The 132,235-nt window shown below is 38.4% G+C and overlaps 1 protein-coding gene across 1 annotated transcript; it reads left to right on the forward strand.

Moving 5' to 3' along the window:
• The first annotated feature begins 18,244 nt into the window (after nucleotides 1–18,244).
• WDR44 (WD repeat domain 44) lies at nucleotides 18,245–108,896 on the forward strand. Its single transcript, XM_037050184.1, has 20 exons — nucleotides 18,245–18,738; nucleotides 47,597–47,630; nucleotides 54,081–54,155; nucleotides 59,902–60,538; nucleotides 61,312–61,439; nucleotides 62,557–62,652; nucleotides 64,143–64,279; nucleotides 65,316–65,399; nucleotides 70,150–70,256; nucleotides 71,003–71,154; nucleotides 77,017–77,155; nucleotides 79,209–79,273; nucleotides 90,576–90,689; nucleotides 96,427–96,549; nucleotides 99,376–99,567; nucleotides 99,772–99,873; nucleotides 100,319–100,434; nucleotides 103,386–103,513; nucleotides 104,151–104,273; nucleotides 106,758–108,896. The coding sequence occupies exons 1-20, from the start codon at nucleotides 18,662–18,664 to the stop codon at nucleotides 106,850–106,852; spliced, it is 2,724 nt and encodes a 907-aa protein (XP_036906079.1). The 5' UTR covers nucleotides 18,245–18,661; the 3' UTR covers nucleotides 106,853–108,896.
• The last annotated feature ends 23,339 nt before the right edge of the window (nucleotides 108,897–132,235 follow it).

Below are 132,235 nucleotides of genomic sequence, written 5' to 3' on the forward strand. Positions count from 1 at the left end.
GACTACCTACTGTACTTGTTAAGTGAAATTGGCAATATTGTCAGTAAACATCTAATCTGATGCTTCTAAAAGGGCAAATGAGGAGGAAAGTCCAGAGTTTTTTCAAGTAATATGTGCCCAGGATACCTGAGATTTTAGCAAGACCCAAGTTTGTGGATGGAGTGAGGAATTCAGGATGAGAATTACTGGTCTAACCAGCATTCTGCTTCTGTGTTCTCTGGAACAGTTGGATTCTCTTATTTTTTCTTAATCTATTCTTCAAGATAAGACAATGGGGGTGCATTTCAAATATACTTTGTGGTGAAAAGACACTCGTGGTTTTGAGTCTAAAAGTAAGTTCTCTTACTTCTCTCACTACACAGGTCCATAACACAACTCTTCCTCTCTAACTTCATAAATATCCTCCACTACCATCGCAATCCTTACTACAAGGCAAGCATCAACTCAGAGTATTACTAGTTAGCCACTTCTTGCCTTCTAACCTTTGATCTACAGAATGACTTTTGGATATACAATAGGCACCCTCAGAGATTGACAGTGTCCAGAGTCTTTCCTAGGGCTAGAATGAAATATGGCTTGACAAGCAAAATATAACCAAAGACACTGAAATTGAGAACAGGCTGACAGTGACCATAGGGGAGAGGGGAGGGGATAATGGGGTGAAGGGTTTGCAGGAACAAGTATAAAGGACACATGGACAATAACAAGGGAGGTGGAAACAGGGGAAGGAAGTGGGGTGGGCTGGGGTGGTGAAGAGGGGTGACGGGAAAAGGCAGAAAACTGTACTTGAACAACAATAATTTTTAAAAAAGAAATATGGCTTGAATTTCAAGTTTCCTACATATGGTATATGACCAGGGGAAATGGGTTTCTGTTACTAGCCTCATTGACTTTCATTCCTCAACCAAAATGATGAATATTGAATAGCTGTCCACCAACCAATATATACCCAAAGGAGGAAGACTCAGGTCTCGATCAAAGAAATCAATGACTCCTTAGACAAAGGTTATAGCTCCTTAGTAATAAAGTAGTTCAGTTTCAAACAGACTGAATCTCCATACTTCCTAGGTAGACTAGGTATCCTTGTACACTTCTGGAAAGAGGAGCTTCTCACCTGCCTTGCAAACAGTGCTTGATCCACTTTCTGCAAGTTTCTGGACCAGAGACTATCCTTTTCAGGAGCTGCTTCTGGTAGACAGTATAAATCTGGCAACAACATATACACTGCTACAACTGTGTAATGGCTTAATCAATATAAACCCAAAAGCAGAGCTTCTGTACAGTTAGTTCTACTTTTTGCCTGAAAGACTGCTTCTATGACAATTCCACCATAACTTAATCCACCTATCCAAATTCCTATCTTTCTTTAGAATAGAATTGAATTGAGGTAATATGTCTGGAGAAATGGCTGAAGAGCCTTCAGTATAGCACATATCAAAATGATAGACAAGATAGATAGAATATATCCTTTTAAACGCAAGGCTGATGGTTGAGATGATTGCCAAATGTCAGCACTAAACCACAAAAAAAGGAAGCTATAAAACTGGTATTTACCTTGGGATAGCTGCTGGTTCATAGTAACCCTAGAAAGTAGTTTTAATGGGCCAAATACAAAGGACAAAAGAGACAAATCCTGGGGCCTAGGCAAGGTTAGAAGTTTGATCAGGTGCACATCATCCCCCTCCTTCTCCGCTGAAAGTCAGCCCCCAAAGGATGTTAACAGATAAATGGGGCCAGAGAACCACCACCCAAAGGCAGATGGTAGGGACATGGGTTTGTTGAGTTTGGCTCTCGGTGTAAAATAGAAAAAAAAAGAGAAAAACAAATCCCTTTTAGACATTATAACTTTAAATCTGTAGTCAGGCAGATCTGGGGCCAGAATTCTTACCTGTATAACCAAATGCATCAAACCAGAAATTTAGCTTAAAGTAGTTCTGGATTAGCAATATTCCCAGGTGACTGGCAGGAGTAACTGCAACTCTCCTTTGGAAGAATTCACTTCAAATCCAGGTCTCAAAGAATCTGCAAAGAGAAAGTTCCTAAGAATGTATGCTCACAAATACACCTCATAACACATACCAGGGAAAACATGAAAGACAGGCTAGGATAGATGGAGGATACAATGAGAAAGACCAATGCACATCTAATAGGAATTTTAAGAGGAACTATTTAAGACAATAAGAGAGAGATTATTTAATAGGTAATGATGGAGAATTTTCCAAAATTAGTGAAATACACAAATCATCAGATTCAGGCCACATATAATTAGCATCCTAACTCTGTCTACTAAATTTAGTAGGCTAATGCTAACCCTTCATATCTCCACATCAGAATCCTGGATTGACCACACTCAGGGTACCCAGTCATGTAATTCTCAAGAGGAGCAAAAAATAATTAGAGGAGCTGCTAGAATATGCCTCAGGGTTTCTTTTCAGAATACCAGAACTTAAATTATATGTTGTCAAATTAGACCCTTTCTTCAGTCTGAAGTTGTATCTGGTAGATGAGCTCTGTTAATTCTAACTCCTCGCTTAGACATTCTGTAGCCTCCAAAAGCAAAAACAGAGATAAAAGTATGCATTTTGGGGCAGTATACTGATAAAAGCATGCATTTAAGTTTTAGGTTCACCTAAATCCCAATTCTGACCCTGTTACTGTGCTTCAGCAGCTACTTATAAAACGGTGGGGGAAGGTTTGAGAATCAAATAACTGAGATAACATATGAAATGCCAGTCAGATCATCATATAGAATAAATATTTATTCCCAAGGAACAGGTATAAAGGACCCATGGACAAAGACAATTGGGGGAGGATTGACTATAGGAGGCGGGGTGGGTAGGGGAGAGTAGTGGGGGGAAATGGGGACAACTGTAATTAAACAACAATTTTTATAAAAGAAGTGAAAAAAATTATTCCCTTTTCATCTCCCATCCCTCTTCTTAGGTCATAACTTTCAGACTTTTCCCCAAGACTGAGGTCAGATTCCTGATTAGTTTTTAAACAAGTTATCTACTCTTGACAAAATAGAAAATTTGGCCCTGGCTGGTGTGGCTCAGTGGATTGAGTGCCACTTGCAAACCAAAGGGTGCCAGTTTGATTCCTGGTTGGGGCATATGCCTGGGTTGTGGGCCAGGTTCCCAGTTAGGGGTGTGTAAGAGGCAACCACACATTGATGTTTCTTTCCCCTTCTTTCTTCCTCCCATCCTCTCTCTCTAAAAATAAATAAATAAAGTCTTTTTAAAAAATAGAAAATTTGTTAGAAAATTAAAAAACTAAAATTATGTCTACTATTTCTCAACTTCAAGATGCATATGGGAAGCCAGCTTTAAGAATCGTGTCATGGCCAACCACAACAGCCAGGCAGTGTGACTCAGGTGGACACAGTGGCTAAAGTAGGTAAAAAGATCTGGCATGGAAAGCAAGATTTCAAGTCCACAACTTAGCATGAGCAAGGAATAGAGAAAAACTGTGGTCAAGATAGGCTGGAGAAAGCTGACTTTCAGAAGTTTAAGCTTCAAAGATGAGAAATATAGGCAAAAGTCATACATGAAAAGCTAGGAATTTAGTTATTCAGGGGCTGGGCAATGACTGCTGGGAGTCCCATCCCCACACAATCTGGTCATATGCGTCAGATTCCAGGCATACAAGTCTTACAAGCCAGAGCTCAGATCAAGTGTTCAGATGACAGGGATGAAAAGCCCAACTCAGAGGGACTAGGCCATATCACTGTTAACCTACTACATAGCACAATGCCTGGGACATCCTTAATAAAAAAGGGAGGGAGTGAGAGAGGGATGGTGATCACAGTGAAGCCAGATAACAATACTGAAAGGTCAGTAGTGAGATTAACATTGAAACAGGCCAAATTCTAAAGGCAGGCAGATTCATTCAATGGCAACAGCCCACAAAAGCAGAGGAACAGACCATCTCTAATACCACATAGATAGTAGCAGGACTGAGGAAACTCTGGAGAATATTTTACAAATAGAATTGAATTTTGACTGCAGTGTAAATACATGAGTGTATGTGAAGCAAGATACTTCTTTCATATTAAATGTATGCTATTTTTTCTGAACTCACTGCCTTTCTTTTCTGTTGCATTACACTTGAATGTTCACTCTAGTATTACATTTATTCCCAAATGTATTCCAGGACTCCAGAAAGCAAGTAGCATCTGCTCATGAATATAAACTTGTTAGACCATGGCCTACCTAGATCCATGGTTCTTAAGTGGCAGAGGAAATATAGCAATATTTTTAATGCTTCATAACAAATTAGTGACTTTTAAAAAATACTGATTTCTTAGCTCACAGTTCTGTACATCAGAAGTCTGAATACAGTATAGCTGAGCTCTGCTAAAGATCTCACAAGGCTGAAATAAAGGTGCTGGTGCTCTGACTGGTGTGGCTCAGTGGACTGAGCACCAGCCTGTGAACCAAAGGGTCACCAGTTCAATTCCCAGTCAGGGAACATGACTGGGTTGTGGGCCAGGTCCCCAACATGCGGTGTGCGAGAGGAAGCCACACGTTGATGTTTCTCTCCCTCTTTCTCTTTCTCTTTCTCTTTCCCTTCCCCTCTCTCTAACAAATAAATAAATAAAATCTTTTTTTTTTAAAGTTGCTGGTCAGGCTGCATTCTCATATGAAGCTAAGGGTCCTTTTCCTAGTCCATTCAGGTTGTTGAGAGAATTCAGTTGCCTACAGCCATAGGACTAAGGTATCTATTTCCCTACTATCAACAGGGGGCCACTCTCAGTTCTGAGAGGCTACATTCCACACTTCACAGTAGAAGTCAGCTTGCTTTCAGGCAAGCCAGAATGCATTTCTCTGACTTCCTCTTCCCCACCAGCCAGAGAAAACTGCTATTAAAGGGCCCATGTGACTAGGTCAGATCTTCCAGATAATCTCCCTATCTTAAAAGTCAACTGAGTTGGGACTTTAATTACAACTGCAAAATCTCTTCACAGCAGCACCAAGATTCATGGTTGAACTGAGTAACTAGAAGAAAGTGAGTACACTAGGGGCTAGAAAATCTTGGGGTCTATCTGGAAATCCTGCCTCCAATAACCCCCAATGTTGAGATGTACCCACTTAAAGAATACCATACAAAATGGCCCTGGCCAGGTGGCCCAGTTGGTTGGAGCGTCATCCTGTTTACCAAAAGGCTGTGGGTTCCATTTCCTGTCAGGGCACATAGGTTGTGTGCTCAATCCTAGGTCAGGGCAAGTACAAGGAGGCAACCAATCAATGTTTCTCTCTCACATTAATGTTTCACTCTCTCCCTTCCTCTCTTTCTAAAATAAACAAACAGATCCTTGGATGAAATTTTTTTTAAATTAAAGAATAACATAAAAAATTAAAAAATAATGAATTGCTTTAGTTTTGTTGTTGTTGTTGTAATATTTAGACACTTCACTCATTAACACAGTCTAATTGGACAAGCTACTAAAACTGTAGTTTTCTCTAGGGAGATAACAAAAAAATGAAATAAAATTGCCCTGGCTGGTGTGGCTCAGTGGCTTGAGTGCCGGCCTGAGAACCATAGGGTCATCGGTTCAATTCCCGGTTAGGGCACAGGCCTGGGTTGCAGGCCAGGTCCCCTGTAGGAGGCATATAAAAGGCAACCAAACATTGATGTTTCCCTCTCTCTCTCCCTCTTTTCCCCTATCTCTAAAAATAAATAAAAAATATTTAAAAAAAAATAAAATAGGAGGGCGGGCAGGGTTGGGAATATAAAACAGAAGCTGTACTTGAACAAGAATTAAAGAAAAAAAAAGAAAAAATAATAAAATAAAAGTGTGACCTTGGGCTTGAAGGTAACCAAAGTTTTACCACCTTGAAGCTGCCTTTTGGAATACTGATTTTAAGCCTGTTACTGAGAAACAAAAGACTCAGAAAGAACTTTGCCTCCACCCCACCCCATTCCTGCCCAAGAGGTTGAGAGAGAAAATTCTGCTTCAGGAAGGAGACCCTAGGATAATGTCTTTGCCTCATTTGAATTAATTATGTTATACAGGAAGGCTTCAGGCAGAGGCCTGTTACCCACTATGTCCCCTTGTTTCTGAGTTGCCAAGCAAAAATTTGCCTGTCGTGTTTGTTCAGTTCTTCCTCAACTACCTGTCCAACCTCACTTTTGAAATCTAAGACCCTATTATCCCTCCTTTTCTTCTTTGTCCAAAATGTCATATACCTAATGTTGCTTTCACTGCCTTTGGAATTTTCATGCATATGTGAATTCCTCATGTGCATGTATTATAAAATTTTATTTTCTTCGGTTAATCTGTCTCTGTTAGTTTTTTTAAGTATATTTTATTGATTATACCATTACAGTTGTTCTATTCCCCCCTTCATTCCCCTCCCCCCACACACTCCCTCCCCCACCATTATCCCCCCTTAGTTTATAACCACGTGTCTCAAGTTCTTTAGATTCTATATTTCCCCCACTATTCTTGCCCTCCCCCTATCTATTTTCTACCTACTGTCTATGCTATTTTCTGTGCCTTCTCCCCCCTTCTCCTCCTCCCACTCCCCTGTTGCTAACCCTCCATGTGTTCTTCATTTCTACGGTTCCACTTCTGATCTAGCTGTCTTCTTGGTTTGCTTTTGTTTTAGGTGTGGTTAATAACTGTGAGATTGCTGTCCTTTCACTGTTCATATTTTTCATCTTCTTTTTCTTAGATAAGTCCCTTTAGCATTTCATAGAATAAGGGCTTGGTGATGATGAACTCCTTGAACTTGACCTTATCTGAGAAGCACTTTACCTGGCCTTCCATTCTAAATGAAAGCTTTGCTGGATAAAGCAATCTTGGCTGTAGGTCTTTGGATTTCATGACTTGGAATACTTCTTTCCAGCCCCTTCTTGCCTGGAAGGTCTCTTTTGAGAAATCCGCTGACAGTCTGATGGGTACTCCTTTGTAGGTGACTGTCCCCTTATCCCTTGATGCTTCTAGCATTCTCTCCTTCATTTTAGTCTTGGCTAATGTAATGATGATGTGCCTTGGTGTGTTCCTTCTTGGGTCCAACTTCTTTGGGACTCTCTGAGCTTCCTGGATTTCCTGGAAGTCTATGTCCTTTGCCAGACTGGGGAAGTTCTCCTTTATTATTTGTTCAAATAAGTTTTCCACTCGTGGCTGTTTCTTTCCCCCTTCTGGTACCCCTATAATCCGGATGTTGGATTGTTTAAAGATGTCCTGGAGGTTCCTAAGCCTCTCCTCATTTTTTTGAATTCTCATTTCTTCATTCCTTTCTGGTTGGATGTTTTGTTCTTCCTTCTGGTCCATTCCATTGATTTGAGTCCCAGTTTCCTTTCCATCGCTATTGAATTCCTGGACATCTCCCTTCATTTCAATTACTTTAGCCTTCATATGTTCCTCTGATTTGTGACTATAATCAACCAGTTCTGTGAGCATCCTGATAAATAGTGTCTTGAACTGTGCTTCTGAGAGGCTGGCAATTTCTCGGTCGCTGAGAGGTATTGGCTCTGGGACTTTGCGTTCTTCTTGCGCCATCTTTTGGGCTGTTCGTGCCTGTTATGTAGCAGAATCGGAGCCCTAGGTGTTCCCTAGAGCAAGGCAACTAAGTTGCTGGGTTGTGACGCTGTATGTGGGGGCGGGGTCAAAGAGGAACAATGGCGTCCCATTTGCTGCCTGCTGCCACGGTCCCCACTGGTGCTGCAGCTGCCACCGTCACCGTGCCCACGCGTTTCATCCCACTGCACGCGAGTGTGCCACCACCGTCAGCCCTCGCCCCCTGGGGCCTGCGTGGTCCATCTCACTGTGTGCGAATGTGTGATTGTGGTCAGTCTGCCCCACACCCCAACTGGTTCCAGGCTGCCTGCATGCCTAGGTCGGGGGATCTGTCCTGCCCGACCCTGCTCGCTGCTGGCTCCGCCTCTCTTACCGTCCCCGTTGAAAGGTTAGATGTAGTCGGACTTCTGTATAATTCAATTTTCTGTCCTTTGGTTGTGTCTTTGTTTCTCCAAACCTTTGTTGTATTCAAACTTGGTTGTGGGAGAAGGCACAGTGTTTCCACCTATGCCTCCATCTTGGCGGAAGTCTGATAACATTTTTAGAGTTATTAAAGTTGTCTATTTAAATGTTTAATCAGTGGTACAAGAAAGCAAATTTTTCTGGGAACATTAAAACACATATGTACCACTTAACAACTGTCTATTTAAATGTTTGATCAGTGGTACAAGAAAGCAAACTTTTCTGGGAACATTAAAACACATATGTACCACTTAACAACTTTTTTAAAAAATTAATTTATTGGGGTAACATTGGTTAATAACATTACATAACTATCATCCTTTTTAAAAATATTTTATTTATTTATCTTTAGAGGGGAAGGGAAGGAGAGGGAGAGAAATATCAATGTATGGTTGCCTCTTGTGTGTCTCCTGCTGGGAATTGGTCTGCAACCCAGGCATGTGCCCCGACTGGGAATCGAACCGTGATACTCTGGTTTGCAGGCCCGCGCTCAATCCACTGAGCTACACCAGCCAGGTATCATCCTTTTTAAAGATGTGAAAAGATATGAAAAGATGTGTTTGTTTTGCCTGAAACATCTGTGCTTGAGTTTTAAAGCAGCAGGTTTTAGGTTTAGTCCAAGGCAGTGGTTTTAAAGCTTTTCTCCTTATTAGGAATGGAACCCTTTAATCAAACCTATTTCATGCACAGTCCATACATCATAAAAATAAAAACTTCTCTAGTTGAAGCAAGGATAGTTCAGTTCCCTGCCTGCTTGGCCATCTACGCCTCCAGAGACTGTTCCCACGGTTTTATGAAAAAAATAGAAAATGATTCCATATCTCTGGTTCTATTTCACATGTTTATTTTTTTTAAAGATTTTATTTATTTATTTATTTATTTATTTAAAAGATTTTATTTATTTATTTTTAGAGAGAGGGGAAGGGAAGTAGAAAGAGTGGGAGAGAAACATCAATGTGTGGTTGCCGCTCACGTGTGCCCTACTGGGGACCTGGCCTGCAACCCAGGCATGTGCCCTGACTGGGAATCGAACCAGTGATGCTTTGGTTCACAGGCCTTTAATCCACTAATCCACTTGATCCACTGAGCCAGACCAGCTGGGGCCACAATTGTCTTTTTTTTAATTTATTTCGTTTGTAGGCTGGTGCTCAATCCACTGAGCCACACCAGCCAGGGCTGGGGTTTTTTTTTTTTAAGATTTTATTTACTTATTTTTAGAGGGTAAAGGAGGGAGAGAGAGAGGGAGAAAAATGTTGATCACTTGCCTCCTGCAACCAGGGATGTGCCCTAACTGGGAATCGAACTGGTGACCTTTTGCTTTGTTGGGCTATGCCCAACCAATTGAGCCACATTGGTCAGGGCTTGTTCACAATGACTTTAAAAACTACACAGGTCTAAGACTGAGGTGGGTTTAAGGAAACTTGTTATACTTCCTTACCTGCACAGTATAAACTCTACTTAGGAGTTCCAAAATCTAGAGTATTGAACAACTTTATGGGGTACTTGCTTTCTCCTCTTGAGAAGAGTATAAACTGGCAGTATCCTTGGGGCCATTTTGCTCCAACCCAAGTGTAATCACCCAACATTAGTGACAACACTGTAATGCATGTAGGCTTTTTATGTATAGGGTTAGGTGATTTGAGATATAGTATTGACATGAAAAGATTTAATATTGAAATCTGTTAAGAGTTTTTATAGATTTTGAAGTACACAAGAAACATTTTGAAACTGGCCAAACTGTCAGGGCCAAGATAAAATTCTATAAAAAAATCATCAACCATCAATTATCTGAAAGGTCAGTTGTGTTACAGATAATAATAGCAAAAATAAAAATAAAAAAATCATTTCTATTTGGCTTTAGGATCTTTATATCTTTTTCAAATATACCTCACCTTGTTAATGAGGGTTTATGTTAATATTAAAATTAAATTTCAATCTGTGAGCACGCAAGAACTGATAGTTAAAGAATGATAGTTTACAAATGTATTAACAGGCACAGAAAAGCTACCCTGCAATTTTAAATGTTACTATTGTATGATGGAATATTAAATAACTATGCATTACTGTTCAGGACTCTGGAAGAAAGGTAACTAAAATTATCTTAAACAAGAAGAGAGAATTTATTCACTCACATAACCAAGTACGGACTGCTATAACTCTTGCCTATTCCTTTGTGATTACCATAGTATGTTAGAGAGCAGTATGAGTATAAGGTGAATTTTGCATTTGCTTAGGTGCAATTTTGTTAGCTAGAAACACTAGGTGAAAGTAGAAAACTATGTCCAGCTGAATTAAGTCATTTAGGAATACACAAAATATGCACACATACACACCGCAAACATCTCCTATCTACCTCTGTTCATTGGGTGTGTTTTGAGTCACACCCATCCACATCTAGTGTTACAATTTTCCTCCTGATTTCATATAACCTACCTTCTGTCACTTTGCAACAACTCGCAAGCAGCAATCCTTTTGACGCCTGTTTCCACAAGCAAATTTCAGGTCTTCTTGAAAATGAAGTGCTATATTTATTATAGTATTTATGTATTTCTTAACCATTTAACATGTGTAAAACTTTGCTAGCATTTTTATTAGATTTGTATGTTTTTGTGTATCTGTCACTTACAAAGTTTTAAAATGTTGTACTCTTATCCCCATTTTTCCCATAAACCCAGTGGGTTTTATTGAACAACTTTGCATAGTGTAGTGATTTTTTAGAAAGTGTATGTTGCCATATAGCAGCACTGACTACAGTCCAGTACTTAATCCAGGGTCCAAGATATGTTAATACTCTCAGTTCTTGTCCACCTCTCCTCTTTGCTTATCTGTTTCTTTTTTTACTTTGCCGCTTCCTTCTTGTACTCAGCAAAAGCTATAAGCAACTTTAGTTTATAATATCTTAATAAATCTCAGTCCAAAGGACATGAGACTTTCAGTGTTTATATATTGCATCTCAGGGATGATGTTAATTAGTCTTTGGAAATCCCTCCAGCTAAGAGCATAGAGAACTCTCATTTGTCAGGCCTAGGTCAGCTGATTTCCTGCCACTAACCATGTGGGGAGATACTACTGTAATTGTCTTCCTTACTAGAACCAAATGGAGTTATGTAATGGATGTTTTTAAAAGAAAGAGTTACTAGCAGGCAGGAATAATTTGCTAACCACAAGTTATTAAGAGTTCAGCTTCTGTATTCATTGACATGACAAGAGCTCATGACATGTCAAATTAAAACAGTTATAAAATACTGCATGTAGAATAATTTCACTTTATGTAAAATTATTTACTACATATCTATATGTGTATATAAGCATAGAAAATTCTGGTAGAATGTTTATAAATTATTGATGGTGATTGTCTTTGATTGCTGATTAAAATAATAGCAAGAGGCCCTGGCTGGTGTGGCTCAGTGGATTGGGCGGTGGCCTGTGAACCAAAAGGTCACCAGTTTGATTCCAGGCCAGGGCACATGTCTGGGTTGTAGGCCAGGTCCCAGTTGGGGGCATGCAATAGGCAACCAACTGATGTTTCTCTCCCTCTCTCTCTCCCTTCCTCCCCTTCTCTCTAAAAATAAATGAGTAAAATCTTAAAAAAATAATAGGAAGAGATTTGTGCCTTATTTGTACCTTTATATAATGATAGAATACAGTGAATATGTATTACTTTGTCAAGAAGGGGAAAATAGCCCTGGCTGGTGTAGCTCAGTGGATTGAGCATGGGCCTGTGAACCACATGATTGCAGTTCGATTCCCAGTCAGGGCACATGCCTGGGTTGCAGGCCAGGTCCCAGCAGGGGACACACGAGAGGCAACCATACATTGATGTTTCTCTCCCTCTCTCCTTCCCTTCCCTTCTAAACATAAATAAATAAAATCTTTTTTAAAAAAAGAAGGGGAAAATAGTAAAAGGAAATATATAACCAATCATATACAAGGTAGACTTATACGCATTTAAGATCTGAGATGGTTCCCAATATAATGTGTGACTATGAGTCCTGGGCTTATTGCTTAACTTCTGGGACTTAGCTTAGCTCCTTAGCTTCTGGAACACACTTTAGCTTCTGGAACAGTTTAATAAGTGCCACTAAGAAGTTGGACTTGGAAAATATACCCACAAAGTGAATCTTGCAGTGTTCATATTAGTCTACCAAATAAAAAGTCATTTTCTGTACTGTAGGCCTAACACAGAGAATGGTAATGATGTTTTCCAAAGCAACTGTGAAATGATGGACTAATGTGGAGTATCTAAAAACAAAGTATACTATTAGTGGTTTGCTTCTGTTTTAAAAAAAGTTATTGATGAGAGAGAAAGAGCGCAATTTGTTGTTCCATCTATCCATGCATTCACTAGTTGATTCTTGTATGTGCCCTGACCGGGTATTGAACCAACAACCTCACCATACTGAGACTATGCTCTAATCAACTGGGCTACCTGGCCAGGGCTGAAGTTAATTAATAATATGGACTAAGCATAATTTTGTTTTTGATTTCAAAACAATAACCAGTGTATATGGCCTGATCTAAAGAAAGAGAACCTAAGACATGCAAATTTATGCTTCACAAAATTATTCCAGATCTAAAGCTGGAGAAGAGATCTTTTATTTTTCTCTTATGGTGCATATATATATAGACAGTTACAACAGTTACCAACAAAGAACTTCCCATAAGACTGTCAGCTGATTTCTCCAAAGAAACCTTACAGGCAAGAAGGGGCTGGAAAGAAGTATTCCAATTCATGAAAGGCAAGGACCTACATCCAAGATTGCTCTATCCAGCAAAACTTTCATTTAGAAGGAAAGGGCAGATGAAGTGCTTTCCAGATGAGGTCAAGTTCATGGAGTTCATCATCACCAAGCCCTTATTATATGAAATGTTAAAGGAACTTATCTAAGAAATAGAAGAAGATCAAAAACCATGAACAGTAAAATGACCACAAACTCATAACTATCAACAACTGAACCTAAAAAACAAAAACAAAAACTAAGCAAACAAGCAGAACAGGAACAGAATCGGAGAAATGGATATCACATTGAGGGTTATCAGTGGGGAGGGGGAAGGGGGAGAATGGGGGAAAAGATTCAGGGAATAAGAAGCATAATTGGTAAGCAGAAAATAGATGAGGGGGGGAGGTTAAGAATCGTATAGGAAATAGAGAAGCCAAAGAACTTATAGGTACGACCCATGGACATCAACTAAGGTGGGAAAAATACTGGAGGGTTGGGGGGTCCAGGGCAGAGGTGGGACAAAGGGGAGAAAAAAATTGGGACAACTGTAATAACATAAGCAATAAAATGTACTTAAAAATATATGCATAATACACAGAATGTGGAGCACATATGAATAAAAACAAATGTATACGTAATGGAATGGCTGCCTAGGGAAAGAGATGAGAGGATAAAAATAAATACAAAATTTTAAACATGAACAAGTATAAAAGACACATGGACAATAACTAAGGGTGGGGGGTGGAAAGGGGAGGGAGGCGGGGAGCATGGGGTGGGGGGCGGGCAGGGTTGGGATTATAAGACAGAAACCTGTACTTGAACAAGAATTAAATAAAAATTATATTTAAAAAAAAATTTTAAAAAGATGATTGACTTATTGAATAACTCACTATTAATCCCTTTAAATATTTGTATGTACTGTTTGAGGAAACTGTAAATTCTACTTAAGTGTAAAACAAGGCAAGCCTCATCAGCAACAAATTATTCAGTTTGAATAACATTATTTTGTTCTGTTAATCAAATTTGCCATACTCTGTATCTGCCCATTTGACAAGTTAAGTTAAAAATAAAAGATATTTTGTAGTCAAAAAAAGAAAAAACTTAGTAGTCCCAGCGTCATATCTGGGATGCATATCATATGCATGAATTTCTTTTACAAACTCCCTAAGTGGTCACTCAGATGTATGGAGCTTACTATTTACTCAGTCATTTTTTTCATAAATACGTACTAACAAAGTTCTTCATTGTATTTAGCCTAAATCTGCATTTCTGTAAGTTCTATCCACTAGTTATAATTCTGGCTACTAAGTCCATATAAAACCATTGATCTGTTTAAAGATGGTTATCAGTCCTCTTTTTTATTTTTATTTTGGAAACATGAACATATACTTACATGTTTATACTGAATGTGTTCAGAGAGAAAGATAAATGGGAATTTCAAGTGCACAATTAAGGTGGTACAATAAATATATATGTGATAAACATGTATACCCTAAACCTGTCACCTGTGCATAGGGTACCTGTCTAGTGATATGTTCTCTATGTGCTCCTGGTGACATGTTACATTAGAATAGCTCTTTATACTTTCTGAGATAGTTTTACATCTCTTATATCATCAAATGGTAATAAAATAATTGCTATCATTAAATCAGTGCTAGACATTGTATTAAGTACTTTGCATATATTATTTCACTTACTACTCATACTATATGAGGAAAATAATAGAATTATTCACCATTATAAGTAGGGGAACTGAGGTTTAGAAGAGTTCAGTTACTTGCCCAAAGTTTCACAGCTGGCATTTGGTGGTCAGTATTTGAGCCTGTGGGGGGCTAAAAAAAATGAATACTATTCCCTCCCACCTTCTAAGATCTAGTTGGGCTAGTAATGAAACTAACAGAGACACTTCCGCCAAGATGGAGGCATAGGTGGAAACACTGTGCCTTCTCCCACAACCAAGTTTGAATACAACAAAGGTTTGGAGAACAAAGACACACTCAAAGACCAGAAAACTGAATTATACGGAAGTCCCACAACGAACCTTTCATCCGGGAAGGTAAGAGGGGCGGAGCCAGCAGCGGAGCAGGGTCGGGCAGGACAGATCCCCCGACCTAGGCGCGCAGGTAGACCGGACCCAGTCAGGGTGTGGGGCAGACTGACTGTGGTCACACATTTGCGCACAGTGAGATGGACCACGCAGGCCCCAGAGGGCGAACCCAGTGGTGGAGGGCTGATGGCGGTGGCACACTCCCGTGCAGTGGGACGGAACGCAGGGGGCCCGGTGATGGTGGCAGTTGCTGCGGGAGGCGGCAGGCAACAGGCGGGAGGCGGGACGTCATTGCTCCTCTTTGACCCCGCCCCCACAAACAGCGTCACAACCCAGCGACTGAGTTGCCCTGCTCTGGTGAAAACCTAGGGCTCCGATCCTGCTACGTAACAGGCACGAACAGCCCAAAAGATGGCGCAAGAAGAACGCAAAGTCCCAGAGCCAATAACTCTCAGCGACCGAGAAATTGCCAGCCTCTCAGAAGCACAGTTCAAGACACTGTTTATCAGGATGCTCATAGAACTGGTTGATTATAGTCACAAATCAGAGGAACATATGAAGGCTAAAGTAATTGAAATGAAGGGAGATGTCCAGGAATTCAATAGCGATGGAAAGGAAACTGGGACTCAAATCAATGGAATGGATCAGAAGGAAGAATAAAACATCCAACCAGAAAAGAATGAAGAAATGAGAATTCAAAAAAATGAGGAGAGGCTTAGGAACCTCCAGGACATCTTTAAACATTCCAACATCCGGATTATAGGGGTACCAGAAGGGGGAAAGAAACAGCCACGAGTGGAAAACTTATTTGAACAAATAATAAAGGAGAACTTCCCCAGTCTGGCAAAGGACATAGACTTCCAGGAAATCCAGGAAGCTCAGAGAGTCCCAAAGAAGTTGGACCCAAGAAGGAACACACCAAGGCACATCATAATTACATTAGCCAAGACTAAAATGAAGGAGAGAATCCTAGAAGCAGCAAGAGATAAGGGGACAGTCACCTACAAAGGAGTACCCATCAGACTGTCAGCGGATTTCTCAAAAGAGACCTTACAGGCAAGAAGGGGCTGGAAAGAAGTATTCCAAGTCATGAAATCCAAAGACCTACAGCCAAGATTGCTTTATCCAGCAAAACTTTCATTTAGAATGGAAGGACAGATAAAGTGCTTCTCAGATAAGGTCAAGTTCAAGGAGTTCATCATCACCAAGCCCTTATTATATGAAATGCTAAAGGGACTTATATAAGAAAAAGAAGATGAAAAATATGAACAGTGAAAGGACAGCAAACTCACAGTTATTAACAACCACACCTAAAACAAAAGCAAACCAAGAGGACAGCTAGATCAGGAGTGGAACCGTAGAAATGAAGAACACATGGAGGGTTAGCAACAGGGGAGTGGGAGGAGGAGAAGGGGGGAGAAGGCACAGAAAATAGCATAGACAGTAGGTAGAAAATAGATAGGGGGGAGGGCAAGAATAGTGGGGGAAATATAGAATCTAAAGAACTTGAGACACGTGGTTATAAACTAAGGGGGGAGAATGGTGGGGGAGGGAGTGTGTGGGGGGAGGGGAATGAAGGGGGGAATAGAACAAGTGTAATGGGATAATCAATAAAATATATTTAAAGTAAAAAAAATAAAAAATAAAAATGTTATCAGTTTATCATTCGTATTCTGTTTTGACTTTTTCTAAGTATAATATTTAAGGTACCTTAAATGGTCCAAGAGAGGTGGTATGGTATAGTGAAAAAAGCACCAAATTAGGACTCTGTGTTTGTCTTCATTGCTAGATTGAGAGCTCCTAAAGATAGGAACTAAGTTTTCTTCTTCATGGTTGAATTGTCCTCAGCACCTAGAACAGTACATGATGACAAAGTTTAAATTTTAAGGCAAAGAAACTTACTATTAAATAACTAGCAACAAAATAAATTCAGGTAGTTTATTTACTCATATCTTTCCATAATTCTTAAGGAAAAGTAATCTTTCTTGGTGAGCAACAAAATAAAATGTCAATACTTTGAAATACATTTTTTGTCCCTAAGAAATTAACATATTTAAAACACATAAAACTAACAATTACTGGATCGTGACAGAAGTCATATACTAACAATGTGCTATAAATCCCATGCCAGCAATTCTGAAATCCAAAAAGCTCTGGAAACCAAAAATTTTTATTTTGTATTTTTAGTAACTTATTTGATAGTCAAATTGATCTAACCTAAATTTATTTGGCAGTAGTATCTGACCTAAATTGAATGAGGCTGTTTACTGGTATTTATTTACCCTGTATGAATAATGATATGGTTTGCTGCAAGAAATATTACCATATTTAAATATGCAGTGTTTTCCCTGAACTGGCTGGAGTGTTACACTGTATATACAGCACGTGGCATTTGGTTTCACACAAGTCTGCCAGACAACGCCAGGTATTTTCCTGCTTGCTTTACAAGGAAGAATCTAGAGTCCTATTTCAATCTTTCTGAGGCCATGCTCCTGGTCCCAATTCAATGTTTTCTGCTGCCATCTTGAGCAATACTTGAGGGTGTGCAAACAGCCCAAAGAGCCTTTCTGTCATGTCAATGGGAAAGATAAACATACTTCACAATGATATAGAAAGTTCATGCTATCCCTCTGTCAATGGTCCATTGTCTAAGAAGGAGCATCTTAGTCTTTTATTAAGTACCTGTTTTCATCACTGGACATTGGGTACCGAAGGACCATAATTTCGCTAATTGGTCTTAGCCTTGCAAGGGTATCTATCTGCTCAGCATATAGTATTTACCATTTGAGTGACGCACATCTTGGCCAGGATGTAAGAATTTCTCTTACATTAAGTGTGGGCAGCAACGGATATTTGTAGAGAAAAGAAAAAAAAAACCCGGAGGCCTTAATAGGCTCAGCTCCAGCAATAAATCCCTTATTACTCCACGGAACTGGCACACTCTCCACGCATCTTTCATGGACCCCACCCTGTGGCCTGCAGAACCATATCTAGGGATCTCAATTAAAGATCTTCTGGTAAATAGGGCGCGCTATTCCTGTAACACTAGAGGTAGTGGACCTGCCTGTGCCCTAGTGTGGGCTATTCCGGGCTTGGATAAATTAGGTAAGATGTGAATGCAAACCACAATGCCAACGTTTCCCGAGAGCATTTCTTAAAAAAAAAAAAAAAGCAGATTCGAAAATGCCTCTCAGGAACAGCAGAGGTAGTGGGTAAGACGCTCCACCGGACCCCCACCTAGTCCGGCACGAACCCCTGGGGGCAGGGTACCGAGCGGCTCCAGCGCAGGTTCTAAACTCCTCCCTTCTGGAGCTCATCCCGACCCTTACCGGCTACTTCCGGCCCTCGTGAACGCCCTCAACGCGCTTGCGTTGTTTTGATAGGCTTCTCCGGCCGATGAAATCCGAGCTCTGCCTCTCTGGGACCGCCCCTGCCTGCCCTTCGCCCCGCCCGCTCTTTAGCGGCCCCCGCCCGAAATCTCGCGAGGGTAAGTGCGCGTCAGTATTTTACGAGCAACTAGCTCTTGCAGCTGCTGTAATTGCTGCTGCGGGAGAAAGTGGACTGTCTCTAGTCCGGGAGCCCGCCCTCCCCCGTTGAAGAGAGCCACCGCCTCTTTTCTTGTCCTCCACTTACACCTATTGCCGGGAGCGGCGACAGCGACAGTCCCTGGGATCGGCGCCGTCTCATCTCAACAGACGGCCGCTTTGCCGGTCATTCCCGCAGCCGGGCAGCTGACGGCGCCCCCCGCTCCTAACCGGCTCCTCTCTCCAGAGCGTCCGTTCCCTCCTCATCCTCGCGCGGGACCCAACTCCCCACGGTCTCGCCAGGGTGGAGGACGACGAGCAGGAGACGAGAGTCACCCTCTCAAGCGACGTCGGCCCCCTCGCCCGCGGGTGTGTCCTATAAATGGCGTCGGAAAGCGACACGGAGGAATTCTTTGATGCCCCCGAAGATGTGCACCTAGGAGGCGGCTACCCTGCAGGGTAAGTAGCTATGGCCCAGAAGCCGGGCGCCCTGATTCCCCGGCTTCCCCCGTGCCTTCCCCTTCCACCCCTCGCAGGTCCCGCTGCGTCCGCCACCGCTGCTCCTCAGCTTCGGGCACTTCAGAGTGAGTCGGGGGATGGGGGATCGCCCACCTCGGGTAAACCTCTTCTTTCCCTGGCGAAAGGCCCCTGGGGCTCTCTCGGGGATCTCTCGGAACTCCTTTCTCATCTTGCCCAGCTTTCTGCAAGGTGGGACAGCTGACGTGCCTTCGAGTCGGCGGTTTGTTTGTGGGGTTCAGCGCTTACCTTTGAAACATCCGTTTTGGCCTTGGGGACCATAAATTAAAGGAGTAGTAACTGGAGAAATTGCATTTCCCATTTTTCTTTCTTTTGCCGCTTACTTACCTCTTCATTTTAGAGGTAGCTATAACTCTCCCGATTTTCCGTTCTGTTTTCCTTGCACAGAAATAAAAGGAGCCGCGGAAAGGGTCAGGTGTTTACTTAGGAAAGTCCTCTGTCTCATGTACTCTAGATCAACAGTGTTTCATTAAATTCCTTTGCCTCACGGTAAAGGAATAAATGGTAATTCCTTTACCGTGAGGCAAAGGAAATCGAAGGTCCTTTAGCAATAGGGAGAATGCCGTTTTCGAAGGTATCCGCACATAAATGTACACAACCGACTACAGAGATAGAAACAAGTGCTGAGTAATCTGGTGGTTGGAAGAAGAGCCGCAGCTTTGTGCTCTTTATCTAATTCTGCAAGATGTTTTAGTAGTGATTAATATGGGAGATTCTGAGTAGGAAGTACAGTAGTTGGACTGCTTCCCTTGCCTGAGACTTCTATTTACCCACTCCTCCACTATTCAAAGTTGGAGTAATGTTTATAGCGATTTTGCCGAACTCTTCTACGGACTTATGTGGGGCTAGAGGCAGTAAAGTGTATTTTTATGCTGTGAGAACTTGAGAATTGCTAAAATTTGTATGTTAATACAAGGCACTAATATGATTTCAGAAGCCAATTACCATTAATTTTCAAGCGTACCCCTTGGAAGAAAGACCTTGTTTGATGCAAATAAAGTTACCTGTACATTCTAGAAGTCGTTCTAAACCCTAATATATATTACCAAAAATTAACAGCAACAAAATCAAAGAAATTTATGTAGATAAATCGCTGATGTGTGTGTTTCCACCAACCTTAGGAGATTTTAGGGTGGCAGTGGCCAATCATGAGATTGCACCAAATCTCCTTTGAATTCAATACCTGAAACAAGTTCATAGCTAGGTGGTAGGGGATAGAAAATCCATTTGGATTTCCAAATACATTGAATCTCTTTGAACTTAAAATTTATTTTGGTTGTTTCCCCTCAAAGTAATGAACTGTCAGTTCAGCTTAAGTGAGAGACCTAATAAAGTAATAAAGGATTAGCAAAAGTAATCCTTTATTCCGTGTGTGTGTATGTGTGTGTGTGTGGAGGGGGTAGGGAAATCAAAATTGATGTATGGGATTGTAATCAATTTAGATCTATGTGTATAGCTTTCTTTTTAAAAGAGGTTTTATTTATTCATTTTTAGAGAGAGGGAAAGGGAGGGAGAAAGAGAGGAAGAGAAACAGCAATGTGTGATTGCCTCTCACTTGCCCCACCCTGGGGACCTGGCCCACAACCTAGGCATGTGCCCTGACTGGAAATCAAATCAGTGACCCTTTGCTTCCCAGTCCTATGCTCAATCCACTGAGCCACACCAGCCAGGGTGAATAGTGTTCTTTTTTAACGAATAAAACAAATTTAATTTTGAAGGACAGTCATATCAGGACCTGTGTAAACTGTCAAGCCCAGCACCAAGCATGGAGAAAGAACTCAAATATTCATTCCCTTCTCCTTCCTTTCTTGGAATTAGCAAAATTAACTTCATACAGTGCTTACTTTGGGAGAAAGTGTGCAGAACTCAAAGCTATTTAACTTATCTACACCAAATGAGTCATTTTGATAGAATTAATAGAGTCATTTCTTCCCTCATGGCACAATATAGTTTCCCAAGCTCTTTGATCCCTTGATGCTACTAGGGAAAAGTAAAAAAATAATTTTTCTTCAGACCTAGTATTCTCATTTTAACTCTAACCTACCCAAATGTTTAGCTTGTTTAGCCCTATGGATAAAACTACAGTGTCAGTCTAAATTGCAAGGCTTCATCCTGTAATAGTCAGGATTTGGAAGGGAATTAGCCTCACCTGGAGAACTGAATCTGAAAAGAACTAGTTGTACTGGGAAGACAGCAAAAGATTGGCATAATTAACATATCCTCTATCTTTTGTGACAAGTTTTGTCATTTGCGTAAGGTACTGTGAGGAGACTTGGCTGGGTAACTAACAACCTAGAAATGCAGTGAGAAGTCTTGATTTGTGGAAACAGATGGTGTCACTAGATATCTGGCCATCAGAAATATCTTCTGTCTTTTAATGAGAACTAGAGTAGCAAACCATTCAAACTCTAAGAGGTTATCAGACTGAGTTTGGGTACTTTAAAAAATGTATCTTGCTCTTGTATATTCTAGAATACACAGATCACTTCACCAAATTTGTAGTAAACTGAGTAGGCAGTTAAGAATTACCTCATTTTTGTTCATCAGCAGAATCCAAATGCACAATCCATTTCCTAATATTGATTTCTTCTATTTCCCCTCCAATGGTGTCTTCAGCTTTATTCTACTCTTTGAAAGCAAATTTAATAAGTTAAAATTCATCCCATTATTTTGTAGGAAGACTTTTGACTCCAATGCAGGCACTTTTCCACAGTGGCAGATCATGTCCACTTGACCAGCTTTGCAATCTGTACCACATTTATAATGCTTTATTTTGATAATATTTTATATCAGGTTTTCTTATTCTTATCTGTCTTTATGTATGAGGACCCTTAGGATCAAAGGGGTTAAGTGACAGCTGGGATTTCAAACCAATTCTTTAGACTCCTACGTTAAGAGTTTTTGCAATACATCATAGCAAACCTATACTCTGTGTGTAGAAGGTATCCTCTTCCAAGAGACCTGGAGTAAAATGCTTTAGGACCAACTTCCTGAATTGAACTGATGCATCTATTTAAAACTAGCAGCCCAAACTTTTCAGTTTTCTTGGCTAGAAGTTCTCACTTTCTCTTTCAGGAATGTGTGTTTTGTTTCAATCAGATAAAAATTTTATAAGATCATAGCATGCTACAGTTAGAAGGGACTTCTAGTAAACTTCACATAAAATGTGAAAACCGAAGCCTACAGAGGGGGAAAGTGACTTCTCCAAGGTACCACAGCAAATCAGTAGCAGAGTTAGGACTAGAATCCCAGATCAGTATCACAGTCTAGCATTTTTTTCTGCTACCATGCTGTCTTTTGATGAAGCAGGAAGGGGAGGAGGAAGTGTGCTATAGTAGAAAAAAGCCCTGGACTATATGAGTCATTTCATTTCCTCATCTTTAAATTGAGGAGATTCTGAGAACGCTTCCAACTCTAAAAGTCTCATTGTATGGAGGTTTAATAGTGTGCTTTTATTGATAAGCTTTTGTTCTTGGGAAATCTTTCCATGATTTTTTTTTTTAGCTTTTAGTTGAACAGACTTGATGGTATTGGTACATGATTCAAGACCCATAGATTTCAAATTAAACATTTACTGGGTAAATTATATATGAGATGAATGTTCCTGCTAGTTTGTGGATTATACATATGCATATTAAAGGCTGGCACTGAGAACATGTTACAAAATAAATGTGACATTTTTAGCATTCTTTATTTTAAAAAAAAGTTTCATGGCAACCAAAATATTGTTGAGGTGTTGGAAGGAAGAATAGAGTGCTAACATTTTTATAGTAGGAAGGAGCCAGAGATCATTTAGCTCACCCCTCCCATTTAACTGAAAGCAATCTAGGCTCAGAGAAGGGAAGTAACACATTGCTGATTAGTGGCAGACTGGGAACTAGAACCCCAGTCTCCTGATCGCTCATTTATTCCATGCAGCTTTGTCTGTGGAAGGAGGGAAAGTATTGCTGGGTATCCTGCCCTAGGTCTCTGGCACTTACCCCTTAGCAGGCCTCTTAAGGTGGTCTACTCTCATGGACAGTGATTATGTTTTTTCATGCCTTGCTGTCAGAGGACACTGACTGTTTAAAAGATTCTAGATTTTCTCCAGGTCAGGATGAGCAAAGATTGCAGAAGAGTTGATCTAAGAACAGTCGTGGTTACTTATTTTATTTTTAGCAGTGTAGTTAGTGTCGACTGCAGTCTATCTTTGTAGATTGGAATACTGGCAAAATCTTGATTTTTAAGCCATGAGTTCCGAAGTCAAACTGTCCTTAAGAATTCATCCTAGAAAAAGAAAAGCTGCCTTTGTTGAAAACTTAACTTTTCACTTAGGCATCAGAACCATTTCTCCCTGAATTGAAAATTGATGCAGGTTTCACTGAAAATATTTGTGTGATAAGGGTTATTTGTGGAAAGATTCCTTGAAAAATGGCTGTTCATGGCTTGGCATTTAATCATAAATTATATTTGATTTCTGTTGGCTTTGTGGGTTGATAGGAATGTATTTGTAAATGCTGTTTTATCACACCCATGTTACCATCATATTTATTGAAGTGGGGGGGAACTTACATATTAATTAGTAAATTTAAGTTATAAATTCAGTGGCCTCCAACTGTCAGTTGGTGACTTGCGGAGGTAGGACAGTGGCAGTAGTATGGCAGTTTAGGAGCTCACTTTGTATCTGGACAAAGTCCTGTAAACTGAAAAAATTATTCTATTCTTGTGATAACCTGTTGCATAAACTGGGGTAATAAATTTTGATTTAAACATTAAAAACCTAGATAGCTATAGGATGTTAACAGTTCAGTGGGGGTCCTGCAGAAGAAAAAATAATTTCCAGTTGTTGGTATTTGAGACTTAGTTTGTAAAGTGTACATTACACAGCAATTCAGGTGTTCTCGTCAACGCACTATTTAACTTTGACGAAGTCGGGTGGATTTGCCAAGGGAGCCCGTTGATGAGGCTGTTTGTTTCCTCATACTCTGCCTGCGATTCTAGTAATTACTTCCTGGGTGAGTATGGGTGAACGAAGGGGGTGATGATGAGGGTGGTAGTGATGGATGGAGGTGGAGTTGGTGAAGGTAGCTCTACAGACTGTATTGAGAGTGGGTTATAAGGCTGCTCCCTGGGACATGGATAACTGAGATAGAACAAATCGCACCACTTGGTATTATTTTAAATATGTACCTACATAAGTGTGAATTAAGTCTTTTAGTTTTACATTTTACTTTTATTCTTCAACATTGTGCTACAGAAAGTATTTTTAAAGTATTTTCTTTTGCTATGTGAAGAATTTCCTTCTTGTTTTCTAAACAATAAAGGCTGGTTTTTCAGAAATAAATAAATCAATAGCCCTTTCTGTAAAAGATTAATAATGGCCTGAAGAAAATTTAAAATAATAAAAAATTGTTGGTGCTTTATACTGTTCTTCTGATATTTAACTTGAATTGATAATTAACATTCCTGTTTTCTACTCAAAACTAAGCTATTTACTACCAACTTTCCTAAGGTCCAGTTCCTCTCTCTAACTGTTGGATGTTATTCTGCTGACCAGCTAAACCTTTAATTGGGTGCTTTCCTTACTTTTCAGAGCAGAGCCCTATTTATTCTCTTATTGCAGACTGAGCAGTCTTTGTGTTAGTTTGTCATCTCATGATTCAAAATTGAGGAGAAAGCACATAAGACATAATGTGGGTCTCAGGCTTGATGGCAACCCCAATGTTTTTCCCCAGTCAGTATACAAATTTATCTTGGTTACTATAGCAACCAGCCTATCAGTTATTCTTCTAGCTCTTTAGCCTTCTCTCAGATATTACGATTACCATATAATCAGGTTCTGCTAAAGCTCTTCAGGTTTTAGAACTTTATTACCAGCTGCAGCTGCTTGGCAGTTTACAGTTTGGCATTCCATGAGGGTCCATTCATTTCTGGTCCACGAAACCTTCCTGTCTCCAAGCATTTTAAAACATACAGAATTTAACAAGGACGCATTTAGGCAACACTTTTCTCATACTAATTTTCTCAGTTCCACTGTTACTCATTGTCTTGAAGATTGAATGCATTGCATCAGTGGCTTTCAATGTCTGTCCCTTTGTAATATCTAGAATAAATCTGAAGATCAAGAGTAACCATTTAAGAAATGTCTTTGCAGATGTGACTTAGATTCTGGATCATCACCTGACGTGACTTAAAAGCACCTTGATTCACCAGCAACCACCAAATAAATAATCGGGCTTCTAACAAAAATGATTTCTATAGGTTGTAGAAAGAGTGTTTGTCCTGATAGAATAATTCATTCTAATTTAGGAAAACTGTTTAGAAATTTAATAAGAAAGTTTTGCAGCCTTTGAATAAACAGGAAAAGAAAAATAAAGACTGGATAGTTATATGGATCTTTATTGTGTCTGTTTCCTTAACAAATACATCTTTTTATCTCTTAAAAACTTGAGAACTCATATAATTAAAATAGTTTTAAATTATAAATGTTTAGTTGTCTTGCTAAAAAAGGCTGAAGAAATAGAGTATATTAGTTTATATGTAAGTGTTTGTGTTAGTGTTTCTTTTAAGTGCCCATGCTTGTTGATTTTTCTGTGGTGTAGTAATATCTTGTAAATAGGCACATTTAATCTTTTCAGTTAACTAAATTGGAGGTGGTTAATCTGTTAGTGATTGAGCTGATATTGGCATCTATTTTTGTACATAACAATAAGTAATATATTTTTTAAAATCAGTACATTTTAGTCTTAAGACATCATATATGCTTTTTCAAAAATGTTCATCTTTCCAAATTAGAAAGATTATATAGTAAATTGTAACTTTGTAAAATGATTAAATTAAATCTTCCTGGCTTGAATTTGTATTGAAATTGTGATTTGATTGATTTCATTGTAACACTAGTATATCCTATTCATACTGTGGTTAAATTCCGATAATGCCCCAAGGAGAACTTTATTTTAGTTGCACAAATAGACGTATAAGCAGAAAAAGATTTACTTTTTTCACAGGGCCCTAATCCTTAAAATTTTACAAAGGAAGGGGGAGCGGAAGAAGGATAAAATGTTTTTAAAAAAGAAAAGAAAGGGCCCTGGCTGGTGTAGCTCAGTGGATTGAGCGTGGGCCTGCGACACACAATCGCTGTTCGATTCCCAGTCAGGGCACATGCCTGAGATGCAGGCCAGTTCCCCGCAGGGGACGCAGGAGAGGCAACCATACACTGATATTTCTCTCCCTCTCTCCTTCCCTTCCCCTCTAAAGATAAGTAAATCAAATATTTTTTTAAAAAAAGAAAAGAAAGGCCAAGGGTGAAGCATAAAAGTTGTGGAAATTTCTCACAGAAAACTTTAACAGTATTTCCAGTAGGCAGTTTGTAACAGAGCAAACCATATCTGTGTGATATCTACTTGATCACTAGTAATTGTGATAGACTATTCCAGTACCAACTCATTGAACCAGGGACATTCTTATGAACTACAGTTCAAGCTTTCTAGAGAACCAATAAATAGAATCTTGAGCTTTATTCAAACTCACTTACTCAGAAGCAGGCATCCTGGTTATTAAGTAGGCTAAAGAGATGTGGGAGTGTTCTTTCTGGCATTGCTCGTGAACTGGAAAGACTAGCCATGGATGACTTAATATCCATAGTCCTCTTTTAAATTTGTTCTTGAAAAATTTTATTTAAATTTGAAGACTGAGGGAATCATTTTTCTGATGATTAGCAGTAGTATTAACAATTTGTATGTTTTTTTAAAAGCTCTGTTTTAAAATACGCTTCTCTACTCCTATCAAATTGATAATAGCAGGTGGTTTGAACATTTTCCCCAGCCCCATTTCCACCCCATTCACCTGCAGCTTTCTCCGTCTTTGTTTATACAATATCATTAGTACAGAGATTTTTCCAGCATAACTTGTCCCTTACAACTGAGAAGGGCCATTGAAATATAATGGATGAAATAAAATGAGTGTGTCTTTGGGAAAGAGTAAGGGAAAGATCCATTAAATTGAACATGGGGGATGCGTTGGTCAGTGAGATTGGTTAGTGTCACAAGTGTCACAGGTGGCGGGTAGGTTATTGGGTTAGTGAAAGATAGGTGAGCAAAATGAATAAATAGCGTGATAAAACTGGTACCTTTGTTGAGTGAAGGTGTGTAGTTTTGTCAATATTTTGGAATTGTTATTTTATCTTTATTGGATTGACTTTAGAGATTAAGGCTAATGACTGAGATCAGCCCTTTTTTCCTTTAAGTGAAATTTACTATCCCTGTTTTGTCCCAGATCATAGCTCTTGCCTGGTGACTTTCTTTAACTTTTGCCTTATTTCCCAGCCTAAAGACGTATACAGTTCCTGTGTAACAGTGACGAAGAAGGTTTGAGTGGCAAGTAGGCAGGCACGCTAGTGTTCCCTACTCCTCCCACTTCCACTTTGAACTTCTGGTTCTTTCGTATCTCCACCCCACCCCCTTCATATAAGAGTGAAGAGGGAGGAAACGGGAAGGGGCTGAGGCAAGGACAGTGGTTTGGATTCATATTTATGGGACCTTTGTAACTTGGGAACATGCTGTACACAGTAAATATTAAATGTTAACAGTGAAGTCTTGGCAAGTGTTGCCAGTTATCCTGAAGTCATACCAGTTCCTTGTTACCAACATTTTTCCCAGGGACTAATCTGTTCACAGTAAGAAACTATTATAGTCTTACATGTTGTTACATGGTAAGGAATTGTAATGCCATACTGTCAACTAATGTTAGCCTTTAGATTTCTAAGAACTTTTATTCACATGACCTCTTCTGATTATTCTGTAGTTCTGTGAGATAGAAGGACAGTTTTTTTGTGAAATAGGTAGGACAACTATTATCCTAATTTTACAAATAAGACAAGTTAGGGTGGATAAGGGACGGGAGCGAAAGTGGAACTTCACTAATTTGTGGTGATTAGATCATGGTTTTGAACGGAGGAGATGTAAAATTTTAGGTTCTTCCCTACTTTCCTTTTGTAAACTATAAATATTTCTGATGCTACATCTTAAGTATGAATTATCAGAATGATAAGGCTAACTCTTCTGCCATTTAGAAGTGTATAATTTACTGTTGAAAATAATAAAAGTGATGTTTTTATGCTCTTTTTAAGCTTTGACGAAATTGATTATGTTATGGTAGTTAGGTCAGAAAATGACCTTGCGTCCTGGCTGGCGTAGCTCAGTGAATTGAGCACCGGCCTGCGAACCAGATGATCGCGGTTCGATTCCCAGTCAGGGCACATCCCTGGGTTGCAGGCCAGTTCCCGGCAGGGGCCAGTTCCCAGCAAGGGATGCAGGAGAAGCAACCATACATTGATGTTTCTCTTCCTCTCTCCTTCCCTTCCCCTCTAAAGATAAATAAATAAAATATTTTTAAAAAGAAAAAAAAAGAAAATGACCCTTGCTACTTAAAAGTGCTGGAATCCCAGACACTGCAGAGCATTTCAAAGATATGTTCTTTGTTCCTAAGGGGAAACCCCTCAAGATGTGAGCCACTGTCAATTTGGGCTTCTGTGCTTCATCAAAAAGGCTTGATCCCAGATTTTTGTTTTCTGTTACTATTTTGTAGATAGTTGTCACTTGTTTACGTAGGCCACAGTGTTTGGTTTTTCAATTTGGTGGGGGTTGGTATAACTCTGATTCATATTTTGGCTACAAGCCACTAATTGGAAACACAGTGTTTCTCCCCCCACCCAGAGGTGTCTCCTAGTAGTCATAATAAGTGCATGTAGTAGTTATTAATATTTTCCACCTAATCAATCCTCTGTAGACTGTCAAATAGGAAAAATGCAGTTCTACTAGCTAGGTAATTAGAAAAATTACATTATCAGTAATTACTATTCAAGACTTAAATAAGATTGAATAATCTTTTATTAAATATTTTTTTTATTTATTTATAGAAAAGGGAAGGGAGGGAGAAAGAGAAACATCAATATGTCGTTGCCTCTTGTGCACCTCCCACTGGGGACCTGGCCCCCAACCCAGGCATGTGCCTGAGGCTGGGAATTGAACCTGCGACCCTTTGGTTCACATGCTGGCACTCAATCCACTGAGCCACACCAGCCAGGACTGAATAATCTTTTTTATGATAAATAAAAAAATTTGTCCTACCAAATGTTTTATGTAGGTAAGCATTCTAGGTAATTTGAGATTTTTCTAAAATATTTATCAAATCTTTGATACTTTATTAAAGAATACAAAACTAGAAATTCAAATATGTACATAAAGCATATAGATAGAATTTATTTAAAAAGTGTTTAATATTAAATTTATCTAAAATAAGTTCAGTTTTCTATTATTGATAGAAAACATGATTAATTAAAAGCAACCAGCTATACCAAGACCTCAATTCAGTCATTAGTTCACAACTACCTTTCCCATCAAATCTTTTATCGGATAACAGAAAAATGTACAATTTAAATTAATAAATGGTTTGGTTTGATTTTTTTCTTTCTCTGCCCATTTTTTAGGCTGAGCAGTGAACAAACAAGGAGAAAATTAAAGAATCTCAAAATCTAAATAATCAATAGAATTGATTTATTCAAATGTTTTAAGAAGGCAGGTTTTGACAAGTTCTTTAGAGCTCTAATTTTTATATAAGGTGACCTACATAAAGTTATTGGCATTTACTTTTTAAAAAAGATTTTATTTATTCATTTTTAGAGAGAAAGGAATGGAGGGAGAGAGGCGGGGGGAGAAACTTCATGTGAGAGAGAGACATCTACTGATTGGCTGCATCTGGCCCACACCCCAACCAGAGACCAAACTCACAACCCAGGCATGTGCCCAGACCAGGGATCTACCTGCAACCTTTCACTTTGTGAAATGCTGCCCAGCCAACTGAGCCATACCACTCAGGGCTTGGCATTTACCTTTTAAGATTAGTACACCATTGGATGTTTTAGATAACTTAAAAAATCATATTAGCACATTAACATTTATAATACCAGCTTTAGTCTGACATCTTGTTTGTTTACTTTTCATAGAGTTACAAAATAATTTGGCGTGATAGCATTAGCATTGACTTCCAAAGACAGTCAGTCATAAATTTAATTATCTGTTGCCATTGTGATTCTATTATAAATCACTTTAAATCAGCCCTAACTGGTGTGGCTCTGTGGTTTGGGTGTCATCCCACAGACTGCAAGGTCAGGGTTCAATTCCCAGTCAAGGCACAAGCCTGGGTTGTGGGCCAGGTCCCTGGTTGGGGGAGTATGAGAGGCAACCAATTGATGTTTCTCTCTCACGCCGAAATTTCTCTCCCGGTCTCCCTCCCTTACCCTCTGTCTAAAAATAAATAAATGAAAGTTAAAAAAAGAAATTACTTTAAATCATTAATATATATGACTCTTCTCTACCCCATGTTGACAAATTGGAACATTGTGATACAGGCATCCTACCCTGGAGTTCCTATTTTAATGCAGGTATTTTTCTGATGGTCGTAGACGTAAAAGGTAGAATGTTTTTAGTTTAGAATTTTTGTAGGCCCAGGGACCTGATATATTTTGTTATTTTTATAATAAGTAGATTATCAAGCTGGGTTGTTCTTTTTTCTCCCAGGAATATGGCATAAAACTAGATGAATTATGTAAATCAGTTTTAAAAACTCAGGTTGTCATTTTAGACAAGATAGTTGTATAAAGGTCCACTTTGAGTTTGTAATTACTTTATATGAGGCTATATTTATATTTCATTATAAAATTTCCTTGGACTTCAATATAGATCATTTATTTTAAAATGTTTCCACAAAACCTACTTAAAAAAACAGCACCATTGTGCAAAATTTCTTCACTGTCTATTTCTATTAATATCATTTATAAAATAGTTATTAGGTATTTTAGGTATATTCTACTTCTTGGCTTCATAGCATTTAAAACTTAAAATCGTCTTCCAGCCCTGGCTCATGTGGCTCAGGAGATTGAGCACCAGTATATGCATTTCAGTTCCATCAGATATTATAAGATACCAAAATTGTAAGTCTATGCACTTAGAGCAAGATTTAAAAAATAAAACAGTATCTTGCTCTCCAAATTTGAACTTTTAAAAATTTTTGTTCTACCTTGGACTTGGTTTTGTTTTTGCTGTTTACCGTCCTGGCCTAAGTGGTGGGAAACATCCTCATAACAGTGTTTTTTGAGCACCAGAACCCTTCCAGTTGCTAATTTAGACTTAGCACTTTTAAATTGGTATTAGTTTGCCACCAGGTCTTCCGATTTCAGCTAGCCGGGCTTTAGAAAGCAAAACCCTTTAATTACCTGCTTACTTTAATGAATGGCCTTATCTGCTCATATCCTGTTTACCTCAAGGACCTTAGAATCACAGCACCTTCATTGTACAGGCACGGTGTTTTTTACTCTGCTTGATTCAGTTCCTTGAGGTGCTGCTTAAGCTCATGTTACTTTTATATTTTCCTGATGGTGAAGGCAAAAAGAAGAGGGGGTTAAAAACAAAATCAGGCCATAGGGTAATTCTCTGTTAAGCCCTTTTATAGTCACCTTCCTGTAAGAAAAAATGTTTCCCAAGCCACCAGATTTAGTCTAGCCGACTCATTCTGTATTCCCTCTTTCCATATTCCCTTATTTTTACCTCTTTTGGAGTCCATCAGCAATGTTGCAACCTGACAAGGAGCTACTTCAAAGCCAACCACCTTTTTCCCTCAGAGCCTTAAAAAAATGAGTCTTCTAACTAACAGAAAAAGAAAGAAGACCTTCTTAGTTCATTTTTCTGTGTGTCCATTTTGTTTTGGTATATTCTTTTCACCCTGTATAATGAGAGGTCTGAAGATGGGAATGTTGCGTGTGAGGTCACTCATGTTTTATTAGTGTATTTTAGGAGGTAGGACTTTGAGTTCTAGTTGTTTACTATGAAACAGGTGTTAAGTGTTAGGCTTAGTCTGTACACTCCTTCCTCCCTGTTCTCAGAAGGCTTACAGAGTTGGTTGGTTTGTATTTTAAATAACCCTCAGGTTAGAGGTAAAGAAACATCAAGCCCAAAGGACAGAGGATCTGGCTAATGCTAAAGGGTGAGAAACTAGACATAGGATCTGGCTCTTTGAAACCAGAAAAATTCAGTATTCTTTTTTAAAGATTATTTTTAGATTGAGGGGAAGGGAGGGAGAAAGAGAGGGAATGTGGTTGCCTCTCACATACCCCTGACTGGGGACATAGCCGGCAACCCAGGCATGTGTTCTGACTAGGAATCAACCTGTGACCTCGTGGTTCGCAGGCCAGTGCTCAATCCACTGAGCCACACCAGCCGGGGCTCAGTATTCTTTATGAAATTAGACTTAAGCACTTGTGCCATAATTTTAGGTCCTAATTACCCTCAAGGTATAGCACCTGAGTGATTAAGATTTGAGTTTAAAATTAAAACAGGTGATCTAATGATTGCCTGGAGAGAAACCACTCACTGGAGCTCTGAAAAAGCAAGTTAGACTCTTACTGCCATGTCAATGCCTGATTTTGAATCATTGGTTTTGCAGTAAGCGAGCCAGGCAATGCAATTAGCTTCTATTTGGGGAATCTAATCTATATGGGTTCTTAGTACACACTCATATTGATTGACATTCAAATCTAGGAGCTATTAGTGCTTCTGATTGTGGGAGGATGTTGAAATTATGTCTTGAAAGAATTGAGAAGTGAATTCTATTTCGTATTGCAGAAGGCTTATCAGTTTTTTGATTGATAAAGAAATGATATACCTGAAATGTTTCTAATATCCTTTTTATAAAGTGTCCTAAAATGACTTTGTATATATAGTAACTGAATCCCTTTTTACTGACAACATGATTTTTCTTAAAGATTTTATTTATTTATTTTTAGAGAGTAAGAGAGGGAGAGAAACATCAATGTGTGGTTGCCTCTCACGTGGCCTCCACTGGGGACCTGGCCGGCAACCCAGGCGTGTGCCCTGACTGGGAATCAAACTGGCTACCTTTTTGTTAGCAGCCCACACTCAACCCACTGAGCTACAGCAGCCAGGGCTGGTTTTTAAATTTTTTTCAGTTTATTGATGACAGAGAGAGAGTTTGGTTGTTCCACTTATGCATTCATTGGTTGATTCTTCTAAGTACCTTGACTGGGGTTTGAACCAGCAACCTTGGAGTATTGGGATGACACTTAAACCAACTGAGCTACTCAGCCAGGATGATGATAACATAATTTTAATTGATACTTATCTAGAAAGTTTGCTTTTGATGTTCATTTATCCTATATATAAGGTTAACGTCATTTTGAATATGTTAACTGAGGACAGGATTATAAGTCAGTTTGTGTACCTGGAAATTTTGTCAGTTTGTTACAGTAGCCATCTTACTGGGGCGGGGAGTTGGTGGAAGACAAGCTAAGCTAAAATAATGAAGCTGTTAGTACATCTTTCTACTCTTCACTGAGTGTTTTATATATAATAGCATACCTACAGTATTTGCATTCAGGCATATGCACTTAATGTACTGTCTGGAAAAGCTTTGACTAAATTCACACTTTTACAATTTTTTCCCAGTCAGTGAATGCTGTTGAATACTTAGATGAATATTTATACAATGATATTGGCCATGCAGTTCCTCCCACTTTATCCCTTTATCACACACTAACAAATCATAGGATGAATTGTCCACCTAGTTAACTTGGGGATAGGGTAGAGTTGCCAGATACAGGACTCCCAGTTCAATTCCAATGGCAGATAAACATACTGAAAATGTATTTGTTGTTTATCTGATACTGGAATTTAAGTGGGCAGCCTATATTTATAGTTCCTAGATCTGACAACACTAAGTTTGGGAGAAGCAGAAGACTAGTGGATATGGGTACAACCATGAGACTTCATACAACTAGAATGCAATGACAAGGGTAGCCTTTAACTAAGACAAAAATACAACCATGGGTACAACCATGAGACTTCATACAACTAGAATGCAATGACAAGGGTAGCCTTTAACTAAGACAAAAATACCAAAAGTGCAATGTTGATTTTAGAGTCCAACACCTTTTTCTTTGGAAGGACATTAGTGAAAACAAAGCTCACAAATAGCAAAACTTAACAATATATTATTTAGGGATATATTAACATTTTAAAAATGAAAAGGTAAGGGAACAATAAATTAAATCCGAGCCACTGATTCCTTCTAAAAGAAGAACCAGCAGATGGAATAAGAGCACACAGTAGCTGCACTACTCTTGATTCTGTTCTCATTCTCAGGTGACATGATGAGTCACAGTTAATTTTGTTTATGTTTTAGAATTACATTTGTACTCTTTTGTGCATATCATATATAGAATAACAGTTTAAAAGTTAGATTAAAACATAGGCTTTGCCCTGTCTGGTGTGACTCAGTGCTTTGAGTGCTGGCCTGTGAACCAAAGGGTCACCGGTTTGATTCCCAGTCAGGACACATGCCTGGGTTGCAGGTCAGGTCCATGGTTGGGGGTGTGTGAGAGGCAACCATTCGTTGTTTCTTTTCCTCTCTTTCTCCCTACCTTCTCCTCTCTAAAAATAAATAAATAAAATCTTTATAAGAAAACATAGGCTTCAATAAGAAACTTAGCCAGTAAGAATAGTTTCATGGCTGTACTTTCCAGAATAAACCCAGGTTTAAAAAGTTAGGGCATTTATTTCTTCCTTTTCTTCTCCAAGTCAGCTTCTTTAGTTCTTTATATTACCTTCTCTGTTTCTAGAACATTCACAAAATTGGTTTCTCTCTTTTGCATATGTTCTATTTTGTCAGTGTTTCTTTTTAAATGTGGTGTACCAATGGTACGCAGTATTCTTTTTTCTTTTTTGGTACACAGTATTCTTAAGTGTACCAAAGTGCTCTTGTCAGCAAGGAGTAGAATAGAATTTACCACTCCCCTTGCCCTGGACATAATAGTTCTATTAATTCAGTGTAAGATCACACTAGTCCTCTTGGCAGCCATTTCACAGGCTTTTACTCTGAGCAATCAACAAAGATACCTAAATGTTTTCACATGATTTGTTGCTAAGTCATTATCTCACCAATCATGCATTTTACACTTATCCTACTATATTTCATTCTGTTAAGATTTGGCCCATTTTTCTAACCTTATGAAATATTTTTGGATTCTGTCAGCCAGTATACTCCCTCTCCCTATCTCAACTTTTGTGTCATCTGCAAATTTGATGCTTATTCCATAGGTGTCCTCATCCAAGACATTAGTAAGAACATCAAGTAGGATAGAGCACAAGAGAAATTATTTGATGTTTCCTTATGTTATTCTCTTGAGCCATTTATCGGCACAACTTGGATAATGTTCTCACACCAGTTACAAACACACCTAAGTGTATTGTAGTCTGTGTCTCTTTGTTGTCTAGGAGGATATCATGAGAGAATTCTAAAATTGAGTACTTAAATTTAGATTTTTTTTGCATGTGTATAATCCAGGGCGGGGCAAAAATAGGTTTACAGTTCATATGGAAAAATACAGTAATTAAATATACTTTTGCCCCACCCTGTATATTCTAGGCCAGTAACCCTATCAAGAAAGGAGATTAGGTTAATCTTGCATGATTGGCATCCTATGCATGCTTACTGACTCTTAATGAGTATCTTCCTCCCAGGACTAGGGTCCTGAAACTATTTGAGTGTACTGAAGAATTTTGCTTGGGCTTGACATCAAGCGAATCTGTTTATAGTTTGTACCATCTGCCTGCTTTACAGCATTGATTTTTAGAGTGTCTACTTATCATCTTCTTCATCCTCCATGGTTCCTCAAAGGTGTTACATAGTGATTGAGCTCTGTAAATCCTTAGAGTATGCTGGGATATAATTTGCCTGGGACCAAAGAACTGAACTCACTTAGAAAGGTACTTTTATCTCCTTGAATGCTTTGGGATTCGGTTTTCTCATTCTTGTATTTTGTTTTTCCCTGCCTGGTTTGACTATCAGTAATTTTAATTGGAAAAGAAAGAATTTAAGCAGACTTTTAAATTATACTATCTATCCACATATAAGCAGTCCTACACTTTCTTTTTCTTGTTTTTGTTCTGTTTAGTTATAAATTAAAATAAAGAAAAGCTTTGTCTCTAGTAATTTTTTTTAAATCTTAGCACATTCTGAGAGCTGTTTTTCTGATTAGTGTTCTGATAGGTTTTTGCAGTTTTCTTTGGATATGTACACTTTCCATCTCTCTAATCCTTTCTGTGTGTTTTCATTTAATTTTTTTCTGCCCTGGATGATGTGGCTCAATGGATTGAGTGCTGGACTCTGAAGCAAAGGGTCACTCACTGGTTCAATTCCCTGTCAGGGCACATGCCTGGGTTGCAGACAGGTCCCCAGTGCAGGGTGTATGAGATGCGGCCAGGCATTGATATCTCTCTCCCTCCCTTTCTCTCTCCTTCCCCCTCTCTCTAAAAAGAAATAAAATCTTTTAAAATAATTTTTTTCTTACGGCATGTCACCATGGAGATGCAGTGAACAAAATTCAGACCATAAGAAATTCTACAGGATGAACAACTTTGTTTGTTTAAGACTACTTTTTGGCCCTGGCCAGTGTGGCTCAGTGGATTGAGCAGCAGTCTGCCAACTAAAGGGTCTCTGGTTCAATTCCCAGTCAGGGCACATGCCTGTGTTACAGGCCAGGTCCCCAATAGGGGGTGCTCAAGAGGCAATCATACATTGACGTTTCTCTCCCTCTCTTTCTGCCTCCCTTCCCCTCTCTCTAAAACTAGATGAAATCTTTTTTAAAATACTATTTTAGGAGAAGTTTTAGGTTCACAGCAAAACTGAAAGGAAGATACAAAAATTTCCCACATACCCTCTGCCCCCACACATTCACAGCCTCCCTACTTTTATCTCCTTGAATGCTTTGGGATTCGGTTTTCTCATTCTTATATTTTGTTTTTATGAACATCCCCCACCAGAGTGGTACACTTGTTACACTGGATGAACCTACACTGACCCATCAGAGTGGCCCAAAGCCCATAGTTTACCTTAGGGCTCACCCTCGGTATTTGTACATTTGATGGGTTTGAACAAATATATAACGACATGTATCCATCATTATAGTATCATATAGAATAGCTTCACTACCCTAAAAATCTTCTTCAGGATAAACAACCTTGTTTCTCAACACATGAGCTGCAAGAAATAAGAGATGAAGGGGAAACTACTGACTGAAGGAGGCATATTAATTGATATGGACCTAATTTGGATATTGATTGAAATGAACCAACTATAAAAAAAATTGAGATAATCCAGGAAATATTGACTGTATATAATAAGGAATTATTAAATTTGATAATAATACTGTGGTTATGTCTTAAAGAGAAATAATTTTTAGGTACTTAATCAAATGTTATGGGTAAAAATCAAATGATTCTGAGATTTGCTTCAAAATAATCTGGCGGGGGAGTTAAGGGAGGGATATTGATATTGGCCATTATTGAACATGATCAATATGTTGTACATGTGGGTTCATAATATTCTCCTCATTTTGTGTATGTTTGAAATAGCCAGAATTAAAAGTTGGGCCCAAGATATTTTTTATGGGCATATTCATTGTTATTGGCAGATTCAAGACTAAAACTCAAATCTCCTGAGTCCAGCTCATGTTCTTTTACTATGTAGCTAAATTTACAGACCTTCTACCTCCAGATGGATGTCAAGTTGCCCTTTCAGTCTCTGGGTTCCCCAGGCCTTCCCTGGGAAATTTGTGGTGGTACTTCTAGATAATGAAGGCTTTGGTAAATGGTCAGTTTCACTTGACTGGCTACCTACCCATGTGAAACCATGAGGGGGATAATAGAATTATTAGAGTAAATCGACAGGCTGTGTAGGTTGTTAGAATCAGCAGAGAGACGTGGGTCCTAGACCTAACTCGGCCTTTGATTTTAGCATAAGCTGTAGGAGGTCAGGGATCATGTTTGCTTGGTTCTCTGCCAGCCTGGCACTGTGCTGTTACATGGTAAGCACAGTAGGTAATGTTAAGTGAATGGGTTAATTTAACCTTTCTTGGCCTCATTTTCTTCTCATGTGAAATGAGATGGTTGATCTAAATGATATTCAGGTTTCCTTCAAACACTAAAAAAGTTATTCTTCCCTAATTTTTAGAAAACCCTTTAGGATTTTGAAAAGAATTACTGAATATCTTTAACATTGCGATAGGTAGTATGCTCATTTCTAACACCTGTGGCAGAAAAGCCACAGTTATGTAGCATCCAAATCTCTTAAAAATAGCCTACTAGTACGCATTTTCTGTTGAATTGATTTTGTTTCCATAAAGTAAATGAATACTTTTCACAACATTACTAAATTAGAGAGTCAGGTTTAAAAAGTTTCAAAGTCAAGCTCCATAAGAGGGTTAATAAAATGTTGGGTTGTTTGCATATTTGTACTTTTCACTAAAATGGTATTGATTGTAGTATTATCTTAGTTTATAAAGTTTTTGACATTTTCCCTCCTGCTGAAACTTGGTGGGCAACTTTTGGGTAAGTTGCAGTTATTGTTACCACATCCAAATATCCGTGACTAAGCACCTGCCTTTGGGACTAATGACCTTATCACTCTGATGAAATTTTGCCTCGGGTATCTGAAGGTCATCACTGGATCTGGTCAGAGTTTATACAAGAAAAATAATTCCTATACTGTCCTGTCAAATCATGAAAGCAGTGCTCTGAAGTAATGTAAAAAAATTTTGAATAATGAATATTGTGCAGATATGAGAATGCCTTGGTACTGAACACAAATACCCTAGCTGCAAAAGGAAAACTCCTATAATTTAAAATGCTAAATAGATAGGGACTAGAGAAAGCATCTGTCACACATTATTTTATATTCAAACATGAGCTTTGTTAGTATAAACTCAACACAGTGAGTATGTGAAAATAATTTCTATAGAAAAGAAGATATAGTGAACTAAAATATTCTGTGTATTACAAGTTGCTGAAGTACAAGTCTGAAAATTGCTTTTATATTTAAGACCTATGTGGAAGCCACACTAAACATAATTTTAGTATTTGATCTACACGCCATGTGAGTTTTTTAAAAAAAGCAATACTTGTTTAAAGCAGATTTTATTTTGAAGCTGTTTCGGTTATTGCTTGTTTTTATGGTTAAATTTAATAATACCATTGATAGACATGTCTTCAATTTCCAGTACTATGCTAGAAAATCAAATATTTACTCTGTTTTTAACAAGTATTAATATGTTGAAAAAGCTTTTATGCTATTAGGTGATCAAGGTAATATTAAACCTTGCAAGAAGTACATGTATTGTTTAAATGAAATGTTTTGGTTACCAGATATTTAAATGTGTCAAAAATATGTTTTTAAAATACTCTATGATAAAATCTTTTGAAATGGAAAATAAATTTTTGAAGTTCTCATTTGGGTTTGTTAGGTTTTATTTAAAGGAAGGAATACCACCAGTACTTAAAGATTTCTCACCTGTGTAGGGTGTACTAAAACTTATTGTAAGTAGACATTTAGACTTTTTCATGGAAAAATTACTCACCTTAACCTGTAAGAAGGAAGAAGCTAATTTGCTCAATTTCCTATAAACAGAAGATTCTGAAGGAATATTTTTCTAGTTAACTACAAGTATCAAAGCATTACTAGACATTTCTGAATATGTGTGTGTGTGTTGGATTATGCCCATATTTGGGGGGGGGATCGTAGGGTATAAAATTTAGATCATTAATCATGGTATAAATTACATCTTCACTCCCAAAGTAATAAAAGGTCTTAAATTTTCTAAAATTAAAGAACTCTACATATCTTAAAAGAACTTATTTATTTTTTAGAGAATGGGAAAGAGAGGGAGAGAAACAACCCAGGCAGTACCCTGGCTGGGAATCGAACTTGTGACCTTTTGGTTTGCAGGCTGGTGTGCTCAACCCACTGAGCCTTACCAGCCTGGGTTAAAATTACAGGAACTCTAAAAACCCTTGCTTATAGGTCTTGCAGCTACTTGGTTGGGAAAGCCAAGAGTAGAACTTAATTTTCTTCACTTCTGGTCTCCTATTTTTTTTCTGTTCCCAAACTTGAATATGAATATGGTCATGCACTACACCAAGAGGGGTATGTTTTGAGAAATGTATGGTCAAGTAATATCATCATTGTGGGAACATCATAGAGTGTACTTACACAAACCTAAATTGAATAGCCTACTACACACCTAGCCTATCTAGCCTATATGGTATAACCTGTTGCTGCTAGGCTAAAACCTATACAGCATGTTATTGTACAAATAACATGAGATTAAATCAAACATAACAGAAAATGATGCAATCAAGAGATGTGGTAAATACGACATGTAAGATGTTGATGCCAGCATAATAAGGCGTAAATGTTTTTTATAAATAGAAAGAATACACTCTAAAACAACATTAAAAAGTATAGTATACTAAATAACATAAGCCAGTAACGTAGTTGTTTATTATCATTATCAGGGATTATGTACTGTACGTAATTCTATGTGCTATACTTTATTTTTTAAATATTTATTTTTAGAGAAATGAGAAGGGACAGAGACAGAGGGAGAGAAACATCGACATGCAAGAGATACATCTGTTGGTCACCTCTTTCAGTGCCCCCTACTGGGGACCTGGTCCACAAGCCAGGCATTTTCCATGACTGGGAATTGAACTGGTGACCTTTTAGTTCCCAGCCTGGTGACCAGTCCACTGAGCCACACCAGGCAGGGTTGTGCTATAGTTTAAAGAACTAGCAGCACAGCAGGTTTGTCTACACCAGCATCACAAACATGTGAATAATGCACTGTGCTGGATAGGAAGTCACAATAGGAAATTTTCAGCTCCATTATAATTTTAAGAGACCACCATCCTATATTCAGGGCCTCATTAATGGGAATTCTGTTATACAATGCATGACTACAGTTGTTTTCTTTAGGAAGATAATCACTCTGAAATAATATATTGTTGTTATCTCTACTTTGAAGTTAGAGACTGAATTACAGAGAGAAGTTGAGTGCTTTTCTGGGGATACCAAAGATTAGTGATAGCTCACTTATTTGGCAGATACTTCTTTGATAATAATAATTCTCTCATATAACTGGAAATAAGAAATAATCACTTAAAATATCCTCTCAAAAATAAAAAAAAAGTCTCATAAATTCATGTACAAAATTTCTCATGGGAAAATCAGAATCTCTGGATTCTTTGACACACAACTCAATTTTTATTTATTTTTTGTTTTTGTTGGGTTTTTTAAGTATACTTTATTGATTATGCTATTACAGTTGTCCCATTCTTTTTTTCTTCCCTTTCTTCCCCTCCAGCCAGTACCCCCATTTCCACCAGCATTCCCCCTTTCACTTCATGTCCATGGATCACACATGTAAGTTCTTTGGCTTCTCCATTTCCTATACTGTTCTTAACCTCCCCCTGTCTATTTTGTACCTACCATTTATGCTTCTTATTCCTGTACCTTTTCCCATATTCTCTCCCCCCTCCCTCCCCACTGATAACCCTCCATGTGATCTCCATTTCTGTGATTCTGTTCCTTTTCTAGTTTCCTTAGTTTTTGGTTTTGGGTTTGGTTTTGATTTTTAGGTTCACTTGTTGATAGTTGTGAGTTTCTTCTTGTTTTTCTGTTCATATCTTTTTATCTTCTTTTTCTTAGATAAGTCCCTTTAACGTGTCATATAATAAGGGCTTAGTGATGATGAACTCCTTTAACTTGACCTTATCTGAGAAGTGCTTTTTATCAGCCCTTCCATTCTAAATGATAGCTTTGTTGAATAGAGTCATCTTGGATGGAGGTCCTTGCCTTTCATGACTGAATACTTCTTTCCAGTCCCTTGTTGCCTGCAAGGTTTCTTTTGAGAAATCAGCTGATAGTCTTACGGGAACTCCTTGTAGGTAACTGTCTCCTCTTGCTGCTTCTAGGATTCTCTCCTTATCTTTCATCTTGCATAATGTAATTATGTTGTGCCTTGGTGTATGTTTCCTTGGGTCCAACTTCTTTGGGACTCTCCAAGCTTCCTGGACTTTCTGGAACTCTATTTCCTTTGCCAAATTAGGGAAGTTCTGCTTCATTATGTTTTCAAATAAGTTTTCAATCTTTTGCTCTTTTTCTTCTCCTTCTGGCATCCCTATGATTCAGATGTTGGAATGTTTAAAGATGTCCTGGAGATTCATAAGCCTCTCCTCATTTTTTGAATTCTTGTTTCTTCATTCTGTTCAAGTTGAATGTTTCATTCTTCCTTCTGCTCCAAACTGCTGATTTGAGTCTTGGTTTCCTTTCCTTCATGCTTGGTTCCCTGTATATTTTCCTTCTTTTCACTCTGCATAGCCTTCACTTTTTCCTCTGTTTTGCTACCATACTCAACCATTTCTGTGAGCATCCTGATTACCAGTGTTTTGAACTCTGCATCTGATAGTTTGGCTATGTCTTCATCATTTAGTTGTTGTTTTTATTTTGACCTTTGATCTGTTCGTTCTTTTGGGCTGTATGTCTTTGTCTTTGACCTTTGATCTGTTCATTCTTTTGGGCTGTATGTCTTTGTCTCAGTGCACCTGTTACATTGTAAGTGGTGGAGCCTTAGGTATTTGCCAGGGCTTGGCAACAACCCACATTGCTATGTCGTGGTGCTATATGTAGGGGAGGGGTCAGAGAGGGAACAATGCTGCTTGGCCAGCTCTTGACAGGCTTTCAGTTGCTTCTCCTACTACCCACAAACAAGCAAATTAGGCCCTTCTGGTGTTGATTCTGTGTGGGTGGTTTTGTGTACATTCTAGGACCCTGTGGGTCTCCCCAACAAACTTTCCTGTGAGGTTGGGAGTTTTTCCTGCTGCCTCAACCCCCACAGATTTTTACAGATGGGTTTTGGAGCTTTATTTTCCTGCACTGGAACCTTGGGTTGCATGGTCTGTCTCGCTCCCCAGTTGTTCCTCTCAGATTATCAGAATGCAAATGTGGGGCAGCCAGCTCCACCAGTTGCCACCTTGCCTACCTAGGTCCCCAAGCCACCGCCTTGCCACATGTCGTCTATACCCCAGCTGCCCGTCTCCACCCCTCCTACTGGTCTGGATGAAAGTTTAACTCCTTGGTTGTCAGATGTTGATACAGTTTGATTTGTCTGGCAGTTCTGGTTTTTTGTGTTTAAATTTGTTGTCCTTTTGTGCAAGGAGGCAAAGTATTACTGAATCTATTGGATTATGTTGTTTAATTAAATGTTTCAAGTTTACAATTCTATAATACATCATCTGTATATTGTATTGTATGTTCACCACCCATAGTGTCGTCTCCTTTGCAACTCCTTTTATTTTAATTAAAGATTTTATTTATTCAATTTGAAAGAGAATAGAAGGGAAGGAGAAGGGGGGGAACATTGATGTGTGAGAGAAACATCAATCGATTGCCTCTAGCATGTCCCTGACCCAGGACCTGGCCCACACCCCAGGCATGAGCCCTGACTGGGAATTGAACCAGCAGCCTTTTACTTTGCGGGACAATGTCCATCCCACTGAGCCATGCTGATCAGAGCCTCAACTCTATTTTTAAAAGCCTGGTTTCCCAACTTAATACAGATCAAAAGCAATCATTAGACACAGGAGGGATGGGGGAGCAAAGCCGGTTTTAAGAAGGACCATAAATAGAGGAAGGAGGTGCAAAACTGCAAAACATAGACATTCCAACCATAGTAGTGTAGAGTCCTTTAGTGTGAAGGAAAATAAATTCCCTGTACTCTAGGGTCCCTGAAGGTCATTAAAGTATTAAAATACATTTAGTGCACTGGCTGGTGTGGCTCAGTGGATTGAGCAAGGGTCTGTGAACCAAAGGGTCACCAGTTCGATTCCCAGTCAGGGCACATGCCTGGGTTGTGGGCCAGGTCCCCAGTGGGGGCCACATGAGAGGCAACCACACATTGATGTTTCTCTGTCTTTCTCCTTTCCTTCCCCCCTCTCTAAAAACAAATAAATAAAATCTTTTAAAAATACTCTCAGAAGTTTGGCACTTAAAGAGAAGTTTCATCTCTGGAAATTTTATTTATGGGACATTTTATTATTCTATTTCCTGGTGATGCCAAATCAATTAGGCATAAATTGTAGTTGTTAAAGACAGATCAGGAGTCAGTGCCTTTGACTTTTAATCAGTTTAGTCCAACTCAAGGAGCAGCATTAATTGCCTTTAGTTTGGTGCTCGTTCATAGCAGCACTTACAATATTTTTATAACCATCATCTTTTTTTTAAAGATTTTATTTATCTTTAGAGAGGAAGAGGAGAGAAGGAGAGAATTATCAATATATGGTTCCCTCTCATGAGTCCCCTGCTGGGAACTGGCCTGCAACCCAGGCATGTGCCCTGACTGGGAATCGAACCGCGATCATGTGGTTCACAGGCCCGTGCTCAATCCACTGAGCTACACCAGCCAGGTATAACCATCATCTTTTAAGAGCTTACCCAGAAAGGAGGCAATATTACAAAGTACTTGAGAGAGAGAGCCCTGGAATCAGACTGCCTAAAGTCAAATTTTGGCCCTACTGTTTACTAGCAATACAATTTAAATTACCTAATCTGACCCATGCCTCAGTTTTTCATTTTGTAAAATAGGGAAGGTAATAAAACTATCTCATAGGAAAGTTTCAAGGACTAAAGCTCTAAAGCAAGTCAAGTTTTAACACAGTTTTTGAGCCTTGCTTAATAAATGATGGCCATTGCTTTATTACGAGACCCCTATTAGGAGTGCTTCCTCTGGAAATACTAAGTAACAATTTACTGTTTTTTCTATGAAATGAATTATTCTCTTCTCATATTTGCACATAATGCAGATCATTTTAGCCAACTTTGCCTAGTATAAACATGCTTTTATTTTTTACTAGATGCTGATGTTCTGTAAATTGATCAAAAATGTATCACAAAAGAATTCTGGTTTTACAGATTACCCTGTTAGAGACAATTTTAGGCTTATTTACACTGGAAGAAGCTATAGTAGTCTGAAATGTTTTACTACCTACCAAGTGCTTAAGAGTGTCTTATGTGTGTAACATTCAAAATGTGTTTCAACTGAGTGTCTTTTGTAATTAGTTTTTTGTTTAATGACATCATCAAATGCAAGCAGGAGCCCATGTTAACCACCAGCTCAATATAATCTGGCTTTTTTTTCATGTTCCCTGTTGTTAAGTAGGCTGGAGCTTGTCAGGCTTTAGTATCTAATTCCTGTTCCAGAAATTGATCTCACTCTTCCCACTCCTGACAGACTGCCAGAGTGCCTTGGACAAACTTAGTGGAGTTCATCATTTGAGTTTCAGTGGAGCAATTCAAAGCTGCTGAAGAAACTACCACCTATTATGTGTGCCTCATGTGCTCTCTCACTTAATCCTTGTTGTAGTCCTGTGAAGTAGGTGGTTTTACTCCCTTTTAAAAAGGAGGAGACTGAGGCCTGCAGAAGTTAATTTGGTCAAGATCACACGTAGGGGAAGTGGTGGAAACACTATTCAAGCAAAGTTCATGTGCTTGAAAATCCATGCTCTTTTCACTATGTCCCCTTGTCTCTCAGAAGGACATAATAAATTACTGTATGTAGTTTGTACACAGCTATATGTAAAGCCCCACCAGAACCAATCCAGAATATTTCTGTGTGTGTCAACAATTGGTCCATAACTTAGATCCTGTGAGTCAACAGCCAGAAGGGGCTCATTATGAAACCATACAAAAGATAAATGTGACTCCCTGTTCTGTTTTTTGTTTTGTCTTGTTTGTTTGGACAGACATCTAAAACCTGGTCAGATTTCTCAAAATGAGGGACGTGGGGAAGGCAGAATATTTTTTCTTCCCCTCTCTACTTCATACGGAGCTTAAGTTTTTTTGTTTTTTTGTTTCTAATCCTATTTTCTCTTACTGCTACATTTCTATGGCAGGTGATTTCCCCCCCCCCTTATTGGCACTTAGAGTATGTGCCCTGTGGAAATTTGATCTTCACGGTTTTTGTTTTTCTTGTTTTTGTTTTGTTTTCATTGCACTTGTATTGTTGCAGATACACTTTGTATCAATTTTTGTAAAAAACTTGAATACCCTTGGTTCTAATCATCTGGATAAACATGATTTTGTGACATAGCAGTATAGGTTTGCCAGAGAAACCAAATAATTGGGAGTATAAAAATTTTCATTTCTGGAAATTGCACTTTGTTAATATGAAAATGTATTGTTTAGGCATTGCAATTAAGTGAGCAGGCACCATTTTCTACAGCTACCTTTTTAAAACAATCCTTAAACCCCCCTGAATGAGAATTGTGTCTTATTCACCTTCCTATCTCTAGTCCCTGGTACATAGTAGGTATTCCATAAATGTTTTTGAATAAAGGGATTCATTTTCTGTTAAATGGCAAAAATGATTTTTATCACACTTATGTTTTAATTAAAGGTCAAGGATTCCTCTACTAAATATGGATTACTATTCACTAGGACTTGGTGCTTTTCTTGGTTCTGCTCCTAAATTTGTGACTTTGGGGAAAGTCGATTGACTTTCCTATCTCTCAGCACCTCAGTTTTTTTCTGTCAACAGAAGCTATGTGATTAGATTATCTTGAAGGTGCCTTTCAACACACAGTTGTATCATCTGTGATCATTGCATTTTACAAAACAAAATTAGGAATGGCATATTAATATTAATCATTTGAAAGTGGTTTGTACTACAGAACCGTAAAATACATTAAGCAGCTCTAAAGGTGTGTCTCTTCTTTATGCTTTGTAGTGGATATCAAACTGTTCCTACTTGAGGAAAAATGTGATGAGGCTGTGTGGTAGTAATTGGTGAAACATACTTTAAAAATAATTACATCGAAATAGTCTGTGTTTGGCCCTGGCTGGTGTAGCTCAGTGGATTGAGCGCGGGCCTGCGAACCAGACAATCGCGGTTCGAATCCCAGTCAGGGCACATGCCTGGGTTGCAAACCGGTTCCTTGCAGGCCAACTCCCAGCAGGGGATGCACAAAAGGCAACCATACATTGATGTTTCTCTCCCTCTCTCCTTCCCCTCTATAAATAAATAAATAAATAAATAAATAAATAAATAAATAAATCGAAATAGTCTGTGTTTAACAATAGAGTTTTGCTCCAGTAGAAAAATGAGCCACAAACAAAACTGGGTTACTGTCTTCAAAATTACTGAAAATGTCTAATGCATATAAAACTTTTAATACACTATGTCAAATTAAGAAAACAATGAGATATACTTCCTATCAAGATGTAAAATTATAAAAATAACACTCATTTTTGGCAGATAAATATGCCAGATATTTATTTGGCATGTTAATATGCACTCAGTTAAATAAATATGCCCTCAGAAGAGTAAGGATGAATTTGCACAAATGTTCTGGAGGGCAAGTTGAAAGTTTTTCAAAATGCTCAACTTTTGGACTGCAGTTCTACTTCCAGAGACATTTAAAGAAATTTATCATAGAAGAACACAAAATTTTCTTTAGGAATATGCTTATTATATTATGTCATATACAGGTAGGGATAAAGGTAGATTTATAGTTATAAGTTCATGAAACACAGTTTATTCTTATGTTTATTAATCATTATACTAGTTTCCCTGTGAACAACTGTAAACCTACTTTTGACCAACCCTGTATATATCTGGGAAGACAAAAAATATTCAAATTTCTACATGGTAAGATTATGGGTCACTTCGATTTTCTTCTCTACATTTTTTATGTTTTCTACATTTTCTATATGCACACAGACTTTTTAATCACAAAATTCATATGTTCTTTTTTTAATGTGAACTTGTCTTTAATAGGTATATAGAGGTATTTCCCTTCTCACCTGCACTATTCAACACCATCTTGCTTTTATTTCTAAACAGGTCTTCAGAAAAGGTTGGAATTTCAACATTAGAGGTAAGTTGTGCTTTTTGAAAATTATAGTTCTCCAAACTATACACTTTTCGTTCATTTTTCTCTTTTATGTAATTCTTCAGCTTTTGGATATGCTTTCCGTTCCTTGTTTTTTGCTAAAAAATATTGTCTTTGTATTTTACTAGGTGTGATTAAGTCCTCTTGAATTATCTAATCATATATCATACTGTAAGGAAGGAACTATAAGTATTTTTTAGATTTCACCTAATGTCTATTTGGATTATAATTTTTAGAATAGGAGGACACTGTAAAATACTTGTGTTTGTGTGTGTGTGTGTGTGTGTGTGTTAATTGAAAAAGTAATATTTACATGACAAAATGTGGAGTAACCAAAAACTTGTATACTTTTTAAAAATTTATTGAAGATTTTATTTCTTTTTGAGAGGAAGAGAAACATATAATGTGTGGTTGATTCTCACATGCCCCCTATTGGGAACCTGGCCTGCAACCCAGGCATGTGCTCTGACTGGGAATAGAACCTGTGTCTTTTTGGTTCACAGGCGGGTGTGCAATCCACAAAGCCGCACCAGCCAGGGCCACTTGTATACTTTTATGGGCACATGCATTGATATCATCACCACATATAAAAACCAATTCCAGCATTATATCTAAACAAAGGAATTTGGTATGAAGATACTATGTCACTGAGAGCCATTTTAAGTAGAGGAATATCACCAAATAGATATTCTTTGATGTTTGATATTTTATATCAAATAAGATATATACTACGTGTGTGTTTGTATGTGTGTCTTTGTGTTGTGCATGTCTCTACATATGTATCTATAATCTCAAACATGCTTTATTTTTTCCACTTCCAGTGTCCCTACTTTCTTATACGCATTGGATAGTGATCTGTTTTATAAATTGTGGTATATTTATATGGAATATTCTACAGTAGTGGATATGAATATGTTAACTATATACAATAACATGGATAGCACCATAATGTTTAATAGGGGAAAAATTCACAGAAAAATATATGCAATAATATTCATTTATATTCAGTTCAAAAGCATGCCGAATTAAAGAATATATTGTTTAGAGTTATAAGTATATTGAAACTAAAAAGAGTAGCGGAGGAATGATAAACACAAACTTTAGCATGTCAGTCATCTCTAAGAGGGAAAGAATGTAATGGACATGGACAAGGATATATAAGAGACTTGCAAGCCAGTGGTAACAATGCTCTTTTTCTTAAATTGAATGCTTAAGAAAGGTTATATCATAATTCTTTTTTATATTTTGTAAAAATCCTTTTATATTCTATTTAATAAAAACAGTTTTTAAAGTAAGATACAGATGTGGATCGAATTTGCTTAGTGCAAAGGTAGATGATTGAGTACGCGACTACCCTGCTGTCCTTCATCTTCCTGATCCCCATTTCCAAAGACTATTGCTATTTATTATGTTTATAGGTTTTAAAAGCCACTTAGCTCTAAGATATTTTTAGGTTGTAAAAATTGGTTTGGGGACTTCACTCTATGCTGGTAATTATAGATTGTCCTTAACTTCAATAAAATGAGATAAACAATGTACATATTTAGTAAATAAATATGAAGTTGAATATTGTTCTTTTTTTACTTTGAAATTATTATAGAGTCGGAGGGAGGTACTAAGACAGTACAGACAAATCCTGGTATCCTTCACCCACTTATTTCCCCAGGGGTTGTGTTTTATTTATAGTACAATATCAAAGCCATGAATTTGACATTGGTGCAGTGTGAATGTATAGTTCTGTGTCATCTTAGTACGTGTGTATATTTGTATAACCACCACCATACTTAAGGTGCAGATCTGTTTCATCACCGCAAAGATCTCCCTGGTGCTTGCTACCTGTTTATAAAGTCACACCTGCCACTTCCCCCATCATTCATTACCCTAAGGAGCCAATAATCTGTTTCCCGACACTGTAATTATGTCATTTGAGAATGTCCTATAAATGGAATCATATAGTGTGTGACCTTTTGAGATTAGCCGAAAGAAATGAGATCCATCCAAGATGTTGCATGTGTCAGTGGTTTGTTCCTTCTCACTCTAAAGTATATTCAATGTCATGGATTTACTAAGACTATTGAATACATACCGTGTATAACAGCATATTGATTGATATCTTAGGCAATCCAAAGAAAAATTTCATGTAGTCTCAATATTTGATGATTTTATAATCTCACAGAACAGACATGTATACAAAAGGATGAGGTACTGATGTTCAAAGGTAGAATAGACTTTAAGTGCTATCAGGAGTTTGGAGGAGGAAGGGAGAGACTAGGTGACCATGAGAGTGCCGTTACCTGGAATAGGAGAGAAAAGTTTCAGGGAGGAGGTAGAACTTGTGCTGGGCTTTGAAAACTTGGAGAGATTTGTGTAGGTAGATAGAGAAAAATTGGGAAAGCATTGCATACTAGGCAATAGTATGAACTAATTAATATGCAAAGACAGAATTTGCTGGGAGCATTGAAAGACGGCTGCGACCTCTGCAAACATTGCAGTTATAGAATGTGGGAAAAGTAAATTGGGGCCATACTTAATGAGCTTTGAATGTCAGGTTAAAAACTCTGGGCTTTAGCATTTTGAAGAAAGACATTTAAAATGTCAGTTTTTATATGTCTTACAGTTGTGTTCTCCAAGGTTTTTTTGCTGGGGAATTAACAAAAGATAAGTGGTAGAAGGGCGGAAGAATGTCTGGAAGAAAGAGACTAAGTGCAGAGAGAGAGAGTTGTTAGGAGGTGATTAGAGTGTCAAAACATATATAAGACTCTGACAAAAGGATAGTGTTGATAGAAATGGATGGATGAATATGTTAACTAATTGAGTTGTTTCTTGTTTTTTTTCTTCTTTGAGTGTAGATCATTTTTGTACAAATGATTTGTGAAACCGAGTTAGCCTTTTGTTATATGTGCTTGCTAAAAGTTAAAAGCTCAAATCTTATAACAATACTGTAAAGAAGGGTCCAAGCAGCTCTCTGAAATCCAACACAAATGGAGGTGGTATGAATTGCTAGCAATTGAATGATCTACCATACTTTTTTTTAAAAAGTGTGTTTCTGAGGCTGTGATTGATAGGAGTTAGAAAAATGGCCTGATGGTGGGAAGCTGGGATTTAGTAGGCACTGTGCTTTAGTAATGGGACATCCCAGATCCAGAAGGTGTAATAAATGGAGACTATCTCAAGTCTAGCTAAGTTGGAGTTAGTTTTCTGCAGGCACATGCTTGCCTTCCATTACTTTCTCCCCAAAGCCTAATTGAGGTGCTAAGGGAAGATCTGGACCTCAGACAGTACTGGGAGAGAATCATGTATGATGTACATATAGATACACATATATAGAGAGATAGATACAGATGTATGTCTCTATGCATATCTATATAGATATGTCTATACTAAATATAGATATATATACTAAATGTGATTTTACTATGAAATGTTTCAATTTAACTTCTCTAGAGATCAGATCCTCTGGTAGGTGCCGTATCACTCCTCTAAACTTATGACATAATGACAGTTTAATTTATAAGAGTTGATAGCTTTCAAAGGTTCAAAGTCCAAGACAGTTTTGTTAAAGCCAAATAAAATGGAAGTCTAATCACTGCTTGCAGTTTTGGTCAGTATAAGAATGTTCCTGGCTGGTGTAGCTCAGTGGATTGAGCATGGGGCTGCGAACCAAACAGCCGTGGTTTGATTCCCAGTCAGGGCACATGCCTGGGTTGCAGGCCAGTTCCCAGCAGGGAGATGCACGAGAGGCAACCATACATTGATATTTCTCTCTCTCCTTCCCTTCCCCTCTAAAGATAAATAAATAAAATCTTTAAAAAAAAAAAAAGAATGCTAAGTGAGCCCTGGCTGGTGTGGCTCAGTGGATTGAGTGCCAGCCTGCGAATCAAAGGGTTGCAGGCCAGGTCCCCAGTGGGGGGTGCGCAAGAGGCAACCACACATTGATGTTTTTCTACCTCTCTTTCTCCCTCCCTTCCTATCTAAAAATAAATACATAAAATCTTTTAAAAAAAGAAGAATGCTAAGTGAATAAGCCAGGTGGTGAAAGACAACACCATATGATCTCACCTGTAAGTGGAACCTAATCAATAAAACAAACAAATAAGCAAAACAGAATCGAGAGTTTGCAATAAAGAAGAAACTGACAGTGACCAGAGGGGGGGGGTGGAGGAGGATAATGGGGAAAGAAAAGGAAGGAGCTAGCAGAGGAACAGGAATAGAGGACTCATGGACATGGGCAATGGAGGGATATTGACTATGGTGGGAGTAGGGCACAGGGCAGGGGACTGGGGGGGGGTGAGAAAACTGTAACCAAACGACAATAAATTAAAGAAAAGAAAAAATGTAAATAAAAAGAATGTTCATCTGTGATCTTTGCAGTTAATTCAAACAAATTAAATTGAGGTACAGAAATTATCTGTGTGTAATTTTGCTTAGGTTAATTTAGGGAAAATATTCACAGAATTCATTTGTTCAGTGTTTCTGATTTTCCTACTAATGAACAGTTATTGAAGAATAATAAAATACTTATACTCAATTTGTAGGACAGTTGAAGGTATTTCTCTAATATGCATTAATTATTTTTCCCTTTTTTCACTTCTACTGAGATGTAATTGACATTGGCATACATCACTGTATAAGTTTAAGGCACATAGCATGATGGTTTGATTTATATATATTGTGAAATGACCACCGCATAGATTCCGCTAACATCTATCTTCTCATGTAGATACAATAAAAAGAAAATTAGGAAAAAAATTTCCTTGTGAAGAGAACTTTTTACTCTCTTAACAACTGTCCTATATGTCAAGTGACAGTGTTAGCTATAGTCATTGTGTTGTTTGTTACATCCCTAGTACCTATTTATCTTCTAAGTGGAAGTTTGTCCCCTTTGACCACCTTAAGATATGTGTACTAATTGAAGAAAAGTCAGAACATGCATTATTCAACATTCATTCAAGCAAATGATTGCTTTTGCCAGGCACAGTTTTAGGTACTGGGTAAGAAGTGGTAGATAGAACAGACAAGGTCCCCTGCTCTCATGGTGCTAACACTGTAGTGGGCTAGGGAGGAGACAAAAAATAAGTAAACGAGGTCATTTCAGATGGTGCTTAGTGCAAAGAAGAAAAAGAAAATCAGATAATGTGATAGAAATTTAAGGGGGTGAGGCTATTTTAGGGTGATCTGGGAACCTGTTCTGATATGATAACCCTTGGGCTATGACCCTAAGGCTGGTAAAGAACCATCCAGTTGGCTGAAGTGTAATGGTGGGGTTTTAGTGGGATAGGGAGGTGAGAACTGTAGGTGAGGTCAGAGATGTAGGCAGGCACAACATCATGGTAGGCCCTCATGAGCTAACGTGATAGAGTTTCAATTTTATCTCACATTAAAAATTCCATGAAACAGTTTTTTCTAGTACAAACTATATAAGGTTGGTAGTATTCCCCAAATGCAGGGAGGAATTCAGTGAAACAACTTGTCAGCCTGAAGATATTGGAAGTCCTACAGAAAATTCTCTAGCACATTGTATCTTCAGCATTATAATAATCTCTGGAGTAATTGTATCTTGATACTTGGTAGAAGTGCCACCTTAATACTTACATACATCCTTATGTGCCTTAGGTCACTTATCTGACAAAAAACTGGGTATACTAGCCTTCTTTAACAAGCTCTGTGGTGTGCTCCAAGAATTATGAGTAGTTTTTTTTTCTCAGTATCAGGAGTCATATTCAAACTGCTGCACTTCTATAAATGTAAAGACAACTTAAGGTAGAGAAGAAATGTGTTAAGTCTTGCAAATATATGATTACCTTATTTTACCCAAAATTTTTCCAGCAAAAATGCAGTATCCATTTCTACCTTCTCTAACCTCCCAAATATATATATATATGTACGTATGTGTATATGAATGTATACGTAGATATATATGTATTTTTGGTGGGTTTAATTTCACTCATCTGTTACTGTTTTGGGAACTTCATTCAATTTCTGGTTAAGTCTCTATTCCTTTTATCTAAAGCATATAAAGTTTTTAAGAAAACAAGTGTCTGAATGTGGTTTTCTGCGTTGTGTACTTTTGTATTTATGCATATTTATGGAGCAATAACAATTCTGTTACTGTCACTTAAATCCTTAATCCTTTTATGCTTCGGAAGTACTTAGTAGTTCTTACCTTCCTGTACAGTTTTTAAGATTAAAAAGTTGGGCACTTTTAAAGGGAAATATTCAGTTGCAGGGGAAAATTTAAAATTTGATAATTAATAACCTTATTGCCAGTCATATTGTCCCAATTGGCATAAAATCTCTGGGCATCTATCAGCATAAAAACATTTAAGCTCTTTATGGGCTTTTGATTTATCAATGCTACATTTTCTAATTTGTACTCATTTTAAACAGATTTAAAAAACATATCATTTGGTCTCTGTTTCTTTTGTTTTAAAATAGGAAACAGAGAACACTCCACACAAAGTTGGAAATGAGTCACCTGTACAAGAATTGAAACAAGATGTGTCTAAAAAGGTTGGTAAGGTAGAATGTTGATGTTAGTTTAGCAGCTGTTGTTTACATGGGATGTATTTTTTCATTTTATTTATTTTTACATGGCATATTTAAAGTGGGAAATTTCTATATTCTTTTAGTATGATGCTCTCCGTGTGCTGGATGTTTGGTATATGTCCTTGAATCTGTTGAATTTGTGATTGAAGGTGGCATCAGGCTTTTTAGAAGTTATTTAGTAATTGGTAGTTTATCCTTGAAACAGTATGTTTATTACATTTATTAGGGTAACACTGGTTAATAAGATTATAAGTTTCAAGTGTACAACTCTGTAATACTTCATCTGTAAATTGCATTGTGTGCTCCTCACACAAAGTTTAGTCTCCTTCTATCTCCATGTATTTGACTCCCTTTACCCTCTTCAACCTCCCAGCCCCTTTCCTTTCTGGTTTGACACACTACTTAGAAAAATATTTTGTAATGGGTGTTTATTTTTTATGCCTGCAGTTTTATTAAAATAAGTTGTAACTACCCAAGGTTACTATCAAAAGTTAAAAAGTTAATGGTATCAAAAAGCTCCATGCATCAAATTCTATAGATGTTGGACATTATAAGAATTCATTACTCTCATAGCACCTTTGATATCTTTTAAAGAATTGATGCTATGAAGCTTCAGAGTTTGGCTTACTAGAAGAGACTGAGCGCAAGATAAACATTTTAACAATAGGGTAGTTCATAGCTTCCGGGTAAAACCGGAACAGAAAGGATGGTGTGTTTTCATTCATTTATGTTGAGTGTTTTCTACGCCTCAGGCAGTGTTCTAGCTAGCAGGTTTCCAGAAACCAAAGAGATGATACATTTTCTACTCTGGAGTTTTTCAGCAGGGACACTGTTGACATTTGGGGCTGGCTAATTCTTTTCTTTTCTTTTCCTTTTTTTAAATCCTCACCTGAGAATATGTTTACTGATTTGAGAGAGAGGGGGAGAGAGAAACATCAGTGTGAAAGAGAAACATCAATCGGTGGCCTCCCGTACACACACTGACCGGGGATCAAACCAGAAACCTAGGTATGTGCCCTGACTGGGAATGGAACCCCCAGCCTTTCGGTGCATGGGACAATGCTCCAACCAACTGAGCCACCCGGCCAGGGCAAGGGCTGGCTTATTCTTTGTTGTAGAAGGAAGGGGAGACTCTTCTGTGCATTGTAGGATGTTTAACAGCATCCCTGACTTCTACCCACTGGATGCCAGTAGGTTCCCTCCACCCCATCATGACAACCAAAAATATCTCCATACATCACCAAGTGTCTAGGGAAGGGTCCCATGCAAAATCACCCCCAGTGCAGATCCTACTTTATGGAATTTAAAATTTTAATGGACTACATATTTTAATATTGATCATGTTTTTTTCTTTTGGGGAGAAATGGTGGCATTGTGTATTAGCATAAATAATACGAGGGGTACCTTTTTAAAAAATCATAAATTGCCTACAGTATACACTGCAACAAACAGCTATCTTGATTTTTCAGCATTCCTTTCTTCTTTTTCTCTAATAGCGTAAATAGGATTTTGTATTCTACCTTTTTCTCTTACCATTTTTAGATTTTCATCATATTTCTACATCATTTCAATACTCAGTGTTCATTTGACATATTATCAGATTCCATCAAGCATTATATTTGATATATCATACAGATTCCACATGTATTTCCACATGTGTCTAGCCATTTTTATTGGCAAAAACTTGAAATGTTTCTACTTTTTCCACTAGAACTTTTCTTTACCTTCTTAAGAATTTTTTCCTTAGGATAAATGGGTAACTATCTATAGTTAGTAGAAGAAAAACAGTTTTTAAGGGGAGTTTAGAAGCTGCAAAAATAGTGAGTAAACACCATGGGACTGAGAGTGTGGCTTAAGACTCCAGGTATCGCTTTTTAAGTGCTAGCCTTTTCAGTTGAATTAAGTATCATGTCAATGATAAAGGCTGCGGAGATGTACCCTGCACCAGGACAAATCCCTGCCCCGGTAGCTTACATTTTAATAGAGGAGGAAAACTGTTGCATTGGCCAAAAAGTTTGTTAGTTTTTTTTCCCATAAGATGGCTCTAGTAGCCACTTAGTTGTCTTTAACTTCATTTGAAATAGTTTTGTTAGATTGTATTGTGACAGCTGTCTCATCAAGGTGTATTTAAAACTTATCAAAATTGGTGAATTTTTGTTTAGCCATTTTAATATTGAAGACAGAACAAAATAACATTTTCAGCGTACTGTGCTTTATTATTTCAAGAAAGGTAAAAACACACCTAAAATGCAAAAAAAAAAAAAAAAAGATTTGTGTGGTATATGGAAAAGGAACCGTGACTGATCAAATGTGTCAAAAACGATTTACCAAGTTTTGGGCTAGAGATTTCTCGCTGGACGATGCTCCACGGTCAAGTAGACCAGTTGAAATTGACAGCGATCCAATCGAGACTTTAATTGAGAACAGTCAACGTTATACCAGGCAGGAGATAGCTGACATACTTAAAATATTGAAATCAGTCAAGTTATTGGTGAAAATGAAAAACATGTCTTCTATTTTATGGAAAAAACTAAATGGACTTTTTGGCCAATCCAGTAGATAGATACAAAGCGGAATGTAATGTAGAAAGCTTAGTGACTATTATAAGAACACAAAAGGAGACTCTGTGTTCTTTTGGGGGTTAGGAATAAGGAAGACTTCATGGAGAAGATAGCATCTGAGCTGGTTTTGGTGAATGGATAAGATTTGGGCAGGCAGAGATGGGAGAGAAAGGGCATAGCCAAAGAAAGGCACAGAGATGACGAGCGTGCAAAATATTTAAGGGTGAGTCTAGAGACCAGTTAATGTCTCTGGCCAAAGTTAAGGCCAGATTATGGGAATGCCTTATGTCATACTAAGACATCTGGTTTTTATTTTATAATTACTGGAAAAGCAGTGAATTTTTTGAAGCAGAGAGGGGATGTGAAGGAAACAGCTGCTTTAGCATGATCATCTCCATGTTGGTTTTGATTCGCACTGTTCTCTTGCTCTTTCGTTCTTTGCTACCTCCTAAAACCCAGAGGAAAAATAGAGGGGTGCACATGGTAAATAAGTGTTATGGGGGGGTATATCAAGAGTTAGAAAGTATGGGCCTTGCTTCCCAGGAACTAATCATCCTGTGTGGAGAAAATATAGAGCTAGCCGATACACTACTATGTATTTGTATTGTAGTTCACACTGTAGTGAACAGTAAGAATGGTAGGAGTTCAGAGAAGGGAGAGATCATTCTCAGATAAGGGATTAGGGATGACTTATGATTTTCTTTTTTCTTATGATTTTATTTATTTATTTTTAAAGAGGGGGGAGGGGGAGAGAGAGAGAAACATCAATGTGCCTTTCGCGCACTCCCGATCAGAGACCGCAACCCAGGCGTGTAACCTGACTGAGAATCAAATTGGTAGCCTTTCGGTTTGTGGTATGACACCCATCCCACTGAGCCACACGAGTCAGGGCATGACTTAAGATTTTTTACCTCATTTTGACCCCCCCCAATGTCATGGGCCTTTCCATTATACATAGTGATTTTTTTCAAACCTTTACATTCACCTCATGCTCACTGTGCCCACTTGTGTCCCACTCATTTTCAGCAGATGACCTTGTTTCCTACTGCATTTAGACTTCAGAGACTAAGAAACCTGAATTCACTTATTTTCATCACCTCATATTTCCTTTACCTTCCAACTTGCTTCCATCTTGAATCTCTTTTTCATGTAATTGTTGAGAATTTAGTTTTATTTTCCTGCCCGAAGTACTGTGGTATAATATAAAGAATTGTGGATTTGCCTGGCTGATATGGCTCAGTGGATTGGGTGCCAGCTTGCAAACCAAAGAGTCTCTGATTTGATTCCCAGTCAGGGCACATGCCTGGGTTGCAGGCCATGTCCCCTGTAGGAGGAGTGCAAGAGGCAACCGATTGTTTTTCTCACACGTCAGTGTTTCTTTCCCTCCCTTTCTCCCTCCTTTCTCATCTTTCTAAAAATAAATAAATAAAATCTTTTAAAAATAAAGAACTGTAGATATTTTTTAAAGAAAAACCTGAATTTCAGTTTCGAGTTTGTAATTTGCTAGCTCTGGAACCTTGGGCGAAATTCTTAATGCCTTTACCTCAGATATGTGCTTTTGTAGAAAGGAGGTAATTCAACCACCTCACAGGGTTTGTATGATGATTAATTAGAGAATGTGTGTCCTGAATCTACTGCGTAATAGACCGTCTCCTTTCTTCTCCAGAACTTTGTTACCTTCCTTTCCTTTGGCCCATTCCCCTCAATTTATAAAAATGCTGGGTCACTTTCTTGCATCCTCTTCCATTTATTGCCAAGGCTTTGAAAACCATGGACCATGTTAGCTGTCTGTTTTTTTCACTTCTCATTCATTCTTAAACCCACTGTAATCCGGCTTCTGTTATCACTAAGGCACTCGATGCTGCACCTAATTATCAAATTAGGTGGACTCTAGTTAACATTCCTCTGGTAAAAGTGATGTGCTTCTAGGATTAAATATTTGAAGGTTGAGAAAAAGTAATATATAGGATGTGCTGGACAATCAGGAATGAATATTATTCAACAGCAATAACATCCAGTTTGAGGTAGCATGGGACGCATTCTGTTATCTTTCCGGAGCCAGAGTATTGAGAAAGCAGAAGTCATCCACGGTCGGACGTGGTGGAGAGATAAGTGGATTGCAAGATTTATTGTGTTAACAAGGACAGGACTGGATAGAAAATATATTCTCTTCAAAATGTTGGTAGAATACATAGAAAGCTTATTTGTGTTTTTTAGCTTTTATAGGTAAGAAGTAAAGGGGGCGGGAGGCAGGGTGAGTTGGGTGTTGGAATGCTTCATGGTCCTGCCATTCATTCCTCTGAGTAATGGGGTATTAGGTGTATTCTGTTTAAGAACGTTAACCTCCTAGGCAACTGTACTTGGACAACAATAAAAATAATAATAATTAAAATTTTAAAATAACTTTAACCTCCTTGTTTCTGCTGGCTTTTTGTGTCATTGGCTGGAGATAAACAACTTGAAGTCTTGGTGGTTTTGATTCTCGTGATTTTGTTAACTAGGCTCAGATCAGCAGGCTGCTACTACAACTGACTTGGCATAAATATGTATATGAACTATGACATGAAGAGTCTAAATGTAAATTTAGCTTTGAACTTTATTTTCTTAAGATTTTGTTTATTTTTAGACAGATGGGAAGGGAAAGAGAGAAACATTAGTTGGTTGCCTCTCACACACCCCGAGTTGGGGACCTGGCCTGCACTCCAAGTATGCACCTTGTCTGGGAATCGAACTGGTGAACTTTTAGTTCATAGGCTGGCTCTCAGTCCACTGGGCCACACTGACCAGGGCAGGTTTGAACTTTATTATACAAGGTTAGCTGAGCTTTTGTGATTATGTATACTGACATAGATTCCCTATTATAAAAGTTAAGAGTACAGAACCAGTCTCCCTAGGTTTATGCCAGCTTCATCACTTACAAACTTTGCAACCTCAGAAAAATCATCAGGTCCCCCTATGCCTTAGCTCCTTCCTTTGTATAATGGTGATAGTAGGAGTGCTATCTCTTAAGGTTGCTGTATAGATTAAAATATGTAAAGTGTTAAGAACATTGCCTGGCAGATAGTAAGTACTACATAAATGATTAGCTATTATTATGTTCTTATAAATGGTTTCCTTTTTTAAAAAACTGCTTTTTAACCTTCCATCAGATTATTGAAAGTATTATTGAGGAGAGTCAGAAAGTACTACAGCTTGAAGATGACTCTTTGGACTCTAAAGGAAAAGGACACTCTGATCAGGCTACTGCCAGTCCTCTCGTGGCTGCAACAGATCTTAGCAATGTACCTGGACTGTTAGCCATAGATCAAGAACTACAGGAAGATTCCAAAAGGGCAGAGAGTCAGAATGCATCTGAAGAAACTGAATTCGAATCAAAAAAAGATTTTCCTTCTGAGGACACCTGTGAGAAGCCAGTAGATGAAACCACTAAGTTAAATGAAGTAAGTTCAGCTGAGCAGCTTAATGTTCCTGAAACCGAAACGGAAGTGTTGAACAAGGAAGCAGTGGAAATCAAAGGAAGTGACATTCTAGAATCTGCATCCTCAAACTCCTCGTCTGCTCAAGATTGTGCTACTGTGGAAGATTTGGCTCCTGCCAAGCCCCCAAGACAACTTACTCCAGAACCTGATATAGTGGCCAGTACAAAGAAGCCTGTTCCAGCACGTCCACCCCCTCCAACTCATTTCCCACCTCCTAGACCACCACCTCCATCTCGACCTGCTCCACCACCAAGGAAAAAGAAAAGTGATTTGGAGTTGGAGGCTCTTAAAACACCCGATCTGGATGGCAAGTATTAACTGAGAAATAAGTATTTTTTTAATATTTTATTTATTTATCGTTAGAGGGGGAGGGAAGGAGAGAGGAAGAGAAACATCAATGTATGGTTGCTTTTCCTGCCTCCCCTGCTGGGAACTGGCCCCTGCTAGGAACTGGCCTGCAACCCAGGCATGTGCCCTGAATGGGAATCGAACAGCGATCATCTGGTTCGCAGGCTGGTGCTCAATCCACTGAGCTACACCAGCCAGGGCTTGAGAAATAAGTATTTTTGTGGGGAGATTTTTGAATTGAGCTTGTTTAATTACATTTGTGATTTTGTTTCCATTGATATTATGTAAACTACATTGATGGCTGGCTTATAAAATTATTTTAGTAATAAAAGTGAAAACATATACAGTGATGATTAGTTGCATTACTATAATTGAACGTTTCAGTTAGACTTCAAACTTTCAAATCTGTTACCATTGGAGAGGCAGTGTGGCATGGTGTACAAAATATGGGGTTTGAGAGTTAAGATTTGAACTCAAGTCCTAGATCTATTTTTTTTTTCGCTTTCTAATTTCTAAATTGGGCACTAGACCTGTTAATGTTTCAGTTTTACAGCCTTGAAGAATTTAAATACCTTGTTTGAATCCTGATTTCCCATATATAAAACAAGGGTAATAAAACCACTTTTATCACAAGGTGTTTTAAGAATCAGACAAATAAAGGTTAAAACACATTTCAAGCTATGTATCATGTCCTCTATAAACATTTGTTATTATCATTATTATTCATTGTAGTTCCCAAAGAGAATATTACATCTGATACTCTAACTGCGAACATGGCTTCAGAGGGTACTGTCAAGGATTCTCAGCCTTCTCTTGATTTGGCAAGTGCTACCAGTGGAGATAAAATAGTTACTGCCCAGGTATGTTGGTGAATTCATGTTACATTTGATGTAGGCTTTATCAGTTTTCTGCAACTGGCTAGTTTGTTGATTATTAAAGTTTCTTTCTTCTCTAGGCCAAATATTCCATTATCCCCCAAACCTGACCTCCTTACATCCCTTGTCAGCTCTATTAATGAGTAGCTGGGTGACTCTGGGAAGCTATTTAACATCTGAATCTCAGATGCCCCATTGATAAAATGGAAGGAAAATCTTCTTCCTTTGAAGTTCTCTTGCAAGGATAAAAGTCTACCAAGTCCATGGCCATGTAGTATGCATTCAGAACATGACAAATGCTGCTGTTTGTAATATTGATATTAGTAAATACCACCTATGATCTTTGTTAACCGGAACTCTAGTGGACAAAATTGGGGGCTTTTATTTTTTATAATTTCCTTTTCTTAATCAAGGAAAAAAACTTCATACACTGTTACACACACACACACACACACACACACACGGCCGTGGGAAGGACTTGATAACGGGAACTTTTTCCACAGCCAAATTCTTAGACTCAAGGGTTACTTATATGGTAACTGATCGGTGCCAGTTAGCAAACTAGGCGATAAGACACTATAATAGTCTTATCATAGCCTTGGAGTAGAGGTTGGCAGTGGCCTTTTTGGGTAGGGTCCCCAAGTTAAGAATGGTCTTTGCATTTTCAAGGGTATTTTTTAAAAGAATACTTGACAAACACTAGTTATGAAACAGAAAGCCTAAAATGTTTACTACCTGGCTCTTTGCAGAAAAAGTTTGCAGACAGCTACCTTTGAAATATCCACACGTATAGCCCCGATTAATGGCATTTTTTGCTAACATTCTACTAGTAGAGAACTGCTTTTGGGTCAGGTTCAAATAGCACATTTATTTGCTTTCAAGACTACAAACACATTATTGCATGGGCTGCAATAGTTTTGGTACCTAATGGTTTTCAGAATGCTGGGAGTGATAAAAGGCTGAAGTGGAGTGTTCCATTTAAATTTTCATAGGTTCTGTTATCTGAATAATGGAATTTTTAGAACCATGTGTGGTAATGAATAATTGAATATTTATAGAAATTGATTCTGTCTACTTTCTGTTTTTTAAATTATAATTTCAGGAAAATGGAAAAGCACCTGATGGACAGACAGTAGCAGGTGAAGTGGTGGGCCCTCAGAGACCTAGATCCAACTCTGGGAGAGAGCTTACTGATGAGGTATAATTATATTTTTTTGTTCTTAAAAACAAAATATAAAAAACTATAATGGGAAGGTGAAAAAACTCTGAAGGTAGGTGGTGGTGATGGTTGCACAGCAATGTGAATATACTTAATAATGCCACTGAATTATACAATTCAAAATTATTAAAATGGTAAATTTTATATTGTGTATAATTTAAAATATTTTTAATGTTGTTAGGCAAAAATTCATAATATAGAATAAAAAATGAAAGTGAAGATTGTCTTAGGTTTTCTTTTTTTTTTTTATTATTTTGGAGTTTGCAATTTCGACTTAAACTTGCCCTTTGTTACATAATTATATGGTGGAATAAATGTATTGAAAGCAAGGCCTATGTTTTATAGAAAGTGGGCTTAAAAAGAACTTCACATTATAGATATGTATATGTTTCTATACTTGTTAGATGATGTAGTACATACAGAATTAATACTTCTTACCACTAAAATTTAGTATATATCTATTGATCAATTTATTCAGAATGAAATTTTAAAGCAAAACCGTAGTTTTTGTTTCTTGTAAGCAACACATTTTTAAAATTACTGTACTCTGGAAAATAATCTGGCAGTTTTTCAAAATATTAAGCATTGAGTTACCATGACACAGAAATCCTGAGTATATACCAAAAAGAAATGAAAACATGCCCTGTCTGGTATGGCTCAGTGGATTGAGTGCGGGCCTGCCAACCAAAGCGTTGCTGGTTCAATTCCTAGTCAGGGCACATGCCTAGGTTGCAGGCCAGGTCCCCAGAATGGAGTGCAACCACACATTGATGTTTCTCTCCCTCTCTTTCTCCTTCCCTTCTCCTCTCTGTAAAAATAAATAAATAAAATCTTTTTTTAAAAAAGAAAAGACATGAAAACATGTCTCCATAAAAAATATACACACTTGTTCATAATAGCCAAAGTATGGAAATAACACCAGTGTCCGTCACTGATGAATGGGTAAATAAAATGTAGTGTATCCATGCACATGGACTATTTTTTGGCAATAAAAGGAATTAAGTTCTGATACATGTACAGAATGAATGAACCTTGAAAACATTGTGCTAAGTAAAAAAGCCAATCAAAAAGACCACACACTGTATGATTTAATTTATTTGAAATGTCCAGAATAAGCCAATCCATAGAGACAAAAAAAGTAGATCAGTGGTTGCTGAGAACTGGAAGGAAAGGGAATAAAGTATGACAGCCAGTGGGTTGGGGATTTCTTTTGGGGATAATAGAAATGTTCTGAACTTAGATAATGGTGATGGTTGCACAACTCTGTGAATATACTCAATCATTGAACTATTTATGCTTTAAATGAGTGTATTTTGCAGTGCGTGAATTGCATTTCACTAAAAATGCTAAAAATTATTGTACACAGCACTGAATGTGTCAAGAAAGTCCTTAACAAATTTTTGAGGATTTTGTAGACTGAAAAATATACTTAAATTATATGTTCTCTTGGTGTTATGTTTTTACTTCAGGAAATTTTAGCCAGTGTAATGATTAAGAACCTGGACACTGGAGAAGAAATACCTTTGAGTCTTGCGGAAGAGAAACTACCAACAGGTATCAATCCTCTCACTCTACACATCATGAGAAGGACTAAAGAATATGTAAGGTATGACCTAACGTTACTATTTATCATTTAAAGTATTTCGTTCAGAAGGGTGAAGGTGTCTCCGTTAATGAACTATGACAGTCCCTAATTGGTTTTATTCAACCTTTTAAAAAAATTTGCCATTAAAATACTTAGAATATATATTCTTAAATTTTGTTCTCTCTTAAGACTGTATAATTACTAGGGGGAAAATAGTATATATCTTCAATCCCATAGTATTTGGTTTCTTTTCTTTTCATATGATTTACATTATACTAGAGAGTATTAAAATGTATTAAGGCTAAAAGGCCATGTTCAGGATGAACATCTAGTCTTCTAAAACCTTGCTTAAGCATCAGAAATTTTACATGTAATTTGGAGGGTCAGAAAATGGCTTTAGCCCTGGCTGGTGTAGCTCAGTGGATTGAGCACAGGCCTGTGAACAAAAGGATCACGGTTCGATTCCCAGTCAGGGCACATGCCTGGGTTGCAGGCCAGTTCCCAGCAGGGGGACACACCAGAGACAACCATACATTAATATTTTTCTCCCTCTCTCCTTCCCTTCCCCTCTAAATGAATAAAATAAAAAAAAGAAGAAAATGGCTTTAAAGGAAGGCAATTGACTTAAATTTAGAAATTAGAAATTTACTGTGAGTAGTATGTAGATCTAAGGAATAATTTCTGTGAAAGCAAAGCTTTTTAATGTATAATACATGATGTGCCTAGTGAGTGAGGAGGAAGGTATTTACAAGTTAATTTGTCATTTCTGTGTAAGCATGTTTTGCCCATCAGAAAGCCTTGTTTATCGTAGGTTTTTCTTAAGTTCCTAAATTGCATCCACTTGCATTTTGTACATTGCACCTTGATTAAAAAAATGTGTTCTTTGATTTTTCAAGTCTTTATAAATTTTCAGTCATCGTTTAACTTAAACATATATAAAGCATTTTAACAGAATTTTTTACTCCAATTAGCTAATTCTATAGTAAGTATATAGAGAGAGATTTTTGAGAAGTGTTAAGGAAGTGGCTTCTTTTAAAATTACTTCTTCTCCTTGCAGTAATGACGCGGCACAGTCAGATGATGAAGAGAAGTTACAGTCTCACCCAACAGATACTGATGGTGGAAGGTTAAAACAGAAAACGTGAGTTATAGTACATTCATTTTCTTCATTTCAGGCCTTTATTTTAAAAAAAATAGGAGAACTACTATACTGTTTTAAATCTGTACTCCTTCCAGTTTATAAGTCCACCCACCACCATTATGCCCTGCCATCAGCCCATGGATTATGAGGTCTTTGAGGCGATGTTGGTCGTATAGCATCTGATATATAGTAAATGATCAATAAATTTTGCAGCATGCCTGTATTTTATTCTCGCAGTAGGTACCAGAAGTGTTAGTAGAAGAACTGGATGGTCCTTGACGTTGTCTTTTGTCTTTCTCTTCATCTGTGCAAATGCTCTTTGGCTTTCTAAACCCAACTACGTGAGATTCTTCCTCACTTCCTTCAGTTCACAGTACATTTCTTCCTCTTCTCAATTTCAGTGACACCTGTATTCTCTATATAACTTACATTGGCCCTTTATTTTATGTTACCTTAAACTGTTTTCTGTTCTAAAAAAAAACACAACAACAAGGTAAATAGATATTAAACAATTAAACCATGTGTTACAAAAGGATTGTGATCATGCCATTCTTCTGTTTCTTCTACAAAAACCTAGCACAATGGTGGGCATAGAGATTTTGCTTGATTATGTGCAAGTCACATAATTGGCAATAATTTCGTGTAAAATGTAAATAAATATAAATACAAAGTAAAATAGTCCAGACCCAAAGTGAATTCTCCACTCAAATCTGATCTTTTCCTAATGTGGAAAGGGTAGCAAAAAAAGCTTGGGTAATTTTTAGAAAAGGTGTGTATTTGCAATGCAAGTCTATGATGGCACCTTCAGATACCTGGGCCTTGGCTGTCTAGCAGTGACAACTCTCAGGAACCAGAGAATTAGGAATTACTCAAAAGACACATAAAGCCCTGGCTGGTGTAGCTCAGTGGATTGAGCGCGGGCCTGCGAACCACATGATTGTGGTTCGATTCCCAGTCGGGGCACATGCCTGGGTTGCAGGCCAGTTCCCAGCAGGGGACTCATGAGAAGCAACCATACATTGATATTTCTCTCCTTCTCTTAAATAAAAAAAAAAAAGACACATATAAATATCCAGGACAGATGTTTTATATTCTATACATTAAAGCTAATCATTTTTCTAAAAGAAAAAAAAGCTCCTCAGGATTACTCAAAGCCATTATACTTATTCACTACATTTTTTTAAAATCTGGTTATCTGGTGTCTGAATTCACAACAAAATAGAAGCACCAGACTATGAAACCTCTAAGTTGACATATAAGAATGTCAGGTAATATTCCAATTACAAGAAGAGACTCAGAAAAATAATAAAAGGGCTATTACATAGCACATCCATTTTGTATTGCAGTGGTTTCAACTTTTCCTCAAGTAATGACACACATAGAACAGGGCAGTGTACTGCACTGAATGCTAGAGTGAACTAATGGTCGGGAGGGATTGGTCCAGAGTCAGGTGGCTTCCCTGTGCCCTGCCCTGTTGTCTTAAGGCTTAGAGCCAATATTGTGGCCCACTTGCAAACCATTTGAAAGGTCCTGAACATATTAAACAAGAGTAATGATGGTAATTGACCCCATTTATTAAAGAAAGAAATGTATTGAACATTAAAGGCCCTTGAAGACGGCACAAAAGTATATATTTTACAGATGTTCTCATCCAAAATTATTAAAATGCCTGTTTTCTTGCTTAAAGTAGTGGTAAACCTATAGTTATCCAGAAAAATATAACTTCAGAATTAAAGGAGCAAAGACCTTGTAATGATTTTTATTTATTTTTTAAAGATTATATTTATTTATTTATTGAGGGAGGGTAATGGAGGGAGAGAGGGAGAGAAACATCAATTGGTTGCCTGTCACACACACCCCCACTGGGGACTGAACCCACAACCCAGGCGTGAGTCCTAACCAGGAATCAAACTGGTAACCGTTTGCTTTGTGGAATGACACTCCTCCCACTAAGCCACACCAGTCTAGGGCTATACTGATTTTTTTAATGGTTTATCATCTGTGCTTTCTGATTATCAAAAGTTGTACAAAAATCTTTCCTGCCTCGTGTGGCTCAGTGGATTGAGCACAGGCCTGCAAACCAAAGGGCTGCTGCTTCAATTCCCAGTCAGGGCACATGCCTGGGTTGCAGGCTAGGTTTCCCAGTGTGGGGCACAAGAGAGGCAACCACACATTGATGTTTCTCTCCCTTTCTGTCTCCTTCCCTCCTCCTCTCTAAAAATAAATAAATAAAATCTTTTTTAAAATTTAAAAGTAGTGCAAGAATCTGTAAAATAAGTATGTCATATGCCCAACCCCAGATATTCTCAGTTTTAATTATTAGATGTAACCTAAGTGCCCATCAGTAAATGAATGGATCAAAAAACTGTGGTACATTTACACAATGGAGTACTATACAGCAGGCAGAAAGAAAGAAGGAGCTCCTACCCTTTGTAACAGCATGGATGGGGCTGGAGAGCATTATGCTAAGTGAAATAAGCCAGGTGGTGAAAGATAGATACCATATGATCTCACCATTAACAGGAACCTAGTCAACAAAATAAGCAAGCAAAGTATAGCCAAAGACATTGAAATTGAGCACAGGCTGACAGTGACATATCCCCCTCAGGAGGGGATTAATGGGGGAAAGGATGAAGGGTTTACAGGAACAATTACAAAGGACATATGGACAACAACAAGGAGGGGGATGGAAACAGAGGCGGGGAAATGAAAAGAAGAGAGCCATAGTCTCATCCTTTCTAGAGCTTCCATTTCAATAGAAGAAACAGGCATTAAACATGTAATTACACAGATAAATCTTAACTACATTTGTAGTAATTTTCTATAAAAGAACTCTGTGGGGTACTGTGGGACTATATAACATGAAAACCTGTTTTGAAGAGTCAAGGGCTTTTTTGAGAGAACTGTTTGTTCTAAGACATAAAGAGAAGTAGAAATTAGCTAGAGGAGTAGTATTACAGGGAGTGGAACCACATATGCAAAGGCCCTGAGGTGACTAAGAGCTTGCTACCTTTAAAGAACTGAGGTTTGCCTCGTTTATTTTATTGTATTCCATTGCAAAGATATATAATCACTTATTTGTTCATTCCTCTGTTAATGAAAATTCAGTTTATCTCTACTTTTTACCTATTCTAAACAATACTGCAGTGAATCTCTTTGTACATATAACCTAGCAACTTTTTCAAATTCTGTCCTTAATATCATGAGCTCCCATTCGTTGGTAAAAATTTACCCCTGCTTTGTACATTTTGTTTTGGCTGTAAATATCATGTGCTTTGTATTGTTTCTTAATCATTTTATATCTGAAATGATTTGAGATGTAGATAATTGAAAAAGCAGTAAGTCCTATATATGGAAACTTGAAATGCATACACTTACTCACATTACACTGTTTGGGAATGCCTCCTGCAAAGTTCTGCCTAACTGTATTGCATGCAAATACCCAAACTGAAAGAGAAAGGACAAGAGTCCATCTTAGGCTACCACCGTATTCTATTTTGGGTTTTTATTTCTTTTTTGTTGTTGTTCTTATTCAAAGTGTTCTACTTTGTAAATAAATACATCTTTAGGTTTTTGTTGTTGTTAAAGTGTGTTTTTAAGGATGACTCTCTAGCAGGGGTGTCAAACTCATTTTCATCAGGGGCTACAACCACCTTGCAGTTGCCTTCAAAGGGCCGAATGTAATTTCAACTTCATAACAGTTAAGGAGTAGTTACTTTTATACAGCCCTAAAATTATTTTGGCTGATGTAGCCTCCAGTGAAAATGAATTTGACACTGCTGCTCTAAAGGAATCTTCTCAAAGTGATTCTCACTGCAGATTCATAGCCTTACCCCAAACCCCCTAAGTCAGATGATCTGGGGATGGGGACTAGATATCTGTACTTTAAACACTGCCCCCCCACCTGCTCCTTGCCAACTGATCATCATTCACTGTTGAAAACCAATGCTCTAGAGTATACAATATTATATATTGGGGGAAGTGCCTATATTACCTTTGTAGCCATACTGATTTGAATATACACTATGTGCAGGAAATAAGTTTACACTTGTGAGTACACAGAACAGTTTATTCTTTTTTTAAAGTTTTTTTTATTCTTTAGAGGGAAAGGGAAGGAGAGAGGGAGAGAAATATCAATGTATGGTTGCCTTTCATGGGTCCCTTGCTGGGAACTGGCCTGCAACCCAGGCATGTGCCCTGACTGGGAATCGAACCGCCATCCTCTGGTTCGCAGGCCTGTGCTCAATCCACTGAGCTACACAAGCCAGGGCCTCACAGTTTATTCTTGTATTATTTATTGTATTACTTTCCATATGAACAACTATAAACCTACTTTTCCCCTACCCTGTATTCTATACAATAAGGGATTTAGGAACTCAGAACCTACTATTTACATTAAAAAGGGTTAATTCAAAATAATATGCTTTCCCTGGCTGGTATAGCTCAGTAGATTAAGCACAGGCTGCAAACCAAAGGATCACTGGTTCGATTTCCAGTCAGGGCACATGCCTGGGTTGCAGGCCAGGTCTCCAGTGTGGGGTGCATGAGAGGTAACCACACAGTGATAGTTCTCTCCCTCTCTTTTTCCTTCCCTTCCCCTGTCTCTAAAAATGAATCAATAAAATCTTTAAAAAATAATATGCTTTACCAGTCATAAAGAGATTATCAGTGAATTGTTGAACTTACATAGTTAGTTGAATTAATAAGAAATAATTTTGTTTGGTTTTTTTGTGTGTGTGTATTTTGTAAGGACTCAACTAAAGAAGTTCCTAGGAAAATCAGTGAAGAGAGCAAAGCACCTTGCTGAGGAATATGGTGAACGTGCTGTAAATAAAGTTAAAAGTGTTAGAGATGAAGGTAAGTGAAAAAGAACATTTCAATAGAGTATTTGGTTGGTCATCATCGAAATTTAGCCTGTAGTTTATAAGAAGCATTCTATTTTATCAAAAGTAAGAAACCTTTATAGAGATCTTAGCATTTCAGTAAATTATGTTACTCTCACTATCACATAATTTTATAAGTGGGAAGAAAATGAATTTATATATCTTAAACATGGATTTGTACATACTTTGTGACTATGGCAACCTAGAAAACTTAAGTGTTCAATACAAATCAGTTGTAAATTAGTTATAGAAGGCTATTTGCTTCTTATAAATATTTTCAAAATTAGGTAAATTTTCCAATTTTGCACAGATCTTGACTTCCTATCTTCTTGTCATAATTGTACTCATTGGTTTTATTTAATAGACACTTACATAATATTCTGTGCCAGGCACTGTTCTGAGCACTTTCACCTGTGTTAACTCATTTAATCCTCAAAAATCCTTTGAGGTAAGTACCCTATTATCCCCATTTTATAGATGAGAATTACTGAAGCACAGAAAGGTCAGGTACCTTGCCTATGGTCACACGGATAATAAGTGAGACAAAGCTGGATTTGGACTCAGACCTGACCCTTGGCTCCATGCTCTTAGTCAATATGCTACTTAGTAATCGATTTTGCTTCTCCATGTAATGAATTTTCTTGGTAAGCAGTGGACATAAAAATATCATAGTAACTATATGTACATTAGCTGGTAATGATCTCTTGCATTTCTATTTAGTGTTTCATACTGATCAAGATGATCCTTCATCAAGTGACGATGAAGGAATGCCATACACAAGACCAGTTAAATTCAAAGCAGCACATGGTTTCAAAGGACCTTATGATTTTGATCAGATAAAAGTGGTGCAGGATCTTAGTGGCGAACATATGGTAAGCAACCTTTTCATTTTCTAGTATTGATTCTGGTATTTTGTAAAGATTTTATTTATTTATTTTTAGAGCGAGGGGAAAGGAAGGTGAAAGAGAGGGAGAGAAACATCAGTGTGAGAAACATCAATCCATTGTTTCTCATTCACATCCCAACCTGACCAAATCCGCAACCTACACCAGGCATGTGCCCTGACCAGGAATTGAACGAGTGACCTTTCGCTTTGTGGGATAATACCCAACCAATGAGCCACACTGGTCAGGCCATTATTATTTCTGTTTTTATTGAGAGAAATACTTTGGCTTCTATAAAGCAGATCTGTATGTAGTTAATTTTGCTAGCCTTACTAAAGAAGAATAAATTGATCTTAATACAATTTAATGACTAGATAATACAGAGTCTCTCTCTGAATTGCTCAGGAAGTGAATTATTGAATTAAGTAAACACTAGTCCTATCTCATTAAGAAAGCAATGTCAAAGTACTAAACTTTAAAACAGTTCATTAGAGTCCTGGCTGGCATAGCTCAGTGGATTGAGCACAGGCCTGCAAACCAAAGGATTGAGGTTTGATTCCCAGTCAGGGCACATGCCTGGGTCGCAGGCCAGTTCCCAGCAGGGAGTGCACTAGAGGCAACCGTACATTGATGTTTCTCTCCCTCTCTCCTTCCCTTCCCCTCTAAAGATAAATAAATAAAAATCTTAAAATATATATTTTTAAAAAACCAATTAATTAGAGAGTGATCTATCACTTTGGAAAATGTTTCAAGTGCCGTGACTACTGTGGCTCAGTGGGTTGGGCATCATCCCACAGAACAAAAGGTCACCAGTTCAATTCCCAATCAGGCACATGCCTGGGTTGTGGGCCAGGTCCCCGGTTTGGGGGCATGGGAGAGGCAATCACACATTGATGTTTCCCTTCCTCTCTTCCTCCTTCCCCTCCCTCTAGAAATAAATAAATAAAATTTTTTTTAAAAATATATTTTATTGATTATGCCATTCCAGTTGTCCCATTCCCCCCTTCACTCCCCTCCACCCTGCACACCCCTCTCCCACCATTCCCCCCTGATTTCGTTCATGTCCATGTGTCACAAGTTCTTTAGATTCTGTATTTCCCATAGTATTACTGTCCTCCCCCCATCTATTTTCTACCTACAGTCTATGCTATTCTCTGTACCTTCTCCTCCCTTCTCCTCCTCCCACTCCCCTGTTGCTAACCCTCCATGTGTTCTTCATTTCTATGGTTCCACTCCTGATCTAGCTGTCCTCTTGGTTTGCTTTTGTTTTAGGTGTGGTTGTTGATAACTGTGAGTTTGCTGTCCTTTTACTGTTCATATCTTTTATCTTCTGTCTATCCTCCTGGGTCGGCGGGACCGAACGATCTTTCCTGGACACGCTCAGCCACTGGCTCCGCCCCTCTTACTGTTCTGGCTGAGTGGTTCGTTATTTTTGGACTTCCCTACAGTTCAATTTTCTGTGTTTTGGCTGCGTTTTTGTTACTAAAACTCCACTGACTTTATTTTATATTTTTAATATAATTTTTATTTAATTCTTGTTCAAGTACAGGTTTCTGTCTTATATTCCCAACCCTGCCCGCCCCCCACCCCATGCTCCCCACCTCCCTCCCCTTTCCACCCCCTACCCTTAGTTATTGTCCATGTGTCTTTTATACTTGTTCATGTGAGTCCATTCCCTTTTCCCCTATGATTCTCTCCCCTCTCCCCTCTGGGCCCTGACAGCCTGTTCCATATTTGAGTGTCATTGGTCATATTTTGCTTGCTTGTTTGGTTTGTTTAGATTCCTGTTAACGGTGAGATCATATGATATTTGTCTTTCACTGCCTGGCTTATTTCGCTCAGCATAATGCTTTCCAGTTCCATCCATGATGTTGCAAAGGGTAGTAGTTCCTTCTTCCTTTCTTCAGCATAGAATTCCATTGTGTAAATGTACCATAGTTTTTTGATCCAGTCATTGACCGATGGGCATCTAGGTTGCTTCCAACTCTTGGCTATCGTAAATTGTGCTGCTATGAACATCGGGGTGCATAGGTTCTTTTGGATTGGTGTTTCAGGGTTCTTAGGATATACTCCCAAGAGTGGAATTGCTGGGTCAAAAGGCACGTTCATTTTTAGTTTTCTTAGAAAATTCCATACTGTTTTCCATAGTGGTTGTACCAGTCTGCAATCCCACCAACAGTGAACTAGACACCAGTCAGATTGGCTATCATAAACAAAGAAACAAACAACAAGTGCTGGAGAGGTTGTGGGGAAAAGGGGACTCTAGTTCACTGTTGGTGGGATTCCATTGACTTTAAACTTAGTTGTACGAGGAGGCCCAGTGTTTCCACCTCCATCTTGGCCGGAAGTCAAATAAAATCTCTTTTAGAAGACAGTGTAGAAGATAAAATATCTAGCAACATATTTAATAAGAAAAGTGCAAGATCTGTATGAAAAAATTAAATACTTCTGGACACCATAAGAATGTTCAAAATGTTTCCCATTATATTTTAAATAATTCACATGACTGTTTCAAAAGCTCAATATATATTTTGTAAAATGACAGCTAAAACAAGAATAGAGGTATTGGTACAAGTTCTCTATCAGAGTTAAAATGTACCCAAGTAGATATGATATCACAAATTACATGACCCCTGAAAATGCTAGTAATATAGAGGAGGAAGTAATAAACTCAAGACTGGATAAATGATACTGGGAATGTATTTATCTATTTAGATTTTAAATCTAAAAGTTGGCCTGACTGGAAGGAAGCAACCACAAACATAGATGGCAGCCAGGTTGGAATTTAAACTTTGGTGTTTATAATGTAGATATAAAATGTTTGATTTGATTATAGTAACTCCCTTAAGGCACCTGATGAATTTCTTTGTACTGTATTGACTCTCTTTCATTATTTGCATTTTTAAGTAAAATCTCATTGTAGTACTCTCTAAATGACAAATTTCTTAATATACTTGAATTTTGTCAGAATGAATGTTATTCCATTAAATGAGCTGTTGCCTCTAACTTGGATAATCTTTATCGTCTGCATAGATATGTGGATTAATAGTAGTTATAACAGTATTTGTTATGGTAGGATTTGGCCTTTCGAGTTTAAGGGTTCATATTTTTAAAATATATTTTATTGATTATGCCATTACAGTTCTCCCATTTCCCCCCATTCATTGCCCTCCACCCTGCAAACCACTCCCACCCACATTCCCCCACTTGAGTTCATGCCCATGTGCCGTAAGTTCTTTAGCTTCTACATTTCCCACACTACTCTTGCCCTCCCCCTGTCTATTTTCTCCCCACAGTCTATGCTACTTATTCTCTGCACCTTCTCCCCGCTTCTCCTCCTCCCACTCCCCTGTTGCTAACCCTCCATGTGATCTCCATTTCTATGCTTCTGCTCCTGATCTAGCTATTTACTTAGTTTGCTTTTGTTTTAGGTATGGTTGTTAATAACTGTGAGTTTGCTGTCCTTTCACTGTTCATATTTTTTATCTTCTTTTTCTTATATAAGTCCCTTTAGCATTTCATAGAATAAGGGCTTGGTGATGATGAACTCCTTGAACTTGACCTTATCTGAGAAGCACTTTGTCTGCCCTTCCATTCTAAATGAAAGTTTTGCTGGATAGAGCAATCTTGGATGTAGGTCCTTGCCTTTCATGACTTGGAATACTTCTTTCCAGACCCTTCTTGCCTGGAAGGTTTCTTTTGAAAAATCAGCTGACAATCTGATGGGAACTTCTTTGTAGGTGACTGTCCCCTTATCTCTTGCTGCTTCTAGGATTCCCTCCTTCATTTTCATCTTGGCTAATGTAATGATGATGTGCCTTGGTGTGTTGCTCCTTGGGTCCACCTTCTTTGGCACTCTCTGAACTTCCTGGACTTCCTGGAAGTCTATTTCCTTTGCCAGATTGGGGAAGTTCTCCTTTATTATTTGTTCAAATAAGTTTTCTACTTATTGCTCTTTCTCTTCCCCTTCTGGTAGCCCTATAATTTGGATGTTGGAATGTTTAAAGATGTCCTGGAGGTTCCTAAGCCTCTCCTCATTTTTTTGAATTCTTGTTTCTTCCTTCTTTTCTGTTTGGTTGTTTCTTTCTTCCTTCTGGCCCACTCCCTTGATTTGAGTCCCAGTTTCCTTCCCACCACTGTTGGTTCCCTATGCATTTTCCTTCATTTCACTTAGTGTAGCCTTCATTTTTTCATCTAATTTGCAACCATACCCAGCCAATTTTGTGAGCGTCCTGATCACTGGTGTTTTGAACTGTGCATCTGATTGGTTGGCTATCTCTTGGTTGTTTAGATGTATTCGCTCCGGGGCTTTGATCTGTTCTTCTGTTTGAGCCATTTTTCTTTGGTCTGGTTGCACCTCTTATGTATGAGGGGTGGAGCCTTAGGTGTTCACCAGGGCGGGGCAGCCCAGTTGCTGGGTTGTGATGCTGTATGTGGGGGCAGGGTCAGAGAGGGACCAATGATGCTTGCTCTGCTCTCTCTCTCTCAGATTTCATTCCCCTCTGCCCCTTTCCACAAGCAAATTGGGCCCTTCTGGTGCTGGTTCCTAGGTGGGTGGGCTTGTGTACGTTCTAGAACCCTGTGGGTCTCTCCAACGAACTCTCCTGTGAGGCTGGGAGTCTCTCCTGGCACCTTTTCAGTCGGTGCTTTTAGGCTTTATTTTCTGTCGCTGGGGCCCTGGGTTGTGCAGTCTGTCTCACTGCCCATTTTTGCCTAGTTTATCTGTGCACGAATGTGTGACCACAGTCAGCCAACTGCTTTGCACGCTCTGCTCCTTTCCCCCCCACACGCAGGGTCTGCTAGCCCCATGCCGCCTGCACACCCTGTTCTGTCAGCCACCACCTTTTCTTGCTGAGACCCCTCTCCACGGGCCACTGACTCCACCCCTCTTACTGTCCAGTTGAATGGTTGTCAGACTTCCGTACAGTTCAGTTTTCTGTCTGCTCTGGTTGTGTTTTTGTTTTTAAATCTTTGTTGTCCTTAATTCTGGTTGTGTGTGGAGGCACAGTGTTTCCACCTATGCCTCCATCTTGGCCAGAATTCCCACATTTTTTTTTTAAAGATGTTATTTAGAGAACAGGAAAAAGGGAAGAAAACATCAGAATGAGAGAGAAACATTGAACATTTGCCTCTCATACATGCCCCAACTGGGATCCCCAGGGCAGGCATGTGCCCTGACCAGGAATCAAACCAGTGACCTTTCACTTTGCAGGACAATGCCTAACCAACTGAGCTACACCACTCAGGGCGAGGGTGCACATTCTTTAACCCTTCCCCAACATGCACACATACACATAGACAAACTTCCCCACTGTTTTCAGTGTCTATCTGGGAATTCTAGCCATATACTAGAAAACCTTGTTTCTTGGGAGAAAAACAGGAGACCACAGTGTTCCAGCGCTTCTTCAAATGCCCAATACTAAGAGGGTTACAGCTAGGGTGGGTCATATTCTTTTCTCAGCCCTGGTCAGGAGTTGTTGGTGCTAAAGGCTCTGCCTCCTCCTATCCTACTCCCAATTCAGCTGGTAAACTGAGATCCCCAACTAGGATTTGTGCTTTACTTTGAAGTTTTCCAGCCACCTCAGAACCGTTTCCATTAATATATGGACAAGATTTGGGATCTTGGGACTCTTAGTTTAGATTATGGCAAACTGCAAGTATGTTGTCTCACTTTTTTTTGAAGAGACCCTTTTTATGGTGTTGTTCCTCCATTAAACTGTTGGTTTTAAGTGGTGTTAGTAATGTAAGCATTATCTTAGTATGTATAATTTGACATGTTTTTTTTTTAAATTTTGACTTAATGTCTTAATGTTTAAAATAATAACTTTGAACCTTCCTTTATTTTCATAGGGAGCTGTTTGGACCATGAAATTTTCTCATTGTGGCAGATTACTTGCCTCAGCTGGACAAGACAATGTAGTGAGAATATGGGCTTTAAAAAATGCTTTTGACTACTTCAACAATATGCGAATGAAATACAATACTGAAGGTATTTCTCATTTATTTGTGGGCTTTAAAAAGCCAAAGACACCTGGCATTTTGACATTTGAGGCACAGTAATGCCTCTTAACTGGCAATCACTTGCAGCAACCACTACTTTCTATAGCCACAGACCTAAAAGTAAAACAGGAGTCAACAGCAAAAAGCATCTAAACTCAGTGATAAAAGCTACCACAAAGCTTTTAACTTTCAGATGTAGTACAGAGTTAATTTCATCCACTATTGAGAACTAAGTTATTTGGTTTCCTTTGGCAATCTTCAGTTTCATTCTGGGTTAAAGTGAAATTCTGATTAATCTAGGGCAGGGGTGTCAAACTCATTTTCACTGGGGGCCACACTGGCCTCATGGTTGCCTTCAAGCAGCCGAATATAATTTTAGGACTGAATAAAAGTACCTATTCCTTAACAGTTAAGCCATGGCTCGATGCAGCTGCTGGGTAGAAACAAGGTGCCTGGCCCAATAAAACAAGGTGGAGGGCTGGATTTGGCCCACTGGCCTTTTGTTTGCTACCTGTGATGTAGAGAAAGAATTAGGATAATGTATACATCCAATAAATGAAGAATGATTAAGGAAACATAGCATGGAAAGCAAATGTGATTTGTCAGTTCATCAAAGGATATGTGGGAAAAGGTTAAATGGAAAAGAAACCTGAGAACATGGCCTATGTATACAGTTACTACAACTGTGAAAAATAATTATGTGTTATGGTAAATTATCAGGAAAAGTATGTCAGAATTTATGTAAATAGGAGCTTCAAGCTTTGGGGATTCTTTTCTCACAATTATTTAACTGCAATAAATTTTCGTAACAAATCCCTCCCTCCCTCCCTGTCTCAGCCCCATCTACAATCATCCAAAGCTGTAAGACAAGAATATAAGGGACAGAAGAAAGGAGAATAGTGCTGGCCATGGGCAGGAGTATAGAGTATAGTCAAAGCAGCAATTTGAGGAACATAGAAACCGAGGAAGGTCCACTAAACTAGCAAGCAAGGCTCTATATACTTTAAAAGCCCTGTGTGTATTGCTAGCATTATGTTGTGCCATTTTGTTGTGATACATAATCGAAGGTGATAATGAGTTGACAATACAGTAAACAAAGTTTACTTTTCTTTTATGCCCTAAATGGAGCAAAAAGACTATTTTCAGTGGCCCTTGAGACTTACCACAGCCTAGACTCTTCCTGATCCTTAATTGTTCATCTTGCTACCTGTTATGATTGACAAGACTGTATTCACTATGAATAATGAGAATGCAACAGTATTGGGTTGGCCAAAAAGTTCATTTGGTTTTTTCCCATAAGACAGCTCTAGTAGCACTTAGTTGTCTTTAACTTCATTTGACAACGATTTTGTTAGATTGCATTGTGTGACAGCTGTCATATCAGTGTGCATCTAAAAACAACTTATCAAAATTGGTGAATTTTTGTTTAGCCATTTTAATATTGAAGGTGGAAGAAAATAAGCAACATTTTCAGCATATTTTGCTTTATTATTTCAAGAAAGATAAAAACACAACTGAAAGACAAAAGAGATTTGTGTGGTATATGGACAAGGAACTGTGACTGATCAAACATGTCAAAAATGGTTTGTGAAGTTTCCCAATGGTTTGTGAGATTTCTTGCTGAACGATGCTCCACGGTCAGGTAGATCAGGTGAAGTTGATGGTGATCCAATCAAGACATTAATTGAGAACAAGCAGCGTTATAACATGCAGGAGATAGCCGATATACTCAAAATATCCAAATCAATAAGTTATTGGTGAAAATGAAAAATGTATCTTATTTTATGGAAGAAACAAAATGGACTTTTTGTCCAACCCAGTACTTTATTAAAAGTGGAAAGATGGTTAAGTCATTTTATAAAGATTTTGTATAACAGTGATTAAAACAAATATTTTACTGTCTAAAGAGTTAATGCGTTGCATGTATTTTTCTAGAAGGTTACATCCTGTGACTATTAATTAGGTGTTCTGTGTCATTATTTCTGATTGGGTGTGTGTATATGTACGTGTACATGCCTTTTTACAGTTATGTTGTTTTGCAGGACGCGTGTCCCCATCACCTTCTCAGGAAAGCCTAAATTCATCAAAATCTGATACAGACACTGGGGTATGTTTGTTATTTTACAGTCACTATTGTTAAATGCTATGATTTGCTTACTAAAAGTACCTTATTCTTTGCTTTCTTTTGGAGTTTTTTAAGTACCTTATTGTTTATAAGACATTACAGTTGCATGAAAACACTTAATTAAAATGAAGATGTGTTAGGAGAGTTTCTTCTTTTAGAATTGATAAATAAAAGAACAGTGTGACGCTTAAAGGTCAGACAGTGAATATTACTCAAACTACCAAACTGCTCGTGTAAACTTAAATGAAACAAAATCCCTTCTCAAATCCATGTTGAATACTTTTAAGAAATAGTAATGGATACCTGAATAAGAGGTAATTAAGGGTACTGAAATATTTTAATTTTTTCATCGTAGCTTGACAAATGCTTTATCACAGTTTTAGGTAGTTGAAAAGATCTAAATGATTTTCATATAGTCTCAGAGCTGGAGGATTAGATATAACCAATTTTAACCCTAAAAAGTAGAATATATAATATTCTAAGTTCTCCCCTCTGCTTAGGTATTGACCTAGGCAAGTGTGAGATAAACAAAGAGAACCTATGTCCACCAGCTCAGCAGTATTTTCCTAGGATTTCATTGGCTCTAGTGTATTTGACATGAATTTTTCCATACTCTAAACATACTCCTCTCAGCTTCCCATGGTTCTGGGTTCTGTTTTTTCTTGTTCTCTTCCTAGATCCCTGCTATCTCTTCCACCGCCTTAAATGTTGCTGTTTTTCAGGGTCCTGTCCTTGGCTATTCTCAGTTGACTTACTCACTTCTTATCTTTAGCCCTGACCTGGCTTTAGCTCCATAATTCTCATCTTCTTTCAATAGCATTATGTTTTTTAAACAAGAATGAGATCTTTTTGGGCGTGTTACCCTTTCACATAAAACTGTGTGTGTGTGTGATCTCTCCACCTATATGTTCTTCAAGCACATCAATTAATAGGTCTCAAGCAACTCATGTTTTCTGAGTGCCTGGTCCATGTGCCAGGCACTGCTAGATTCTGCAAAGTCAAAAGAGACGTATTCTATGGCCTCAGGAACATGCTGACCACTGAAATAGACATATCCTCAGTTATAGTAACAGATGGTAATATGCCACAGAGGGTACTTCACAAGGAGCCTTGTGAATCAGGGTGTCAGTACAAGCTTCCCAGAGGCTTTACTGTTTGAGCTAGGTGTTAACTGTAATATATGGCAGAAGGAAGGAAGGGGCATTTCAGAGATGAAAGCAAGTGCAAAGGTGTGGAGACTGGAAGAGTGTGGCTTGTGAAAAGCACTACAGGCAGTTCCACGTGAGAGTTGTAGGAGAGGTAGGCAGGATTGGGGCTTTAAATGGTCTTTTGTGTTAAGCCATGACATTTGAGCTTTCTCCTGCAAGCTACTGGGGGAGAAGGCACTTTGAGGGGTTTTGATCAGGATCTTAATTAAAATGTGCAGACTTTTGTTTTAGAAAGAGCATTCTTGTAGCACTATAAAGAACAGATTGGATGACCTTGGAAGGAGTGGCTTGGTTAAGTTGGAGCATTGTTTCATGACCAAAAGGTTGCGGGTTCAATTCCCAGTCAGGGCATATACTTAGGTTGAGGGTTCAGTCTCCGCTCAAGCTCAAGGCATGTACAGTCCACAGTCTGGGTGTGTGGGAGGTAGCCAATCAATGTTTCTCTCCCTTTCTCTCTAGGAACAAGAAAAAATGTTTTCAGGTGAGGACTTAATTTTTTTTATAAAGAATAGATTGGTTGGGGGCTGCAGTGTAGAGACAGGGAGACCACGTAAGAGGTTATTAATTCAGGAGAGGAATGAGTACTTCGATTATGATACATTATGATAGCGGTAGGTCTAGAATCCATAAAGATGAGCTGGATTCAAGAGAAGTGAAAAAAATGGATTTCTAGGACTTGGAGACTGACTAGCTAGTAAATGAGTAGGCTAGAAAGATTCCCAGGCTTGTGTAACTGGAGAGATGTTAATGATCTTCACCGATACATTTTTATCTGTACACAACCCTGTTTCTCTTGAACCATCTTTAATGCCATCAGCATCCATAAGGTAGCTTTTTAACTCAGTCAAAAACACTATTAATTTTCCTTTCTTACCCACATATCACATTAGTTACAAATTCCCATCCACTCTATGTCAACCTCCAAATGCCCACGGAATCTGTCCCCTCACCTCCCATTGTCATTCACATCATCTCAGCCCTTGACACTCCTGATACTCATTTGAATGTTTGCTGTAGCCTCCTAATCAGTTTTTCCTTCTCAGGTCTCTACCCAATTCATTTTCTACACTGCCACCAGAATTTTTTTTTAATACAGTACTGACTGCTATTTTGTGATTTAAAATCTTCGGATGACTCCTTGTAACCTACAGAATAATATCCTTCCTGATATTGCTTCATCTTACCCTTTTAACTCAGTTCTAATTTCCTAGTGCCTGTGCATCCTGTTTGCTTTGCTGGATATAGGTATGTATCCTAAACACTCACATTCATGTCTGTGTCTATGTTTGATTTGCGGGGAATGCCCTTCCTGTCCCCTTTCCTCATAGGGCAAAGCCCTAGTCATCCCTCAAGATTCAGCCCAAATATGTTATCTCTCTCTTTATTTTCCCTGAATCAAGCAGGCAGAATTGTTCCTCATTTGTGTTCTAACAGTACATCATATGTACTTTGACGTTGCTATCACCGTGTCTTTCTTGGCAGCATGTCTCATTGGCTGGGCTCTGGCTAATTTAAGGCAGAGAACTGTACTTCACAGATCTTAGTATCCTTGGAACCTAACCCTATGTCTAAATGTGATAGTCTTGAGTCAGTTTTGACTTCTTGCTTCTCTCCCCTTGCTCCTATTCCCCTTATCTGGGTGCCTATAGTCTCCCTTCTTTCTATTCCAAGCTTGCCCAGTTTTCAAGGCCTGCTCCCTCCAGAAAATCTTCGCTGACTAATGGAGTAGATGGAGACATTTTTAACTGCTTTGCTATAGGGGAAAGCGTTTGCTCTTATTAGTTTAATTCACCATAGTTTCTAGGCATTGGTTACTATTAAAAACAGGGACTATTTGTACTATCTTGTTTTATACTTATTTCAACAATCCTACTTACAGATTTTTAATTACTTTGACCCATGCACCCCCAAACCCTACGTAACTCCCATTTGTTTGAGTACAAAGCCTTTTAAATGAGGAGCAAAGTAGTTTTTTGACACAAAATGTAGTGACCCCCTGGAGTACTATTGTTTTTGTTTTGTTTTCTTTTGTTTTTTGTGGAGAAGTTGAGTACCATTTTCTATCTGTTGTTTTCAGGAAAAGATTGTCTGGGGTTTCTTTTACTTATGTAATTCTATTGGGACAGTTAAAAGAGGCCTCTATTCTATTTCATATGCCCTTGGAGTTCGGTATCAGTTGTTATCTTTGAACCTAGTGCTAGCTGTAGTGAAGCACAGTAAGCACAGTGAAGTTATTTTCCTGATAGATGTGTTCTTTTTTCTTTTTTCACATGATAGTGATATGTTGTATCTCTTTTGAACTGCATTCTCACTCTCATCTTCTTAGCATCCATGTAACACTGTTACACAGTAAGGCCTACAGCGTGATGCACACCAGATCCACCACCTACTCATTGGTCACACTGAGCCTAGGGCTCTGGCTGTTACATTCTCTGTTTTTGTTGGTTTTCAAAAGTAGCTCAGTAAACATAAGGTACAAAAGAAGAGTGAAGAGCATAGTTTGCTCCATTATGCTAGAGACTTGTAAAATTTCTTCTTGACACTAGAGGTTGTAAGTATGCAATTGACCTCAAATAAATGCTTTTATTGAGTAAATGTATGCTTGGTGGGCTTGATTCGCGGAATATCAATATAGGTATTGTAGCATTTAACTGGTGCTTAGAACTTTCGAGAATAGATTGTAGAGGAGGAAAAAAATCCCTCTACCCTCTTAGTTTCTGCAGCTGGGATCTACAAAATAACCTGACGAAGGACAGATTATGAGGAGAAATGGACCCTGGCTGCGTTGCCCAGGTAGTTAGAGCACTGTCTGAATGTGCCAAGGTTGCCTTTTCGATCCTCGGTCAAGGCACATAGAGGAATCAACCAACAAATACGTAAATAAGCGAAACAACAAATCAATCTCTATCTCTCTGTCTCTAAAATCAGTAAATAAAAATTAAAATTTTTAAAGAGGCAAAATGATATGTATGTGGACGTCTTCGTAGAAAAGTACGGCACCCTGGCTGGTGTGGCTCAGTAGATTGGGCGCCAGCCTGCAAACCAAAGGGTCTCCAGTTCGATTCCCAGTCAGGGCACATGCCTGGGTTACAGGCCAGGGCCCCAGTAGGGGACACACAAGGGGCAACCACACACTGATGTTTCACTCTTTCTCTTTCTCCCTCCCTTCCCCCCTCTAAAAATAAATAAGTAAAATCTTTTTAATAAAGAAACATAGGGGCAGTTCCAAAGAAATGGCTAAGCCCAGAGGGTTAATTTTGGGGGGGGGGTTAATATCATTCTAACAAAGAGCAATAAGTCTGTGTTGGTGGAAAAGACAAAGAAGAAGAGGGTTTAGGCTTTTAGCGGCAGTAAGTTGTAGGAAGGTAAATGTATTAGATGAAATTAATGTAAGATAAAGATTATTTAGTAAAGTACTGTGAGTTATCTCCAGAGATAAGATTCATTCTCCCCTTCCTGGTAAAGGAGAGGTGAGGGGAAGATGCCTTCACAAAGGGAATTTTATGTTCTGCTTTCAGGTAGAAAGGGGGAGGGTAGAGACTTTCTTATGTCTATTTCTTCTAAGTTGCCTTCAGCTCAAAATAATTCTTATGCAAAGGGAAACATATTTGGATGTGACATAGTCTGATCCCCTTCAAGATCAGTAGAATCAACCCTGGCTGGTGTAGCCCAGTGGATTGAGCACCGACCTGTGAAGCAAAGAGTTGCTGATTCGATTCCCAGTCAGAGCACATGCCTGGGTCGCAGGCCAGGTCCCCAGTGGGGGCCACATAAGAGGCAACCGCACATGGATGTTTCTCTCCTACTCTTTCTCCTTCCCTTCCCCTCTCTCTAAAAATAAATAAATGAAATCTTGAAAAACAAGATCAGTAGAATCAAAAGCTCGGAGAAGGGAGTTAACTGTAAAGGAATGAGAAGTAATTTTTGTGAAATTCTACATATGCGACATTTTATTTAAAATATGCATTGGTTTAGAATTGGTTTAGTCAACAGTGTGTTAGGCACTGAAAATATAAAGATGCAGTGGACAATCCATGCCAAGGACCTATATGCATGGAGGAAGACAGGCATCAACAATGTTAATATATCTCCAAAACAGAATTCAGCACAATACATATAATTTTCCCAAAAAAGCCACTCCTTTGAGAGTGTACTTGATGTCAGTTCACCGTTTAATAATACCATCTCCTGAGTTAGAAGCTGTGATCACTTTTTACTCTCTTCCCTCCTTACAGTGTTTGCTCATTTACCACATCTTGCCCAAATGTCTTTGGAATCTGGCCATTCCTTTCATTTCCACTGCTATAATCCTGGCTTTATCTCTTACCTGGACTATTAGAGCTCTTTCCCAGATTCCAGTCTTTCATCCACAATGCCAGCAGAATTACTTTCCTGTAAAACAAATCTGATCATGTTACTCCTATTTAATCACTCCTTTTGGCACTCTATTTTCCTCTAGAATCAAGGCCAAATTCCTTAGCTTGACTCAGGCTTTTTAGAGATCACTCTGACCTCAGTTCATTTTATTTCCCAACCTTCCTTCTCACAGACCTTATTTTCTGAGCCACTCAATTATTCATTGTTGCCCTTTTGTGGATTCTATGTATTTACATGTGCTATTCTCCTTTACCTCATAAATTTATTTCAGAGTCAGGTCTCCTCCCGGAAGCATTCCTTGCTTTACTTAATGCATAATTATTCATATGGGTACTTTGCCCATAGTTCTGTTAAACGCACTTATTCTACTGTATCAATGTATATAACAACAGCTAACATTTTGTGTGTGTCCTTACTATGTTCCAGGTACTTTGCTAATAAATTGTACAATTGATATCTTATCTCATAGAACCTCACAACAGTCCTGATGCTGTTGTGAAATACTCTCAAGAACTCTGTTCTATAGATGAAGAAGAAGGCTTAGAAGAGAACAAGTAACTCACCAATTCATGCAGTTGATAGATACAGTGTCAGAATTAGAACCCAGCTCTGATCCGTCTCTAGAGCTTATGCTCTTACCCATTATGCTCCACTAGTTGGCATCTTAAGGCCTGGCACTGTCTTCATTTAGTCCCCAAGTATTTATTGAGTGCTTATTATGTGTTAATCACTCCTCTAGGAATTGGGGATATAGTAAACAAAAGAGACACAAATATCTATTGTGAGGAAATTCAAATTCTAGTAGTGGGAGACAAATAAGTAAATTTTGTAATATATTAGGAGGTGATAAATTTTGAGTAAAAGAAAGCAGATAAAATGGAGTGACTAGGAATAAATAAGGTGGACAAGCAAAGCTTCACCAAGAGTTTGTCGTTTGAGCAAAATCTGAAGGAGGTGCGGAAGGGATCATATGGCTGTATTTGTAGAAGAAAATTCTGGGTAGAGTGAGCAGCAACCAAAACTGCTATAACACAGGAGTTCTGTTGTGTTAAAGAAACAGCATCACCAGGTGCCTGTCAGTAAATGAATGGATCAAAAAACTATGGTACATATACACAATGGAATTTTATGCAGCAGAAAGAAAGAAGGAGCTCCTACCTTTTGCAACATCATGGATGGAAGTGGAAAGCATTATGCTGAGTGAAATAAGCCAGGTGGTGAAGGACAAATACCATATGATCTCACCTTTAACAGGAAGCTAAACAACAAAACAAACAAGCCAGCAAAATATAACCAAAGACACTGAAATAGAGAACAGGCTGACAGCGACCAGAGGGGAGAGGGGAGAGAATTTCAGGGGAAATAGGGGAGGGATTTAGAGGAACAAATATAAAGGATACATGGACAACAACTGAGAAGGGTGGAAATGGGCGGGAGGGGGGAGCACGAGGATGGGATGGGAGTAATAGAAAACTGTACTTGAAAAATAATTAAATAAAAAAATTGGGGAAAAAATAAAAATTCAGGTGATAGTGAAATAGAATCTTCCAATTTAGAAAAAAAAAGAAAAGAAACAGCATCCAGGCTTGGGTTAGCTGGAGCCAGTGAGTGATGGGGAGAATAATAGAAAATAAAGTCACAAAGATGTGGATGGAACCATCATAGTGTATGGGCCATTGCAAGGACTTTGGCTATCGTTTTGAGAAAGAGAGAAGCTAATGGAGGGTTTTTGAACAGAGAGTGACATAAATCTGACATGTTAAAAAGTTTATTCTGGCTTTTGAATATTGGGAATAGGTTATAAGACAAGAAATGTTGTTTATTTGGTATATCAAGTAACTAATACAGTATCTGGTAAGTGCTACTAAATATCAAAAAGGCTTACAAGTTTTCATAGCAGTGTAAGGTTAAAATTATATTTTTAGATAGGTATTTGGGTCAGGGTATTTGGATATGGATTAGATATTAGATCAGGGCTGTCAAACTCATTTTCACCAGGGGCCACATCATCCTCGCAGTTGCCTTCAAAGGGCCGAATGTATTTCAACTCCTGAACAGTTAAGGAAAAGTTACATTTATACATCCTAAAATTATTTCGGACCTTTGGAGGCAACCACGAGGCTGATGTGTCCCCCAGTGAAAATGAGTTTGACAACCCTGTTATTATATGATACAAATTGTATTTTTTAGGTGTGGTGATGGCTTTGTAGTTGTGTTTAAAGGAGGGCTTATTAGTTAGAGATGCATATAGAGTATTTACTGATATGCTCCAGCAAAAGTAAGCAAATACATAAAAGTGGGAGGATTGATAAAACAAGATGAGTAAAAATCATGATTGTTAAAGCAGGCAATGGATGCATGGGGTTCATTGTACTATTTACTATATTCTATTTCCATATATGTTTGAAATGTTCATAATAAAATTTTACATATTATATTTATGTATGAAAACACATTTATGTAGATAAGTATCTCTAGATGCAGATATCTATTTAGAGAGATATATCAATTAAAGTATATTTTATTTAGTAATTCTATTTTTAATAATTCTACCTTTAAAAATCAATTATAAAGAAGTAATCAGATATGCCCCAAAATGTAGGTAGTAGGATTTTCATATCAGTGTTCTCATAAGAGCAAAAACTTGAACAAGCTAAATTTTTAACAGTTGGGAAATAAAAACTATGTAATAGTCCATACAGTAGAATATTATTCCATTCTTAAATTGTTTTCAAAGACTACTTAATGACATTAAAATATTCAAAATAAAATGTAATATGAAAATTGGATACAACATTATCCCAATTTTGACTGAAATGTCTATAAATATAGATAAAAAACATAAAGGATACACTCTAAATTATTACTAGTAGTTATCTGTAAGAGGTAGAATTTTGTCATTGTTTGACTATACTTACATATTTCTTGAAAATTTTTAAATAAACTTACCTGCTTTTATTAAAACAAATAACAAGATACTATAAAAGTCTCAGGTTTAAATCTTTTGACCAGATAATAGCCCTTATATTTGATTTTTTTAAAAGATTTTATTTATTTATTTATCTTTAGAGGGGAAGGGAAGGAGAGAGGGAGGGAAGTATCAATGTATGGTTGCCTCTTGTGCATCCTCTGCTGGGAACTGGCCTGCAACCCAGCCATGTGCCCTGACTGGGAATCGAACCGACGACCCTTTGCTTCACAGGCCCGTGCTCAATCCATTGAGCCGCACCAGCCAGGGTGAGAATTTTTTTTAAAAAAGATAGGGATGAGATTCAGGTTCCAGATTGTTTGTTGAATTGCCATTATATTAGAAAAAATGGAAATGCCTGAATGAGCAAGATATTGGAGAATGACTAAATTATGCAGCAGTCATATGCAGCTCATAAATGTTTTCAAAGAGTGGAATACAGATAACACTCATGACATGATAAAAAGTAAGGTACTGAGTTATGTATATAATATGATTTCAATTATGTTTTTTAAAAAGGAAGATTGGAAGCCCTGGCTGGTGTAGCTCAGCGGATTGAGCACAGGCCTGCGAACCACATGATCGCGGTTCAGTTCCCAGTCAGGGTGCATGCCTAGGTTGCAGGCTAGTTCCCAGCAGGGGACTCACAAGAGGCAACCATACATTGATATTTCTCTCCTTCTCTCCTTCCCTTCCCCTCAGAAAGGAAATTAATAAAATCTTTTTAAAAAAAAAGGAAGATTGAAGATCAAAATGTTAGCAGATTATGGGTAGTATTGATTTTAATCATTCTACTTTCTGGGGGAGTTTGAATTGTCTACACTGAACGTATATTACTTTATAATCAGAAAAACATTAAAGCCCTGGCTGGTGTAGCTCAGTGGATTGAGCGCAGGCCTGCAAACCAAAGGATTGCGGTTCGATTCCCAGTCAGGGCACATGCCTGGGTTGCAGGCCAGTTCCCATCAGGGGATGCACAAGAGGCAACCAAACATCGATATTTCTCTCCCTCTCCTTCCCTTCCCCTCTGAAGATAAATAAAAATCTTAAAAGAAAACACATTAAGTATTTTTAAGGGTGGAATATGGGGAGAAGAAAATGGATATTTAAGGAAGAAGAGATCTGGAGTCACTGTTAGAGGAAATATGTTAAGGAGTTAATTAAATGTAAACGATTATTTAAGACAAGGTGGAATTTGATGTAATGGGAAAAGCCTGCCTAGTTTATGCATCCAAGCAGTGCCCCTGGGGCTGGCAGCAAAATTAGGGGAAGTAGCTATAGTCATCTAGGATTAGTAGTACTTGGCAAAAGGTCAGGGCATTTGTGTGGCTGGTCTATCTCCACAGAAGCTGTGAAGATATTTTTATTAGCTGTAAAATTCTAGACCAGTAAAATTGGTAGCTTTTAATCTAGCCCCATGCCCACTGTTCTACTTTAAACCCTCATTATTCTTTCTTAAACTTATTGACAGCTCTTTCTGCTTCCATTCTCTCTCTCCAGATGGCCTTTTACACTATTACCCAGCATTCTCTTTCTAAAGTACCCATCAGATCATGTTATTTTTTATTTTCAGAAACTCGTGTTGCTGCTCCATTGTATTAGAATGTTTAAACTTTTAAGCCACAAATTCGAGACTCTTTATGATCTGGTCTCAAAGTACCTTTTTACCTTAATCCCCATATACTGTTTTCTCCATCCTCATCATCCTGTCTACCCTTAAGACTTAGCTAACACTCCATATTTTTGCTTATGCTAATATCCTCTATAACATTTCAGGAACAATCTCTGAACTTGAAGTTGAATGGTTTGTATTTCTGCTTTGTTTCTGCTGTTTGTAGGTGGCTATGTGACCTTGAATGTGTTATTTTAACTTCTTCGAGACTTGTTTTTTTTTTTTTCTTCATCTCTCTATCTTCCTAGTGCTGATACCTACCTCTCAGACTTGTTAGGATTCATTGAGGTAATGACTACAGAGGCATGTTGTAAACTAAATGCACGGCACAAAACAATGGCATTATTTTTCACCTACCTCTGTCAGGATGCTTTTGACTTCCATGAACAGAAATCCAACTGAAAATGCCTTAAACAATGAAGAAACAAGTTCCGAATGTAAGGCTGTTCCAGGGGTGGCTACTTGAGCAGCCCTGTAGTATCAGCAGGGACACGGGGTCCTACCATCTTCCTGCTTTGCTATTCTTGATCTGTTATTCTCTTGGGATGGTTTCCCTCATGGTCCCTCCGATGTTCGCTACACTCATAGGTGTCACATGCAGATAGCAACGTTTGGAAGCAGGAAAGCGGAAGGACTCTTAGTATGCCCTGTTAAGAACAAGGAAATCGTTTTAGAGCCTCCCCTTACTGCCTCCTACAATAAACATTCCCTCATGTCTAATAGATCAAAATTGTACCATTTGCCCATTTCTAAACCAGTCATCACTGAAAAAGGGAATGAGCTTATTTTGATTAGCCTATCACCCTGTGGTGCTGGCTCTGTTAGGGAGGGAAAAGATTGTGTTAGCACAATGTCTTCAGTTGATTACCTTGGTTTGTTATTTATTAGGTCAAGGAGGTGAAGAGGTGATAATAGTAAATTCGGCATAAAGGGGGAGTTTGCTTTTGGTGGATCAAGGTTTCAATCAAGCACCGTGCAAAATGATGGGAGAACAGATACGGTGGGAAGTGCATAAAGCCTTCGTTTCACTAGTTTTCACGTTTGTCTTTGTCTACATAGGTATGCAGTGGAGCTGATGAAGACCCCGATGATAAAAATGCACCATTTCGACAACGGCCATTTTGCAAATATAAAGGACATACTGCTGATCTCCTTGATCTTTCATGGTCTAAAGTAGGAAATTTTTACTTGGATTGTGTATTAATTCTGTGTAACTATACTTTAGGAGAAAAACATTTTCATTTGTGTAATTGTCATGCTGTCAAGTGTTTGAATGGTCATATATATACTGTGCAATTTGTACAAATTAATCAAAATTTAAAAGAGATATCACATTAGGCTCATAAGAAAATGTTTATATTAACAGCCTCTATCTGTATCTGTTTAAGTACTAGACCTTTTGCCTCTTTTATAATTTTGCAAAGGATCCTAAGCAAAATGGATCTGACTTCATCTACAAAGGTGAAGTCTGATCTTACCTAATCAAGACTGTTTTGGGGCTAACCTGCTACATTAGTGAAATTATAAATTTAGGTTTAACGTTTGTATTCTGTGAATTAATGATAAACCTTAATTTTGTGATTTTTTTCCCTTAGAACAAAATTATTTCAGAAGTAGGGGGTCTGTTTGACCACTGATCAGATATTTTCACAATTTTGTGAAAATATAAATAGATTTTGAATTTGACTGAAGGTCTTCAAAGCAGGAAGAATTTTTGCATGACATCTTACACTTTCTTTATATTGAAATTTGTCAATAATCAGAATCTAAAATATATTAAGAATTTGATGGGGGGAGTAGTATTTAAAAACCTTAAATTGAGAAAAGTCAACTGAGTTAACAAAATACTATGAAGAATACTGGCAATGCCCATTATATGATAACCATGTCAGGAGAACCTCATGTGCCAGAAAGGTACCACTTGTATAAATTGGCAAGTCCAAATTTCTCTGAGCTTCAGCTTTGAACCACTCCATTTATGAATTGCTGTTCCCATCATGCTTATTTAGATGTCTAGATGCTTTTCATAGCGCATCAGTCATGACTTTCTCTAACCTGAAAGAAACTTGGATCTTACTTTGTAGTCTGGTTTTAAACTGAGCCCTAATTGTGTCTTTGTACTCCTTCTCCACCCTGTGTGAAATCTGACTGAGTTGTCAGAAGATGGAAATGCAATCCTTAATCTGATCATTTTATTCATCTGGAGCAGTTAGTGCAAAGCACACATTTGGGGGCCTTGCACTAGTTTTATTTTACTTTATTTGTTATTGTTGTTCAAGTACAGTTTTCTGCATTTTCTTCTCATCCCTCCCCACCACCCCAGCCCTCCCCACCTGCCTCCCCCATTTCCACCCCTTGTTGTTGTCCATATGTCCTTTATTTATGTTTTAAGATTTTATTTTATTTATTTGTTTGTATACAGAACGGAGGGGAGGGCGAAAGAGAGGGAAAGAAACATCTATGTGTGGCTGCCTCTCATGTGGCCCCCACTGGGGACCTGTCCTGCACCCAGGCATGTGCCCTGATTGGGAATTGAACTAGTGACGCTTTGGTTCGCAGCCCGCACTCAATCAACTGCACTATACCAGCCAGGGCCCACATGTCCTTTACAATTGTTCCTGTAAACCCTTCACCGTTTCCCCCTATTATCCCTTCCCCTCTCCCTTCTGATCACTGTCATCCTGTTCTCAATTTCAATGTCTTTGGCTATATTTTGCTTGCCTATTCATTTTGTTGATTAGGTTACTTTTAATGGTGAAATCATATGGTATTTGTCTTTCACCGCCTGGCTTATTTCACTCAGCGTAATGCTTTCCAGCTCCATCCATGCTGTTGCAAAGTGTAGGAGCTCCTTCTTCCTTTCTGCAGCATAGAATTCCATTGTGTAGATGTACCATAGTTTCTTGATCCATTCATTTACTGATGGGCACTTGGGTTTCTTCCAGCACTTGGCTGTTGTAAATTGTGCTGCTATGAACATTGGGGTGCATAGGCTCTTTTGGATTGGTGTCTCAGAATTGTTAAGGTATAAAATCAACAGTGGAATTGCCAGGTCAAAAGGCAGTTCCATTTTTCGTTTTCTTAGAAAGTTCCATACTGTTTTCCATGGTGGTTGTACCAGTCTGCAATCCCACCAACAGTGCACTAGGGTTCTTTTCTCCACATCCTCACCAACACTTGTTTGTTGCTTTGTTTATGATGGCCATTCTCACTGATGTGACGTGGTATCTCATTGTGGTTTTAATTTGTATCTCCCTGATGGCTAGCAATACTGAGCATCTTTTGATATGTCTCTGGACCCTCTGTGTGTCCTCCTTGGGGAAGTGTCCATTCAAGTCCTTTGCCCATTTTTTAATTGGGTTGCTTGTCTTCTTAGAGTGGAGTCATGTGAGTTCTTTATGTATTTTGGAGATCAAGCGCTTGTCTGAGGTGTCATTGGCAAATATGTCTTCCCATGCAGTTGGTTCTTATTTCATTTTAATCCTGTTTTCTTTAGCCGAGCAGTAGCTTTTTATTTTGATGAGGTCTTATTTGTTTATTATTTCCTTTTATGCCCCTTGCTCTAGGGGACACATCAGTGAAAATATTGTTGCGTGGAATATCTGAGATTTTCCTGCCTATGTTCTCCTGTAGGACTTTAATGGTGTCACGACTTATATTTAAATCTTTTATCCACCTTGAATTAACTTTTTTGTATAGTATAAGTTGGTGCTCGAGTTTCACTTTTTTGCATGTAGCTGTCCAGCTCTCCCAACATCATTTGTTGAAGAGGCTATTTTTACTACATTTTATGATACTGCCCCCTCTGTCAAATATTAATTGACTATAGAGACTTGGGTTTATTTCTGGGCTGTCTATTCTGTTCCATTGGTCTACGTGCCTGTTTTTATGCCAGTACCAGGCTGTTTTGATTACTGTGGTCTTGGAATACAGTTTGGTATCAGGTATAGTGATTCCTCCTACCTTGCTCTTCTTTCTCAGATTTGCAGCTGCTATTTGGGGTCATTTAGGGTTCCATATAAATTTTTGAAGTGTTTGTTCTATGTCTGTGAAATATGCCATTGGTACTTTAATAAGTATTGCATTGAATCTGTAAATGGCTTTGGGTAGTGTGGACATTTTGATGATGTTAATTCTTCCAATCCGTGAACATGGTATATGTTTCCATTTGTTTATGACTTCCTTGATTTCTTTCTACAGTGTTGTGTAGTTTTCTGCATACAGGTCTTTTACCTCCTTGGTTAGGTTTATTCCTATGTATTTTATTTTTCTTGTTGTACTAATCTTATTTTGTTAAAGCAAACTAGTATTTTTTTCTGAAATGTCACACTAAGTGGAAGACATTAGTTTTCCACTGACCACTGTATCAGTCACAGTTCTCCAGAGTAACAGAACCAAGAGGCTATACATACATAAGGATTTAACTTTCATTTTTTACTTAACTACTAAAATTTTTTATTTGTTTATTTTTAGACAGAGGGGTAGGGAGAGAGGGGGAGAGAAACATCCATGTGTGGTTGCCTCTCATATGCCCCACACCGGGGAACCTGACCCGCAACCCAGGCCTGCGCTTAATCCACTGAGCCACACCAGCTGGGACTCTAAGTCTTGTTTGCAGCAAGATTCCAAGCCCCTTGACAGTAGGGACCAGATCTTATTTTACTATTTTTTTCTTTTCAGTACCTAGCACAATAGGGGTTTACAGTGGGTTTTTTTTTTTATTGAACACTTATTTTGTGCCAGGTAACAAGAATTACCTCATTAATTCTTACAATAATAACCATATGAGGTAGGTAATATTTCATCTTGTAGATTAGAAGACAGGGCCTGTGGCCCATCCAAGATCCCAAAACTAGTTATGGTCAGAACTTAGATTTGAATCTAATTACTTTGACTCCCAAGATTATGCTTACTTTAATAAGATAATTTAATTTGACCAATTCAATAAGTATTCATTGAACAGAAATCTCTTGGCATATTAGAATAAAATCTTAACATGTCTTCAGCATCTTTACTTCTAGGCATGTCTTCCTATTTTTTTTTCATATACTTCAAGCAATGGACTATTGCATGAATTGAATAAAGTTAGTTTTAATGAACAAGAGACCATAGATTTAGTTTTTATATAGTTGTTTTTAAGAGGAAATATAAGGTAAACTGCACATACTCTTCAAAACTTGTCTGGAACTAAGTAGATCTTAAAAATAAAAATGATTGTTATTAAATGTTTTAAAGTTATTTTAGATCTTTCAAAATTCTGGGATTTTTTTTCTATATTTGTTTTTTTATTTTTTATATTTTGTAACAAGTTTATTCTTTAAAATTCTGTTTTTTAATCACAAATACACCATCTATTTAAAACCAGGTAAACCATGTAAAATGTATACCTTAGATACTAGCCCAAAGAGCATGTGTATATCAGTACAGTTACATACCCAAATCAATATTTATGCTTAGTCTTTCTACATTTGTAGATATAAGATTTTATCGCTTCTCAGCCTTTTGGCTGAGATCAAGTATAATGGTGTCTTTCATTGCTTTAAGGAAAAGACAAAGCATCTGGTTGTTTTCCACAGTGTCTTCTACTCAAGTAGTCTGCAAAACAGTGTAGTGATTAGAGCCCGTACCTAGAGCCACGCTGCCCACTCCGCCACTGACAGGCTGTGTAGTCTTAGACGAATTATTTAACCTCTGCTTCAGTGTTCTCTTTTGTAAAAAGGGGCTAATATACCTACCTCGAGGTGTGCTAAGAACAATGTTTAGCATATTGTAAGTACTCATTAAAGCTTGTCAGTACTTCAGTTTCTTGAACACTTTTATGCATACCAAAGAATGCTAGGGTCTCATTTGGGTTTCCACATTCGATATAACTCATAGTTCTCCCCTTAAATACATTGTGTTTAGAAATAAAGAGCTTCTGCCAGCTGGAAGCTTTTTTTTTTTTATCCTCAGCTGAGGACATTTTTTCATTGCCTTTTTTTTTTTGTGGTGGGGGAGATCAATCTGTTGCCTCTCATAAATTCCCTGACAAGGGATCACACCCACAACCTTTCCACGCATGGGACAGTGCTCCAACCAACCTCCAGGGCAGCTGGAAGCATTTGACAGATAGATGTTTGGTTCCTGAGTGATGCTCCATCACAATGCCTAAATGAGTAATACTACCCTTTTCTAGCTTTGAAAATTCTGTGGTCTATTCTGAGAGATTTGACAGTTTCTTTTTTTCTTTTTTTTTCTTAACTGAATATTTTCTTAATTTTCTTTTTACTTTTTCTTAATTGAATATTTTATTGTCCTGTTACAGTTGTTTTGATTTTTCCCTCATTGCTCTCTGCTGCCTCACCCACACTCTGCTTCCACAGTCAGTCCCCACCCTGTTGTCCATGTCCTTGTGTCACTCATACATGTCCCTTGATTAGTCCCTTCCCCTTCTTTCCACCATTATCCTCCTCCCCTCTGGTCACTGTCAATCTCTTCCTTGTTTCTGTACCTATGGTTCTATTTTGCTTGTGGATTTGACAATTTCTATTCTCTAATTTTCTTGCCTACAGTGTGACAGGTGCACAATAACTTTTCATTTCCATGCTGTATTATAGAGTAGTCTTTTTTAAAGTATTTTACGTGACAGAGAATCCATGTGAGTTTAAATTTGCCTGTGCTGTCAATGTAAAAATAACTGAAATGACAATCAAATGAATACCTGCCTTAGATTCATAGCTGAATTCCAGTATAATTCCAGAATACGTAATGAGAAAAAAATCTTATCATGTAAGAAATAATGGTATTTAATAGTTTTGAAAAACCTGGGATCTTCCAAGTGAATTGGATATAATCTTTTGTACTTTCTTACGCTGTGTAGCTTTTCCCCCCCACGTGGTAGTAAAATAATCAATGGCAATTTTTCCCATAGAACTACTTTCTGCTTTCTTCTTCGATGGATAAAACAGTCAGATTATGGCATATTTCCAGAAGAGAATGCCTTTGCTGTTTTCAGCATATAGATTTTGTCACTGCCATAGCTTTTCATCCAAGAGTAAGTAATCGTTTATATATTTTTTGTTATACTATAAGAAAGGTGAGGGAACCAGGTTTCTCTGGAGGGTAGTTGGATTACAGGAAAAAAATTAACAGGCACATAGTTTAGAACAACTTAATTTAGTCTTTCATTTTGCTTTAAAAGTTAGAAAGGAAATACATATTTTGCTAATCTCTATTAAAACTGGAAATGTTATGTTCTGAATATAACAATGAAAAGTCATTCTAAATCTTTAGTAAGAAATGCAGGGTGTAAATTAAGGATCCCGTTGAAGATGAGAGATTGGAAATGGTGGAAGAAGAGAAGCGAGCAAGTGGATAAATGAGAAAGGGAAGCATATAGGCAAGAATAGTTGTGGGAAGGCTGGGAAGGGAAAAGACAAAAAGCAAAAGGTTGAAAGAAGCAAAGTCCAAAATTTGTTATAAGATAATGCTGAGTTCCTGTTTAATGTCTAGAAGCATTGTTATTCTTCAGATCACTTCTTTTTTATTTTCTGGGGGGTTTTTGAGAGAGAAAGAGAATTGTATATTTTAGCTCATCAGATACAGCATAGTTTTCCAAAACAGATGCACTGATGTGTACTTCCATAAATAGTGTCTTAGTCAACCTGCTTGACTGATCAGTCAAGTAGTGTGTGAGCCAGTCTTGTGGGGGTTGTAGTTGTAGTTTAATTGGCATTATTTTCAATGTAGAAAATCTTTTAGTATCTTTCCTCTGGGAAGAAAGTATTTCATATGATTTCAAGTAAAAGGAAAATTCTACTGTCGTGGAATTGCAGACCTGTCTTCTGCCCATATAGGATAGAGCCATCAAACGCATAAGGCTAAATTAATTTTCATTGTTTACGACTATATAAGCAAAGGGAGTCACATGTTGTTTCTACTTCATGAGCTAGGTTCAAGTAAGTGGGGCGCTTAGGCTGACTCAGGTTGATGTATGATTACTTTCCCTCTCCTGCATTGATGTATGATTACATTTCCAATCACATCCTCATCTCTATATGACTAGTGCCCATTACCCTTTTCATGCAGTGCTTCACTTAGATTCACATTTCTTCCTCTTTTTCTCCAGATGAAGAGAGAAGAGTAACGTTTGTTTTCCTCAATGTAGTTTCCTTCCCTGGGCAAGCTTATAACATAGGCAGTAATAATTCTGAACTCTTAAAAAATTTGGTTAAGAACATCTCAAAATTTAAAATGTTTAATGTATGTGAATACCTACCATTTTTAACCATCAAGACTTTCTGAATAACACCCCACCTGTCAACCAAGATTGCAGTAAAAGGATGGATTTACCCCTCACTGCAGCTGTGAACAAAATCCTTTCTGTACCTCTGTTTTAACTATGATGTGTCAGTGGAAAGAGAGAAGTATTAGGTGTATCTATGTAGTACATTATTATTAACATTTCTGTTTAGTCAGTAATTTTTCTATATTTTTTGGTTTTATTTTGGAAACCGAAAAGCCCTATTTCTAAAAATTCTACTGACCTAGTGATTTTTTAAGAGGCCCTAGGGAAGAATGGAGTGATGTTGACATTTTCTTATGAAATATGACTCTATTAAATTATCTCAAAGGAAGATAGAGTTGTAAAAGAAGTAGCAAAATGGAGATACACACATATACACAGATGTATTTAGGTATACATGTATGTAAATAAAACTATGATTTGTAAAGCCAAGTGAATTATTTTTACTTGTTCAGCTTTTCTGCTGGTAGACATTGAGTCAAGCCTACTGTACTATAGCCATAAAAATATCCATGCTGTATGAATTATTTTTGACAGGCTTCAAGATGGGTAAGAAGAATAATTGAGCAGAGAAGAGAATCTGTTTCTAGTTTTGGCATTCCAATTATTTTATCTTTAATTCTTATGTTACCAAAAATTAGGCCAGCTTACTGGTATGCCTGGTTTTATTTTAGAGCAAGGTTTTTCAACCTTGGCACTGCTGACATTTTGGGCTGGATAATTCTTTGTTTTACCGGGAGGGAAGGCTGTCTCGTGCACTGTAGGATGTTTAGCAGCATTCCTGGCCTCCACCCACTTAGATGTCAGTACCACCCCACCCCCAGTTGTGACCATTAAAAATATCTTTAGACATTGCTACATGTTCCCTGTGGGGCCAGGTTGCCCCTGGATGCAAACCCCTGGTATGAAATTGAGAATTTGGTTGAAACTTTGATCAGTGAAGCGATTCTCTGCTGACATGGTGTCAGAGCGCCAAAAATTGACTGGTTCCGTGGGCTAACTGGCATTACTTTTTTGCCCTAGCTGTTAACATGTTCCCAGGAAAGGCAATGGGCAAATGTATCCTTATAGGATGGTCTTTCCCAAAGCATTTTCCTCAAAGGTACTAGCCCTGTTAGATGTTCCTACCCTGACCTCTTACCAACTCTCCACAAAAAAAGCCCATAGTTAAATAAGCTGGAAAATGCCACCTACTTTACCCGCCTTTTGAGACTGAGAACCTTAATTCATTTTCTGTAACTCAGAATTTTTCAAACTTACTGTATTTGATCATAGAACCCTTCTCCTACATAATTAATATTTCAGCATATTATCTATTCACATCCATACTTTGGGGCGAAAATTTTAGGGATATGATAAAATGATTATGATGTCATTTCTACAAAAGTAATATTATGTTTTCTAATTCTTGTTATTTTTAGTGAATAAAGTAATGCTCACTTGAAGAATAGTAATTTTTAAATGAGATCTACATATTTTAAACTTTTCTGATAGAGTTAATGTATTGACTTGCTATAATGAGTTGTTCTTGATGTAGTAAACCGAAAGCTTTCTAAACTTTCATCACACCTTTAGGATGACAGGTATTTTCTAAGTGGGTCGTTGGATGGAAAGCTCCGCCTTTGGAACATACCTGACAAAAAAGTGGCTTTGTGGAATGAAGTAGATGGTCAAACAAAGTTGATCACAGCTGCAAATTTCTGTCAAAATGGCAAATATGCAGTGATTGGGACATATGATGGCAGGTGCATTTTCTATGATACAGAGGTAAATGAATATCTTGCGTAAATTACAAAATTGAATACTAAGTAAAACGTTTTTGAGGTCTTGAATTAAGCTGATGTATCTTCTCTGTGCTTTAACTGCCTTATCTGTAAATTGGAGCAAATAATATTGTGTCTGTGAGCTGGATAAGGTGCTCATTGATACTCCTTCTAATGCTGATCTGTTAAATTTGTGATTTCATTTTAGCATTTGAAATACCACACGCAAATACATGTCCGCTCTACCAGAGGACGCAACAAGGTTGGAAGAAAAATTACTGGCATTGAACCTTTACCAGGAGAAAATAAGGTACTAAGTATTCAAAACCATCTCTCTCAGTACTGTGTATAGACTTCTGAAAGTTAGTTCTCAATATCTTAGCTAAGAATATAGTCCCTTTCCTATGCAATACTCCTTTTTCTAGTTTTGAAGTGCATTCTGTATGCGTATACACCCTTTTTTGATTATAGCTAAACCTGGATTAAAAGATTATGTATTTAGCCCTAGCTGGTGTACCTCAGTGGATTGATCGCAGACTGTGAACCAAAGGGTCGCTGGTTGAATTCCAAGTCAGGGCACAGGCCTGGGTTGCGGGCCCTGTCCCCAGTGGGGGCCATGTGAGAGGCAGACACACATTGATGTTTCTCTCCCTCTCTTTCTCTTTCCCTTCCCCTCTCTCTAAAAATTAAAAATAAATAAATAAAATATTTTTTAAAAGATTATATATTTAACTTTTCTCTGTTTTTATTTTTAGATACTGGTAACCTCGAATGACTCCAGAATCAGACTATACGATCTTAGAGATTTGTCACTTTCCATGAAGTATAAGGGTTATGTCAACAGCAGCAGCCAGATCAAAGCAAGTTTCAGGTAATTGGCAATGAGAAATTCCCGAAAGAGATCACATTTCTCCCCTGCTCCCATTTTCCGTTGATCTACTAGGCCTTCTGTCTATATGATGTTTTTAGTTTCTTTGCACTTTTACAACTGTTATCTCAGGGTATCATCATGCAGTACTTACCTTATCCGCCTTTATGACAGATACAATTGCCCCTGTTCTGCAGGTGGAGAAAGCAAGACCCAGAAAATTAAGTAATTTGCCCAAAGTCACATTGGTCAGTGCAGGGCCAGGATTAGAAGACACACAGCTTCAGAATTTGTGCTTTTGTACTTTTATGTAGGGTTTTTTAGAGGCAGTTTGCCATTCACCCCGCTCAACACTCTTGATCCTTTTAGAAGAAAAAGCGAATGAAGTATTTTAACACCATGAAGTAGAGTGTCCTACATTTACACCTTTACATTTACACTTGAACGCTAGGGGTCTAGAGGCTCTCCTGAACTATCAATTACCTGCCTCTTCTCCTTTATAACCCTCTTTCTTTCAGTCTTTTTCTTATCCGTTCTCCTATTTTTTGTAATTACCTACTGCAGTAGCCCTCCTTTAGCCATAGTTTTGCTTTCCTCAGTTTCAGTTACACATGGTGAACCATAGTCCAGATATTAAATGGAAAATTTTAGAAATAAACAGTTCATACATTTTAAATTGCGTTCCATGAAGGATAGCATGATAAGATCTTGTGCTGCCCCACCTGAGACATGAATCATATCTTCAGCATATCTGTACTTTATGTATACTATAAAAAGATTTTTAAACTACATTTTACTGATTATGCTACTACAGTTGTCCTGATTATTCCCCCTTTGTCCCCCTCCATCCAGCACCCCCCACTCCCCCAGGCAATCCCCCCACCATTTTTCATGTCAATGGGTCACGCATATAAATCCCTTGGCTACTGCATTTTCTATGTTGTACCTGACATCCCCATGGCTACTCTGTAACTTTCTATTTGTACTCCTGAATCCCCTCAGCTCTTTACCCATTCACCACCCCTCTCCCATTGGGCAACCATCTGTTCTTGTGTTCTTGTTTGCTTAGTTTGTGTTTTAGGTTCAATTGTTGATAAATGTGTATTGGCATTTTATTGTTCATAGTTTTGGTCTTTTTTTTTTTAAATAAGTCCCTTTTAACATTTCAAGTAATAATGGCTTGGTGATAATGAACTCCTTTAGTGTTTTCTTGTCTGGAAAGCTCTTTATCCATCCTTCAATTCTAAATGACAGCTTCGCTGGGTGGAGCAATCTTGGCTGTAGGTCCCTGCTTTTCATGACTTTGTCTACTTCTTGCCAGTCCCTCTGGCCTGCAAAGTTTCTTTTGAGAAATCAGCTGACAGTCTTATGGGAACAGCCTGCATGTAACTCTCTGCTTTTCTCCTGCTGACTTTAAGATTCTCTATCTTTAACCTTTGGCATTTTAATCCCGATGTGTCTCAGAGTGGGCCTTTTTGGGTCCATCTTGTTTGGGACTCTCCATGCTTCCTGGACTTGCATGTCTAATTCCTTCACCAAATTAAGGAAGTTTTCTTTCATTATTTTTTCAAATCGATTTCCAATTTCTTGCTTTTTTCTCTTCTCCTTCTGGCACCCATGCGATGCAAATGTTGGAAAGCTTGGAGTTGTCTCAGAAGCTACTTACAACATCCTTGTGTTTTTGGATTCTTTTTTTCCTTGTTGTTCTAATTGGTTGTTTTTTGCTTCCTTATGTTCCTAATCACTGATTTGATTCTCAGCTTCATCCATTCTACTGTTGTTTCCCTATAAATTGTTCTTTATGTTAATTAGTGTGTCCTTAGTTTCTGACTGGATCTTTTTTTTTTAAAATATTTTATTTATTTATCTTTAGAGGGGAAGGGAAGGAGAGAAGGAGAGAAATATCAATGTATGGTTGCCTTTTGTGCATCCCCTGCTGGGAGTTGGCCTGCAGGGAACTGGCCTGCAACCCAGATATGTGCCCTGACTGGGAATCGAACCGCGATCGTGTGGTTCGCAGGCCCGTGCTCAATCCACTGAGCTACACCAGCCAGGTCTGACTGGATCTTTTTTATGCAGTTGATGTGCTCACTGAGTTTCCTGAGCATCCTTATAACCAGAGTTTTGAACTCCGTATCTGATAGATTGCTTGTCTCTATTTCATTTATCTCTTCTCCTAGAGTTGTTATGTTCTGTTAGTTGGGCCACTGTCTCTGTATAGGCTGAGTACACATTCCTTGTAGTTGAGCCTTTCATAAGTAGAAAGACTACACTCTAAAATATAGTAAACAATAGCTCAGTGGCAAAGTTGTTTATCATCAATGTCAAGTTTTAGGTTCTGTACATAATTGTGTGTGCCATATTTTTATAGATTGACAGTGCCGTAGGTTTGTTTATGCCAATATCACACACACCAGTAATGTATTGCCCTAAGACATTATAATAGCTACAGTGTCACTGGGCAGTAGGAAATGTTCCACTCCATTGTAGTCATGTAAGACTCCCATGGTATATGCATTTGGTAGTATCTGTGATTCTGGGGGTCTTCAAACATTTCTCCTGTGGAAACGGGGGGCGGGTCACTGTAATTACCCAGTAATTTAATTGGTAAAATATTCTGCTTCTCTCTTTCATCCATTAAGGAGGCTTTCCTCCCAGTGTGGGTTACCAGTAGCACAGGAACCTAGAGCTTTGATGAAAATACTAATGCCTCTGGCTCCCATGTCAAACCCACACAGTCAGAACCTCTGACTAGGAGTCTATATTTCAGCAAGTTCTCCTGGGTGTTTCCTTAGATGTTTTAAAGTAAGAAACTTTTGGGAATGGCTGTGGAGGTGGGCAATGGAGACAACTGTACTTGGACAACAATAAAAAAATGTAAAAATAGAATAGGAAGCTCTAATAAAGGGAAGCCTTTAAAAACTGTTTTTTTTCCTTTTCTTATCCAAATTTAGCCATGATTTTAGTTACCTCGTTAGTGGCTCAGAAGATAAGTATGTTTATATTTGGAGTACTTACCATGACCTAAGCAAGTTTACTTCAGTCAGAAGAGATCGTAATGACTTTTGGGAAGGTATTAAAGGTAAGCAAATGCCTACTTTTGTGTGTTTTTTTATAAGCGAATAAAGTAAAAGTGAATAAATTTCAAGTGCAGATGTACTAGAAGCAAATTTGTATGGACATTATTTCAGAGAGGCAGTTATAATTGCTTTTGCTCTTTATTTGACTTTGTTGGATTTTTCTGTACCAAGGAAGAGCTTATACTTGTGTAAAATTTGAGAAGTCATGGGATCTCAGGACTTGTATTTGGTGGTTTTTGTTTTGTTTGTTTGTTTGTTTGTTTTTAGAAAATATTTTTGGGTTTTAAATAGTTCTAGTCACTTATATGTTACCTTTATTTTTTTAAGATTTTATTTATTTATCTCTAGAGGGGAAGGGAAGGACAGAGGGAGAGAAATCTCAATATATGGTTGCCTCTCATGCGTCCCCTGCTGGGAACTGGCCTGCAACCCAGGCATGTGCCCTGATGGGGAATCGAACCACGATCATCTGGTTCACAGGCCCATGCTCAATCCACTGAGCTACACCAGCCAGGGCATATGTTAGCTTTAAAAGATACTTTTCAGTTAACAATACACTATTGTGTTTTTTGTATATTTTACTGTCTTGATGTTTAGAATCAAATTTATTTGTTATCCTGAAGTCATTTTTTTCCCCAGCACATAATGCAGTTGTTACTTCAGCCATCTTTGCTCCAAACCCAAGCTTGATGTTGTCTTTAGATGTGCAATCTGAAAAACCAGAAAGTGAAGATGCTGAAGTTTTAGATACCATGTCCTCTGGTAGGTACCCATATTTTATTTGTCCTACAGTTTTTTTCTAGTCGGCACTTAGTAGCCTATTTGACCTAGCATTGAGTATTACAAGGTTTTCATAAGTATGAAGAATATATTTGTTTACAACATAATGATTGTCAGATACTGATTTCTGAACACTTCAGTAACATAGTTCTTGCAAGTTTTACTTTTATAACAAACTATAGAAATGATCTCTGAAAGTATAGTCTTAAGTTTTACTTCTATAAAATTCACCCAGGAATTAAAACCGAAAAATTTGAAAATTCCTAATTTCTTTAATGGGCAGCTGTTCTCCTTGGAGAAAGGTAAACAAAGACATACAAATATTACAAAATTTATTATATGTTCCTTCTACTGGACTGTGATTTCTGTGAAGACAGAGACTTTATATGTCTTATTGGTTGTAGTGCCATTGCCTAGCACAGTACTTGCCTGTATATAGTAGCTGCTTAATAAACATTTGGTGAGTAATAAACATTTGGTGAAAAAAATGAGTTAAACCAAAATGAAAGCAGGTTTTTCTCTACTTGCTGCATATTTATAGCTTCTCTTAGGTAGCTATTTATAAGCTCTACTTCCTTGTCATCTGCAGCATATGCTTTGAAAATGAATACTAATTCCACCTCTGTAAGATGTTCAGATTAGGAAGTGAAAAGAAACCATCATACAATATTGAGTGTCAGTTATGTAAGAGGTGGTCCTTGAACGTATGGTAAAATTATGTAAATCTGGACCGCTTATTAATAAAAACAAATTTGTATTATTGAAATCACTTGCAGAATAGTTCATTACATGTGTTTTCTCACTTTAGAGACTACAACCTGGCCTTTTAAAGAGTTGTAAAGCCACAAAAATAGATACAGTATATAAAAAAATACTTCTCAAGGTATTTGAATGCTTAAAAGTTCTCAAGTATTTTTATTTCATTTAATCTGCAGCAATTTCCCTGTGGTATTATCCATGTTATACACTATTCTAAATATATTTCTTCTGTCAAGAAAATTTTGATAGCAAAGAAGAACTTCAGTGTAGCATAAATTACAGGATCTAAAAACAAACCCACTCAGAATTATTAAACCTTTACTAGATACCTGTTTGGAAATCTTTCTTTTCATTTTCTTTTTTTTTTCTCCTCAGAATCAAATCCAGCTTCTCTCTTCTAACTTAAGTCATTTGGGTTTTTTTCCTTTCCTTTTTTTCCCAGTGATATCTTAACAGTCTACACATTTCACAGAAAATTGTAGTTTTTAAAAACAATTTGAGGAAAAAAGAAAAGTTTTATTCTTTAAACTTCATTTAAAAGAGCCACAATTTTTAATGGGTCATACTCAAATTTGTGTTTGCTGTTTTGTACCTATCCAGGAAGAATCTAAGAACAAAATTTGAAACCCAGGGTATGATATCATAAAGTAAATCTGATCACTCTCTCTTTATTCCTGCTTTGATACTATAAGCTTCAATTTTCCTCATGTGTTAAATGGTGATAATACTCAGTTTACAAAGTTGTAATAAGAATGGAAGATAACATATGGCAAGCACCTCGCAAAAAACTTGCCGTGTGGTCGACATTAACATTATCATATCATCTTCATTATTATTCTAAGGTGAATTAATTTTTTTCTCTAGCCTTTCTCTCAGAACCCTAAGCACTTTGCTGCTGCTTCTCCTGCATAGCACTTCTTTGAGATATGCCTAAAGGGTAGGAAGGGATGTTCTAAAGCTTAGGATATGTTCTTAGCAAATCTAAGTGAAACAGTTTTGTCTAACTCATCCTTTACACACTTCCCTGTTAAAGTTTACATTATTTCCTTCCTTACTATTCAGTCCTCAAATCCACAGATTTTGCCTATGCATAACAGAGTGAGTTTACATTGGATTTTGTTAAATGCTTTGACTGGTAAATATAAGAGGTAAGAATTTTTTCCATTCATCGTGGCTAGTTACACAGCTCTTCGATGTGGACTGTTGAGAGAAAAGGTGCTGTCAGCGCTCACCAATCAATCATGTGTGCTTCATTTCACCGCAGTTTCTGTATGTCACCGTATGATAAGTGTTGCCGTCAAGCTCATTAGAGAACCCCGTTAGCAATAGACTTGCCCAGCTGCTCCAGTCCTGCCAGCACTTTCAGTCCTGGGGCTGAGTAACACACTAGCCTCTTGCCATAAAATGAAGTATTAGATGCCTCAGAGGCCTAGGCTGCCTGGGAGTAAATCCAGGCCTCCAGGCCTCAAGGGACTGTCATCTGCCCAAGCCAGGGAAAGACCAGCTCAGACAAGGTAAGTGGAAATGAGCCCCAGAGAGGAGGAGAGGTACAGGCGGATGAAAGATTACAGGATCGGGCCAGGAAAGAGAGACCCACGAGGCATAGAGAGGATCTTCCACCCCAAAGGTCATGGGCATGTGACAACCGTGACAGCAGGCTTCATAATCCTTTTAAATCAACTAAAATATTTTTTTCTATATTTTAAGGTATTATGAAGACAGATAACACAGAAGTTCTTCTCTCTGCTGACTTCACTGGAGCAATCAAAGTGTTTATTAACAAAAGGAAAAATGTATCTTAATTTGAAATGCCATTTAAAATAAACGTATCAGTAAGTTTCCATATGTATCAGAACTGAAGAAAATATTATAGTGTTTCAGGCTAACATCTTTTTTTTTTTAATTTTTGTTGGAAGATGTTCAAATATAATATATTTTTTAAGAGGCAGTGTTAATGATCTAGTAAACCCTGGACTGATAGACTAGAAGGGGATGTGGCTAGAATAACATTGCCAGACATACGGCTTTACATTGTGTTATATTTGTGTTTTGTTATATAATTGTGAACTTGCACAGGTTTCTGCATGAAAGTATATTAATATATTAATCCCATGTGTGTGCCTTTTGGTTACATGCACTAAATCTTAACAAAGTTAAATTATTTCAATGGCTCATTTGGCCTCTTAATGGGGAAGGAGTCTTGTTTCTAGCTTAAACAATTTCTTTTGCACAAAATTTCATTTTTTTAAAAAAGTGGTATCTTTCGACTGAGTTATTGTTTTAAAAATGTTATATACATTTTCAATAGGTCAACAACCATGTGTAAATGGTTTTTATGAATTTCTCAATTTGGGGACAAGATTTTTCTTGTGGTCTAACTTGTGGACTTAAGATTCTTTTCTTTGTACGTGTATATATAATTTTTTTTGCCACACTGGAGCACAATGTTTCTATGTAAAGAATTTTTTTCATTCTTTATCCATGAGCACCAGGCTTTGCTCACTTAAAAAAAAATTAAGCCACATTAAGGAGTGAGTCTTCTTTTTTACAATAATGTAAAAATGAACTGTTTACATTTTTTTAAAGCATTGTAGTTTTAAAAACTAAGCCGTTTTGTTTTGTGTTGTTGAACTTGAAAGCCTTTGCAAATATTGATATAATGTACCAATGAAATAACATCTGGGGCAATGGCACCCTGATAATGTTGTTGATGGTTAGCATATGTTTCTGAAAATTAAATAGTTTATTAAAAGTTGGTTGCCAACACTTGTTAAACATGTGACTTCATTTTCAGATGACTTTGGTAATTTGAGAAATGCAAGAAAAACAACGCCTTGTTTTATAATTTGATCTTCATTCATCAAGCAGAAGACCAGACTTTAAATTCCATAATGCATTAGCTAGATAACCTTTACGAAAAAAGAGATTTTAATTCTGGTTCTGAAATGAACATTACTGACAGTTTATCTATCTGCTTATATGTCCTTTACTATTGTACATTTGCTTTCAGTATGTAAGAAAGAAGCTGGGAAGCCATGATCATGTCCTTGTTAATCAGTATGGTCTCAGAGTGCTTTGGATTTTCTACTTAATTGCATATTATTTGCCTTGGTTAAGCTTATGCTGCTTTCTTGCTCCTGCCAGTGCAATACTCCTCATCCCTCTGCTCACTCCCCTGTCCCCATCTCTGTCTTCTCACTCTTCTGTACTCGGCTGTACTCCGCCGGACAGATGGAGTTGTTACACCATTGGCTTTCTAACCAGTCAGTTTCTTAGTCTCAAAGTCTGGATTTGTATAGTGTTTCAAAGAACACGATGCCCATAGACCTTGCAGGCAGCTCAGCTTTCACTGACTTCTGCCTGAGGAGGACTTGTAGTCAGTTTTGGTGCTGGTCCTTTCAACTACAGATAATTGGGGTATTGCCTTGTGACTACATCCTGATAGGTTTTATGTTGTTTGTTGAACAAAAAGGCAAAAAAATCGTTGGGATGCCAGCTTAAGAGAATAATACTGACACTTCTAAGTTTAGTTTTTAGATGCTTGCTATCACTCTATAAATACATTGCAAAGTAACAAGTGTGAGAAAATGAACTTGAAAATGTAGCAACCTGATGTTTCCAAAGAAACACTTAACAGCATTCTTCGCAAAAATAAGGATTAGAAACTCACTGTAGTAAGTAGTGTGGTATTCTAGGAAAGAGCACAGATTCTAGAATTAGATGAACTTGGATTTGGTTCCGTCTATTAGCACATTCTTTGGCCAACTTATCCTATGTTAATTTCCATGTCCTTAACTGTAATATGAGAATGCCTACCTGAAATTATAAAGATTTACTGAGAAATTGTGTATGTGTGAAGCTTGATGCCTAGGCAATAGCTATATTCAACAAATCTACATTTCTAACTGCCTCTCCAGAATCTCTTGAGTACTCTCCTAGACAGAAAAAAAAGTATGGAAGCAATTTCTAGACATTGGGATTTCATGAACAAATAGCATTTTAGAGATTTACGTAGGGCCCTGACTTTTGCCAACTTGACACTTTTAAACTGCCAACATCTACTTTCACCTCTTCAAAAAAGAGAGAACATTTTAGTAGTAAAAAGAAAGTCAAGCACAAACTTATCACCTTAGAGGAACAAACACTATTAAAGTGAAGAAACCTAGCTTTTGAAAAAATAACGGTATTACCTTAATTTCTCTTTTGGTGGAAATTTCACTAAGGACTTGGTGTGGAAGGCTGAGAACCACTGTGTTAGATGGAAATGTTTAAAACCAGCCCTGCCTGGCTGGTATGACTCGATGGATTGAGCACGGGACTGCAAAGCAAAGGGTTGCTGGTTCAGTTCCCAGTCAGGGCACATGCCTAGGTTGTGGGTAAGGTCCCCAGTGGGGGGTACGCAAGAGGCAACCACACGTTGATGTTTCTCTCCATCTTTCTTTCTCCCTTCCCCTCTCTCTAAAAATAAATAAAATCTTTAAGACAAGAAGAAAGAAAAAGTTTAAAACCACATTTCATTAAAAGAATTTAATGAAATTAAATTGAAGAATTTCATTTTAATTTAATTCTTCATTTCTTTGAAGAATTATGGTGAAACTTTTTTCCCTTGTTTAACCTCAATTGGAATTGAAATATGAACAACTCAAAATAATTTCGCATTTAGCATGCCATTTTCTCTGGTCCTCAAATTATATGGTTGAGCAGTGGCTTTTTTTTCTTTGAAATATATGTTAAACATTAATATATCCATCTCCAAAAATTCTAATTTCGGTTGTATAATTTTGAGAGTTAGAGACCAGATCTCTCCCACTGGTGTGAAAAAAATCAAATTATGAGAATATTTTAAGTACCTTACTTATTATGAGGATTCAAGATAAAGACATTTTGGAGATTTAATGTTTCCACATGTTTTCAAAAGAAAAACCTTCCAAACTTCAGTGGTTTCTAGGTTCCTGCCTTACGTATTATTGAACACCTATTATGTGTAGAACACTGCTAAGGCTAGAGAAGAATAAGGCGATAAACTTCTAGTTAAGATGATGGCACAGGTAAACACAGCTCACCTCCTCACACAACTACATCAAAATTACAGCTAGCCCTGGCTGGTGTAGCTCAGTGGATTGAGCACGGGCCTGCAAACCAGAGGATCGTGGTTCGATTCCCAGTCAGGGCACATGCCTGGGTTGCAGGCCAGTTCCTGGCAGGGGACACACCAGAGGCAACCATACATTGATACTTCTTTCCCTGTCTCCTTCCCTTCCCCTCTAAAGATAAATAAATAAACAATATTAAAAGAATTACAGCTAAATCATATAACAACCATCACTCAGAACAGTCAGAAATTGAAGTGAATGGGAGTCTGACAACTACATAGTTAAAGAAACCACATCCATTCAGACTGGTAGGAGGAGTGAAGATACAGAATGGGCTGGTTCCACATCCATGTGTGGTGGATAAAAATTCAGCAGGGACCTGGCTGGTGTGGCTCAGTGGATTGAGCATAGGCCTGCGAACCAGACCATCATGGTTCGATTCCCAGTCAGGGCACATGCCTGGGTTGCAGGCCAGTTCCCAGCAGGGGACTCATGAGAAGCAACCATACATTGACACTTCTCTCCTCTCCTTCCTTTCCCCTCTAAAGATAAATAAATAAAATCTTTTTTAAAAATTCAGCAGGGATATCTCTGGAATGAGGACTCCCAGCTCTGCACCAGGCCCCACAAGCCCAGGATTCCAGTGCCAGGGAAATATGCCCCCATAACTTCTGGCTGCAAAAACCAGCTGGGATTGAGTCTGTGGACAAAACTTCTGGAGTCCCGAGCAGTCCCTCTTAAAGAACCCACACATGGACTTACACAGACTCCCTCCCTCTGCTTGAAAGGCACCAGTGACATACAGGGAGGAAGTGAAGTGTCTGCCATCAAGGCAAGAACTGTGGGAGACAGCTTTCTCCTAGACAAAATGGCAGGCAAAGGCCATTGTCCCTTTTGTGAGCCCTCCACCCACAGAGCCACCAAGCCAGCAGGCTGGTGTCATATCTGAGATTCCATCAACCTGGCTAACACACTTTTTCCAGCTATGGAGATCCCCTGAGACTCCAGCCCACCAAACTTAGGGCCCAGCCAAACTGCTTTTCTATATGAACACCTGGTCTTGGCTCATGCTTAACTTCCTAAATCCTCCCAAGCTACAGCCAGCCTCGGTGAGCCCCCAGCCCCCAAACTTCCTGCTAAGTGGCCCCAGGCCCAGCACTAGCAGAACCAGTAGCACCAGCAGCACCAGCCTACATTCACAGCTTGGTTTCACCTGGGAATCTCCAAGCCCAGCACAAGTAGCCACCTCAGATTGTTTGCAGGGAGGGTCCCGGGGAAAAAACAGGTGTGGGTAGAACTTGGCCTGCACCACCCAGGAAACCCCAGAGCCTACAGACCACATCAGAGCACCACTACCCTGCCCTTGCACAGCTGATTCTCCACGGAGGGAAACAATTTACAGGTAAACAACAGCAGAGTGAACAAAGCCAAGAATCAAATAAACAATTTAGATCATAAAGAAGCAAAAAAAAAGAGAGAAAAACAAGAAGAAAAAATCCAAAATACAAGGATAGTGTAAGCAGCCTCTGGGGAAACTTCAAGCATTCCAGCATTCACATCACTGGCATGCCAGAAGGAGAAGAGAATAAGAAATGGAAACTTACTTGAAAAAAGAATAAAACTTCCTTAATTTGGAGAAGGGACCAGACATGTAAGTCCAGGAAGCACAGAGAGTCCCAAACAAGATGGACCCAAAGAGGGCCACACCAAGACACCTCAGAATTAAAATGCCAAAGGTTAAAAATAAAGAGAGAATTTCAAAATCAGCAAGACTTACCTACAAGGGAGTTTTCATAAGACTGTCAGCTGATTTCTCAAAAGAAACTGCAGGTTACAAGGGATTGGCAATAATAAATATTCAAAGTCGTGAAAACCAGGAACCTACAGCCAAGATTGCTCTACCCAGCCAAGCTATCATTTAGAATGGAAGGGCAGATAAAGAGCTTCCCAGACAAGAAAAAAATTAAGGAGTTTACATATCTATCAACAACTGACTCTAAAAACAAACTAACCAAACAAGAACAGAGACAGAACCATCAATAAGAAAAGTGTTTTGATGGGTGCTAGACGGGAGGAGGGTTTGTGGGAATTTGGTGGAAAGCTGAGGGGATTAAGAAGTACAAATAGGGCCCTGGCTGGTGTGTCTAAGTGGACTGAGCACGGGCCTTTGAAGCAAAGGGTTGCCAGTTTGATTCCCAGTCTAGGTACGTGCCTGGCATGCGGGCTAGGTCCCTGGTGGGTGGGAGGAAGTGAGGGGCAAACACATTGATGTTTCTCTCCCTCTCTCCCTTCTGCTGTACAAAAAAATAAATAAAATCTTTTTTAAAAATAAAATAAGGGGGGATTGGAACAACTTTAGTACCATAACCAAGAAAATATAATTCTATGTATTTTATTGATTATGCTATTAGTTTTCCTGGTTTTTTTCTTTGTTCCCTTCCAACCTGTACCCCCCGCCCACCAGTATTCCCCCTCTTAGTTCATGTCCATGGGTCATATATATAAGTTCTCTGGCTTCTCCATTTCCTATGTTATTCTTAACCTCCCCTGTCTATTTTGTACCTACCCTTTATGCTTCTTATCCCCTGTACTTTTCCCCCACTCCCCCCTCCCCCTTTCTGCTAATAACCCTCCATGTGATCTCCATTTCTATGATTCTGTTCTTGTTCTTGTTTGCTTAGTTTGTTTTTGGTTTTGTTTTTATTTTGGCTTTTTTTAGGTTCAGTTGTTGATAGTTGTGAGTTTGTTGTCATTTTACTGTTCATGTTTTTGATCATCTTTTTCTTAGATAAGTCCCTTTAACATTTTATATAATGTGGGCTTGGTGATGATGAACTCCTTGAACTTGAGCTTATCTGAGAAGGACTTCATCTGCCCTTCCATTCTAAATGATAGCTTTGCTAGATAGAGTAATCTTGGATGCCTTTCATGGCTATGAATTACTTCTTTTTAGCCTTTTCTTTTCTTTTCTGCAATGTTTCTTTTGAGAAATCAGCTGATAGTCCTATGGGAACTCCTGTGTAGGTAACTGTCTTCTTTTCTCTTGCTGCTTTTGAGATTCTCTCCTTATTTTTAATCTTGGGTAATGTAATTATGATGTGCCTTGGTGTGTTCCTCCTTGGGTCCACCTTCTTTGGAACTCTCTGAGCTTCTTGGACTTCCTGGAAGTCTGTTTCCTTTGCCAGATTGGGGAAATTCATTATTTGTTCAAATAAGATTTCAATTTTTTGCTCTTCCTCTTCTCTTTCTGGCACCCTTATGACTCAGATGTTGGAATGTTTAAAGTTGTCCCAAAGATTCCTAAGCCTCTCCTCTTTTTTTTTTTTTTGAATTCTTATTTGTTCATTCTGTTCTTGTTGAATGATTATTTCTTCCTTCTGCTCCAAATCATTGATTTGACTCCCAGTTTCCTTCTTGTCACTGTTGGTTCCCTGCACATTTTCTTTATTTCACTTTTCATAGCCTTTACTCTTTCCTCTATTTTGCGACCGTACTCAGCCATTTCTGTGAGCATCCTGATTACCAGTGTTTTGAACTCTGCATCTGATAGGTTGTGTATCCCTTCATTATTTAGTTCTATTTTTGGAGCTTTGATCTGTTCTTTCATTTGGGCCATATTTTTTGTCATGTCAGACCTTTTACATTCTAGGGGGCAGAGCCCTAGGTATTCGCCAGGGTGGGCCACCCCAGGTCACTGACTTGTGGCACTATATGTCGGGGAGAATTCCAAGAGGGAACAGTGTCACTTGTTTGGCTCTCAGCCATCTTTCAGTCACTTCCCCTGCTACCTACAAGCAAATTGGGCTTTTCTGGTGCTGGTTTCTGGGTGCGTGGTTTTGTGTACATTCTAGGACCCGTGGGTCTCTCCATTGAACTCTCCTGTGCGACTGGCAGTTTCTCCCACCTCCAAAAACCCCACAGGATTTTACAGCCAGAGGTTTTGAGGCTTTATTTCCCCAGTCTGAAACCCTGGGTTGCGTGTTCTGTCTTGCTCCCCAGTTACTCCTAGGGAGAGAAATATCAATCAGTTGCTTCTCACATGTCCTCATCCAGGGACAAAGCCTATAACCCAGGCATGTGCCCTGACGGAGTAAACTGGCAATCTCAGCATAGGGGATGACAGCCAAAACACTGAGCTATCTATTCTCCTGGGAACCCCAGACAACCCCTCTTAACCATAGCCATTGTTCTGGTATAGATCCATGCACATGAAATACGTTCAGATCCATACGGCAGGTTTGGTAGGTGGGGCTAAGATGAGGGTAGAAATCCACTGCAGAGTCCCAAACAAATCAAATGCATTGTGTAGGTTAGCTAGGGTGGTCTAACAGATAAACTTTGCCTGTACATCTGGCTACCCTCCATTACATTTTTTTAACTGAAATTTCTATTTTGGAAGATGGAGTCATAGGTGGAAACACTGTGCCTCCTCACACAACCAAATTTAAAGACAACAAAGATTTAGAAACAAAAATGCAACCAAACAGAAAAGTAAACTGCACCAAAGTCCGACAACAATGAACCATTCATCCAGATTGGTAAGAGGGGCAGAGTCTGTGGTGGTGGCAGAGAGAGGTCCCAGCAGGAGGAGGTGGTGGCTGGCAACCTGGGCGGGTGCAGACAAAAACCCAGTAAGGCTTGCAAGGCATCTGGCTGACCGCAGACATTTGTGCACAGAGAAATCAAGCAGGTTTAAAAACAGTCAGTGAGAAATACTGTGCAACCCAGGGACCCAGCGATGGGAAATAAATCCTAAAAGCACCAATTGGAAAAGGTTTCAGGGGCTGAGGTGCCAGGAGAGGCTCCCAGCCTCACAGGAGAGTTTGGTGGAGAGACCCACAGGGTCCTAGAATGAACACAAGCCCACCCACACAGGAACCAGCACCAGAAGGGCCCAATTTGCTTGTGGGAAGCTGCAGAGGGGACCAAAATCCGAGAGAGGGCAGAACAAATGCCACTGCTCCCTCTCTTATCCCCAGTCACAACCCAGGGATTGGGCTGACCTGCCCTGGTGAACACCTAAGCTTTCACCACTCATACATAACAGGTGCAAACAGACCAAAACCTTATGGCTCAAGCAGAAGAACAGCTCAAAGCCCCAGAGCCAATACTTCTAAGGGACCTTAAGATAACCAACCTATCAGATGCACAGTTCAAAATACTGGTGATCAGGATGCTCACAGAACTGGTTGGTTTTAGTCGCAAATTAGAGGAACAAACGAAGGCTACACTAAGTGAAATGAAGGGAAATGCACAGGAAACCAATAGTGACGGAAAGAAAACTGGGACTCAAATCAATGGAGTGGACCAGAGGAAGAAAAAAATGACCAAACAGAAAAGAAGGAAGAAACAAGAATTCAAAGAAATGAGTAGAGGCTTAGAAAGCTCCAGGACATCTTTAAACGTTCCAACATCCAAATTATAGAGGTATCAGAAGGGGAAGAGCAACAAGTGGAAAACTTATTTGAACAAAGAACAAAGGAGAACTTCCCCAATCTGGCAAAGGAAATGGACTTCCAGGAAATCCAGGAAGCTCAGAGAGTCCCAAAGAAGTTGGACCCAAGGAGGAACACACCAAGGCACATCATAATTACATTAGCCAAAATTAAAAAGAAGGAGAGAATCCTAGAAGCAGCAAGATAAGGGGACAGTCACCTACAAAGGAGTGCCCATCAGACTGTCAGTGGATTTCTCAAAAGAGACCTCACAGGCAAGAAGGGGCTGGAAAGAAGTATTCCAAGTCATGAAAGGCAAAGATCTCCATCCAAGATTGCTCTATCCAGCAAAGCTTTCATTTAGAATGGAAGGGCAGATGAAGTGCTTCTCAGATAAGGTCAAGTTCAAGGAGTTCATCATCACCAAGCCCTTATTATATGAAATGTTAAAGGGACTTATCTAAGAAAAAGAAGATAAAAAATATGTACAGTGAAAGGACAGCAAACTCACAGTTATTCACAACCACACCTAAAACAAAAGCAAAGTAAAAGGACAGCTAGATAAGGAGCAAAATCATAGAAATTGAGATCACATGGAGGGTTAGCAACAGGGGAGTGGGGGGGAGAAGGTACAGAGAATAAGTAGCATAGACAGTGGGGAGAAAATAGACGGGGAGGGCAAGAATAGTATGGGAACTGTAGAAGCTAAAGAACTTGTGGCACATGGACATGAACTAAAGCGGGGAATGGGGGGAAGGGGTGTGCAGAGTGGAGGAGAATGAAGAGGGGGGAATGGGACAATTGTAATGGCATAATCAATAAGGTTTTTTCTAAAATTCTATTTTGGAATAACTAGATTTACAGAAAAGTTGAAAAGGCGATACAGAGTTACCACACACTCCTTACCTACTTTCCCCCAATGTTAACATCTTACATTACCATGGTACATTCATCAAAACTAAGAAACCAATCCTGGTACATTACTATTTCATAAACTCCAGACTTTATTCAGAGTGCACCAATTTTTCCATTAGTTTTTTTTTTTCAGTTCTAAGATTCCATCCAGCATACCATATTCCACTTAAGCACATAATGCTTTTTTTTGTTTAAATAAACTCTTTATTTTAAAGTAATGTTAGATTTTTACAAAAGTTTGGAAAGAGTTCACTTACCACCAACACCCTATATTGTAAACACATTACTGTGGTACATTTTTCACATCAAGGACCCAACACTGGTACATTACTATTAACTAAACGCTGCACTTTACTTGGATTTCACTAGTTTGTACGTAATATCTTTTCTGTCCCGGGATCCCATCCAGGATATGACATTGCATGGGCTCATCAGATCTCCTCTGGCTGTTAGCTATGACAGTTTCTCAGACTTTCCATGGTCTTATTTATTTTTTAATTCTCAGCTAAGGATATGGTTTTGTTGGTTTTTAGAGAGGGAAGGAGAAAAAGAAGTAAGAAAATCGATGTGAGAGAGAGACATCAATCACTTGCCTCCTGTACACCCCCTGACCAGGGTCAAACCCACAAGCTAGACATGTGCCCAGAGTGGGGTCAAACCCACAACCTTTTGGTGTACATGATGACATTCCAACCAAGCCATCCAGCCAGGGAAGACTGTCCACACTTTTGATGACCATAACAGTTTTGAGGAGTACTGGTCAAGTATTTCGTTGAATGTCCCTCGATTTGAGTCTGTCTGATGTTTTTCTCATGATTCAGCTAGGGTTATGGACTTTTGAGAAGAAGACTACAGAGCTGAATTGCTCTTTTCATTACATCACATTCAAAGAAACATACTATCAACGTGACATCACCTGGCTGAGGTAGTGTTTGTCAGGTTTCTCCACTATAAAATTACTTTTTTCTCCTTTTCCATAAATCTCTTTGGAAATGAATCACTAATTCGAACGCAAGGGGTGGGAAGGATTTAAAACCTACCTCCTTGAGGAGCAAGTATCTATATAACTTATTTGGGATTTTTTGTTTTTGTATAGGAGACAATCTCTTCTCCCTCGTTTATTTATAGATTCAACCATTTATGTCAGCATGGACTTATGGTTATTTATTTTATACTTTGAGTTACAAATCCAAAACTGCATGATTTTGTTTTTCAACTTGTTCAGCCTGAACCATTGGGAGGCTTTTTAAAATTGTTTATGCTATTACAGTTGTTCTACTTTTTTCCCCTTCGCCCCCCAACTTCCACAATCAGTCCCTTCACCAGAGTTCTTTTATGTCCCTTTGACATGCTCGCATCTTTTGATTGTATTTTTTTAGCACTTCTATACTATTTCTATCAGCCCAGCATATTCCAGGTTCATCTTACACATTTCCTGCCCCAGCCCTAGAATCTGCCATTTATCCAAGGAGCCCCGGTTCCTTTATTAGAAACTGGTGTTAGAAACCACGTATACTTGTTGCACTGGAAAAATGTTGGAAAGTACCAGGAAGGAAGAAAGGGAAGCAGATGTGAAAGATGGGAAGACCACAAAATAAACTCCATAGACCACACTTTTTTGCCTCAGGTTTTCCTAACTGTGTCACTGTTAGAGGCCATTCCAGGATTACTTTCCACTGATAATGCGGAATGTTAAACCAGGTTGATGATAGTAAATGGGTAGCTCACAGCCCAACCCCAACAGTAAGCAAAACTAGCAGGGGCAGGCACTAGTGGTCCCAAATCAGAGCATCACTAAGCTACATTGCAGAAACTTCAACTGCTCCTGGGCTGGCTGTATTGGGCCCATGGCAACTATGGAACCCTAGTAAAGGTAGGCCCATCACCTGTCTCACCCAACTGCTAAGGCCTATTAATGTCTTTATGTTCATGCTGACATATTTTCTGACCTGTGGTACCAGGATGGAACACTCAGTGACTGAGTTTCACCCCTAAAATGTCTAATTACAATATAAAGAAGGATTTTTCCCTAATATTTTTTTACCCAAACATAATCAGCTAGATCAATAAATACTGTCTCCTCTAGGTGGTACTCAACATTGAAAACATTACAGTGAATATTATTCATTATCTAGATAAGTCTAAATGCATAACAGAAAATTGCTAATAGAACGAAGACCTTAGATTTTTACTACCCCTAGTTGGGGGGAGTGGGGAGGAATATTGCAGCAGATGGCAGTGCTTTGCTTCACCTGGGACCAGACCAAACAGAGAGGCAACCCCAAAGCAAGAATTAACTGTATTAATCTGCTGAAACCCTGAACAACCTTTGCATATATTTTAGTGAACCGTGAAACTAACCTAAAATATTTACAAAGCAAGCATTTGGTAAAGTAGTGCAAGTCAGAACTATTTTCTAAAAATACTGAATATGAATAAAACTTTCCTATTAAAATAATGACCAATGAGAACTTAAATTGAATCTCACTTTGGTAAGTCAAGAGTCTATAATTGGGAGAATCTTCTTCTAAATGGTGAGTTCAGGGTGAAGTGAACAAGAAAGGCACACTTTCTCTCCATGAAGATGCAGATGGCAAGAGCAAACCCTGAAGCATGAGCAAGGGAAGCACAGACAGACTACAGAGGTAGCAACAGCTAGAACAGACACAGGTGGCAATAGTGGAAGATGGTAGACAGCTTTCAAACTCCCTGGGAATCAAGTTGAAATATGATAGATACAGAAGGCAGAAGAGATTCATTTCATGTCATTGTTGATTATTATGAACTTCCCATAGAAAGTGTATGAAAGTTGATCACAGGGCCTCGCAAGTATGAGGTGCTCAAGAAATGTTCAGTCTGAATTGAGTCTGCTGCCGTGCACAGTACAATGGAAAAAAGTTCAGAGTAATGGGGGAGAGGTTGGAAATTGTGTGACTTCTTTGGCTCAACTTTTGCCTTGACATGGGAATTCACTAAATCAAAGAAATAAACCTTTACCGGCTGGGTTCACACAGCCCAACTTTCATGCAATCTCCATTAGGGAAAATAATTTATTTTAAGCTTATAAATGTAAATAGTTACACGAAAGCAGTCTGCTCTCATGCATTAATGTCAAGAACAGGACATTTTGTTTCTCCTTTTTCAAGATACTCTCCCTTCAGTGTGATGGGGCAGCACTTCCCAAATTGTGGTCTGTCTGACTGGTCTGCCTTCCTCGGAAGCACCAGGGAGCTTGTTAAACGTGCAGACTCCTGGGTCACACTGAATCAGAAACTCTGTGGGGAAGGAAGTAAGAATCGATTTTTAACAACTTTTTAGTAGGCAGTCTTGCATCCTAAAGTTTCTAAATCTCTGAGTTAAAAATGGAAGTTCAAGCAGCTAACTTATTTCAGCAAAGGCAGACAAGGAGAGCTATAGGTTTGCACAAGGCCAACAACCAGAGGTGGGTGTGCTGGTAAGTGCTTAAACAGTCCGCTCTTCTTAAAAAAGCTGCAGCTTCTAGCATGTGCCATTTTCATACCATAAATACTCTCTCCATAGCCAATTTCGAGCTACAAGTCTGATGTCACCAAATGTGGACTTGAGAAGAGACGTCCAGTAGTACAGTTTTATATAATATTCCCACCATAACAGATGTAAATAACCTCAAGATCATAAATAATAGTTAAATGTAGCGAAATAATTATAAAATGAGTAAGTGTTGAGTAGTACCTTTGTCTTTATTATCATTTAGCTTGCTAATTTAATGGTCTATCCTCACAGGTATTACAAGCTGGTACCAGCACACCCAGCCTGATTCTTGAAAGACATACAACCCTCCTTCAGCCTATGAAATAATCATCACACATGAGCCATCTGTGTGGCTGCCCAGAACCTATCAGGCAGCTATCCTACTGTAGCCTCATTCAGAGGCCTGCCCTAGAGCCTGAGGTAAAAATGTAAAAAGCCACAGGTGGTTGGGCATGTGTGTATGCCTGCAGCCCAAAGGCAAACTGTCTCCTGCATCTTATACTCTAGCCCAGGATTTCTTCAGTGTCAAGCACAGACAACACAGTTGTGGTGAGGGGACAAGATGTGCTTAGAATGCCGAGTCCTGGGCCTCTCCTCAGACCTGAATCAGAATCACAGGAAGTCAGGCCCTGGAATTTGCATATTTACAAACTCACCAAGCAATTCTGATAAGCACTAAAATTTGAGAACCCCTGGTGTGGAGCAACTATAGTTAAAGATAAGTACACATACCTCTGCGGGTGCATGAAAACTCTCCAAGGCATGTATAGGCACATATAATTTTGAAGGAATTCCTTTCCAGATCCTCCACTTTATACACGCTCCCATTTCCTAAAATGCATCTGTCTGAGGAAGAGGCGACCTGCAGAATCCCCTTCCCTGCCTCCCCTTTCATTATCGTCTGTATCTGCCTTGACAGATCAGAAAAAAAAAACCTTTCATTCATCCCAAAACTTAGTGTGGGGCGTAGCCTCAGAGTGTAAAATCTTCCACAGTGACAAACAAAGAAAATGTATAATACAGAAGTTGGGGCTCAGAAAATGAGTAACTACAATAATGAGGTAGCATATATTCTTGCCAGTCAAATGGTTTCCAATTCTTTGCTTTCAACAAAATTGAAGGCGTATCTGACTGTCAGCTAACCATTAAAAAATAACTTTGATAATTCATCACTGCTCCTTTTTTTTTATTTATCTTTAGAGAGGAAGGGAAGGAGGGAAGGAAAGAAACATCAATGTATGATTGCCTCTCAAGAGTCCCCCGCCAGAACTGGCCCGCAACCCAGGCATGTGCCCTGACGGGGAATCGAACCTCAATCGTGTGGCTCGCAGGCCCGCGCTCAATCCACCGAGCCACACCAGCCAGGGCTGCTACTTTTTTATTTATTGATTTTAGAGAGAGAGAGGGAGAAACACCATTTTGTTATTCCTCTTATTGATGGATTCATTGATTGATTCTACTTACTACCTACTTTGACTAGGGATTGAACCCACAACCTTGGCATGTCAGGATGACACTCTAACCAAATGAGCTACCCTACCAGTAGTGCCAATCACTCCCATTTTTATACTTGGCAAGGGTTCAAGGAATTGAGTGGTATTGCTTATTCATGTACTTAAATTTGCAAATAAGGTTCCTCAATACTTATATCCATAAGAGGAAAGAAAAACAGGATTAAAATTGAAATTGAACCATTTCCTTTTAGCAGTAAGAAACAGTCGTTCAACAGAAATACAAACTAATTGAAAACTGCTCATATACTTCATTTGAAGCTGAATCTGCAATGAAATTTTACTCTTCATGATTAATAAGTATTTATTAATTTAGCCCTGGCCAGGTAGCTCAGTTGGTTAGAGCATCATCCCAGTACACCAAGGTTGCAGGTTCAATCCCCAGGCAGGGCACATATAGGAATCAACCAATGAATGCATCAATAAATGGAACAACAAATTAGTGTTTCTCTCTCATAAATAAATTAAAAATTAATTATTACATTTATGTTGATTTAGTGTGAGATAAGTAAAGCTAAGTAAATTGAGAAGAAAACTATTAACATTTAGACTATTGTGGTAGATAAAATGAAAATCACAAGTTTAATGTATCTGTATATTTGCTGCAAGCAAATATGACAGGATGATCAGTATAAACACTCTTGAGAATAAAAATATATTACATTAGGGAAAAATCTGGGAGAAGAGGAAGGGAACTATATGTTCAAGGAGAAGAGGGGATGATACATAGTTTTTAACTGTTAAAGAGTAGCTTATCCATTTGTCTTGGAAAAGAATGATGGTAGCTGTCAAATTATGGTATGGCCTTGGCAGGTAGTTCAGTTGGTTAGAGCAATGTCCCAGTACACCAGGGTTGCAGGTTCAATCTCCAGTCAGGGCACATACAAGAATCAACCAGTGAATGCATCAATAAATGGAACAACAAGTTAGTGTTTCCCTCCCTCCCTCCCTCCCTCCCTCCCTCCCTTCCTTCCTGTGTCTCTCTCTAAAATCAATAAAGAAAAAAATTTAATTATGGTATGAATTTTGTGGTATATGAAATATCTTAATAAAACTATTATTAAAAAAAGAAAATGGGGTGGGTTGTATGGTTTTTGGAATAACTATGCTCCCATTCCTAAAAGCAAAGTTCTGAAGAAAAAATACTATATAACAAAGTATTACAAAATGTAAATAAATTCTACACACAAATAGTCTAGCTTTTTTTAAGAGAAAATTTTCAAGGATAACTTTCAAGTGACAGGGCATACCAGGGAGCAGCACGTGTTCTGGCTCTGCCATTAGCTTCCTGACTTTGCACAGGTAGCTTATGCCTCCCTAAGCCTCATTTTCCCTACATGCAAAATAAGGGGTTAGACACAAGAATATTTCAAGTCCTTCCATCTCTCACGGGTGGTTTCACTACCTGATTCACCCAGCTGATTTTTATTTTCCCTTCAGCAGTGTTTTTTGGCCCATTGTATAATTTCAGTTACTTCCACTAGAGGGTAGCCAGAGAGAGAAGATGAGCTCAAACTAGTTACTTGTATACTTTTATTCTTTGCGGCCAGTCCTCAGCAACCAATAGAAATAAAAAGTTATCAGGAGAAACTGATGTTACCTGGAAAAAACAAAATTTGGATTTTTGTTAGCTTCGTGTGTCTTAGCAGTTGTATTCCTATATTACACAAAGAAATTATGAGAGAGGTGTTTTACAGAATTTTCTTTTTATTCAATATAAGAATATTAGGTATATACTTGCCTTGTCCAGACTGTCTAGCCCCAGCTAAAAAATTTAATCTGTACTAAAATCAATCTTCAAGTGTACCCCTTTTCCATTCTTTTTATTGGCATTTCTAATCAAGAATTTTGATCAGGAAACTTCATTGATGTCCATTTACTTACCACAAAAAATCCCTGCTCACTGGACAACTTTCTTTTCCAAATTTTATTTCTTTATTTTCAGAGAGTGGAAGGGACAGAGAAAGAGAGGGAGAAACATCAATGTGTCATTGCCTCTCACGTGCCCCCCACTGGGGACCTGGCCTGTAACCCAGGCATGTGCCCTGATGAGTAATCAAACCAGTGACCCTTCACCTTGTAGGACGATGCCCAACCACCTGAGCCACAGTGGCCAGGGATCTCTGGACAACTTTCTAATCAACTCTATTTCCCATTACTCCCCAGATATGATCCTAGACACCACAGATGCACTTTTCTATAAAAATCCCACACATGTAGCCTTGGTGTTTGCAGGGCTGACCCAGCTGTGGTGTGACAGAGTGGCAACCTGGAGTCAAAAGATCTTATTTCAAAAAGCTCCTTGGAGAAATGGCTGATTTCAGGACTAGGTAAGCTAGGCACAAGATGAGACTAGAACATATTATGCCAGAAATGAAGGAAGTACTCAAAATAAATGACAGGGGTATGTCACAAGGACAGGGACCAGCTTGAAAGGGCAGTGGGCCAAACCTGTGACAAACTAAGAACCAAAGTACAGCAATGAATTATGAAACATTGAAAAAATAGAAAGCCGTGAGTCCAAGCCAATAATAAACAGGTAAGTAAGTAAATAAAATGGAGAAGATCTTGTTTCAGTAGAGTGCAACTGGTGAAGATGAAGGCAGTGCTTGAGTTGGAATATCAGCATTTTGCAGCCCTCATGTTAGATATTGGTCAGACAAGAATTAGTTACTTTTATTTATTTTTATCTATCTATCTATCTATCTATCTATTTCCTAGAGAGAGGAGAAGGGAGGGAGAAACAGAGGGAGAGAAACATCAATGTGAGAGAGAAACATCTATTGGTTGCCTCTCATACACGCCCTGATCAGGGACCAAACCACAACCCAGGTATGTGCCCTGACTGGGAATTGAACTGACGACCTTCCACTTTTGTGGGATGACCCCCAATCAACTGAGCCACACCAGTTAGGGTTCATCATTGACTTTTGATTAGAAGTAGGATATTTGCATGGTCTTAAAATATTGCTTGTTAATTGCGTAGTTTTTTTAAAAAGCTGTATAGTGAAGAAATTGAACAACACCTTCACTAAGTGATCAAATTCATATAACCAATGAGGTACAGATAGACGAAGTAAGTCAGCAGATGTGAGGCCCTCAGCAGAGCCCAGCATCACAAGTACATGTACTTCCAACTTTTTTTAATTTTGAAATTATTTTGAAATGTAAAAGCTTAAAAACATATTTGCAGTTGCAAATCCTGACTGGGCCCCTAAAATCTCTATGACCACTGGTACGATAAATGACTTCATAGCAGAGGCAGTTACCAATCGTTGAGCCCTTACACTATGGTAAGCATTTCACCTGCATTATCACAGTCCTTGAACAATACTTGAAGAGAGGTTTTATCATGGTTGTAGAGCTGAGAAAACTGAGGCTCAGAGAAGTTCAGTAATGTGCCCAAGATAATCTAGTTATTAAATAGCAGTGTTGACATTTGAACCGTGGTCTGATACTAATACCCAATTTCAAAAGAAAATAATAGTACTTAGTCATATTTTGTTTTCCTTTTCTAAAGATTTTATTTATTTATTTATTCATTTTTAGAGTGAGGGGGAGGGAGGAAGAAAGAAAAGTAGAGAAACATCAATGTGTTGTTGCCTCTTATGTGCCCCCTACTGGGAACCTGGCCTGCAACCCAGGCATGTGCTTTGACTGGGAATTGAACCGGCAACCCTTTTGTTTGCAAGGCAGTGCTCAATCCACTGAGCCACACCAGGCAGGGCTGTTTTTCTTTTTCTTTTTTTAAAATATATTTTATTGATTATACCATTACAGTTGTTCTATTCCCCCCCCTTCATTCCCCTCCCCCCTGCACACCCCTCCCCTACCCTTCCCCCCTTAGTTTATGACCATGTGTCTCAAGTTCTTTAGATTCTATATTTCCCCTACTATTCTTGCCCTCCCCCCTATCTATTTTCTACCTACCGTCTATGCTACTTATTCTCTGTACCTTCTCCCCCCTTCTCCTCCTCCCACTCCCCTGTTGCTAACCCTCCATGTGATCTTCATTTCTACGGTTCCGCTCCTGATCTAGCTGTCCTCTTGGTTTGCTTTTGTTTTAGGTGTGGTTGTTAGTAACTGTGAGTTTGCTGTCCTTTCACTGTTCATATTTTTCATCTTCTTTTTCTTAGATAAGTCCCTTTAACACTTCATATAATAAGGGCTTGGTGATGATGAACTCCTTGAACTTGACCTTATCTGAGAAGCACTTTGCCCTTCCATTCTAAATGAAAGCTTTGCTGGACAGAGCCATCTTGGATGTAGGTCCTTGCCTTCCATGACTTGGAATACTTCTTTCCGGCCCCTTCTTGCCTGTAAGGTGTCTTTTAAGAAATCAGCTGACAGTCTGATGGGAACTCCTTTACTGGGTGACTGTCCCCTTATCTCTTGCTGCCAGGATTCTCGCCTTCATTTTAGTCTTGGCTAATGTAATTATGATGTGCCTTAGTGTGTTCCTTCTTGGGTCCAACTTCTTTGGGACTCTCTGAGTTTCTTGGACTTCCTGGAAGTCTATTTCCTTTGCCAGATTGGGGAAGTTCTCCTTTATTATTTGTTCAAATAAGTTTTCAATTTCTTGGTCTTCCTCTTCTCCTTCTGGTACCCCTATAATTTGGATGTTGGAACATTTAAAGATGTCTTAGGGGTTCCTAAGCCTCTCCTCATTCAGTTCTGATTGAATGTTTCTTTCTTCCTTCTGCTCCAAACTGTTGATTTGAGTCCTGGTTTCCTTCCTGTCACTGTTGGTTCCCTGTAGCTTTTTCTTTATTTCATATAATGTGACCTTCATTGCTGCCTGGGTCGTCTTTATGCTGTTGCAGTTCCCAGTGAGTTCCTGGAGCATCCTGATAACTAGTGTTTTGAACTGTGTATCTGATAGGTTGGATATCTCTTTGTTGTTTAGTTGTATTTTTTTTCCTGGAGCTTTGAACTGTTCCTTCATTGGGGCCATTTTGTTTTTTTGTCTCAGCCTTCCTGTTAGGTAGTGAGGGGCAGAGTCTTAAGTGTTTACCAGGGTGGGGCAACCCACGTAGCTACATTGTGATGCTATATGTGGGGCAGGGACCCGAGAAGGAACAATGCCACTTGCTTGGCTCTCTGCCAGTTTTCAGTCACTTCCCCCACTACCCACAATCAAATGGTGGCCCTTCTGGTTCTGATTCCCATGTGAGTGGGTTTGTATATGTTCTAGGACCCTGTGGGTCTCTCCCAAAACTCACCTGTGAGGCTGGGAGTTTCTCCTGCTGCTGCCTCAACTGCCACAGGTGTTTTCAGTCAGAGATTTTGAGGCTTTATTTCCCGGTACTGGAACTCTGGGTTGTACAGTCTGTCCCACCGCCCAGTTGCTCCTCCCAGTTTATCTGCACATGAATGTGGGACTGCCCAGTCTGCCAGCCACGGCCTTGCTGCAAGTCTTCTCCACCCAGCTGCCCATCTCTGCCTCTCCTACTGGTCTGGATGAATGTTTCTTCTTTAACTCCTTGGTTGTCGGACTTCCATACAGTTTGATTTTCTGTCAGTTCTTGTGGTTTTTTGTTTTTAAAATTTGTTGTTGTCCTTGTTTTGGTTGTATGAGGAGGCACGGTGTGTCTACATACACCTCCATCTTGGCCGGAAGTCCAGAATCTGAATCAGTTTGTAACTTTTGAGCAGAGTCCGTATCAATTCTCTAAAAGGTTTGGGAGTCGCAGATCTCTCCTCCTCAGGCAACAAAGCGGGAAAGGCCTCTACCTTGTATGCTCATGACCAGAAGTCATCCAGGCCATAAGGCATACTCTGCTTACACCTATGAAACACCTTAAAGGTACTAAATTACTGGAAACTTTTTCACAGTGTAGTTTCCAGTCTTTTTTAACTCGTGGATCTCTGTGTGTACCATTAGAGTTTTTATATGACCCACCTTTCTTTCTAGAATCTCAGAGTATTTCAGAGTTCAGTCAGAGATGCCTCCTGTAATCACTTCAGAGAACAAAGGTCACTGTTAGGATTTATAAAAATAAATCCTAAAAATACTACTAAAAGAGCCAAGGCTGGTGTAGCTCAGTGGATTGAGCACAGGCCTGCAAACCAAAGGATGGAGGTTCGATTCCCAGTCAGGGCACATGCCTGGGTTGCAGGCCAGTTCCCGGAAGAGGACACACGAGAGGCAACCACACATTGATGTTTCTCTCCCTCTCTCCTTCCCTTCCCCTCTAAAGGTAAATAAGTAAAATATTTTTAAAGAGAGAGAGAAAAAATACTACTAAAGGACAAAGTTTGTTCAAGAGCTTCTAGAGGAGAAATCTACAAGCTGAAATTCAGGTCTGACTCTGCAATCACGGAATGCATCTGGAAAACTTTGATAAAAAAAAAGGCCTCTCTGATGTCATGATTTCTGGCATTTATCTAGCAAAGCTGAATGGAGATAACATTATCCAGTATTGCATAAAATCTCCAGGACATAAACCAAGTAGGCAAACAAGAAAAACTCCTTTTGCAAGTTTCAAGGAGAAAAAAAGAAATCATTACTGCCCATTTACTTAGTCATGTTCAATAAATCTTGAGTTATTAAATAAAATGAGCCTTATTCTCAGTTAACCCCCTGAGGGGTCTCTGTGCAGTCAGACTTAGATGTTCTGTGAAGAACCTAATTGTTGAAATACAGGGGGAAAAAATCAAATGCCTGCCTCACAGAGAAGGAAGGGTATGTCTGTCCTTCAATATTCAGCACATGTTTTCACGGAAATAACCCAAAGCAGAGGTGAATGGATGCTGTAGGCATATGGTTTCACTGAAGCTTTGGACTTGAAAAATGCATGTAAATTTTGCTTTTTATTCCATAATGGGTCCAAATTGGATGTAATGTAAAAATACTGTTTAAAATTACTCACCATCTAGTAAAATGAACACTCCAGGAAGAGGCTGCTTGTTGCTTTACATATGACCCCTTCTGCATCCATCCTACCCCAGTCTTCCCTGGGCTCGCTTATCTTTGTTTGAAAAACAGGCCTTTTGATCCTTGTGCTGAAGCTATTAACCAGATTATAATGTTTAGATCTGCGTGGCTAGACTTTGCCACCTCATGCAGGAAGGAATTCTTCAAAGGGATGCAAGAGAGGAGTTGAGTGTCTCCTAAGCAAGTGAAAATCAAACAATCAGAATCAGCCAAAGGGAGCTGTTACTTCAAGGGGCTCTCTTTTAAGTGATATGATGGAAAGAAGCAGTGAGCTCTTTGACTGTTCTGCCCCTGGCCTTATTTAGGATATTATTCTAAAATCCCATGCCTGGAATCCCCACCCCCAGAGAAATCACCCAGTCTGTTTGCACAATGGAAATTGTCTGCCTGATGGGGTATAGATTGTCCAATAAGATTAGAAACGAGGTATCTTTTTGTGATCACAAGAGTAATTTGTATTCATTGTGTAGCAAATTGGAAAGGGTAAACATGCCAGAAAAAATAAGCTGATGACACAGAGCAACCCCATCTTGGCATATCTTCTTTCAGCTTTTTCCTGCCTTTCTAATATTTTTATGTATTGATTTTTTTGAGAGAGAGAGAAACATTGATTAGTTGTTCCACTCATTTATGCATTCATTGGTTGATGCTTGTATGTGCCCTCACCAGGGATTGAACCTGCAACCTTGGCATATGGGGATGACACTCTAAACAACTGAGCTATGGGGTCAGGGCCTCTTCCTGCCTTAAAAAAAAACATAATGGAGATCACACCACATTTTTATCCTGATTTCATCATTTTAATATACCATAGTCTTAAATATTCCTCTAATAATTTTGTTTAATGATAGTACATTTTCCTGGTATCAAGATGTGCCATAACTTACTCAATCATTCTCTTAATGTTAGAAGTTTAGGTTGTTTCCTATTTTTCAGTTTTATAAATAACACTTAGAAGAAACCTTTGTGCACAAATTTTTGTCTGTATTATTAAGGAAGTGTCTGAGGATGGAGACTTAAAGTATATGCACACCTTTAAGGGTCTTGACACATACTGTCTATCAATCAGGGTTCATAGTTGCAAGCAACAGAAACTGACTGGAAGATTAAGGAGCAAAGGAGTTTATTAACGGATATTGAGTCTTCTACAGAAGCATTGAAAAGACTGGATAATCAAGGCCAAACTGACAGAAATGATGCCCCAAACCAGGTCACAGAACAAGCTTGATGAAAAAGATATAATAGTCTATGTAAATGGCATATCCTAGAGTTGTACATATACGGTGGCCTTGAATCTCACTCTGAAAGAACACACTACCCTGCACTTTGCCAACACCAAAAAAAGTAGGACCCTCCCATTTCTTCACCCATGTCAGCAAAAATGGATGCTGCATGCAGAGCCTACTTATCATTCTCACTTATCATCCTACTTATCATGCCAAATCTAAGCCTCCAGAAAGCAAAGCCGAGGTCACATGCATGCAGCCTAGCTGCAGGGGACACTGATAATCTGAGATGAAACTTATAAACTTGGAATTTCCACAAATATAGAAAGTAAGATTGCCATATAAAATACAGGGTGCCTGCTTAAATTTGAATTTCAGATAAGCAATAAAAAATTGTTAATATAACCCCAAACATTGGTGGGATATACTTATATTTGAAAACTCCTTATTGTTTATCTGAAATTTAAAGTTACCCAGAGCCCTGGTATGGCTCAGTGGATTGAGCGCCAGTCTGTGAACCAAAAGGTTTCTGGTTTGATTCCTAGTCAGGGCACATGCCTGGGTTGCAGGGCCAGGTCAGGCCCCCAGTGGGGGGGGTGTGTGAGAGAAGCAACCACACATGATATTTCTCTCCCTCTTTCTCCCTCCTTTCCCCTCTCTAAAAATAAATAAATAAAATATTGAAAAAAAGAGTCAACCAGGTGTCCTGTATTTTATTTGTTAAATCTGGCAACCCTAATAAAAAATGCCATTCAAAAGGTGATAGGCAGTCGTGAGTGACTATTTCACACACCCACAACACTATCACATCATTTTAGCAAGAAGAAGCACCAACAATGAACAGGAGTTTCTAACTCACCTTTTTTGAAGTATTCTCACTTTAAAAAAGGGTTGGCTAATTTCATAGGCAAGAAATTATATTTGATTATTGCTTTAATTTACCTTTCTTGGGTTTTTAGTGAGACCGAACAAGTTTTCAATCCTTCATTATTTTTATCTCACCCTTTGTGAACAGATCAATATGTGCTGGTCATTTATCTGTTGGGGTCTTTCTGTGCTCATTATCAGAGAGAGCATCGGCTTCTCATGCAATAAGGACATCATCTCTGTGCCTAGTTTACTATCCATCTTTTAATTCGTGACCCTTTTATTTACAAAGCTTTTATATGATGAAGTCTCTTACTCCTCACCATACATGGAACAATTTTCCACATCTAGAGATCAGATAAATATTCACTTAAAATGTCTTCAATTTTTTAGGGTTTGATTTATTTTACTTTTTATTGTGCAGTGATGATAAATAGACATTTTTCTAAATCGTTAACCAATTATCCTAGTGGGACTTTAAACCAGCACGTACCAGTAGTGACAGCAGTGTCATTTGGACTCTTCTAGTTGTTTTACGTATCTGGATTTAAGTTGGATGGCACTATTCTTTGGCTTAAAACGCGTCAGTGGTCTTCTCATTGCTTTTAGAACAATGAAGGACTTGAACTTAAAAATATACAGTGTTTCCTCTGGATCAGAAATGTTGTGCTCCCTGTAAGGCAAGGTATGGATGTGGAAATAGGAAAGGCATATCTGGGGGATAATGAGTAAAATTAGCCAAGCTAGAAAGGAGTTTTAAAACACTGTAAATGAGGCCCTGGCCAGTGTGGCTCACTTGGCTTGGAGCATCAACCTGTAAACAAACCATAAGGTCCTGGGCCCAGTCAGGGTACAAGCCAGGGTTGCAGGTTTGGTCCTCTAGTTGGGCTGTTTATGAGAGGGAACTGATCCATGTTTCTCTCTCACATCTCTGTTTCTCTCCCTTTCTTTCTCCTTCCCTCCCCCTCTAAGATCAATAAGCACATCCTCAGTTGAGGATTAAAAAAATGATGTAAATTATTTGAAAGCTATTTGGGGATCGGGTAAAGGCATTTGACTTTATTCTCTAGATAATGGAGAACCTATAAGGGTTTTAAAGCAGAACATGATTTTAAAAAAACAGTCTTTGGAAGACTTAAACTGAGGGCAATATGCAGCCTGTTGTTAGCAAGGCCAAAAAAATAGAGGGGGAACAGTGGAGATGGAAAAAAAGGAATCGATACTGTGTATTGTGTAAGACGAACCACAATATTCCAGGGGTGAAAGAGTAGTTCAACACCAGAAGTTATTTAATATAAATCACTACCTAATGAATTAAGGTGAAAAAAATATGCAATCATATCAATATATCCAGGGGGAAAAGTATCTGATAAAATTCATGGGTGTGGGGTATAAGGGGAATAAATGGTAATGGAAAAAATACAATAATTTTTTTAATTCACTACTCATTCGTGATAAAACTGGAGTAAGTTTGGATTAGAATGGACCATCTTTAAGTTCATGAAGAATATCTACCAAAAAGCTTACAGCAAAATCATCCTTAATGTTAAAAATATTTTAGAAGTCCTGGCTGGTGTATCTCAGTGGATTGAGCACTGATCTGCGAATCATAGGGTTGCCAGTTTGATTCCCAGTCAGGGCACATGCCTGGATTGAGGGTCTGGTCCCCAGTAGGGATGCTCAACCACACA

This window comes from Sturnira hondurensis, unplaced genomic scaffold (genome assembly GCF_014824575.4).
Source record: "Sturnira hondurensis isolate 20B ecotype Veracruz unplaced genomic scaffold, ASM1482457v3 Scaffold0006566, whole genome shotgun sequence".
Classification (NCBI taxonomy): Eukaryota; Metazoa; Chordata; class Mammalia; order Chiroptera; family Phyllostomidae; genus Sturnira; species Sturnira hondurensis.

Excerpts from the sequence above, each read along its gene's own strand:
- WDR44 (XM_037050184.1), top strand. The coding sequence starts at position 18,662 with ATGGCGTCGGAAAGCGACACGGAGGAATTCTTTGATGCCCCCGAAGAT. Across the intron at positions 61,440-62,556 it reads ATAAAATAGTTACTGCCCAG|GAAAATGGAAAAGCACCTGA; the intron begins GTATGTTGGTGA and ends TTATAATTTCAG. Across the intron at positions 62,653-64,142 it reads GGAGAGAGCTTACTGATGAG|GAAATTTTAGCCAGTGTAAT; the intron begins GTATAATTATAT and ends TTTTTACTTCAG.